The sequence below is a fragment of the Hemitrygon akajei genome, chromosome 20 (assembly GCF_048418815.1).
Source record: "Hemitrygon akajei chromosome 20, sHemAka1.3, whole genome shotgun sequence".
NCBI lineage: Eukaryota > Metazoa > Chordata > Chondrichthyes > Myliobatiformes > Dasyatidae > Hemitrygon > Hemitrygon akajei.
The window spans coordinates 21222064-21366242 of NC_133143.1; the positions used below are offsets into that span (position 1 = coordinate 21222064).

General features: G+C 41.9%; 1 protein-coding gene and 2 long non-coding RNA genes across 8 annotated transcripts; 1 reads left to right on the top strand and 2 right to left on the bottom strand.

Moving 5' to 3' along the window:
- Positions 1–16019: 16019 nt before the first annotated feature.
- On the bottom strand, positions 16020–114371 carry LOC140713629 (putative ribosome-binding factor A, mitochondrial). Of its 6 annotated transcripts, none has more exons than XM_073023983.1 (12): positions 114151–114371; positions 102745–102920; positions 93938–94316; positions 84048–84219; positions 78248–78426; positions 75535–75631; positions 39292–39334; positions 33603–33776; positions 20643–20755; positions 20404–20488; positions 20105–20187; positions 16020–17385 (listed from the first exon to the last, which is right to left on the bottom strand). In XM_073023983.1, exons 3-12 carry the CDS (start codon positions 94311–94313, stop codon positions 16953–16955), a joined length of 1755 nt encoding a protein of 584 aa, XP_072880084.1. In that variant the 5' UTR covers positions 94314–94316; positions 102745–102920; positions 114151–114371; the 3' UTR covers positions 16020–16952. The 6 variants fall into 6 exon arrangements, with proteins under 6 accessions (XP_072880084.1, XP_072880085.1, XP_072880083.1 ...); XM_073023984.1 differs by lacking the exon at positions 114151–114371 and adding an exon at positions 112895–113415; XM_073023982.1 differs by lacking the exon at positions 102745–102920.
- Positions 57013–69514, bottom strand: LOC140713631 (uncharacterized). Its single transcript, XR_012095680.1, has 2 exons — positions 64325–69514; positions 57013–62228 (listed from the first exon to the last, which is right to left on the bottom strand). It is a non-coding gene; the product is annotated as an uncharacterized lncRNA (long non-coding RNA).
- Positions 114372–114763: 392 nt separating the features above from the next.
- LOC140713630 (uncharacterized) lies at positions 114764–117592 on the top strand. Its single transcript, XR_012095679.1, has 3 exons — positions 114764–115351; positions 115441–115540; positions 117049–117592. It is a non-coding gene; the product is annotated as an uncharacterized lncRNA (long non-coding RNA).
- Positions 117593–144179: the final 26587 nt, after the last annotated feature.

The following is a 144179-nucleotide window of genomic DNA, read 5'->3' on the forward strand; positions in this document are numbered from 1 at the left end:
TCCATCCCCCACCGAGATGGTCTCAAAGCTCTTCGCTTTTTTTTGGATTCCAGACCTAACCAATTCCCCTCTACCACCACTCTCCTCCGTCTAGCAGAATTAGTTCTTACTCTCAATAATTTCTCCTTTGGCTCCTCCCACTTCCTCCAAACCAAGGGTGTAGCCATGGGCACCCGTATGGGTCCCAGTTATGCCTGCCTTTTTGTTGGCTTTGTGGAACAGTCCATGTTCCAAGTCTATACCGGTATCCATCCCCCTCTTTTCCTTCGCTACATCGACGACTGCATTGGCACTGCCTCTTGCATGCATGCTGAGCTCGTCGACTTCATTAACTTTGCCTCCAACTTTCACCCTGCCCTCAAATTTACCTGGTCCATTTCCGACACCTCCCTCCCCTTTCTTGATCTTTCTGTCTCCATCTCTGGAGATGGCCTATCTACTGATATCTACTATAAGCCTACAGACTCTCACAGCTACCTGGACTATTCCTCTTCCCACCCTGTCTCTTGCAAAAAGGCTATCCCCTTCTCACAATTCCTCCGTCTCCACCGCATCTGCTCTCAGGATGAGGCTTTTCATTCCAGGACGAAGGAGATGTCTTCCTCTTTTAAACAAAGGGGCTTCCCTTCGTCCACCATCAACTCTGCTCTCAAACGCATCTCTCCCATTTCCCACACATCTGCCCTCACCCCATCCACCCGCCACCCCACTCAGGATAGGGTTCCCCTTGTCCTTACCTACCACCCACCAGCCTCCAGGTCCAACGTATAATTCTCCGTAACTTCCGCCACCTCCAACGGGATCCCACTACCAAACACATTTTTCCCTCCCCCCCCCCTTTCTGCTTTTCGCAGGGATCGCTCCCTACGCGACTCCCTTGTCCATTCATCCCCCCCCCCTCCCCATCCCTTCCCACCAATCTCCCTCCTGGCACTTATCCTTGTAAACGGAACAAGTGCTACACCTGCCCTTACACTTCCTCCCTCACCACCATTCAGGGCCCCAGACAGTCCTTCCAGGTGAGGCGACACTTCACCTGTGAGTCGGCTGGTGTGGTATACTGCGTCTGGTGCTCCCGGTGTGGCCTTTTATATATTGGTGAGACCCGACGCAGACTGGGAGACCGTTTCGCTGAACACCTACGCTCGGTCCACCAGAAAAAGCAGGATCTCCCAGTGGCCACACATTTTAATTCCACGTCCCATTCCCATTCTGATATGTCTATCTATGTCCTCCTCTACTGTCAAAATGAATCCAAACTCAGGTTGGAGGAACAACACCTTATATACCGGCTGGGTAGCCTCCAACCTGATGGCATGGACATTGACTTCTCTAACTTCCGTTAATGTCCCTCCTCCCCTTCTTACCCCATCCCTGACATATTTAGTTGTTTGCCTGTTCTCCATCTCCCTCTGGTGCTCCCCCCTCCTTTCTTTCTCCCGAGGCATCCCGTCCCATGATCCTTTCTCTTCTCCAGCTCTGTATCACTTTCGCCAATCATCTTTCCAGCTCTTAGCTTCATCCCACCCCCTCTGGTCTTCTCCTATCATTTCGCATTTTCCCCTCCCCCCACTACTTTCAAATTTCTTACTATCTTTCCTTTCAGTTAGTCCTGACGAAGGGTCTCGGCCTGAAACGTCGACAGTGCTTCTCCCTATAGATGCTGCCTGGCCTGCTGTGTTTCACCAGCATTTTGTGTGTGTTGTTGTTTGAATTTCCAGCATCTGCAGATTTCATCGTGTTTGATGTTGATGTGCAATTCACTATCAGAGAGATGATCAGCAGTTAGTTAATACTTTCAAACTGAAACATCTTGCAATTGAGGGAAAAGATGTACAACTATAGGGAAAAGTAGGCAGATCTGCAGAGTGCTGACATCAACTCAATGGCCCAAATGGTATTGTAACAATTATGTAGGCCAATTTATCTAATCAGTTCAATAAATGGGGTCTCAATAAATAGTACTGAGGACTCCAAAAATGCTGCATTCCCTCTGTACTGTACTGCACTGGAAGATCAGCTTGGATTTTGTATTCATGACAATGGACAGAATCTGAGATGAATATTTCACCTTCGTACAGAGAAACTTGCCCTGCTGATAGAGAACAATCCCATCCATAAATACTTCGAGCTGAACAGCACTTGAGCCAAAACAAAACAGCAAAGGACAATTAACAGACACATAAAAATAAAATATTTAAAAATACAAGTGGAATGTATAGAAAAGACGTAAGATTTCTTAAAAATAATTTTGAAAGATAGCAATCTGTACCGTACAATGCAATGAAAGAGTTGTGCACTTAGACCATTGATCCAATTCGATTTTGGTTGAAAATAAAAATGTTTCAGACTACTGAGAAAAAAATCAACTTCTTGCTGTAAATCTCTTGTGTAGGGCATTGGAAATGCGAATATTCTCTCCAAATGCCAAACTATATGATATAATCAAGTTGTCAGAATGGATTTTAAACATATAACTTTGTGATTTAGAAAACAGTGAAGATAGTGATGGATACCATTACTGAATTTCTAAAAGACTGTCGGAATGGGATTTGTAAGAAACTACCAATTTTTTGCAGTAATCTTTTATTGAGGAGGAATAGTATTCTGCTGTGACGTGTATAAAATTGAGACTTCCGCCCACCAATTAAAAGTATCTTAATGAGCTTTAAAAAATGTAGATTAGATTAATTGGAATCTGAAACTTGTTAATGAGTATGAATTAGCCCAAGTACTTTCTGAATACATAGGTAAATAATTGCTTTATATTGCTTCATGAAATCCAACCAGCATGTATTTGACCAAGAACATTCTGTAGCCCATGTGAAGGAGGTGGTTGTGATGATACCCATGATTGAATGTCGTCTTTTTAACAGGAATCTATGTTACAGTTGTAGTGTCTAATGAATGAAATTTGTAAGCATCCTGAAGGTCTAAAGTTGTATTTTCATAATCTTTTGTCAAATACTGTTTGATTTTTCAGAGTTATTTCTGAAAGAGCGGTGACATATTTTGCTAAATTAATCTTAGTCAAAGAACACGACAGCACAAAAACAGGCCCTTTAGCCCATGTGGTCCATGTCGAACTTTTAACCTGCCTAGTCCCATCAACCTGTATTTGGACCATAGCCCTCCATTCCCCTCCCATCCATGGACCTATCGAAATTTCTATTAAATGTTGAAATTGAACCTGAATCCTCCACATACACTGGCAGCTCATTCCATACTCTCACCACCCTCTAAGTAAAGAAATTCCCCTTAAACATTTCACTTTTTACCCTTAACCCATGACCCCTAAGGAAACCTCAGTAGAAAAAAATCCTGTTTGCATTTACTCTATCTAAACCCCTCAATTTGGCATAGAGCTATTAAATGTCCCCTCATTCTCTTATGCTCCATGGGATAAAGTCCTAACCTATTCAACCTCTCTTTATAACTCAAGTCCTGGCAAAATCCTTGTAAATTTTCATTGCTCTCTTTCAATCTTTTTGACACCTGTAGGTAGGTGATCAAAACTGCACACAATACTCTGAATACCCGCTGGCTGAACTCGTTCCTCCGTGCATTGGCACCGAAGTCCACTGTTACCCACTGCAGAGACAACCTGCACCCTTTCATACGATGCACTGCATGACTGGGCCCAGGATAGCACTACCCACTGACCCACAACAGCCCAGAGAGACCGCCGATAGTGCTCGCACAGGAGGGATCGGAGCTGTCGTTTTATCAACTTGGATGATAAAAGGGGCGCTTCCCAGGAATTTATGGTGTGACAATAGTCCCTTATTATACTTCCTCCAACCCCATCATTCAGTATGAAGTACCCCTCATTTTAACCTTCATTTGCCAGTTCCAAATTGATGTTAGCAATGCACAACATTTTGCTCTTTCTACGTATAGAACATGATCTTTGATAGATAGATAGATACTTTATTCATCCCCATGGGGAAATTCAACTTTTTTCCAATGTCCCATACACTTGTTGTAGCAAAATTAATTACATACAATACTTAACTCAGTAAAAAAAATATGATATGCATCTAAATCACTATCTCAAAAAGCATTAATAATAGCTTTTAAAAAGTTCTTAACTTTGCATGATTTTAGTCCAACTTGCATTAGAAAATATTCATCAAATGCCAAAGTGGCTGTTCCACCTCATTCCCTACCATTTCTGGATGGTAAGTATGAATTTACTATCCTTTATTCTTGCATATTAGTGTGAAAGAGCAAATCTAAGCAAATCAAGAGGAAAATTATTAACAACACAAATAAGACGTTCATCCATTGAATCATTTTATTGGACCTCATGTCAGTTCTTAAAGGCATTCCCTTCAGTGGATATGTATTGACTGTGGTGGTGACCTATTTTGTCAGAAAATGTCAGTAAAGAAGAATCTGGAAGAGTTGAAGACACTCCACCATGTCAAACCAAGTGTTGAGTGTCACAGGGAATATTCCCAAAATTGTAAGATTTTTAATTGTAAGTTGGTAAAGTGATATTCTCAACTAGAAAATCCACTTTCCAGGGCTTTTCTTTCTCATTGTCCCCTTCCCTAGTGTAGCTGTAATGCAGCATTAATGAAGAATTACAATCAAGTCAGCAAGTTCTAGGTCTTTTGCCACTTCAGTCCTTTAGTCCAAACTACTTCAATATAATTAACCAGAAATGTAAATACGATGTGAACTGCATTGTTGCAGTGATGGTCTTAAAAATCATATTGTTAGGCATGGTGGCAATCACTTGTGCATTCTCCCAAATATAACATGAAGTGTTTCTTTATCGGGGGGGGGGATTATAAATTTGGCTGAGCACATCATGTTCATTGGTAAATAGCCTTACTTTTGACTTGTAGTGCGGTTATACATGGTTGACATTGTGGCTCAGAAGGGTAGGGATAGGAAGAGGATGGCAGCAGTAACAGGGGACTCTATAGTTAGGGGGTCAGACAGGTGATTCTGCAGACACAGGAAAGAAATGCGGATGGTAGTTTGCCTCCCAGGTGTCGGGGTCCGGGATGTTTCTGATCACGTCCATGATACCTTGAAGTGGGAAGGAGAACAGCCAGAGGACACGGTACATATTGGCACCAATGACATAGGTAGGAAAAGGAAGGAGGTTCTAAAAGCAGACTACAGGGAGTTAGGAGGGAAGTTGAGAAGCAGGACCTCAAAGTAGTAATCTTAGGATTACTGCCTGTGCCATGTGACAGTGAGTATAGGAATAGAAGGAGGTGGAGGATAAATGCATGGCTGAGGGATTGAAGCAGGGGGTGGGGATTCAAATTTCTGGATCATTGGGACCACATCTGGGGCAAGTGTGACCTGTACAAAAAGGATGGGTTGCACTTGAATCTGAGGGGGATCAATATCCTGGCGGGGAGGTTTGCAAAGGCTATTGGGGAGAGTTTAGACTAGATTTGCTGGGGGATGGGAACTGAACTGAAGTGACGGAGGAAAGAGAGGTTGGCTCACAAATAGAGGAAGCTTGGAGACAGTGCAAAGGGAGGATAGGCAGGTGATAGAGAAGGGACACACTCAGACTGACGGTTTGAGATGTGTCTATTTTAATGCAAGTATTATGAATAAAGCAGATGAGCTTAGAGTGTGGATCAACACTTGGAGCTATGATGTTGTGGCCATTACTGAGGCTTGGATAGTGCAGGGGCAGGAATGGCTACTTCAAGTGGCAGGCTTTAGATCTTTCAGAAAGGACAGAGAAGGAGGCAAAAGAGGTGGGGGCGTGGCACTGTTGATCAGAGATATTGTCATGGCTGCAGAAGAGGAGGAAGACGTGGAGGGGTTGTCTACGGAGTCTCTGTGCATGCAAGTTAGGAATAGGAAGGGGTCAATAACTCTACTGGGTGTTATTTATTGACCACCCAATAGTAACAGGGACAGTGAGGAGCAGATAGGGAGACAGATTCTGGGAAGGAGTAATAATAACAGGGTCGTTGTGGTGGGAGATTTTAATTTCCCAAATATTGATTGGCATTTCCCTAGAATGAGGGGTTTAGAAGGGGTGGAGTTTGTTAGGTGTGTTCAGGAAGGTTTCTTGACACAAGAAGAGAGGCTGTACTTGATCTGGTATTGGGAAATGAACCTGCTCAGGTGTCAGGTCTCTCAGTGGGAGAGCATTTTGGAGATAGTGATCACATTTCTACCTCCTTTACCATAACATTGTAGAGGGATGGGAGCAGACAAGTTAGGGAAACGTTTTCCCAGTCCCCTATTCCCAGTTCCTCCGTCTCTGCCACATCTGCTCCCAGGATGAGGCTTTCTGTTCCAGGACATCTCAAATGTCCTCTTTCTTTAAGGATTATGGTTTCCCTTTTGCCATCATCAATGATGCTCTCACCCGCATCTCCTCCATTTCCCGCACTTCAGCCCTCACCCCATCCTCTCATCACAACAGGGACTGAGTTCTCCTTATCCTTACCTACCACCCCACTAGCCTCCGGATCCAGCGCATTATCCTCTACAACTTCCGCCACCTTCAACAGGACCCCACCACTAAGCATGTCTTTCCCTCTCTACCCCTCTTTGTTTTCTGCAGGGATCGTTCCCTCCATGACTCCTTGATCCACACGTCCCTCCCCATGGATCTCCCACCTAGCACTTATCCCTGCAAGTTTAACTGCTATACCTCCTCTCTTACCACTATTCAGGGCCCCAAACAGTCCTTGCAGGTGAGGCAACTCTTCACTTGTGAGTCTGTTGGGGTCATCTATTGCATCCACTGCAGCTTCCTCTACATCGGTGAGACCTGACACAGATTGGGGGACCGCTTCGTCGAGCACCTCTGCTCCGTCCGCCACAACAGACAGGATCTCCTGGTTGCCACCCACTTCAACTCTGCTTCACATTCCCATTCGGATATGTCCATACATGGCCTCCTCTACTGCCATGATGAGGCCAAACTCAGGTTGGAGGAGCAACACTTCATATACCATCTGGGTAGTCTCCAGCCCCTTGGCATGAACATTGAATTCTCCAACTTCTGGTAATTCCCTCCCCCTCCCTTCCCACATCCCAGTTTCACTTTGCCTCCACCTCCAGCTGCCTATCACCTCTCTCATGATTCTGCCTTCTACTACCCATAGTGCTTTCTCCTTACATTCCTTCTTCACCTTTCCTGCCTATCCCCTTCCCCCACCCTAGATCTTTCCGCTTACAGGTTTTTCACCTGGCACCTACCAGCCTTCTCCTTCCCACCCTCCCCCCAACTTCTTTATAGGGCCCCTGCCCCCTCCTTCTTCAGTCCTGACGAAGGATCTCGGCCCAAAATGTTGACCATTCATTTCCACGGATGCTGCCCGACCTGCTGAGTTCCTCCAGCGTGTTACTTTGACCCCCAGCATCTGCAGAGCTTTTTGTGTTAGGGAAATGTTTAATTGGAGTAAGGGGAAATATGAATCTATCAAGCAGGAACTTGGAAGCATAAATTGGAAACAGATGTTCTCAGGGAAACATACGGAAAAAATGTGGCAAAAGTTCAGGGGATATTTGCATGGGGTTCTGCATTGGTACGTTCCAATGAGACAGGGAAAGGATGGTAGGGTACAGGAACCGTGGTGTACAAAGGTTGTTATAAATCTAGTCAAGAAGAAAAGAAGAGCTTACGAAAGGTTCAAAAAACTAGGTAATGATAGAGAGCTAGAAGATTATAAGGCTAGCAGGAAGGAGCATAAGAATGAAATTAGAATGAAATGGCCAGAAGGGGCCATGAGAAGGCCTTGGTGGACAGGATTAAGGAAAACCCCAAGGCATTCTACAAGTATGTGAAGAGCAAGAAAATAAGACGACAATAGGGCCAATCAAGTGTGACAGTGGAAAAGTGTGTATGATAGCAGAAATACAAAGACTATATAGCAAAAATTAATGGGAAGATAGAGGATTTGGAAGCTTTTACAAACAAACAAAGGCAACTAAAAAGCATTAAAGAGAGAAAAGATGAAACATGAAGGTAAGATAGCCAATAATATACAAGAGGATACCAAGAGATTTTTTTTTTTACAGATTAACAGTACAAAGAGTAAAAGAGAGGCAAGAATGGATATCACACCACTGGAAAATGAACCTGGAGGGTACTAATGGAGGACAAAGAAATGGCAGATTAACTTACTAAGTATTTTGTGTCCGTCTTCACTGTGAAGGACACCAGCAGTACAGCAGACAGTCAGAAGTGTTGCTGGGTAGACATGAGTGTAGTTACTATTACTGAGGAGGAGGTGCTTGGGAAGCTGAAAGGTCTGAAGGCAGATAAGTCACCTGGAGCAGATAGACTCCATCGAGGGTTGTTAAAGAGGTAGCTGAAGATATCGTCGTGGCATTCCAGAATGTTTCCAGAGGACTGAAAAATTACAAATGTCACCCCACTCTTTAAGAGAGGGAGGCAAAACACAGGACATCATAGGCCAGTTATCCTGATTTTAGTGGTTGGCAAGAAGTTAAAATCCATTACCAAAGATGAGGCTTCAAGGCACTTGGAGGCACCTGATAAAATAAGTCAAGGTCAGCATGATAAGTGGAGATCTTGTCTGACATTCTGTTGGAATTATTTGAGGAAATAACCATAAGTCATATCATATCCATGACCATGATTGTTTTTGGCAAATTTTTCTACAGAAATGTTTTGCCATTGCCTTCTTCTGCACAGTGTCTTTACCAGATGGGTGACCCCAGCCATTACCAATACGCTTCAGAGATTGTCTGTTTGGCATCAGTGGTTATATAACCAGTACTGATAATATGCATCAGCTGCTCATACAACCATCCATCACCTGCTCCCATGACTCACATGACCCTGATTGGGGGTAAGCAGGTACTACACCTTGCCCAAGGGTGACCTGCAGGCTAGCAGAAGGAAGGAGCACCTCCCTTGGTGGAAAGGTATCTCTCCATCCTGCCACCCTGAGGAACTAACATGCAGGATAAACAAAGGAGTTGTTTGCTTGGATTTTCAGGCCTCTAATGAGGTGCTGCACATGAGGCTGGTAAACAAGATAAGTGGCCCTGGTATTACAGGAAAGATACTAGCATGAATAGTGTTATGATCCCAGCCCCCTCCTTCCTGAGAATCGCAAGATCGCTATTAATTCTGGTCTTGGACCCAGGAAATGAGAGAGAATCCTCAGAACGACAACGCAACGGATTTTGACCATTGTTTCTTGGAGACACCTTTGTGGATTGCAACTCTATGCTACGTGCCAGCTATCAGGGCTACATGCACACCCTCGGGCAATGTGGGGTGGGGATTGTATCACCCCACCTTGATTGACATCTACAACTCTGCAAGTCAAGATAAAAAGGGGCTGCAGGAGGCAGTCCCCTAGCAACGCACCAGAAGGAGACACCATCGCTTCCGTGATAACGGGAAGCTGTTCGGAAGCCACGTGTGGTTCGTTTCCCCTTGCCTGGGGAACGGGTGGCTGATAACACCGAAAAGGACTTGGAACTAACAACGGGGAACCCACGTTCCCGATTCAACGGTTTGAGTCCAAAAGACTGGCAAGTTTTCTTTTCTCACCAAAAATCTCTCTCTCTCCAACAAGTGAAACCCAGCGGTCCCCAAACGACTAAAAGCCTGCATGAACTCGAAAGACTTTTATATTTCCATCGGACAATATTTTTACCCCTCAACAAAACGATAAGAGCTACTTCTTATTTATGATTATTACTATACCCGCGCTTTAGATTGAGCATTGACGAAGTATATTATCTGAATGTTTGTATTAACCTTACTTTTGTGCCCCTTTATAAATAAAAACGTTTAAAAATAGTACCATCAGACTTCAACGGACCTCTCTATCTTTGCTGGTAAGTGACCCAGTTACGGGGTTAGTAACAATAGAAGACTGGCTGATTGGCATAAGGCAAAGAGTGAGAATAAAGGGGGCCTTTTCTGGTTGATTGCCGATGATTAGTGGTGTTCCACAGGAGTCAGTGCTGGGACAGCTTCTTTTCATGTTATATGTCAATAACTTGTATGATGGCTTTGTGGCCAAGTTTGTGGATGAATCATAGATGGTGGGGCAGGTAGTATTGAAGAAGCAGGGATCTGTGGAAGGTCTTAGACAGATTAGGAAAATAGGCAAAGAAGCGACAGATGGAATATAGTGTAGGGAATTATATGGTCATGCACTTTGGTATAAAGAATAAAGATGCAGATTACTTTCTAAATGGGGAAAAAAATTAGAAATCAGAGGTGCAAAGGGACTTGGAAGTCCTCATGCAAGATAACCTAAAGATTAACTTGCAGGTTAGGTTGGTGGTAAGGAAGGCAAAGGCACTGTTGGCATTCATTTTGAGAGGACTAGAACATAAAAGCAAAGATATAATGCTGAGGCTTTATAAAGCATTGGTCAAACCACACCGGTAAGCAGTTTTGGGCCCTCTGTCTGAGAAAGGATGTGGAGGAATTGGAGTGGGTCGAGAGGAAGTTCAGAAAAATAATCCTCAGGAATGAAAGGGTTAGTGAATGAGGAGTGTTTGATGGCTGTGGGCCTGTACTCACTGGAGTTCAGAAGAATGAGGGGGAATCTCATTGAAACATATTAAATATTAAAAGGTCTAGAGTGGATGTGAAGAGGATATTTCCTATAATGGAGAGGTTTAGGACAAAAGGGCACAGCCTCAGAAGGATGTCCCTTTGGAACCGAGATGAGAAGGGATTCTTTAGCAAGAAGGTAGCGAATTTATGGAATTCACTGCCTCAGACAGCTGTGGAGGCTGAATCGTTGGGTATATTTAAAGTGGAGGTTCTTTGGAAAGAGCATCAAAGGTTATAGGAAAAGGCAGAATGGATTTTGAGAGGTTTGATAAATCAGCTATAAAGGAATAGCGGAACGGATTCAATGGGATGAATGATCTAATTCTGCTCCCATGTCTAATGGTCTTATGGACTTAATGTTGAAATTAAAGTCAATGCTGTAATTGAAAATGTTTTTTTTTACCAAGGTCACAGCATTGAAGCGTTTCTACAGTTAAGTCTTGAGACAGTGATGCTTGGTATTGAATCACTATGGATTGAGCTTTAAATGTTTGTTCCTTCACCAAAGCACCCCCATATCCTTATTTTCTTTTTCAATACATCGCTTCTTATGCTTTGAGACTTTTTTTTAAAAACATTGAAGGTCTCACTGAAATACATTCTCTTATATTATGGCTCGTCACAGGATTTCCCTTTGATCACGCTACTGACCTCAAGGTAATTGATGTAATGTGGTACCCTGCCAGTTGAATAGTTATGCTGAGGACACTTATATCCAATTTTTGTACTTAAGCTTGTCTGATAAGGACTGGATTGAAGTTTTGCAAATCTGAACAGAGTAATAGCAAGTATGTTCTGGCTAAGTGGTTGTTAAGATGATGATTCCTTGAACATCTACCAAGACTATGAAAAGATAAATAATAGTGAATGGTCACTTACTAATAGGTATGTTTTATTTTGGGAATGAGCAATTTTTCCAGGTAAGTAGATGGCAATATACTGGTGGGTGGTGGGTGTGAACTTGGGGCAATAGAGCTCAGTTTGTTTTAGTTATAATGCTGGAGGCCTATACACTAAGAGGTTGTCAGACTCACAATCATTGTTCTGGAGAATACATTCAATATGAGGTGACTGAATAGCATGGAGCTATTACAAGAACGCTGGCCTCTCCTGTGCTCATAACATCATAGATGCCAATTGATATCCACTATATGGTATTTCTAATATTAGTCATAACAATTATCACTATAGTCTATTTGTGTTTTTTTTAAATCAACTTTTTTGTAAACTAATATGTATCAGCATTGTTTTCTCGTATTACATATCCTCATTATATAGACAGAAGACAACCTGCTTATAAAATACTCCAGCCTAAAAATGGAAATCACTTGCCATTAATACCTAAAGGAAGACACGATTTATTTGTGAATTTAATATCAAATTTGCACATTCTCTGGTTTGAACTAAATATATGGTTCAGCTACATTAGAATACAGCCACCTGGTGCCACTCTCATATTTACAACCAATCTGGCACTGAGAAACATTTGTGCTCCTGTACCATTACCTCTGGAGATCCCACAAATCAGTTTCAGAAGCAAGTAAGAGGGTAGAGATCACTGCAATTAATAACCAGTTTGTGACAATCCAGGGTCTTGATCTCTCAGCTTCCCTTTGCTCAATCAAAGGAAGTGCCGCCATATGGACAAAAATGGTGAAAATTATGGTTGTCTGCTTTCATTGAGAGATCAATCCCAGAGTATGGGAAACAATCAACTTTTTATCAAAAGAGGGCAGTGGGGAGAGTGGTAGAGGACTTTTCTGTTACAAACATTGTCAAATACCTTTTTGAACAAATTAATGATGGCTTTGAGGTCGACTTTCAAACATGTATTATTACAAGCTGCATCTATTTTTTGCAGTTTGACTACTGTGATTTGGGTGAATATGATTGTGGATGCAGTGACAATAGGCTGAATAGTTTCCCTTTCATTCCAGAAGTTAGTTCCACTCCTGTAGGAAGATAGTTGCAGCACAAACGATTAAAGTGCTCGGGAAGCACAAGCATTGTTTGACACCTTTATTAAGTTAATTACTGGCTTTCCATTTTTAAGCAAACATCAAAATTTCTGTAGGCAATCAAATTTGAGGACAGTGTTTTATATTCCTTCATCATTGACTTTACCCTGCATCTGCCTTAATCATCAAGTGCTGAAGATCATTCCAGTCTAGATGAAAAGGATCCACACTGCAATTCAGGAAACAGTTTTTAAGTCACTTGGAAGCAACTGAGGAAGACCCTGGTGAGGACTTTCCCTGAGGTAGGCAGCACTTGTCTCCTTGCATCAGACATCCCAGAGTAAATCCTCCTTTTTCCAAACTGTAGACGTGTGACTTAAGCTCCATTCCCAAGGACTTGATTTTTTTTTTGGGATGTGGGCTTTATTAGGACAGGTGGCAAGGCTGAACTCAGAGTGCCCACATCAAGGACAAAATCAGTTGAGATCTCCTAAGTGTTCCTTCCATTTTCTCCATGTCCTGGATAAGTTCACCACTGTTCTTGGGTCTGTTTGATATTGGCTTTGACAGTGCCAAAGAACTTGTAGATGCTATAACTGTCTGTTGCTCAGCTTCCTTAAGTCTTTGAATCACAGGGCTTCTGCTGGACCTCTATCTTCAGGTGTCTAGAATTGTTTGTTTTTTCCCTAAGGAATTACACCATTTCCAATACCAGAGCACCTTATGTTTGAAGTTAATTAGCTCCTCCATATTCTGGTCGAACTTCTCCTAGTTCTGCTTGGTAGAAATGCCAAAAATCTCTTCACAAGTATCAGTTATGGTGAACTTCCAGGCAGTCCATAAACTATGCAGTTGGTTGTCAGTCAACAGCTTAGCTGGAGGGCACCATCTGAGAACAAGTTTTGTGGTTCTAAGCCTCAGCACTGATCTTTCACCAGATTTTGTTGATGCTCATACCTTGCAGCCAAGTTAGTGGAGATAACTGGATATGCACAAAGAAGCTCAGACCAGTAATCATGATACAATTCTGCAGCCCCTCACCATAACAGCAATATCTAACAGTTGCAAGTACGGTTGCTTGGCAATGCTGCCATTGTTTTGTGCATTTCTCACAAAACGTGATGGGTTATGATAGGAATACTGTATCTTCCAAACATATATCAGAAGAATCCCAATGGAGTTGGCCTTCCCTAAACCAACCTTGTGCACCAGGCCTTGGTAGAGAGTTGCAATTTTTCCCACTCTGGCATTGAAGTCATCAGTAGGATCAATTTTTCTCTCTCTGGGATATATACCAGGAATTAAAAAAGATCAAAGTACAAGTCCTCCTCTGTAACAGAACTTCTAGGATTGAGGTCTGCACAAAATGATAGTTCCTAGTTAGAATGGGACAATGGTCATGAAGCATTCACCAGGTTCACAGGGTTATTGTATTGTCAAATAGCCTTTTCTCAATGATACCTTCATTCTGTGAAGATAACATGCTTCCTCCTTTGCCTGAGTTTTGTCTAACTCAGAAGGGATGTCAGTGTCAAAGTATCTGAGTTGCAAGAATGGGGGTCAAATCTGCCATAACAGGGACTGTCCATTTGTGGCCTGACAATCATACTGAAGAGTGGAGTATATTTATGCACACATCCTATTAACATGGGGTGACCACTGCACACCACTACTGCAATTATTTTAACAAAAAATCTTTATCCTCTGTCCAGATGTACAAAACTTTTGCCATTGTTAGGATGATAGGATGAGCAACCATTTTGACGTAGCAAAACTACGAACAGGATACTCGAATAAGACTAAAAGAAAATGCCATTAAGTACTGAGAAGTAACCTCAATATAAAGTAAGTATAAACAGGGTCTTTTAAGAGACCCCTGGAGATAAGATGGGTTAGTAAATTTGCTGTTGACACAAAGGTTGGGGATAGTGTGGAGGGCTGTCAAGAGGTTACAGCGGTACATTGATAAGTTGCAGAACTGGGCTGAGAAGTGGCAGATGGAGTTCAACCCAGGCAAGTGTGAGGTGGTTTATTTTGGTAGGTCAAATATGATGGCAGAATATAGTATTAATGGTAAGACTCTTGGCAGTGTGGAGGATCAGAGGGGTCTTGGGATTCGAGTCCATAGGACACTCAAAGCTGCTGCGCAGGTTGACACTGTGGTTAAGGCAGTATACGGTGCATTGACCTTCTTCAACCGTGGGATTGAGTTTAAGAACTGAGAGTAATGTTGCAGCTATATAGGACCCTGGTCAGACCCCACTTGGAGTACTGTGCTCAGTTCCGGTCACCTCACTACAGGAAGGATGTGGAAACCATAGAAAGGGTGCAGAGGAGATTTACAAGGATGTTGCCTGGATTGGGGAGCATGCCTTATATGAACAGGTTGAGTGAACTCGGCCTTTTCTCCTTGGAGCAACGGAGGATGAGAGGTGACCTGATAGACGTGTACGAGATAATGAGAGGCATTGATCATGTGGAGTCATTTTCCCAGGGCTGAAATGGCTAGCATGAGAGGGCATAGTTTTAAGCTGCTTGTAAGTACGTACAGAGGAGATGTCAGGGGCAAGTTGTTTTTTTTAAACTCAAAGTGGTGAGTGCATGGAATGGGCTGTGGAGGCCGACAAGACAGCGTCTTTTAAGAGACTCCTGGACAGGTACATGGAGTTTAGAAAAATAGAGGCCTATGGTAACCCTCTGAAATTTCTAAGTTAAAGACATGTTCGGTACAGCTTTGTTGGTATGGTGCTGTAGGTTTTCTATGTTTCTATGTGTTCACTTCATGAATCTATGCCTATAATTAGTTTCCATCTGAGGCAAATGGCAAACTACAGAAAATATATTGTTATGTTAAATATACATAGAATAATTGGAAGGTATACCACAGACCACTTTAATAATAGTCTCACCAATATGTCAAGCGTAGCAAACAAAAAGGCTAAAGGAGTTGAGTGCATCTGTTCCAGTCAGAACTCGTGTTGCACATGAAGCATCCCTGTACCTAGTCCAAGGGTAACCAATATACTGTACATCTCATCAACCAAAAGAAATTTGTCTGTTCTTGAAATCTGGGTTTTGACACTTGGCACTTGCTCATTCAATAAACTCCATGCAAAAGATATTGTCATTCGCAATAGAATTATCTATTCAACCAACTAAACAACATTTTAAACCCATTACAATAATCAGATATTTGTTAGGATAATGGAGACTCTCCCAGTTTGTTTTTTTATCTGAAGAAGAGCACCATTATCAATAAAGCATGTTCCAAGACTGTTGTCAGTTTGGGAGCATGTGTGTATATTACAAGTTCAAGTTACCAAAAGGAACTTGAATCTGCATTGATAAACTTTACAAGTTTAACAATCAGAAAATAAAAGCTGCAAATGCTGTAAATATGTCAATAATGTCAAGTAGCATCTGCATTTGCTGATAGATGTTGTAATCTCTGCCACTTCTAGAAATACAAACTCTGGTGCTCAGTCCAAGGATGTCACCTGACCCAAGCATTTCCAACACTTTGTTTTTATTTCAGATTTCTAGCATCTGCAATTTTTTCCCTCATTTTATCTACAAGCCATTAAAACTGAACAAGTTTCAGGAAGGTTTAAGCATCCACTAGTGCAAAAATCAGTTACCAGTTCATGGTCAGAAAGGGAAATGAGAAGGATAACAAAATCAGAGTGAATATATTTTGAAAAATATTACAGAAGCTAAACACAATGAATTCAAACAAGTTATCAAAAACATTTAAATGTAGAATTACCCTTTGAAAGGGCAAGAAAAAATATTTAGTCTATCTAGCTAACCATTTAGGTTTCACCAATACTCATTTCAGTCAATACCCGAGGGCCTCAAAGTGTATGCTTTATAGTCAAATACAATCCATTTGGTCTAAGGCCACACGTATTGAAGTTGTTCTCCTTCTGAAAATATACCACTTGTGCAAGAGAGTGCATGTCAGGAAATTGTTAATAGTATGACTTGTACTCGCTAAATATAATCTATCCAAGTCAAATGCAAATTTGAAGGACTGCTGTAATTCCCTAGAAGTAGATTTGTCTTTGAAAATCATTTGCAGTACAAATTATTTCCCAACAGATGGCAGTAAATGAAAGAACATCCAAGGAAAAAACTTCAAAGCTAATTGGAGGCCTACCATCAAGTGAAAGGTCACCATGTTAAAGACACAACTGTCCTTGCCCTCTTGACAGCTGCTGATGAAGGTAAAACAAAGTTAATTATGCTGTGACTTTTTAAATTTGGGATTAGATAGATGGACTGCAGACAATGACATTCAGCAGATCTTCTGCAACAAAATAGAGTAACATGGATGCAACTTTACCTATGGAGTTTCAACAAGGTTAACACCATAAGCACTGAAGAATCAAAATTTAATTAGTTGTAGAAATTGGAGAGATGAAGGCTGTTACAAAATACATTTATTTTATATCTTCTGGAATTTTTGATGGATTTTCTGGATCTTCTTCCTCGAATTCAAGCTCTTTTATTTCCTCATCTAATTCTTTTTGTTCCTCTTCCCTATCTGAAAATGTGTCCAAAGAGTCCACACTGTATTTTTCTAACAAGTACATTTCTGGTGTGATATCATCAAAACTAGCATTAAATTTCTTCTTCTTTACTTTTAATTTTTTTAGCTGAGCTATTTGTTCCAGGTGCTGTTCTGACAACGTTGAGTTATCAGTTTCCAGTAACTTTTGAGTATTTTTCTTTTTATATTCCAGTATTTGTTTGTTCAGTAAGTCATGGTCGATACCAAAAAGGTCAAGTTCAGGAGCTGATGGTGGCAGGTGGGATGAGACTGGACTAGATCCTTGATGAGTAGGCTTCAAAGCAGGATCTGCAGCAAGTTGCCTAGAATTTAAAAAAACTGACATAGTAATCCAGAGAAAATGATTTGTCCTGGGGCAGATGAAAAAGATGAAGTTCAATTTACAAACCCCATTTCCAGAAAAGTTGGGATATTTTCCAAAATGTAATAAAAACAAAAATCTGTGATATGTTAATTCACGTGAACCCTTATCTAACTGACAAAAGTACAAAGAAAAGATTTTCAATAGTTTTACTGACTGCTTAATTGTATTTTGTAAATATACACAAATTTAGAATTTGATGGCTGCAACACACTCAACAAAAGTTGGGACAGAGTTAAAATGAGATTGAAAAGTGCACAGAATATTCAAGTAACACCGGTTTGGAAGACTCCACATTAAGCAGGCTAATTGGTAGCAGGTGAGGTATCATGACTGGGTATAAAAGTAGTGTCCATCAAAGGCTCAGTCTTTGCAAGCAAGGATGAGTCGCGGCTCACCCCTTTGCGCCAAAATTCGTGAGAGAATTGTTAGTCAGTTCAAAAGGAACATTTCAACATTTAGGTCTTTCAACATCTACAGTACATAATATTGTGAAAAGATTCAGAGAATTCAGAGACATCTCAGTGCATAAAGGGCAAGGTCAGAAACCACTGTTGAATGCACGTGATCTTCGAGCCCTCAGGTGGCACTGCCTAAGAAACTGTCATGCTACTGTGACAATTATAGCCACCTGGGCTCGGGAGTACTTCGGAAAACCATTGTCACTTAACTCAGTCTGTCACTGCATCCAGCAATGCAACTTGAAACTGTATTACGCAAGGAGGAAGCCATACATCAACTCTATGCAGAAACGCCGGTGAGTTCTCTGGGCCCGAGCTCATCTCAGATGGACTGAAAGACTGTGGAACCGTGTGCTGTGATCAGATGAGTCCACATTTCAGCTAATTTTCGGAAAAAACAGGCATCGAGTTCTCCGTGCCAAAGATGAAAACGACCATCCTAATTGTTATCAGCGAAAGGTGCAAAAGCCAGCATCTGTGATGGTATGGGGGTGCATCAGTGCCCACGGCATGGGTGAGTTGCATGTATGTGAAGGTACTATTGACTCTGAGGCGTATATTAGGATTTTAGAGAGACATATGTTGCCATCAAGGCGACATCTCTTCCCGGGATGTCCATGCTTATTTCAGCAGGACAATGCCAGACCACATTCTGCACGGGTTACAACAGCGTGGCTTTGTAGACAGCCTGCTGCCAGTCCAGATCTATCTCCTATTGAAAATGTATGGCGCATCATGAAGAGGAGAATCAGACAACGGAGACCACGTACTATTGAGCAGCTGTAGTCTTATATCAAGCAAGAATGGACAGAATAACATAATGGTAAACATGCCTCTGTCCCAACTTTTGTTGAGTGTGTTGCAGCCATCAAATTCTAAATTTGTGTATATTTACAAAATACAATTAAGTTGGTCAGTAAAACTATTGAAAATCTTTTCTTTGTACTTTTGTCAGTTAAATAAAGGTTCACGTGAATTAACATATCACAGATTTTTGTTTTTATTGCATTTTGGAAAATATCCCAACTTTTCTGGAAATGGGGTTTGTAGTTTGCTTTACAGTAAGAGAGTGATACAGCATGGAAACAGGCTCTTTGGCCAAACTCATCCATGCCAAACAAGATGCCCATCTAAGCTAGTCCTATTTGCCTGAGTTTAATCCACATTCCTCTAAACATTCCCTATCCCTGTAGCAGGGTAGTAGGATAATGAAATTGACTAATCATAGGAATTCACCTCTTTCAAATTTGCCCAGTACGTGCAGACATGATTCACAATAAAACTTCAAGAATTAGAATCTTAACATTACTTTCCTCCCAAGCATGCTGCACTGACTGCATTGTGTCCTGCATACATTATTTTCTGAAAATTCTCTTTGAATAATCATTCCGACCCTCAAAGAAAATGTGGGAATGGTGTTTTCTAGTCTGCAGCCTTCCTCACCTGTTCAGTCATTTGTAGGTTGGCACCAGAGAAAATAATAGTGAAACCAGTTAGTATAATGTTAAAGCCTATAGTGTTATTAATAATCAAATGGATTTCTCCTTATATACAATACTAGCTCACTGCAAAAAGAGTAATCAGGATCATCACAGAAGCTGCTGTGCAAGCTTCCAGATGGCTATGAATTAAGAGGTGTGAACCATGGACCAATGTTGCTGGGACACAAGCCAGGACCTGATCAATCCTGGATGAGAGTGTCTGATGTTGAAAGACCTGAAACACCTGATGACTCCAGGTTACATCACTGATGTGTCCCAGCACATCGTAGGATGTATCTCAGAATCATAATCAACTGTTTAAATGTCTTCTGGAAAAGAAAACTCCAGCTTGCAAAAGGAATTTACAAGACAGCTAGGGAATCAGCAATAAATCAGTTCTTCCCAAGGTATGAATAGATTTATTTCAAGTCAGCTCCATCTAACCTTGGGAATGAAAGCTTTGGATATCTCTCTGGCTGTTTCTCTGCTTTTCCTTGCAATTTTCTCCACCCCTTAACATAGCTAATTGCTGCCACTGCATAAATTGACTTGGTAAAAAAGTTTAATTATTGCAGATGTTGTGATCAGATGAAATACTCTGCCACAAGTTGGTCTTACTTTGTGCATCTGCTAAAGCTGTCAAACATATACAGCATTCTAAGATTATAAACTAGATTTGATGGAGTAAAAACAGTTTTAAATTATATTATGTAGTTACCCAAAATGTTTTGTGTCCAAGACTTGTGTTGCATCAGCAGTGTTTTCGGAGCCATAATCAGCAATGTCCAACAGACTCTCCACCTGGGATAGCAAATTAAATGTTTTAGAATCATGTATTAAAAAGCAACAATATACATGAATTAAAATTTTTCCTAGTCATGATCAATGAAATCACCTTCTTGAGTAGTTAGTTGAAGGCTTACAGTTGTACTTTAGGACCTTAGCAGTACATCGTCAACTGGCCTCAAACTTTTCACTTATAGTTTGCTTCACCCAAAACATGTGATTATTACCCACCTCAGCAATTGCTGCTTGTTCTCTGTCTCTAACAAAGACCACAGGTGGCGGGCAGCCCATAACTTGCTGGGTTATGAGAAGGTGTCTAGAAAGTAATAAAATTTTATAAAGTAATTTAAAATTAACCTCTAAATCAATAAATGTATTTTCATTAACAATTTTAAGCACTATTTTGAAACTATTTAATTAGCATGTAATTGCCAGAGTTCCATTAAGTGTCAGGTGTTGAGGATGCTTACCTTACACGAGGAGAATGTTTTTCTAAGACTTGCTGAATGTGATTATCTTTTTCCAGCAAACCGCTTGGTACCCAGTAGACACGGCATGCTGAAAAATCCACAGTCAACCGAACCTGTAATAGTAGCATATTCAAACTTTGATGCCAAAACATGAACCAGACAGAATTCTGTCTAGATTATTAAAGCATCAGGATTTCTGTACCACTTTTCTCCCAGTTCTGTGGAAGGATCACTGACTGAAAATCTTAACTGTTTCTCTTTTCACAGAATCTGCTTGATTGGTTGAGGTCTTCCAGCATTTCTGAATAGTTTGGTAGCAGATTATCCAAGTTATATAAAGTTTGGATCCTAAGACAAGAAAGGTGTAAACTTAATGCATTATTTCATTATTTAGCTAATGAGTGACAAGAAAAAGAGGAAAATAAATAAAAGTCCATGTACTGTGCATGGAGATGTGTTAAGATGCTACCTGAAGCAGAATTCTATGGACTTTAGAGAATACGTACACAACACTGGAAGAACTCAGCAGATCAGGCAGCATCCGTGAGAAAAGAGTAGCCAACATTTCGGGCCGAGGCCCTTCATCAGGAATGGGGGGGGGGAGAGAAGGCCGAAGCCCAGTAATAGGGATAGGGGAGGGAGTAGGGCCTAGAGGCGCCAGGTGGAAAACCAATCAGAGGAAAGATAAAGGGGGGAGGAGGAGGGGTTAAGCATGAAAGAACTGTAGAGATAAAGAAGCAGAAAGTTGAAAGGGGAGAGAGGCAGGGGGAGGGGGAAGGAACTACTGGAAATTGGAGAATTCAATGTTCATAGCACCAGGCTGGAGGCTACCCAAACGGTAGATGAGGTGTTGCTCCTCCAACCTGAGTTTGACCTCATCATGGCAGTAGAGGAAGCTATGTATGGACATATCTAGATGGGAATGAGAGGCAGAATTGAAGTGGGTGGCAACAGGGAGGTCCTGTCTATTGTGACGGACGGAGGAGCATAGGTGCTCGACGAAGCGGTCCCCCAATCTGCGTCAGGTCTCGCCGATGTACAGGAGGCCACACTGAGAGCACCGGATGCAACAGACGACTCCAGTAGACTCGCAGGTGAAGTGTTGCCTCACCTGGAAGGACTGTCTGGGGCCCGGAATGGTGGAAAGGGGGGAGGTGTGGGGACAGGTGTAGCATTTGCGCTTGCAGGGATAAGTGCCAGGTGGGAGTTCTGTGGGGAGGGACGTGTGGACCAAGTAGTCGCGGAGGGAACAATCCCTTGAAAAGCTGAGAGGGGTAGGGAGGGAAAGATGTGCTTGGTGGTGGGGTTCTGTTGAAGGTGGCGGAAGTTGTGGAGGATAATATGTTGGATCTAGAGGCTGGTGGGGTGGAAGGTGAGGACAAGGGGAACCCTGTCCCTGTTGTGGTGACGGGAGAATGGGTTAAGGGCTAAAGTGCGGGAAGTGGAGGAGATGCGGGTGAGGACATCTTTGATGACACCAGAAGGGAAACCACGATCCTGAAAGAAAGAGGACATCTGAGAAGTCCTGGAACGGAAAGCCTCATCCTGGGAGCAGATGCGGTAGAGACGGAGGAACTGGGAATAGAAACATAGAAAATAGGTGCAGGAGTAGGCCATTTGGCCCTTCGAGCCTGCACCGCCATTCAGTATGATCATGGCTGATCATCCAACTCAGAACCCTGTACCTGCTTTCTCTCCATACCCCCGATCCCTTTAGCCACAAGGGCCATATCTACATTCCTCTTAAATATAGCCAATGAACTGGCCTCAACTGTTCCCTGTGGCAGAGAATTCCACAGATTCACCACTCACTGTGTGAAGAAGTTTTTCCTCATCTCAGTCCTAAAAGGCTTCCCCATTATCCTTAAACTGTGACCCCTCGTTCTGGACTTCCCCAACATCAGAAACAATCTTCCTGCATCTAGCCTGTCCAATCCCTTTAGAATTTTATACGTTTCAATAAGATCCCCCTCAATCTTCTAAATTCCAGTGAGTATAAGCCTAGTTGATCCAGTCTTTCTTCATATGAAAGTCCAGCCATCCCAGGAATCAATCTGGTGAACCTTCTTTGTACTCCCTCTATGGCAAGAATGTCTTTCCTCAGATTAGGGGACCAAAACTGCAAACAATACTCTAGGTGTGGTCTCACCAAGGCCTTGTACAACTGCAGTAGAACCTCCCTGCTCCTGTATTCAAATCCTTTTGCTATGAATGCCAACATACCATTTGCCTTTTTCACCGCCTGCTGTACCTGCATGTACACCTTCAATGACTGGTGTACAATGACACCCAGGTCTCGTTGCATCTCCCCTTTTCCTAATTGGCCACCATTCAGATAATAATCTGTTTTCCTGTTCTTGCAACCAAAGTGGATAACCTTACATTTATCCACATTAAATTGCATCTGCCATGAATTTGCCCACTCACCTAACCTATCCAAGTCACCCTGCATCCTCTTAGCATCATCCGCAAACTTGGAGATGCAGCATTTAATTCCCTCATCTAAATCATTAATATATTGTAAACAACTGGGGTCCCAGCACTGAGCCTTACAGTACCCCACTAGTCACTGCCTGCCATTCTGAAAAGGTCCCATTTACTCCCACTCTTTGCTTCCTGTCTGCCAACCAATTCTCTATCCACATCAACACCATACCCCCAATACCATGTGCTTTAAGTTTGCACACTAATTTCCTGTGTGGGACCTTGTCAAAAGCCTTTTGAAAATCTAAATATACCACATCCACTGGCTCTCTCCTATCCACTCTACTAGTTACATCTTCAAAAAATTCTATAAGATTCGTCAGACATGATTTTCCTTTCACAAATCCATGCTGACTCTGTCCGATGATTTCACCGCTTTCCAAATGTGCTGTTATCACATCTTTGATAACCGACTAGCATTTTCCCCACCACTGATGTCAGACTAACCGGTCTATAATTCCCCTGTTTCTCTCTCCCTCCTTTTTTAAAAAGTGGGGTTACATTAGCCACCCTCCAATCCTCAAGAACTAATCCAGAATTTTGAAAAATTATCACTAATGCATCCACTATTTCTTGGGCTACTTCCTTAGGCACTCTGGGATGCAGACCATCTGGCCCTGGGGATTTATCTACCTTTAATCGCTTCAATTTACCTAACACCACTTCCATACTAACATGTATTTCCCTCAGTTCCTCCATCTCACTAGACCCTCGGTCCCTTACTATTTCCGGAAGATTATTTATGTCCTCCTTAGTGAAGACGGAACCAAAGTAGTTATTCAATTGGTCTGCCATGTCTTTGTTCCCTATGATCAATTCACCTGTTTCTGACTGTACAGGACCTACATTTGTCTTGACCAATCTTTTTCTTTTCACGTATCTATAAAAGCTTTTACAGTCAGTTTTTATGATCCCTGCCAGCTTCCTCTCATAATCTTTCTTCCCTTTCCTAATTAAGCCCTTTGTCCTCCTCTGCTGGTCTCTGAATTTCTCCCAGTCCTCAGGTGTGCCACTTTTTTTTGCTAATTTATATGTTTCTTCTTTGGACTTGATACTATCCTTAATTTCCCTTGTCAGCCATGGGTGCACTACCTTCCCTGGTTTATTCTTTTGCCAAATTGGGATGAACAATTGTTGTAGTTCATCCATGTGATCTTTAAATGCTTGCCTTTGCATATCCACCGTCAACCCTTTAAGTATCATTTGCCAGTCTATCTTAGCTAATTCACGTCTCATACCTTCAAAGTTACCCTTCTTTAAGTTCAGAACCTTTGTTTCTGAATTAACTATGTCACTCTCCATCTTAATGAAGAATTCCACCATATTATGGTCACTCTTACCCAAGGGGCTTCGCAAGACAAGATTGCTAACCTCATTGCTCAATACCCGATCTAGAATGGCCTGCTCTCTAGTTGGTTCCTCGACATGTTGGTTCAGAAAACCATCCCGCATACATTCCAAGAAATCCTCTTCCTCAGCCTTACATTCCAAGAAATCCTCTTCCTCAGCACCCTTACCAACTTGGTTCACCCAATCTGTATGTAGATTGAAGTCACCCATTATAACTACTGTTCCTTTGTTGCACGCATTTCTAATTTCCTGTTTAATGCCATCCCCAACCTCACTACTACTGTTAGGTGGCCTGTACACAACTCTCACCAGCGTTTTCTGCCCCTTAGTGTTATGCAGCTCTACCCATATCGATTCCACATCCTCCAGGCTAATGTCCTCCCTTTCTATTGCATTAATCTCCTCTCTAACCAACAATGCTACCCCACCTCCTTTTCTTTCCTGTCTATCCCTCCTGAATATTGAATATCCCTGGATGTTGAGCTCCCATCCTTGGTCACCCTGGAGCCATGTCTCTGTGATCCCAACTATATCATATTCATTAATTACTATTTGCACATTCAATTCATCCACCTTGTTACGAATGCTCCTTGCATTGACACACAAAGCCTTCAGGCTTGTTTTTACAACACTCTTAGCCCTTATACAATTATGTTGAAAAGTGGCTCTTTTTGCTTTTTGCCCTGGATTTGCCTGCCTGCCACTTTTACTTTTCCCCTTACTACTTTTTGCTTCTACCCTCATTTTACACCCCTCTGTCTCTCTGCACTTGTTCCCATCCCCCTGCCACATTAGTTTAAAGCCTCCTGAACAGCAGTAGCAAACGCTCCCCCTAGGACATTGGTTCCAGTCCAGCCCAGGTGCAGACCATCCTGTTTATACCGGTCCCACCTCCCCCAGAACTGGTTCCAATGCCCCAGAAATTTGAATCCCTCCCCCTTGCACCATTTTTCAAGCCACAATAGGGAATGGCATTTTTGCATTGGGCAGGGTGGGAAGAGGTATAGTCAAGATAGTTATGGGAGTCAGTGGGTTTGTAGAAGATGTCAATGGATAGCCTGTCTCCAGAGATGGAGACCGAGAGATCAAGAAAGGGGAGAGAAGTGAATGGACCAAGTGAATTTAAGGGCTGGGTGAAAGTTAGAGGCAAAGTTGATGAAATTGACAAGCTCAGCATGGATGCAGGAAGCAGCACCAATGTAGTCGTCAATGTAGCGAAGGAAAAGTTGGGGAGTGGTGCCAGTATAGATTTGGAGCATAGACTGTTCCACATAACCCACAAAGAGGCAGGCATAGCTGGGGCCCATGCGAGTGCCCATGGCTACGCCCTTGATCTGGAGAAAGTGGGAAGTGTTACGCCTGTGCCCAACTCTGAGGGGTCAAAGTGTCCCAAAGCAGCCCCTTCCTTTTTGAGAATCGCAAGATCGCTATTAATTCAGGTCAGGAGAGCCAGGAAATTAGAGAGAGACGTTTGGAATGTCTTGGCCCCTCGGCGATACAAAGCTACGGGAAACAGCCATTGTCTGTTGGAGACGGAATTGTGTATTGAGTACTGTGCTTCGTGGAAGCCCTCAGGCAACGTGGGCTGGTTGGGGGATGGCATCATTCCACCCTGATTGACATCTGAGACCCCGTGAGTGGGGATAAAAGAGGGTCTGTGGGAACAGCCCCTCAGACGCACCAGAAGAAACGCTAGAAATCCTGTAACAGCGTAATAGCGAAAGCCGGTGGAAAGCCACGTGCGTCTTTTTCCATTTGCCTCGGAATTGGTGGGCCTTGCCACAGAAGAACGGCTTTAGCTAACAACAAAGGAGAAATCAGCCCCAACGACTCTCGAAGGATTGACATCATAAAAGGAATGGGCAAGTTTTAATCCGTCTCTCTCTCCAACCAAAAGCTGCAGCTTGAATGAACTTGAGTGACTTTTATCTTTCCATCGGACAATACATTATCCCTTAGACAACGATAGAGCTATTTCTTATTGATTATTATTATACCCGCGCTTTTAGATTTAGTATTGACGACGTATATTATCTGTATGTTTGCATCTATGTTATTTTTGTGTATTTTTATAAATAAATACTGTTAAAAATAATACCATCAGACTTCAATGGACCTCTCTATCTTCGCTGGTAAGTGACCCAGTTACGGGGTACATAACAATTGGGGGCTCGTCCGGGATCTGACACCAAATTTTAGGCCAGTGAATCGGGCTTGTAAGTCCAAACTTGGATCTGGTTACGCAGGTAGCCAGACGGGAAACCAGCAAAGATGGACGTGGGTGAATTTATAGAAAACCCGACTCTGGAGGTGCTAGAGGCGGCCACCAAATCAGACTTGATAAATATGGTGAAGGGGTTAAACCTCGCAGAGGTGAGGTTGTCAATGAAAAAGCGGGAGGTGCGAAGGGCCATAACTCAGTATTATATTGAGAAGAATGTATTTGCAGCTGAGGTATTCGAAAATATCCCTGAAAAGGTACCAGCTAGTGGGACAGCTCAGTTAGAGTTGGAGAAATTAAGGTTGGAACATGAAATTAAATTAAAGCAGATGGAAGCAGCTGAGAAAGAAAAGGAAAGAGCCGACAAACAAAGGGAGCAGGCGCTCCAGCTAAAGGAGTTAGAGGTGAAACAGGAGCAGGACTGAGCTGAGAAGCAAAGAGAGCATGAAATTCAGTTAAAACAGCTGGAAGCAGCTGAAAAAGAAAAGGAAAGAGCCGAGAAGGAGAGGGAGGCAGAGAAACAGAAGAAACATGACTTGGAGATGGAGAAGTTAAGGCAAGAGCGAAGAGATCAAGGGTCAGACCGAGAGGAGCGGTTTAATGTTAGTCGGGAGTTGAGGTTAGTACCTCCGTTCGAGGAGACGGATGTTGATAGTTATTTCTTGCTTTTTGAAAAGGTGGCAGTGAATCAGAAGTGGCCCAAAGAGCAGTGGGTGGCGTTGTTACAAAGTGTGTTAAAAGGGAAGGCACAACAAGCATATGCGGCGTTGTCCATGGAGGAGGGAGAAGCGGAGAATTATGCCGAAGGAGGCCGTTCTCCAGATTTACGAATTGGTACCTGAGGCGTATAGACAAAAGTTCAGAAATTTAAAGAAAGGGTGGAATCAGACGTTTACCGAGTTTGCCTATGAGAAGGGTGTGCTCTTGGATCGTTGGTGCACAGCAGAAATAGTGGGAGAGGATTTTTGGCGTCTCAGGGAGTTAATTCTGATTGAGGAATTTAAAAGTGGTGTTTTGGAGGATATCCAGACGTATTTGAATGAGAAGCCGAATAAGTCCATCTCCGAATTTGCTAGGTTCGCAGATGAATATGCCCTAACCCACAAGACAAAGTTTTCTTCCAATAAAAGTTCCCAGAGAGACCATGGGAACAATAGTGAAAGCCCGCCGGCTGAGGCAGAGGTCCCGCCGGGAGCTAGTGGTAAGGTTGGGGAGGAGAGGCAAGACGGCCAGAGATTTCTGGGCTTGACCTGTTTTAATTGTGGAAAGGGGGGGCATATTGCATCTAGGTGCTTTGCTCCGAGGAAGGAGACAGGAAAAGGGAAAGCAGCGGTCCCTATCGGATGTGCCGTGGTAATCAGTAAATCGACAAGAGATCCCCGGGTAGACAGAGTACGAGAAGGGTCTGAGACTTGTATGTCAAACGGAACCATGTCTGTGAGAGAGGGAGATCCACCGGTTCCCGTGCGGATCTGGAGAGACACGGGCGCTGAACTGTCATTGATTAGCAGTAAGGTACTAGATTTTGGTCGCAAGACGGGAATGGTAGCTGTGAAAGGAATAGGAAAAGGGACGGAAATGGTGCCCTTGCATAGGATCATTATGAAGTGTGAGCTAGTCTCTGGACCAGTTGAAATGGGGGTGCGATCAGAATTCCCGAGAACTGACGCGGACATCCTTCTGGGTAATGATTTAGCCGGTGGTACGGTTTGGTCAGCAATGACGCTGACGCGACCGCCTGTGAGTGTTGAGGCCCCGCCCCTAGATTCAAAGATCTATCCCGCATGCGCGATCACTCGCAGCCTGTTGAGAAAGGCAGCTGAGAACGAGAGCAGTTTAAATCCGGCCGGTATCGAGTTGGCTGAGACGTTTTTACCGACCCTGTACCACGAGGGTTTAGAGGGTGGTGAAACTAAGAGTAGTAAAGTGAAAGAGAGTAAGGGAGAGGAGGTAGACCTGCCCTTAGCGAGGAGAAAAGTTCTAGAGGCACGAAATAAAGATGAGAAACAGATAAAGCTGTTAAAAGGTCCAGGGTTGGACATGGATGATCTGTCTGGTTTGGCAGAACTGTTTGAAGAAGTGGAAAATTCTAAAGGTGTCCCCGATAATGAAATGAGGGCAGTCCTAGATGAAAAGGGTGCCCTTACCTTGAAGAAGTCTGCTGGGTTGGCAGATGGGGTTGTTTCAGCCCGCGGGGGTGAGTTTACTCCAGAAGGGAGTTGCCCAGAGAGCAGCTGGGAGAATCAGGGGAATTTAGAATTTGGACCGGGTACGGGTATTGAAAGCCTGGAAGAGGCAAATGTCCCGTTTGAGTGTGTCCAAGATGTGGATGCACGTGGTACTGAAGCTAGTAATGGAGCTCAGAAAAAGTCTGAGGTATTTGATTCAGTTGAAAAGGAATGCAGTCCTTGTGGGTCAGATGGGCTTGGTTCAGTGGAAAAAGGGTTAACCTTGGTAATAGTGGGAAGTGAGAGTTCCCAGGTGTTTGTGCTCGAAGGTGTGTTAAAAGTTAGTGAGGAGATCAAAGGTGGTGGGGTGAATATTATTATAGAAGGAAAAGGGGACTGTGTAGTTCCCAAATTGAATGAAGAAAATTTAAGGGCTGGACCGATATCAGAAGCAGCAACCAGGCTACAGAGACAATGGCTCGGTAGCACAAAGCCTGTGAATCAATTACAGGTTGAGTTGGAAGGTAAAGGGGCCCCACACACTATTGTTATTCCAGATTGTGGTGTAAAAAGGCAGAATTTGAAATGCTGTTTGAGCAAAGAGTTTAAACTGAAAACTAATAGCCTGAAGGGCCCTGAAGAGAAAACTAGCAACTTGCGTAAAATTAAAGAATTGGGTGGAAATTCGGGAAATGGTCTAAGTCTGGAACACATTGTTGATAAAATAACTCCTATGAAAGGAGCGGACGAAAGCCTATTTCGCCAGGGTGCACAAGCTCCCCATGTGGGAATTAACCGGAAAAGAGGCGAGGGTTAATGGGGACGCCATTTTTAAATAGCAGAAGCCGGTTTTAAGGGATTTTGACAAAGCATGTGAATAATAAAAGAAAACCCCCATGGAAGCCTGCCTGTTAAGTTTGAAAGTAACATAAAGATTAGTATTTGCATGAACTTTGTAGTATACCCGTAAGCTAAGATCACAACTCTTTAGTTTTTGCTTGCTAAAGAAAAATAAGAACTAAAAATAGGTAGTTATTAAATTGAAGTCTGATGCTACAAGACTTTAGTAAGGTACAAGATGTTAAGATATTAAAGGAAGTGACAATGTAATCGCTAACTGTTCAGATGCTGACTTGAATGTATAACTGTATTACTCTGTAGTGAAAGAAAAAACCTTTTGTATTGTGTTAGATTCTAAAATCCTGTAAGACTCTGTATTACTTCGTTTTTACCGATGGTAAAAACGCGATGAAGAAAGGGGGTGTTACGCCTGTGCCCAACTCTGAGGGGTCAAAGGGTCCCAAAGCAGCCCCCTCCTTTTTGAGAATCGCAAGATCGCTATTAATTCAGGTCAGGAGACCCAGGAAATGAGAGAGAGACGTTTGGAATGTCTTGGCCCCTCGGCGATACAAAGCTACGGGAAACAGCCATTGTCTCTTGGAGACGGAATTGTGTATTGAGTACTGTGCTTTGTGGAAGCCCTCAGGCAACGTGGGCTGGTTGGGGGATGGCATCATTCCACCCTGATTGACATCTGAGACCCCGTGAGTGGGGATAAAAGAGGGTCTGTGGGAACAGCCCCTCAGACGCACCAGAAGAAACGCTAGAAATCCTGTAACAGCGTAATAGCGAAAGCCAGTGGAAAACCACGTGCGTCCTTTTCCATTTGCCTCGGAATTGGTGGGCTTTGCCTCAAAAGAACGGCTTTAGCTAACAACAAAGGAGAAATCAGCCCCAACGACTCTCGAAGGATTGACATCATAAAAGGAATGGGCAAGTTTTAATCCGTCTCTCTCTCCAACCAAAAGCTGCAGCTTGAATGAACTTGAGTGACTTTTATCTTTCCATCAGACAATACATTATCCCCTAGACAATGATAGAGCTATTTCTTATTGATTATTATTATACCCGTGCTTTTAGATTTAGTATTGACGACGTAGATTATCTGTATGTTTGCATCGATGTTATTTTTGTGTATTTTTATAAATAAATACTGTTAAAAATAGTACCATCAGACTTCAACGGACCTCTCTATCCTTGCTGGTAAGTGACCCAGTTACGGGGTACGTAACAGAAGAAAAGAAAACTGCACTTTATCAGTTTTCATATTTGAATTTCAGAAAGGCAAGCAAAATGGTTCATTACACTGACATGCCAATGTGATCATCACTGTTGGGGTGAACAAGGGCAGACAAGAATTTCAAATAAGGGCCTCCCATTTAAAATTAAGACATGGAAGAATTCTCTGAGAGCTGTGAACCTTTGGAATTCACTATCACAGGCAGCTGTGGAAGCTGAAATCGTTTGAATATATTAAACGCTGAGAAGGATTTTTTTTTAAATCATCTATTGGGAGTCAAGAATTTTGGGAAACAGACAAAAAGATGGAATTAAAACAGAGATCAGATTTGCCATGATGATAATGGCTCACCAGAATTGGTCTTACATTTAATGTTCTTATTAAAAGGTATCTGTGCTGCCTTTATGGCAGTTATTTAGTTTAAAATATTTTCGCTTAGTAATTTGTTAGCATTTTTTAGTTAAAGTTAGGATTGTTTAAGTAAATTCATTTGCCCGTAATATATCGCGACTGCGATGACGTCACATCCGGGTTCGCCGTGTCTTGTGGGAAAATACCGGTTTGGGATAAACGCAAGGGTGGGGGTCGCTCACATGTGGCGCCACAGCGCTAGTTAAGTTTTCTCTACGCACCAGAAACACAGTGAAAGCAACGCTGTAAGTCATTAGATAATCGATATGTTGAGTTAAAATGTTAACGCTGATTCTGTTAAAAGTAACGACAGTCGATAAGGTTTATGTTTTCGTTAGTTAAAGAGTCGGGATAGTTTGTGTTGAAGTGTATTTAAAGCAGTCAATGGAGCAGGCAGATTCTGACTGTATGCTGCACTTTAATGTACCGTAGATTCCGGATTTTAAGCCGCTACTTTTTTCCCACATTTTGAACAGCTTTGAACTTTGCGGCCTTTAATCCGAAGCGGCTAATACATGATTTTTTTCATGCCGCCTCGTAAACATTTTGCCTCATAACAGTAGACCAATAAAATTGATGAGTAGTTCACAGAGGTCCAATGAAATTGTACGATAAATCAAGCGCAATTAAATTATTGTAAATCAGTCATTTGTACTCACCCTCATCAACATGGAAAACACTCGAAGCATTGTGCTGCCTTATGGCAGTTACTTAGTTTATAATATTTTCGCTTAGTAATTCATTTTCTAGTTAAAGTTAGAAGAGTTTTAACTATATTTGTTTTCTGTACTACATCGCGGGATGCTATGACGTCACACCCGGTTTCGCGGTGTCTTGTGGGAAAATGCCGGTTTGCGATGAAACGGGACGGAGGGAGGGAGCGCATTACGCGAGCGGCTTTGGATCTGAGCGAACGCTGCTTTTAAGTTAAAGGTGATCAATAACTTTTCCTGGTAGGCTGCAGTATATATATTTTTTACCAGTCGTTAGGAGATATTGGAATGTTGTTCAGTAAAGAAGTATACGCAACGTATATTTAAAAGTAGCCGCGTTACGGGCACGGTTCGAAAAAAAGCATTTGCAATATGTATTTGTTTTTGTTACCATATGGATTTAATTAAAAGTTAAAAAAATCCTCACGTGTAATATCTTTCTGTGTAAATATCTCATATTACAACGTGGGACACCTGCGGCCGAAAATCCGGTGCGGCCTTTACAATTAAAAAATTGATTTTATTTCTAAAATTAGAGCCAGCGGCTTTTAATCAGGTGCGCTCTGTAGTCCGGAATCTACGGTAATGTAGTTATTGTAGTTTTACCTTTGCAAGTATTCACGATGTAAATGTGATATTTAGAAGGAAACAAACACTGTACCAATCTTGTATTGTTTTATCAACAGTTTTCACCATACGTTAATGTGAAGAGTGAACAGTAAATGGTTAATCTTACTGCGACCTTGTTTTCATTGACTCTGGTTTAACTCGACGTTTAACTCGGTGTTCCATTACACCCGAGCGAGAACGTTACAGTATCAGTATTAGTTTGGTGAAAATGACAAAAGACAGACAATGCAAGTATGCTGGAATTACATGAAAGAACTGAATAAAGCAAGTATTTCTGCTAGTTTCAGATCACTAGTTCAAAATACAAGTGGTAAAGAAGGATATCATAAGTGTAGTGGGTTAGAAGATTTAAAAAAAAGGTGATATTAAGAGAGGTATTTGAACTTGGTGGGAAAGTTCAGTCTGAATTGTAGTATAGTACACAAGGAGTAAAAAGTTTTATTCCAAAGGGCTCAGTTAAAAGTTGCATCCAAGGAATTGAGTGCTCATGAGGGAAGGCAATGAGAATTTTTAGACAATCATAAAACCCAGATTTAGGAAAGCCCCTCTTTGGACTATTTAAAAGAAATAGCATGAAAATACAAGGAAACAGATGGAAGTTCCATGAAAGAGTAATGAAATTGAAAATGGTTTCCATCAACACGTTAAAAAGAAACAAATAGCTTGGAAAGATTATTAAGTGTATCTGTGGTTTGCTGCCACAAAACAGTAATACCATTTATGAACAACATTAATACAAAAATATACTGTACATCAATACATGAAGGTACACTGATAAATTTTCACTAAGGTTCTCAGTAAGTTACAAAATACTGCTATTAAAATAATCCGAATTGTTTCTTTTCCCTGCATTATACTTCTGGATAGAACAATGCATTTTCAAGTAAATAAAGATGCTCTTACTTTGGATATCTCGACTTTCTCTTCAAAAACCTCTGGGCTGACTTCAGTACTGTTCAATAGATCTGTAATTGCTTTGTAAAGAATTTTATTAAGAGCTCTCATCCGAAGAGTGTCCTCCTTCTGCATCTTGTGTTGAGGTTTCAATACGTTCTCCAAACTGGAGGGCTTGTAAAGCTACACAAAAGCAGCAAACAGAACAGGGTAATTGTGGAATCTTATTTATGATAGTGATCCAATTTTACACAAATAATACCCAAATGTTTCCAAAATGATTAAATCTAGTCAGTTTGATTTCATCCATGCTCTAATGTCAGTTTAAATGATGTGTAATGTCATGATAGAGGTTAGTAGACCAACCACCCTTCACAGATCTGCACACAATCAAGGCAAACTCTCCTGTGATGCTTGTTATTCATTGTCTTAAAGTCATCCCTTCGCATTTTAAGGAAAATCCTCTAGCCACTATTTTCTCTAAATCCAGGCTAACAACTGTGATCATTATATAGATAAGATGCTTGTTTAATTCACAGCTGCTTTATTAAAGCAGGGAAGTCATATCTAGTAATGCAGAAAACATTATCCTGCTGCTTAAAAAAAACTTTCTTTTAAAAACTTAAAACTTCACATGTTAAGCAAGCAGGGGCTAAAGTCAAAATTTAAAGTATTTGCAAATTTGAATACAGCCAGACATAAGAATTAGTATCCTCTAAACAGACCCATAGATACTGTACAGGAAGGTTTAATTATATGACAAACAGGCTTGATTTCAATGTTCAAGTGAAAACTCCAACTGAGCATAAAGCTGCCATGTTATAAGGATAGCAGATAGTTCTATAAATTTAACAAATGGGTATCATTAACAAGTCACTTGCTCTAACGCCTCAAAAAGTCACTAGAAAGCAACAGCCTAGCCTTTAAAGCTAGAGTGCAAAATATTTATTTATTGAGATACAGCGCAGAATAGCCCCTTCTGTTCCTTCGAGCTGTGCTGCCTAGCATCCCACCTATTTAACCCTAGCCTAATCATGGGACGATTTACAATGCCCAATTAACCTCCCAACCAGTATGTCTTTGGACTGTGGGAGGAAACTGGATTACCCAGCAGAAACCCACACAGCTATGGGGATAATGTACACACTCCTTACAGACAGGAGCAGGAATTGAACCCAGATCACTGGTACTGTAAAGCATTGTGCTAACCACCACACTACCATGCTGGAATGGCATCCGTTAGTCTTGCGAGTCCATGGATCTGCGCCTAGAAAGTTTTGCTTCAGTCTCCCCAGGGTGCAGGCCTGGGCAGGGTTGTATGGAAGACCAGCAGTTGCCCAAGCAGCAAGTCTCCCCTCTCCACGCCACACCAAGGGAAGGGCAGGGGTGATACAACTTGGCACCAGTGACATCGCAGGAGTTGCCAGAGCGAGGTTGAAAGGGTCGGACTGCCTTAGGGACTCCAGCTCCGGATTTATCCTCAGGGTTTACTCCCGAAGCCTTTCCCATAAGTGGGTATGGTCACAAGGCAGCAGAGGTTTGAAACCAGAGTTTTCCCTCTCTTAGATGGACTGCCATGCATAGCTCCCAGAAATTCAAGAAAATAGCCATTGGTTCAATATGGGAAATCCAATGAAAACCCTTTCTTTCCATATTTCCATAATTGGCCCTGCACCTCCCACAAAATGAGCATGTTATATAAATATATACGAACATACATACATACATAAAAAGAAATGGGTATTTTCTAGCTCTGGCCCTGTTATTTCCATTTGCTTACTATCAAACAAGTATTTAATTAAATTTGTTTTATTTTCCCAAACTGTATGCTTATTTCAAAAGCATATTCCAAATGAACTAGATATATTCATTTTCTCAATTGCAAGGCCCTAAATCTGTACATCCCTACCAAGGAACTTCGATGATAAATGAAGGTTGGCCAGAACAGTTATTTCGATTTCTTTATCTGGGCTCCAATATCACCCATTGACAAGTCAGGAACAAAATTTGGCATAATACATTATGTAAATGCCAATAGCAACTACATTAGTATTCAGTTTAAATAAGAAATAAAACTAAACAAACTAAAACCTTGTTTTTCTAATAACTAGTAACAAATACTTCTGGGATGATTTAAGCTAACTTGGTAAAGGAAGTGACAATGGTACAAACCATTATAGAAGGTATACAAGGTGTATGGAGGACCAGCGACAAGAACAAATAAAATAAAATGAATCAAACAAGGAGTTAATGTAAAGCAGAACAGATCATATACATAAATCAAAAAGATCACAGCAAATTAGATTGGAGAACTACTATGTAAGTAGCCTGAAGAAATATGGTGGTAATAACAATGAAAAGATGATAATCATGGCCAATGGATTCAGAAAAGACAGGGCAGGAGAAAGATGACAGGCAGAGAATTTGAATCAAACATAGTATGGTACCAGAGATTATTTTAAAAACAATCCTTTTGCTTAAAATTAAGCAATAGGGATATTAGTTGTAGAATATAATAAAAGGAAAGAAACAAAAAAGCTAATTTACAGAATACAGAAAGCTGTATGGGAACCTCCGGCCCTTACCTTGTCCTCTCACCCCACCCACAACCAGCCACATCTGGCCAAGGTGTCTGGCGGCAGGCTGGAGTTCGGGCCCGGAGGCTGTCTAATGAGGCAATGAAGCCCTCAAAACTGCTTCAGCACCTTGAGTCCAAGCACCCTGCACTTAAAGACAAACCTGTTGAGTTTTTTGAGTGGAAAAAATGTGAGCAAGTGGGACAGAAGCAAGTGCTGATAGCCAAGTCAACTAAATTGCAAAATAGACTGGACATAAGGAACTTCCTTTGAGTATCTCTGTATTCCGGTCGTGATTAACACCCACCGTCGGCCGGTCCGCAAGAATATTGTCAATATTAAACCGGTCGGCAGTGCAAAAAAGGTTGGTGACCCCTGATGTAATTCATCGTCAACACCTTGCAACAACTTTTTTCAAGCAACATTTCTTGTAATATCAACAAAACTAAAGCTCATCCATTGAATAGTAGAATATTTTGCTAGTTATGCCAAGTTTTATTATGTCTAATCCAATTTATGCCAAGCTGGATTAGACATTGGCTCAATGGAAGAAGCCAGAGAGTGGTAGTGGAGGATTGCTACTCTGAGTGGAGGCCTGTGACTAGTGGTGTGCCACAGGGATCAGTGCTGGGTCCATTGTTATTTGTCATCTATATCAATGATCTGGATGATAATGTGGCAAATTGAATCAGCAAATTTGCTGATGATACAAAGACTGGAGGTGTAGTGGACAGGGAGGAAGGTTTTCAAAGCTTGCAGAGGGATTTGGACCAGTTGGAGGAATGGGCAGAAAAATGGCAGATGGAGTTTAATGCTTACAAGTGTGAGGTATTGCACTTCGTAAGGTCAAACTAAGGTAGAACATAAAAGGTAAATGATAGGACACTGAAGAGTGCAGTAGAACAGAAGGATCTGGGAGTATAGATACATAATTCCCTAAAAGTGGCTTCACAAGTGGATAGGGTTGTAAAGAAAGCTTTTGGTACATTGGCCTTTATAAATCAAAGTATGGAGTATAAGAGTTGGAATGTAATGGTAAGGTTGTATAAGACATTGGTGAGACCGAATTTGGAGTATTGTGTGCAGTTTTGGTCACCTAATTACAGGAAGGATATTAATAAGGTTGAAAGAATTCAGAGAAGGTTTACAAGGATGTTGCCGGGACTTGAGAAACTGAGTTACAGAGAAAGGTTGAATAGGTTAGGACTTTATTCCCTGCAGCGTAGGAGAATGAGGGATGATTTGATAGAGGTGTATAAAATTATGATGGGTATAGATAGAGTGAATGCAAGCAGGCTTTTTCCACTGAGGCCAGGGGAGGCAAAAACCAGAGGTCATGGGTTAAGGGTGAAGGGGGATAAGTTTAAAGGGAACATTTGGGGGGGGCTTCTTCACACAGAGAGTGGTGGAAGTGTGGAATGAGCTGCCAGATGAAGTGGTGAATGCGGGCTCACTTTTGACATTTGAGAAAAACTTGGACAGGTAAATGGATGAGAGGGGTTTGGAGGGATATGGCCTGTTTCTGTGCTGTAATGTTCTATGGTTCTATGTTCTAAGTTAATGACAAAGAGCTTAAATGCTTGCTTCTTCACACAGAAGTACATTGTCTGTCAAAAGGCTGCTGCTTAAAATGTTTCTTTGATCTCTGACACTGGTTGAATTTTTGCTCAAAGTCAATAAGAGCTTGGGAAACAAGATTGAACTTCTACGTGATGATGTGGAGACCTAGCCAATCTGTAGGACAAAACAAGCATCCTAAATATAAAACTGAAGGGCGAGAATGTCAATTTAATCCAGACAAAACGTGCAGTGTCCACTTTCATTAGAAAATTGGAAATATATAAACAAAACATTGGGAGAAAAAGAAGTTTTCACAGTTACCCTGCATAGAAAGTATGACACTCTTTCTCAGATGGTGATCTGCAAGAGTACTGCTTACACCTGCAGTCACTGAAGAAGGATTTTCAGAATCGATATAAGGATTTGAACAATCTGGAAATTCCGGATTGAGTAATTAACCCATTTCTTTGTAAGGTGGCAGAACAGGAAGAGAGCTTGCAAGAAGAAATTACCAAAATTCAGAATGATAAAGAAGCAAAAATGCTTTTCAAAAATGTCAGCTTTTGTGCCATGTGGCTAAACTGTCATACAGTTTCTTGGTCTTTGGAGAAGAGCCAAAGACTCTTCATTGCATTTCCACCCTTCTACCTTGTTGAAAGGCACTTCAGTGCAGAGAACCACATACTCACAAAAAAAAGAAACTGTTTGGACATTGTTATGCAAGGGGACTTAAGGCTTTTGCTGTCACAACTTAAACCAGATATTTCAACTCTTGTTAAAAACCATCAAGCTCTAAGATCACACTGATATCACAGCTGCTGTACTGCGCACATGTACTGTGTAAGCCAGGTTTAAAGACAAATAAAAAATTTAAAGCAGATTCGTTTTTCTCATGTTATTATATTTTTACACCATGGGGGTGCCAAAAAGTATATTGTGCCTAAGAAGGCAATTGACAAGTATGAAGATACTCTAGGTGAGCATTGGACTAAAAAAGGTTGGGAACCACTGATTTAGGGTGACCTGATCAGCAAGCTGATTAACAGAGAGTAAATAAGCCATTTCAAGAAAGAACATTTTTATGGACAACACTACACTGACAACACATGGATGAAAGAAAAATTGAGGGTTTTGTGGGAGGGAAGGGTTAGATTGATCTTAGAGTAGGTTAAAGGGTCTGTACTGTTCTATGTTCTAATTAGTAAGACCCAATGCCAAAATGAAATTCAGATTGTTAAATTAATTTTTCCAATTATACAGGTAATTTCATATGCATCTCAAAATATCTTTTATAGAGAACTGATGTTCAAGCCATAGAATGTATTTTTTCCATTGGTGACTAACAAAAAGAACTCTAATAATGTTGTCAATCAGCTACTGTTGAAATTCAAATGACAGGCTTCCTTCCAAGATTTTGCCATGACTTAGAACAAATCAACAATTCAACTTATCAAGGTTCTTCACTGCTACATTCATTTTAATACACAAGCTAACAAGTTTTGAGCCCAAACTATTTATTTTGGTAAGAAGCAACACCAGCTATTTACTAAACCTGTTCTTACCAGTTGTGATCCCAGCGTAGGGCTTTCATACCAAAACTTCTTCCTGCATGGAAACAAAATAAAAACAGGACTAACAATTTTTTTCCTGCAGTTTCAGGCTGTGGTTACACCAACCAGTTCGTGCTAGAAAAATCCCAAGTCCTCTCCACTCTCGTTCCCCTCTCTATTACAAATGACAATCATGCCATTGAACTGGTTCACAAACATGTATATCAAGGCTCCAGGGAAAATTCTCAAAGTGTGGATAGAATCATAGGTCCAGAATTGGGCCTTTGACCCATCTAGTCTGTTCTAACCATCATGCGCCCACTTACCCTAATCAATGAGCAACATTCCAACAACTACCCACATATTATATATATCTCACTCACCTGCATAATAAAGCATTAGTGTGCAGCATAATAGCAAAATATCTACAATTAAAATACATATAAACACAGGTGCGACCATGAGCTCAGATCAAGATTGATGTAACTGGCACCCATGTAAAACGTGGTTAAGTTTCTAATAAGTTAGGTTTGTCCTGGTCTTGTAATGTACTATTGCAAAAAGAAAACATGGGATTTATATGTTGTGTATGTATGCCTGTGACAATAGTACACGAGTTTTGGAGTCACCCTGCTTATTTACAAACACTCTGCAATGGCCGTCTTGGTGGCTAATAATATCTTAGGTACAGTACCTAGAAGACTTACTTTGCCTTGGACAGAAATTTCTTGAGGGGACTTCTCTTCGCGAGCGCGCAATCAGTGGTGTGCACACGCATCCTCTGGGTTGCCTGCGCGAGCTGGTCTTTCAGTGGGGCCCGGGACGCGAGCGGCGCGCACACACGCAGCGCGCCCCCCAAGCCGGCTGCGGCTAAAGCCTTCATCGAGTCGCAAGGGCCACAGTCTGGGACCGGCGGAGGAAAACCGCAGAGCGAGCTGCCGGCCGCGCGTCCACAGTTGTTTCAGCAGACGGACGGGAGGAGGTGATACGGAATGAAGGAGTTGAAAGAAACAGAAACAGCCGCGTAGACCCACCCGGCCTCCAAGACGGGCACTGCCATTTGACAGAACTGCGCATGCGCTCTCACCTCAGCGTGCGTGACGTTAACATAGATCAAAACCAGCATGGTCCACGTTGAGTTCAGACCCATGCTGGGAAGCGTGGACGCTGCTGGATGATGGAAAGTGAAAATGCAGACTGATCCTTGCTTCTGGCAGGTCAGCACAATTGTGGTATGGTTTCAATGCAAATAGGCCTCTGCATTTTTAAGGCAATTAAATCACAAACAAGAGAACGTCTGCAGATGCTGGAAATCCGAGCACACACATAAAATGCTGGCAAACTCAGCAGGCCAGGCAGCATCAATGGAAAAAAGTACAGTCGACATTTCGGGTTGAAACCCCTCGGCAGGAGAAAAGAAAAGAACAATTTAATGATCACAGAAAACGCTGAGTTAACCTCAAATATAAAACTCTCGAGCACTATATCTGCAATCTTGTCCTAGCTCGAAAACAACTCCACCATAAAAGCAACAGTATCTTGACTATTATAATGTTTTCTAATTAACAATCTACTACATTACAAACAAAATGTTCAAAAGATTTAGGCGCCATCTATGAAATGGTTAAGGGTAACACGTAAAACACGCTGGAGGAACTCAGCAGGTCGGGCAGCATCAGTGGAAATGAGCAGTCAACATTTCGGGCCGAGACCCTTCGCCAGGACTGAAGAGGGAGGGGGCAGGGGCCCTATCATCTGTAAATGTTGGATCTGTCCTCACTAGGGAAGACACAAACAATCTCCCAGATGTAATAGTGGCCAGAGGACCTGGGTAACGGAGGAACTGAAGCAAAATTCACATTAGGCAGAAAATGGTGTTGGGTAGACTGATGAGACTGAAGGCTGATAAATCCCCAGGGCCTGATGGTCTGCATCCCAGGGTACTTAAGGAGGTGGCTCTAGAAATTGTGGACACATTGGTAATCATTTTCCAATGTTCTATAGATTCAGGATTAGGTCCTGAGGATTGGAGGGTAGCTAATGTTACCCCACTTTTTAAGAAAGGAGGGAGAGAGAAAACAGGGAATTATAGACCAGTTAGCCTGACATCAGTGGTGGGGAAGATGCTGGAGTCAATTATAAAAGATGAAATAGCAGCACATTTGGCTAGCAGTAACAGGATCAGTCCAAGTCAGCATGGATTTACGAAGGGGAAATCATGCTTGACTAATCTGGAATTTTTTGAGGATGTAACTATGAAAATGTACAAGGGAGAGCCAGTGATTGTAGTGTACCTGGACTTTCAGAAAGCCTTTGATAATGTCCCACATGGGAGATTAGTGGGCAAAATTAGAGCACATGGTATTGGGGGTAGGGTACTGACATGGATAGAAAATTGGTTGGCAGACAGGAAACAAAGAGTAGGGATTAATGGGCCCCCTTTCAGAATTGCAGACAGTGACTAGTGGGGTACCATAAGGGTTGGTGATGGGACCATAACTATTTACAATATACATTAATGATTTAGATGAAGAGATTAAAAATAACATTAACAAATTTGCAGATGACACAAAGCTGGGTGGCAGTGTGAAATGTGAGGAGGATGTTATGAGAAAGCCAGGTGACTTGGACAGGTTGGGTGACTGGGCAGATGCATGGCAGATGCAGTTTAATGTTGATAAATGTGAGGTTATCCACTTTGGTGGCAAGAACAGGAAGGCAGATTACTATCTGAATGGTGTCAATTTCAGAAAGGGGGAAGTACAATGAGATCTAGGTGTCCTTGTTCATCAGTCACTGAAAGTAAGCATGCAGGTACTTTCTACTTTAGAAGAAAGCTAATGGCACGTGAGCCTTCATAACAAGGGGAGTTGAGTATAGGAGCAAAGAGATCCTTCTGCAGTTGTACAGGACCCTGGTGAGACCACACCTAGAGTATTGTGTGCAGTTTTGGTCTCCGAATTTAAGGAAGGACATTCTTGCTATTGAGGGAGTGTAGTTTAGGTTCACGAGGTTACTTCCCGGGATGGCAGGACTGTCATATGTTGAAAGATTGGAGCGACTGGGCTTGTATACACTGTAATTTAGAAGGATGAGAGGGGATCTGATTGAAACATGTAAGATTATGAAGGGTTGGACATGCTAGAGGCAGCAAACATGTTCCTAACGTTGGGAGAGTCCAGAACCAGAGGCCACAGCTTAAGAATAAGGGGTAGGCCATTTAGATTGGAGTTAAGGAAAAACTTTTTCATCCAGAGAGTTGTGGATCTGTGGAATGCTCTGACTCAGACGGCAGTGGAGGCCAATTCTCTGGATGCTTACAAGAAAGAGTTAGATAGAGCTCTTAAAGATAACGGAGTCAAAGGATATGGGGAGAAGGCAGGAACGGGGTACTGATTGTGGATGATCAGCCATGATCACAGTGAATGGCAGTGCTGGCTCGAAGGGCCAAATGGCCTACTCCTGCACCTATTGTCTATTGTCTATATAAAGAAGGTGGGGGGAGGGTGGGAAGGAGAAGGCTGGTAGGTGCCAGGTGAAAAACCAGTAAGAGGAAAGATCAAGGGGTGGGGAGGGGAAGCAGGGAGGGGATAGGCAGGAAAGGTGAAGAAGGAATGTAAGGAGAAAGCACTATGGGTAGTAGAAGGTGGAATCATGAGGGAGGTGATAGGCAGCTGGAGGAGGAGGCAGAGTGAAACTGGGATGTGGGAAGGGAGGGGGAGGGAATTACCAGAAGTTGGAGAATTCAATGTTCATGCCAAGGGGCTGGAGACTACCCAGACGGTAGATGAGGTGTTGTTCCTCCAACCTGAGTTTGGCCTCATCATGGCAGTAGAGGAGGCCGTGTATGGACATATCTGAATGGGAATGTGAAGCAGAGTTAAAGTGAGTGGCAACCGGGAGAGCCTGTCTGTTGTGGCAGATGGAGCGGAGGTGCTCGACGAAGTGGTCCCCCAATCTGCGTTGGGTCTCACCGATGTAGAGGAGGCCACACCGGGAGCACCGGATGCAATAGGTTACCCCAACAGACTCACAAGTGAAGTGTTGCCTCACCTGGAAGGACTGATTGGGGCCCTGAATGGTGATAAGAGAGGAGGTGTAGGGACAGGTGTAGCACTTACGCTTGCAGGGGTAAGTGCCAGGTGGGAGATCCGTGGGGAGGGACGTATGGACTAGGGAGTCGCAGAGGGAAAGGTCCCTGCGGAAAGCGGAGAGGGGTAGAGAGCGAAAGATGTGCTTAGTGGTGGGGTCCTGTTGAAGGTGGTGGAAGTTGCGGAGGATAATGTGCTGAATCTGGAGGCTGGTGGGGTGGTAGGTGAAGACAAGGGGGACACAGTCCCTGCTGTGATGACGGGAGGATGGGGTGAGGGCCGAAGTGCAGGAAATGAAGGAGATGCAGGTGAGGGCATCATTGATGACGGCAGAAGGGAAACCACAATCCTTAAAGAAAGAGGATATTTGAGATGTCCTGGAACGACAAGCCTCATCCCAATAGACCTATAGTTTCTGCCTGCCCCTGCCCCACCGAATTTATATCTGCCTACCTGGATTCCATTTTGTCACCCATAGTTCAGTCCCTCCCTACCTACATCCGGGATACATCCCATGCCCTCCACCTCTTCAATAACTTTCATTCCCTGGTCCCGACCGCTTCATTTTCATTATGGATGTCCAATCCTTATACACTTCCATTCCCCATCAAGAAGGGCTCAAAGCCCTCCGCTACTTTCTGGACAATAGACCTCATCAGTTCCCCACTACCACCACACTCCTCCGGTTGGCGGAACTGGTACTCACACTTAATAACTTCTCTTTTGGCTCTTCCCACTTTCTTCAGACCAAGGGTGTAGCTATGGGCACTCGCAAGGGCCCCAGCTATGCCTGCCTCTTCGTGGGTTATGTGGAACAGTCTATGCTCCAAATCTATACTGGTACTGCTCCCCAACTTTTCCTTCGATATATTGATGACTACATTGGTGCTGCTTCCTGCACCCATGCTGAGCTCGTCAATTTCATCGACTTTGCCTCTAACTTTCACCCAGCCCTCAAATTCACTTGGTCCATCTCGGACATTTCTCTCCCCTTTCTCGATCTCTCGGTCTCCATCTCTGTAGATAGACTGTCCACTGACATCTTCTAAAAACCCATTGACTCCCATAACTATCTCGACTATACCTCTTCCCACCTGCCAAATGCAAAACTTCTATTCCCTATTCCCAGTTTCTCCATCTCCGTTGCATCTGCTCCCAGGCTGCGGCTTTCCGTTCCAGGACATCACAAGTGTCCTCTTTCTTTAAGGATCGTGGTTTCCCTTCTGCCGTCATCAATGATGCCCTCACCTGCATCTCCTCCATTTCCTGCACTTCAGCCCTCACCTCATCCTCCCATCACCACAACAGGGACCGTGTTCCCCTTGTCCGCACCTATCACCCCACCAGTCTCCGGATCCAGCATATTATCCTCTGCAACTTCCGCCACCTTCAACAGGACCCCACCACTGAGCTTGTCTTTCCCTCTCTACCCCTCTCCACTTTCTGCAGGGATCTTTCCCTCCACACATCCCTCCCCACAGATCTCCCACCTGGCACTTATACCTGCAAGCGTAAGTGCTACACCTGTCCCTACACCTCCTCCCTTACCACCATTCAGGGCCCCAATCAGTCCTTCCAGGTGAGGCAACACTTCACTTGTGAGTCTGTTGGGGTCATCTATTGCATCCGGTGCTCCCAATGTGGCCTCCTCTACATCAGCGAGACCCGATGCAGATTGGGGGACCACTTCGTCGAGCACCTCCGCTCTGTCCACCACAACAGACAGGATCTCCTGGTTGCCACCCACTTCAACTCTGCTTCACATTCCCATTCGGCTATGTCCATACATGGCCTCCTCTACTGCCATGATGAGGCCAAACTCAAGTTGGAGGAGCAACACCTCATATACCATCTGGGTAGTCTCCAGCCCCTTGACATGAACATTGAATTCTCCAACTTCTGGTAATTCCCTCCCCCTCCCTTCCCCCATCCCAGTTTCACTCTGCCTCCTCCTCCAGCTGCCTATCACCTCCCTCGTGGTTCCACCTCCTTCTACTGCCCATAGAGCTTTCCCCTTACATTCCTTCTTCACCTCTCCTGCCTATCCCCTCTCTGCTTCCCTTCCCCCACCCCTTGATCTTTCCCTTTACTGGTTTTTCACCTGGCACCTACCAGCCTTCTCCTTCCCACCCTCCCCCCACCATCTTTATAGGGCCCCTGCCCCCTCCCTCTTCAGTCCTGACGAAGGGTCTCGGCCCGAAACGTTGACTGTTCGTTTCCATGGATGCTGCCCAACCTGCTGAGTTCCTCCAGTGTGTTTTACATGTTGCTTTGACCACAGCATCTGCAGTGTATTTTGTGTTTAAATGGTTAAGGGTCTTTGACCTGAAATAATTGCTCTGTTTATTTCTTCCCACAGATGCCACATTACTTGCTATTTTTGGCAATTAAACTAACAACATCAGCAGTTCTCTTTTTCCAGTTATCGTTGCAGATCTGAGATCCTTTGTCAGAACCGCCAAGACACACTACATCTTCTGTTTGTGCTAATCCATTGTACGGCATACCATATCACTAGAGCTTGCTTTGCCCAATCTCAGAGGAGTTGAAAATAATTTCATGATGAGAAAGCACAAATGGTCACAGGTTTTGTAACAACTAGAAGGGGAAATCCATCCATTTCTATCAGCTGGTAGCTTCCGGATTTCAGCAGGAATGGTTAAACTAGGACCCCAAAATGACTGTTTGAGGTGCATGTCTGAACGACTGGCGTCCTGTCGCACTCACCTCAATAAAAAGCAAATGCTTTGAAAAGACTGGTCAAGGACTACATCTGCAGCATGCTACCACCCACACTGGACCCCTCTACAATCCGCCTACTGACACAACCAATTTGCAGATGACACAATGGCCACAGCTCTACATACCATCCTTACACATCTGGAGAAGAAGGACGCTTATGTGAGAATGCCGTTCTTGGACTACAGTTCAACATTCAACACCATAATTCCCTCCAGACTTGACAAGAAGCTCTGAAACTTCAGCCTTCACCCTGCCTTGTGTGGCTGGATTCTGGACTTCCTGTCAGATCGTTGGCAGGTGGTAAGAGTGGGGTCCCTCACCTCTGACCCTCAACACAGGAGCCACTCAGGGCTGTGTCCCAAACCCCCTCTTTTACTCTCTATTTCCATGACTCTGTTGCCGCCCACAGCTCCAATCTGCTAATTAAATTTGCTAATGATACTACATTGTTTGGCCTTATCTCAAATAATAACGAGGCAACATACAGAGAAGAAGTCATCACCCTGACGCAGTGATGTCAAGCAAGCAAACTCTCCCCCAATGCTGCAAAAGCAAAAGAGCTGGTTGTGAACTACAGCAGGAATGGAGACAAGCTAACCCTTAATGACAACAATGGATCTGGGGTTGAGATGGTGAACAGCTTTAAGTTCCTTGGCATCCACATCACCAAGGATCTCAAGTAGTCTTACATACCGGCTGTGTGGTGAAATAAAGCACAACAGCGCCTCTTTCACATCAGATGGCATGGGTCCCCAAATCCTAAAGACTTTCTACAGGGGCACAATTGAGAGCATCCTGACTGGCTGCATCACTGCCTGGTATGGCAACTGTACTTCACTCAATCACAGGTCTCTGTAGGGAGTGGTGTGGACAGCCCAGTGTATCTGTAGATGTGAACTTCCCACTATTCAGGACATTTACAGAGACAGAAGTGTAAAATGGACCCGTAGGATCATTGGGGACCCGAGTCATCCCAATCACAAACTATTCCAGCTGCTACCATCCGGGAAATGGTACCACAGCATTAAAGCCAGGACCAACAGGCTCCGGGAGAGCCACTTCCACCAGAACATCAGACTGATTCATTCACATCAATACACTTTTATTTCTATGCTATATTGATTGTCCTGTTGTACATACTATATATTAAAAATTACTGTAACACCCTGGGAAGGGTTTCACTGCTAATGTAATGGTCTTTTCTGTAGCAGCAGTGGTTGGGTTATGGCTAGAGATAACAGGGGCTTTGGAATGAGCGCTGGAATGATGGGAGTGTTTTTTTCTTGTTGTGTGCCTGAGGCCGAGGTGATCTGGGTCTTTTGTTCGGTGGAAGATGAAGAGTGAAGATACCAGAAAGGAGTGGACTTGGAGTGGGGTCGGGAGTCGATGAAGCCTGGGGAATTTGATGGAGGACTGTTGGAAGGGAAACCGTGCACTCCAACTTGTGCGCATTAGATTGTTTCATTAAACTGGGCCCTTTTCTTTTTGTTTTTCTTTACTAACCCTTTAGTCAAAATTAAGAATTAGAAAGGTAAATTTTTAATTGCATATTGGTGTACTGTCTGTTATTTCGTGGTACTGATTTGTAACGGGGGAACACATCACACAGCATCCACACAAACAGGAGGTTGTGCACCTCAGTCTCACATGTTTGGTGGGGCCAGAGATTGTTTACCTCAGACTTACACACCCGGCTGAACCTGAGGGTTACAATTGTGGGGGTATCGTTCGGAACTGATTTCACTTTATGCTATGTGATTGCCCTGAGCATTGAACCAGTGGCCTGTGTGTTTAAGTCTGTGCTAAACTATTGTCCGGTGAAGTGATTACGATACATGGGTATGGTTGCTGCCAGGGTTGAGCAGTGGTGTGCAAACATGGGGTTACTGGTAACGGATGCGTGTGTGTTGAGTGGGGTAGATATTCGTACACCTGATGAATTGTTAATTCGACTTTTAAGTACTGTTAACGCTGTAGGTAAAGTTACGATTGTGGGGCACAGATTTGATAAAGTGGCAGTCACAGACTGTGTTTTAGTTCAGACTAGTGCTGACATAACGGCAGTGGATCTGCCTGGTACAATTGGGGCCCAGGAGAGTGGGTGCCGTGGACTGTCCGCACTTATCAGGAGGAGGAGAGTTTAGGTGAGTGGGCCAAACCGTGTTGAGTATCCCGTAGCTGGGGGAGGAGACTTCAAAGACAGGGTTCTCTCGTGTCTGCTCAGTGAGGGGAAGGAGTGGTCTGATTTGGGATGTCTAATGAGTCCCCGTCCCCCAGTGAAGAGTGAAAATTTTGAGCTGTATTCGCCCTTACCTCTCTGGCGAATAAATGGAAAAATGCCCAGGTTCAAAGTCCCTGCTATGGCAGGCTCCGCCTGTTCTCAGGAACGAAGCCCACCCTTAAAGGGGAAGAGGAGTATGAAACTTGGGCGGAGCAAATCTCTCAGTTGTTAGATGAGTGGCAGTGCTCTGATGACATAAAACAACAGCAACTGACGAAGAGTCTCGGCCCGAAACGTCGACAGCGCTTCTCCCTATAGATGCTGCCTGGCCTGCTGTGTTCCACCGGCATTTTGTGTGTGTTGTTGTAGCAATTGGTTGAAAGTTTAAGTGGGAGGGCTGCTGATGTAGTGAGAGCAGTAAAGACACAGAACCCCCTTGCCACTTCTGCGACTTACATGCAAGCTCTAGAAAAGATGTTTGGTGCAACGGGAAGCCCAGTGGAGCTCAGGACTGGGTTTCAGAACATGTGTCAGGAGAAGGGGAAGAAGCTTTCTGCCTACATCTTTTGCCTAGAGAGGCAGCTAAATTGCTTGCGACACAGGGGGGCTATTCAGGCGGCTGAGGTGGATCAGTTAAGGATGGACCAAATAGCGAAAGGCACCCAGTCCCAGGACCTGATCGCTTGGGGTCTCTGACTGTCTCGTAAGATGCGACCCCTCTCTTGTTTATTGACCTGATCAGTGAAGTACAAGAGGAGGAGGATGATTTGGAGGCGCAGGAGGCCTCCATCAGCAGGGTACAGTTCTCAGTAGTGGTCCTCTGCGGTGGAGTGACCACAGATGCCTGCCCCAGGAAGTGGTAGAGGAGATTGTGGCAGAGTTGAGAAGTTGGATGTCCTGGTTGTTATCGGCAGGGGTTCCCCCCACCCATATGATGTAGCTGATAGGGAGGCAGATCCTCTAAGGGGACGAACTACGTGGAGGGCAGCTAGCGGCTAGTTTTGTCTGTTAAAACAGTGGTGAAGAGGGACACTTCAGGCAAGAAAGTGAACAACGGGAAACCCCTCTAAGAGTGAGCCCCCGGGTACCTAAGCAGAGAGAATCATTGGGAAAACTTAAAGGAGACCCAGTGAGGGGATAGTCTGGCGTATCGGGGGGAACATATTCCCAGCAATTTATCAAGGAACGCCCTAAAGCAATAAACCCTGTTCCTTATCTCCCGTCTAGGTAGCCTCCTACCTGCCGGCATGAACATTCAACTCACAGACCTCTGTTGATACCCCTGCCTCCCCCTTACCCCATCTCTATCTATAATTTTAGTCTGGTTCTCTTTCTCTCTCTTTTCCCCCCTCACTATAATCTCCCCCCCCAGCCCTACCTTTCTTTCTCTTTTATTTCCCATAATTCTCCACCATCCCCCTAGCCCATTTCCCTCCAGCCTATCACTTCCCAGCTCTCTACTTCATCCCTCCCCCCACTTCTTATCCCCCCTCGACCATCCCATGTTACTTCACTCCTGATGAAGGGTTTTAGCCTGAAACGTCGTCACTACCTCCTCCCATAGATGCTGTCTGGCCTGCTGAGTTCTGCCAGCATTTTGTGTTTTTAAACCCTGTTCCTGAAGGCTTAGTGAGGCCTAGCTCCAGTGTATCGCTACAGATAGAGGGTATTTATGCTAGAGCCACACTTGACACAGAGTCACAGGTTACTTTGCTGTATTGTTCATTTTACAACCAGCATTTGACGCACTTACCATTGACACCATTCAGTGCACTAGAGATCTAGAGTCTTAGTGTGGGTGATTATCCGTTTGATGGTTACTTGTCAGTGGCACTGCAGTTTTCGGAGGCAGATGTGGGAGTGGGTGAGGTCCTTAATATAATAGCGCTGGTTTGTCCAGACCCTGTTGAGAGGGGTGGAGTTTCAAACCTGGGGACAAATACTCCTATTGTGAGAGGGCTAATGGGAGCCTGCAAGGACAGAGTGGAGAGAGCTTCCTGAAAACATTGTCTGTTCACCCAGTGTTTCGAGCTGCTTTTGAGGAAGTGCGTGGCTGCATTGGGCCGGATCACAAGTTTAGACGAGGGACTATGTGGTTCACCCAGTCCAAGCCAATCGTGTTACGGCCCAGGGAAGTAGTGAAAGTAATGGGAAACCCCAAATTTCCCGGAATGCCCGAGGACAAGGCCCACTTGGTGGATGCTCCAGAAGACCTCGAAGTGGAGTCAGGAGTGCCCGCTGGGGTACTGGTGAGGTCCGAACTGCAGAAGCCCTCAGTTGTACTAGTGAACGGGATGGCAGTGATTGTCAGGAACTCTACATAGAGGGAGGTCACTTTCAAGCAGGGCGCATCTGTTCCCGGTGATGGTAATGTCTAATGTCCCTGTGAGACAGGATGCAGAGAAACTAACTGAAAAAGGGGGAAAGTTGACTGCTGAGTCATTCAATTTTGGGGACTCCCCGGTACCTGAGGGCTGGAAGAAGAGGTTGGTAGAGATGTTGAAACTGGAAAATATCTTTTCCACTGATGAATTTGATGTGCGTTGTTCCAAGAGCACTCTTCACACTATCCAGGTGACCAAGGACACCCCGTTCCAACACAGGTCGTGGCAACTGCCTTCTGCAGAGTTAGAAGACGTTCTGCAGCATTTGTGTAAGTAGAAGGAAGCTGGGATCATCACTGAGCCCACAAGTCCTGATGCGTCCCCAGTAGTAGCGGCCAGGAAGAAGAATGCGAAGGTACAGATGTGCGTGGACTATAGGACTCTGAACAAGCCTACCGTCCCTGACCAGTATACGGTCCCAAGGATTGAAGACGCGCTGGCCTGTCTGAGTGATGCAAAATGGTCCAGTGTGCTGGATTTGAAGAGTGGATATTACCAGATCCCCATGAGTGAGGCTGACAAACAGAAGATGGCATTTATATGTCCACTGGATTCTTCCGGTTCAAAAGCATGCCCCAGGACATATTGGGAGCCCCTGCAACCCTCTAGCTTGTCAAGGGAAAATGGTGGGGGATAGGAACTTGCTTGTGGTATTGGTGTATCTGGATGACCTCATAGTGTTTGGGTCCACCTTGCAGGAACATGAAGGGAGGCTGCTGAAGGTGCTGGACCACCTGAAAGCAGAAGGGTTAAAACTTACCCTGGACAAGTGCCAGTTCTGCAAGACGTCTGTCGGCTATGTTGGGCACATAGTCTCATGGAATGGAGTAGCTACAGATCCGTCCAAGATCGAGGTGGTGACCACATGGCCAAGGCCCCAGACTCTGAGCACTTTGCACTTGCTCCTTGGATTCTGTGGTTACTATTGGAGGTTCATGAAAGGTTACACAAAAGTGAGTCACCTTTTAAATCAGCTTCTGTGGTTACCCTCCCTTGGGGAAGAAAGGGAGGAGGACAAAAGGAAAAGAGTGTAAAGAGTATCTTAGACCTTCAGAACCTTTAGGACCAAGTTGGGATGCGAAATGTGAAGAGGTCTTTCAGTCGCTGAATGAGATAGATACCCACCCGGGTGCCTGTGATGGCTTTTGCAGATCTCAGATTGCCGTATGTACTGCATATTGATACCAGCAGAGAGAGCTTAAGGGTTGTCCTGTATCAGGATCAGGGCACCAGGTTGAGACCTATTGGGTTTGTCAGCCAGAGTCTGTCGCCCTCTGAGAAAAACTATCCCATGCACAAGTTGGAGTTTCTGGCTTTGAAATGGGCTATGGTGGGTAAGTTGAGTGACTACCTCTATGGTGCTAAATTTGAGGTGAGGACGGACACTGATATCCTGACCTTAGCGAAATTGGATGCCACAGGCCATCGGTGGTTGGTGGCATCGTCTGCCTATGTTTTGAGCCTGAAGTACTGGCCGGGAAGTAGGAACATAGATGCTGAGAGTTGACGAAGCCTGGGGAAATTGATGGAGGACCAGTGGAAGGGAAACTATGAGTTCCAACTTGTTCACATTAGATTGTTTCATTAAAATGGGCCCTTTTCTTTTTTTTTGCTTTACTAACTCTTTAGTCAAATTAAGAATTATAAAGCTAAATCATTTGATTGCATATGGCGTACTGTCTGTAATTCTGTGTTACTGATTTGTAATGGGGGATCATATCACACAGCATCCACACAAACAGGAGGTTGTGCACCTCAGTCTCATATGTTTGGTGGGGCCAGAGATTGTCTTCCCTAGACTTAGGCTGCCGACAGAACCTGAGGGCTACATTACTATAAATTGCACATTGCACATTCAGACAGAAAGATAACATAAAGATTTTTACTCCTCGTGTACATGAAGGACGTAAGAAATTAATTCAATTCAATTCATTGTTCTTCTATTCAATGCTACATTTGAAATAATTTGGAAATGACTGATGATCCTTAAAGAAATGTAATTCATGATAACTAATGCTGAGCAGCTCTGAGAAAGGAAAATTAGTGATACAGATTTCAAGTTAAATTTTTCCTGTCTTTTTTGAGCAATTGGAACATAAGAAATACATAATTGAATGCGTAAGAGAATCAGGAAGCGAATAAGTAAATGTGAAAGAGAATGAGTGAGTGAGTAGGTGCATGAGTAGATGAATGAGTAAGTGAGTAGATGAATAAGTGAATGAGTAAGCCAATTGGCTCTTCAAACCTGCTCTGTCTTTCATCATATGATGGCTAATTTTCTACCTGAACTCCATTTTCCTGCACAGTCTCTGTTTAGATTAATTACCGTAAATAGCCATGAACTTATTGATGTCTGTTTTAGAATCACCACAGATACAAGCTGTTCAGCGCCCAACAGGTTTCCACTGACCACCTACTAGTCATTTACACAAATTCCTTGTACTCTCCCCATGTTATTCCCCACACTCCCCAGATTCTATGAGTTAGCTACTTAGGGCAATTTACTGTGGCCAACATTAATTATGTATCCATAAATAACTTGGATGGTGAATTACAAAGATTTACCACCCGGGTATGAAGAAATTTCTTGACATCTCAGTCCCAAATGGCCCATTCCTTGTTCTGAAACTGTGACACCCAATTCTAGACCATGAGCACACTGCTGAGACCAATAAGAATTTTGTGTACTTCAATGAGATTAACTTTGATTTTATACTTTCTAGAAAGGGATGGTACTCCTTGTATGGGAAATCTGAAACAGTATTTTGAATATACACTGTGCTCCCTAAATGAAGATTGCAACTGCACACAATACTCCAGGTACGGTCTAGATAATTACAACATGGATAACCCCAAAGATATGTGGTTGGTAAATAAATTTATTATTGGAAGTTGCCCCTAATGTGTTTATAATCTGGGGTCAGTTGATGAGAATGTGGGGAGAACATGAGATTAATGTAAATGGGTGGAAACTTTGTGGGTCAAAAGACCCGTTTGTGTGCTGACACCACTATTCATAACGTCCTTATTCCAATGCAGGGTTATTACTGGGATTTGACTGTTGTCAGCCTTTATTGCCCAACAATTGGCCAAGGCATCATGCATTTGGTTCTGCTTCTGCTGTTGTTTTATAGGCCACTTGGTCCCAAAAGATGGAGAAATGCAGAATATTGAGCCAAGTGTCATATAGCTAAGATCAGATTCCAAGTAGAACAAAACAACTTAAAACATAAATCTCATTAGTGGATCATATCGACACGCATATATTCAATATTAATGAATATTCCAATTTTGTCCTAAGATGAAGCCACGCTCAGGGTGGAGGAGCAATGTCTGGGTAGCCTCCAACCTGATGGCATGAATATCGATTTCTCATTCAGGTAAAGATAAATCTTCTCTCCCCCTTCCCTCTTCCTCTGTTGCACATTCTGGTCTTTTACCTCTTCTCACTCACCTTTCACCTTCTCCTAGGTCCCATCTTCCTTCCCTTTTTCCCATCAGATCCCTTCCTCTCCTATCAGATTCCTTATTCCCAGCCCTTTACCAGCCACTTCCCGTCACCTTCCAGCTAGACTTCTACGCCTCCCCTCCCCCCACCCTTTTAGTCTGGCATCTTCTCCTTTCCTTCCCAGTCCTGAAGAAGGGACTCAGCCCGAAATGTCGAATATTTATTCATTTCCATAGATGTTGCCTGACCTGCTGAGTTCCTCCAGCATTTTGTGTGTGTGTGTTGCTTTGGATTTTCTGCAGACTTTCTTGTGTTTACAATATTTATACATTCGTTAATTTGCTGATGGTGATAAAGTTGTATTTTGAGATACAACTTTAACATAGGAACATGAGAAACAGGAGCAAGTGTAGGCTATCTGGCCCACAAGCCCTTTCTACCATTCAATAAGATCATGGCTGATGTGGCCATGGACTCAGCTCCACCCACCTGCCTTTTCCACACAACCTTTGCAAAAATATATCTAACTATGTCATAATTATAAATAATGAGGTAGCCTCTACTGCTTCTCTGAGCAGAGAATTCCGAAGATTTACTATTCTCAAGGAAAAGTAGTTTCTCCTCATCTCCATCCTAAGCCTATTCCTCTGAACCTATGACAACTCAATCTCTCGTCATAGGCTAACACCCTCACCTCTGGAATCAATTTAGAGAACCCTCTCTGCACCATCTCCAAAGCTAGTGCAACTTTCCTCAAGTAGAAGGCCAGAAAATCTGCATGCAGTACTCCAGGTACAACCTCACCAGTACCCTAAACAGTTACAGCATAACCTCCCTTCTCTTAACTTCTATCACTCTAGCAATAAAGGGGAACATTCCATTTGCTTTCTTGATAATCTGTTGCACGTGCAAACCAATCTTTTGTGATTCATGCACTAGCACCGCCCAAGTCCCTCTGCACAATAGCATGCTGCAATTATTTAAACATTATCTGTCCTTTGACTTTTCCTTCCAAAGTGGATGACCTTGCATTTACCAGTGTTGTACTCAATCTGCCAGACCCTTGCCCACTCATTTAACCTTTCTATATCTCCCTGTAGACTCCCCGCATCCTCTGCACAATTAGCTTTTCAACTCAATTTAGTGTCATCAGCTTAGATTTATTACATCAATTTAGTCCTCTCTTTCAAATTGTTAATACATCTTGTGAATAATTGAGGACCCAGCACTGAACCCTGCAGCTCTCCACTTTCCACTGATTACCAACCAGAGAAACAACCATTTATCCCAAATCTCTGCCATTTAATGGTTAACCAGTCACCTATCGATGCTAATGCATTGTCCCTAACTTCCTGAAGCCTTATCTTATGCATAATTATTTTATCCAGCACCTTATCAAACACCTTCTGGAAATCCAAGTATAAAATGTCCAATTGCTTCCCTCTGTCCACTACACTCATTATATCCTCAGGAACTCCAGTAAATTGTTTATTTATGAGATAAAGCCTGGAGTCGGTACTTCTGGCCCTTTGAGTCGCGCCACCCAACAACACCGATTTAACCCCAGCCTAATCATGGGACAATTTACAATCGCCAAATAACCTATCAACTGGTATGTCTTTGGACTGTGGGAGGAAATCGGAGCACCTGGAGGTAACTCATGTGGTCATGGACAGAATGTACAAACTCCTTACAGACAGCAGCGGGAAATGAACCTGGGTTGCTGGTACTGTAAAACATTGTTCTAACCTCTACGCTACCATGCTGCCTCAAACAGTACCTGCCTTTCATGAATCCATGCTGTCTGCCTGCTGAACTATTTCTTCCTTAATAATAGCTTCAAGCATTTTCCCGACTACAGTTATTAAACTAATTGGCCTATAGTTATTCACATTTTGCCTAAGTTCTTTTTTTAAAACAGTGGCATGATATTCACTGTCTTTCAATCTGTTGGGACCTGCCCAGAGTATTTTGGTAAACTATCATGAATGTGCTGATATAACTTATGGCCTTTCTTTCAGTATCCTGGGATGCATTCCATCAGGACAAGGGTGCTTGCCTTCCTTTTGGACCATCAGTTTGCTCATGACTACTTCTTTAATAACAGTGATTGTATCAAGGACCTCGCCTCCCATCAAATCCATAACATTTCCCTTAGCATGTTTGGTGTGTCCACCACCATGAAGATTGACACAAAATAGTCCTTCAAGGCTTTGACCATTTCCACATTACTCAATATTAATTCCGCCTTCTCATCTTCCACATGACCTATCTGAACTTTAGCCATCCTTTTCCATTTTATATAATTAAAGAAACCTCTATCTGTTTTTATATTTTATGCTAATTGTCTTAATCTATTTTCCCTTTCCTTATTGCTCACTTCACGGTACTTTGTTGCTTTTTAAAGTTTTCCCAATCTTCCTGTTTCCTACTACTCTTGACAACTTTCTGCACATGATCTTATAGTTTGATGTCCTCTTTTATTTCCTTAGATATCCAAGCTGACTCTTCCCACTTTTTAACAGGAATATACTTTTGTTAAGCACTATGAAAAATCTCTTCCACTGTTACTCAAACTCTCAAACTTTTTTTTAGATGAAACTATTGTGCTTTCCATTTCTATGAGAACTTCAATAATACTGTGATCAGTCTTTCCAGGAGGACCCCTAATGACAAGATCAATTAAACAAAGTGTGCTCTATTGTTAAAACAATAAGCCTATTAGCTGTGGTGCTTGAAAGTCTTGTGGTGTTCCATAGTGTTCAACAGAGGATATTTATATCATTTTAAAGTTATTTTTATCAAAATTATTTACAATAAAACTTTCAATGACTTTTCATTCTTACATTTATAGTCAATGTTTTCAGTACTTTTTTATTGCATTCCTTAAAATCAACAGGACTGTTGCCACTCATGTGGCAATAATATATATTTTTAAATATTATTACAAATTAATTCACCTTTAAACATGATGCGAAAGCCAGAATCAAATACTTTTGGATTACAGTTCCTCTGAGCAATGCCAGGAAATTAGTTTATACTTTGGAAACACTTCATCCGGCACTGGTAGTCCATGAGTATTTTGGCATTTTTTCCAATGTTTTATGTCTGGTTTCATAGTAGAAATTCCAATAAGTAGAGTAATCATAACTTTTTGTAACTGAAGCAAAGGATGACCCCAATGGAGAGAAAAGTTAAGAAATTTATAGCTGGCACTAGATACCATACGCCTGTTCTAAGTTTACATTGGTACCTCACAAACCGTCACACCCAGGAATGGCAATAGGAATTGATTCAGCTCTGAAAGGGGTCATTATATATTGTGTTCTTATTGGCTAAGTGCTGTTTCATTGATTGAATGCGAATGACGAGGCCACATTCCAGAAACTATCCTGGATATATTCAGGTTGATATGTTTTGATTTTTTTTAAAAATGTTTTCTAAATTTATTTTAAGAAATATTTCTTCCACAGGTCAAGAGTACTATAATAGATCAACCCTAAGTGTGATAACTGTGTATTAGATATATCAAAATGTACTTTTAGCATATTGACCTCTTATTGTTTGAAATAATAAGTAATATCCAGCAAGGGTATGAGTACACAAGTGATGTAACACAACTTTATGGATGCTGCTTCTGCAGTTCCATTTGCCTGAGGGAAATTATTAACTAAGTAAGAGCAGGAATTTTAAAACTATTTGTTTATGCCATTTAATGATACGTTTTGGGTATTATCATTTCTTTCTTACCCAATCACTTCTCAAATTTTTCAGGACACTTAGCTCTGCAATAACCATCACTGGAAGCTCAATGAAAAATGTTTTTCTTGGTAAAGCTGCTTCTCTGGTGCTATGTGGCTGTGATGTTTCTCACTGCAGTTGTGCACACATCGTGCATTCATGTTGCAGAAGCCATGTATTCAGTATTGTGCATTTATTAGGTGTATTATGGTAACTAGTCACATGAATGAGGGTGTGATAAGAGCGAAGGGAATATGTTATGCATTCTTGCTTATTTCTTGGCAAGGTGTAGCTCGGGACTGTGAAGATCAGATCTTTTGCTGCCCACTGAGATAACACTCAATAATGCTAATAAAGGATCAAATAAGGAATTTGACTCTTTAGAGAAAACATTGGAGCTGTGGGCCTGTGATGCAAAAGTATAACAACTGAATCTGGGGTTCGCAGGCTGGCAGCAATTGTTTTGATTTTGGATCAATTTTTGCTGCCTCACATGTAATTGAGTATATAATAAATTTGACTTGGACATTTTGGGTCTATTGCCTCCAGAGATGCTGACTGACACACTAAGTTCTTCCTGCAGTTCACTTTTCTTTGCAAAACTAATGGTCTACTGGAAAGCAATGATTCTGGCCCTACTTTATACTTCTGAAACTTAGATTACTTACAAGGGACTGGAAGATACCACCACTGCTCTCTTTACAAAATTTTCCAAATCTACTGGAAGGATAAGTGTGCCAGTGTCAATATCCTCTGTTAGGCCAACATCACTGGAACTAGGGATAAGTACTGATGAAAGCTATGGGAGAGAGACAGAGAAACAGGTGTATTTCTTCCTTTGTTGTTGTGGGTTCAAAATCCCAGAACATTCAACTAAACAACATTGATGGAACATCTTCAATATTGGCTCCAATAGTTGAAACAGACTCACTGGACCATTGTGGGGGCAACTAGAGAGTGTCTCAACAAATTTTCTTTTTCTTTAATAAGGCATTGTGATTCAGTGGTGAGAATTGAAGACATGCTCTACAGTGAAGCAAGAGTGCAACTACAGAAACAGAATAATGTTTAATGACCAGAGCACAGTTCCACATTATTTAAGAGACTACTAGACAGGTATATGGAGGAATTTAAGGTGAGGGGTTATATGGGGGGCAGGGTTTAAGGGTCAGCACAACATTGTGGGCCGAAGGGCCTGTACTGTGCTGTACTATTCTATGTTCTATTATCAGGAAACCACTTCCTCAATAATATCAATGTGAAATCATGGACCAAAATTGCAATAAAAACATCCATGATTAAAATTTCTTGAGTTATACAATATGGAATATTGGTACAAAACACTGTTATTGTAGCGGGTGACTTCAATCTTGCCAATATTAACTGAGACCTCCTTAGTACAAGAGGTTTATATGGGCCGATTTTGTTAGGTGGATGCAGGCGAGTTTATTAGTTGAATATGTAGATAGACCAACAAGAGGAAGGACCATACTGGACCTGATGTCGGGTAATGAGGGAGTGGTGACCATAATTCTAACTTTTAAGATAGCTTTAGATAAGTATGAACCTTGTGAATGAGTATTAAATTGCAACAAGGCAAGTTATTGTAGTTTTAGGCAGGAACTAGGGGGGAGTTAATTGGGGACAACTGATTTTTGGACAAGTCCACATCTGACATGTGGAGGTCTTTTTAAAGACCAAATGCACAGTGTACAGGAAAAGTATGTTCCAGTACAAAAGGAGGAAGGGAAGGGAACTTTGGATGTCCATAGGGATAGTGAATTTAGACAAGAAGAAAAAGGAAACACATGTAAGATTTAGAGGAAGCCAAAATTAAACAAAGGCATTGAGATTTATAGAGAAGCCATAAAAGAACTCAAGAAGGGAATTAGGAAAACCAAAAGGGACCATTCCCAGAGCATTCTATACATAGATCAAAAACAAGAGGATAACCAGGGACCGGTTAGGACCTCTCAAGGATAAAGGAAATAACATATGCTTGGAGGCGGAGGATGTGGATGAGCTCCTAAGTGAATACCTTGTATCTGTGTTTACCATGGAGAAGGACATGGAAGATACGGACATCAGTGTAAAGCACCTCTCTCAACCTTTTTGCCCTGGAGGAACCCTTGAAATAATTTTCAGGTCTCAGGGAACTCCTGCATAAAAATTATTGTATCTACAGCTCATGGTACATTAGCATGATCAATAAGTTGAAGATATAATATTCCAAAAATAATTGTCAATGCTCTTTTGAGTAGAGAATGAATTTTTAGCCAACTTTTCTTGAAAAAAATACAGATAGTTAAGCTGAGCTTACCTTTCTTGAAATTAATCTCTTTCTTCCCCTTTCATAAATTTTAAAAACTCATAAGGCAAACATGATAAAATTTCTGTTAAATAATTGGCTTAAGCCAAAATGGGATTTAATTTTTCTAAAGGTAGGCTCGGCAAATTTAATTTAAATCAAGGTTGTAAATTGATTTTAATTAATGCTATTTACAACATAAAAATGTATTGACAATCTTGAATAGTGAAGTTACTAAAAAGCATAACCCAAAGCAATATGAATAAAAATATAGCCTAAGACACAATTTTATACAAGACTTAGTAAGAAAATGTTTTTTTCAATGTAAGAAAAAATATAGGCCTTAATAAAATCAGGATCAAATGTAGGCCTAGCATGTGAAACCTGTGCTTGTTTTTTCCTGCACAAATACTCAATTCTGGGTAAAACTTGAGATAAACATACAGGGATTTCACCTTCAATTGAAATGAGATGATTTCTGTCCTTGCCCTTGATGCTTGTTAAACAAGAAGAAGCTTGCTCACATTTGTAAGAAGTTGAAAACTGCAGCAAAATGTTCATTGTTTTCCTATGAATGGCAGGATACTCTTCATTCACAGAAATCCAGAACTTGTCCGGGGCAGGTCATTAAATCTCATCTTGAGTGCACGATCAGAGTGCAGCTCACAAAGTTCTTCCTCTTCTCTCAAATCAAGTTCTCAGGCTGAGCTGAAGATTCAGAGAAAGGGACCCTCGCCCAGTCATACACTTGTGTCGAAAGGGAGGAAAAATACTGTTCAGTTGTATTCTGCAGTTCTTCCAGGTCATTTTCAATAAGACTTCCTCACGCTCAAGCAGCGGTGGAAACATTTTAAGGTTTCTTTTTGCAACATCATTTTTCCAAAGATTCAGTTTCCTTTTCAATCCAAGAATCTTGTCACTTGAAGTCAAAACATTTTCTCCAGGGCCTTGGAGAGACTTGTTCAACTGATTAATATGCTGAAAAATGTCTGCTAAGTAGGATAGTTTCTGCAGCCATTCTTCATCTTCATTTTTCAAAGCACTCAGCAAAATCTGGCCTACTATTTTCTTGAAAGTACTCCTGTAATCCGCTTTTCAGCTCAAACACCCTGTTGAGAACTCTTCCTCTGCTAAACTACTGATTTTGGATTACGTATGTAACAGGAAATTGGTGAGCTCTTTGTCCGGCTTTTCACACACTTTTTAAAACATTCTCAAGTGAACTGGTCTTTGTTTAATAAAGTTAACCATTTTTTGTAGCATCATCCAGAACTTTTTCATTTAATCTCCGAGAGGTTTTGACATCAGCACCTCTCTGGAAAGAAAGCAGTGTGTTGTGACAACATCAGAATTTTCTCTTTTTTTTTTAAACAAGAGAAATGAAACTCTAATGGAGCCAACTGATAGGGCACCATCAGTACAGATGTCAACACAGTTCCTCCAAGACAGACCTTTTGTTTCCTGTAATTTGTAATTAATTGTCTTTTTAATTTTGCTGGAGCCATTGCTGCATTTGTACATTGTTTGTCACAGGCTATGGGCAATGGAATAGGACAACTTGGAACGCCAGTCCACGCAAGACCCATTGATGAGTAGCTTTCATTGTAAAGACGGATTTTTTTGTGTGTTGTTGCACTATTGCAGGGAAATGAATCAGAAGATTGTAATTCTTCATCATTAACCTTGTCAGATTGTCCACAGGCCTGGGCCTAGAATCCTCCTCTTCCATCTCACACCTTGATGCACCATCAATAACTCTCTGAGATGTGAAGGCAAGATATCAGCTTTTATTGACTGGAAGAAAGAACAAGCAGCAGTTGACCACCATACTACATCTTGGAGACTGAGGGCCGGGCTCAGGCCTCAATCGCCTTTATACTGGGGTCTGAGGGAGGAGCCACAGTCAGTGGGAGGGGCCACAGGAGCAGTCAGCAGGGGGCGTGTCCAGACAGGTATATGTAGTTCACCACACACCTCCAGTTCAAAAATCACCACACTGGACTGTCAGACGTGTCTGTAAAACAGAGGGGTTAATAAAAGGGGAAGTTGTGGGGGGGGGGGGGGGGGGGGGAGTAATTCAGGAAGGAGAGGCTGAAGTCACGACCCTAGCTGGGCGAGTCCATTTAATGCTTGGTAAACACACTTCACACTCCTCATCAGCCTACTGTCATCCCCTCTGTGCGGTACAAACTCCTCATCGGCCTACCGTCCTCCTCTCCATGCAGTACAGATTCCTCATCAACCTACCGTCCTCCCCTCCATGCAGTACAGATTCCTCATCGACCTACCGTCCTCCTCTCCGTGCAGTACAGATTCCTCATCAGCCTACCGTCCTCCCCTCCGTGCAGTACAGACTCCTCATTGACCTACCGTCCTCCCCTCCGTGCGGTACAGACTCCCCATTGGCCTACTGTCATCCCCTCTGTGCGGTACACACTCCTCATCGGCCTACCGTCCTCCTCTCCATGCAGTACAGACTCCTCATCGACATACCGTCCTCCCCTCCGTGTAGTACAGATTCCTCATCGGCCTACCGTCCTCCCCTCTGTGCAGTACAGACTCCTCATTGACCTACCGTCCTCCCCTCCGTGCGGTACAGACTCCCCATTGGCCTACTGTCATCCCCTCTGTGCGGTACAGACTCCTCATCGGCCTACCGTCCTCCCCTCTGTGCGGTACAGACACCTCATTGACCTACTGTCATCCCCTCTGTGCGGTACAGACTCCCCATTGACCTACCATCCTGCCCTCTGTGCAGTACAGACTCCTCATTGACCTACCGTCCTCCCCTCCGTGCGGTACAGACTCCCCATTGGCCTACTGTCATCCCCTCTGTGCGGTACAGACTCCTCATCGGCCTACCGTCCTCCCCTCTGTGCGGTACAGACTCCCCATTGACCTACCATCCTGCCCTCTGTGCAGTACAGACTCCTCATCGGCCTACCGTCCTCCCCTCCGTGCAGTACAGACTCCTCATCAGCCTACTGTCCTCCCCTCCGTGCAGTACAGACTCCTCATCGGCCTACTGTCCTCCCCTCCGTGCAGTACAGACTCCCCATTGGCCTACTGTCATCCCCTCTGTGCGGTACACACTCCTCATCGGCCTACCGTCCTCCTCTCCATGCAGTACAGATTCCTCATCAACCTACCGTCCTCCCCTCCGTGTAGTACAGATTCCTCATCGACCTACCGTCCTCCTCTCCATGCAGTACAGATTCCTCATCAACCTACCATCCTCCCCTCCATGCAGTACAACGGTCACCAATTACCGATGGCCTCCCCTATCTTGCATTAAAAACTGAGAGTGGACTTGAGCAAATAATCGTGGTCTAACTGCACACTGCCATGCTGGGCCGAGAGACCTCTCATGAGATTGCTAAAGGGGCTGCTCGGTCACTGCCCTGCTCCGCAAGTGCTAGCAACGCGTGAAGTTTGGAAAAACATTGTGTGTTTTTTAAATCTCAACCTCTCGTGGAACCCCAGTTGAGAAACCCTGGTGCAGAACAAGCTAGTTTGCTTGGGCATTTCGAGATAAAGAAGAAGGTAGTGTTTGGTCTCCTAAAGAACATTAAGATGGAAAAGTTCTCAGGATCTGATGGGACATACTTGTAGCTTATCGAGATAAGAGTTGTCAATGCTGTTGCTTTGCCTTGACTAATATCTTCATTTCCTCTTTACCCATCAGTGAGGTTCCGGAGGATTGATGAGTAGCTAATGCTAACATTCCTTTAATCAAGAGAAATAGGGATAATCCTGGAAACATTAAACTGGTGCATCTTATTTCAGTGGTAGGGAAGTTACCGGAGAGGAATTATGAGCATTTGGAAAACCATGGCCTCATTCGGGACAGTCAGTATGGCTTTGTGCGACAGAACTTGTGTCTCACCAACTGATATGAGTTTGAAATTAAGGTGATTGATGAAGTGTTACAATGCTTACCCCTTAGTCGCAGGTGATGATCAATTAGACACAGAATTTTTATTTACTGACAAGTCCCTTTATTGTCTCAATTAACAAGAATGATGATTTTTACAATGGAAAATATGAAGACCTACTGTATTAAGTTTCTCTGACCTTCCACGAACAATCAAAGAAGAGAAAAGGACATACCTAGGAAGAGGAGTCTATGCTGGCCAGGCATTCCTCATGGCCCCTATCTAATCTCCATGTGTCTGAGGTGCTGTCCTCCACATCTGCGATGGTTGGTCTCAGAGTTGTTGACACCCAAGCTCCTAAAAATCCTTTTTTAAAAATAAAACACTTTTCCTATCAGGTCAATCTGCTATGGTACAATTTTGTGGGTTTGTGGTCATTGAATGACCTGTGTAATTCTTTCTGGCCAACAGAAGATACAGCCGTGGACAGTGTCTACTTGGATTTTAGTAAAGTATTTGACAAGGTTTCTCATGGGAGGCTTATCCATATGATAAAGATACATGGTCTTCATGGTGTATTGGTCATTTGGATTCAGAATTGGCATGGCCCAGTTGGTGGTGGCTAATAGGACTTATTCTGGCTTGAGGTCTACGTCTAATAGTGCTCTTGGCTAAAATGACTCGAGCAAAGCAAAAATTAGTGGGAAGACAGAGGAGGATTGGGAAGCTTTTAAAAGCCAGCAAAGAGCAAATAGGAGTCATTAGGAGGGAAGAGATGAAATATGAAAGTAAGCTAACAACCAATATCAATGTGGATAATAAAAGCTTTTTCAAATATTTAAAAAATAAAAGATGAGAGTGGATATAGGACCACTAGAAAATGAGGTCAGAGAAATAATTATGGGGGCCAAGGAGATGGCAGATGAACTAAATGAGTATTTTGCATCAGTCTTCACCATGGAAGATACTAGTGGTCCGCCAGATGTTGAAGGGTGTGAGGGAAGAGAAGTGAGTGCAGTTACTATTACAAGGGAAGAGGCGTTCAAAAAGCTGAAAGACTAAGGGTACAGAAGTCACCCGGACCAGATGAATTGCACCTTCGGGTTCTGAAAGAGGTAGCAGTAGAGATTGTGGAGGCATTAGTAATGATATTTCAAAACTCATTGGGTTCTGGCATGGTGCCAGAGGACTGGAAAATTATAGATGTGACTCCACTTTTCAAGAAAGGAGGAAGGCAGCAGAAAGGAAATTATAGACCAGTTAGCCTGACATCAGTGGTTGGGTAGAATTTAGAGTCAATTGTTAAAGGATGAGGTAATGTAGTACTTGTGACACAGGACAAGATAGGACAAGGTCACCATGGTTTCCTCACAGGAAAATCTTGCCTGACCAACCTGTTGGAATTCTTTGAGGAAATTACAAATAGGATAGATAAAGGGGATGCAGTAGTTCTTGTATATTTGGACTTTCAGAAGAACTTTGACAAGGTGCCACACGCGAGGCTGCTTACCAAGTTAAGAGCTCATGGTATTACAGGAAAGTTACTGGTATGGTTAAAGCATTGGCTGATTGGTAAGAGGAGAGAGTGGGAAGAAAAGGATCCTTTTCTGGTTGGCTGCCAGTGAATAGTGGTGTTCCACAGGGGTTGATGTTGGGACTGCTTCTTTTTACATTGTATGTGAATGATTTAGATGATGGAATCAATGGCTTTGTTGCCAAGTTTGCAGATGATACGAAGATTAATGGAGGGGCAAGTAGCGTTGAGGAAACAGGTAGGCTGTAGAAGTACTTAGACAGATTAGGAGAATGGACAACCAAGTGGCAAATGTAATCCAAATTTGGAAAATACGTGGTCATGCACTTTGGTCGAAAAAATAAATGTGCAGACCATTTTCTAAATGGGGAGCAAATCCAAAAATCTGAGATGTAAAGAGACTTGGGAGTACTCGTGCAGAACTTGGACTCAAACGTTAACTTGCAGGTAGAGTTGGTGCTGAGGAAGGCAAATGTAATGTTAGCATTCATTTCAAGAGGCCTAGAATACAAGAGCAGGGATGTGATGCTGAGGCTTTATAAGGCACTGGTGAGGACTCACTGAGTATTGTGAACAGTTTTGGTCTGCTCATCTAAAAAGATGTGCTGGCATTGGAGAGGGCTCAGAGGAGGTTCACAAGGATGATTCCAGGAATGAAAGGAGTATCATACGAGGAACGTTTGTTAGTTCTGGGTCTGTTCTCGCTAGAATTTAGAAGGATGAGGGGTGATCTCATTGAAACTTTTTGAATGTTGAAAGGCCTAGACAGAATAGATATGGAAAGGATGTTTCACCTGGTGGGGATATCTAGGACAAGAGGGCAGAGCCTCAGGATAGAGGGGTGTCCATTTAAAACAAAGATGCAGAGAAATTTCTTTAGCCAGAGGGTGGTGAATTTGTGGAAATTATTAGCACAGGCTGCTGTGAAGGCCAGGTTGTTGGGTTTATTTAAGGCAGAGCTTGATAGGTTCTTGATTGGTCATGAAAAGGTTATGGGAAAAAGGCCGGGGAGTAGGGCTGAGGAGGGGAAGAAAATGATCAGCCATGATTGAATGGCAGACTCAATGCCAAATGGCCTAATTCTGCTCCCATGCCTTATGGAAGTGGGTAGGTTAGTAAGTTTACAGACTATACAATGATTAGTGGTGTTGTGCATAGTGAAGAAGACTGGCAAAAGGTACTGCAGAATATAGATCAGTAGTAGATATGGGTAGAGATTGGCAGATGGAGTTTAGCCTGGCCAAGTGTAAAGATACAGTATATTAAAGCAAAGACCCTTAACAGAAATGATTTGCATAAGTTTCTTGGGTCCAAGTCCATAGCTCCCTGTAAGTGGCTACAAAGTTTGGTAGGATAGTAAGGAAGGCACAGGGCATGCCTATCTTTATTGGTCCAGCAACCGAGTTAAGGGTCAGGAAGTAATGTTGCGGCTTTATGGACTCTGCTTATGCCACATTATTGGAAGGGTGTCCAGGCTTTGGAGTGGGTGCAGGAGAGCTTAACCAGGATGCTGCCTGGATTAGAGAGCATATGCTGTAAGAATAGTTAGACAGACTTGGGTTGTTTAATCTGGAATAGGAGAAGCTGAGGGAAGATCTTATAGAAGTTTTAAGGCTGAGATGCATGGATAGAATAGTCAGCAGTTATCTTTCTACCAGAGTTAAAATGTCTAATACCAGACAGCAGGCATTTAAGGTGAGAGGAGATGCTGTACGCAGGGCACAGAGAGTGGTGGGTGCTTGGAATGCACTACCTGAGTTGATGGTGGAGACAAATAAGATAAAGATCTTCAAGAAGCTTCTAGACAGGCACATGAGAGTGCTCAGAATAGAGGGATATGGATATTGTGTAGGCACAAGTGATTAGTTAAGTTAAGAATTTGATCACTAATTTAGTTAGTTCAGCACAACAATGTGGACCAAAGGTGTATTCCTGTGCTGTATTACTCTTTGTTAAAGTCCGTCACATTTAAAAGGCAAGTGGTTCAGCACTTATGGCCTAAACTGCAAGGCTGGGAAATAGGAATAGACTCTATCTTTTTCACCTGATGTGGACCATAAACTTATGTTTCTATTAATCTGTAATTTATTAAATATCTTCTGTACATGTCAGTACATTGTTAGTTCTGGCAATTCTTGTCAGGGTGCTCCAAAATGCCTGACCTACTGTATATGCTTGTTTGGTTGTGTTAGTTGGTACCTTCGCACAAATTTAAATATTTTGCTTTATCAATAACTATTCCAATAAACAGAATTAGTTTGATAGGTATGCATATTAGGGTTTATAGGAGAGACTATTGAATATTCTTCTTGTGTCTGTTTTCCATACCTTGTTTGAAATCAATTAAGATATTAATAAACATGTTTAAAACATTCTTAAAATAATTTGCACATTATTGGAAAATAAGATCATGCAAGTAAAGAAACTTGCTCCTGAAAACTTTACTAACAAGTGACTGACGAATTCTCATTCCATGCTGCCTGACCTGCGAGTATTTCCAGCATTCTGTTTCACTAGCTTGTTCAGAACCCTATTCATAGCGCCTGCTCTCCACTTTATCAACTATTGGTTCTTTTAAGGTTACTACAGAAGTTGTGCTTTTGATATGGATGAACACACTATGAAAAACTATATGTTGTAGAAATTCAGATTCATTTATCACATGTACATCAAAACACACAGCGAAATGCATCATTTCCATTAACAGCCAACACAACCAAGGGGACAATCCACAGTGTTGCCAGACATTCTGGCACCAACATAGCATGCCAATAATGCTCAGCAGAACCAAACAGAACACGACAAATGCCGAAACAACATCAATAAAGCCCCTTTCCTCCCTCCCACGCACCCACACAGACGTTCCTCCAAACCCATCAGGCTTCAACTTCGGATCGAGCTATTGGCATGAAACCTTTGACTAGGCGATGGCAGGACCTCAGAATCCAGACTGGAACTCCAGGCTCACCGACACAGTGGCCCTCGTATCTCCGGTGGATTCCGTGACCCACAGACCCTGATCAGCCCGACATTCACAGATGTCCTTTGTCACAGTCCACGTGCTGACTTCCAAACTCAGAGTGAAGGTATAGACTCCGGACGTCCTTCATTATCTGCTCACATTGTGGGCCTTTGAGCTTGGAGTGATGAACAATGCACCACTTTCGTGCTTTGTTCTCACGTATTTCTGCCAAATATTCTGCAACTTGGAATATTCAGCATCCAGTTGTACCTTACTTATTTCAGTTATAGTCATTCCTGGTTCTAAATTTACCACTTTATTTGGTCTCTGTATATGCTGTGGACATATGATTTACTAAAAGAGGTCACCTGAAGGCATCACAATGAATTTTATGGGGATAATGTTGGTAAGCATAACCACCAACTGTGTGCCCTCTCCCAGCACAACATACCCATGCATTGAGTTAACGTAGTAATCCATTGTGCAGAAGATTTTAAAAACTACCAGAATACTACCAGACTCAAGGACAGCTTCGACCTCACTGTTATCAAACTCTTGAATGGGCCCCTCAATGCAAAAATGAACTTTTGATCGCCCAATCTACTTCATTGTAGCCCTTAGAACTCACTTGTCGACCTGCACTACATTTTTCTGTGCAGCTATTACATCACATTCAGCATTATGTTTTTCTTTCTCACAATCAGAATCAGGTTTAATATCACCAACACAGGTAATGAAATTTGTTAACTTTGCGGTAGCAGTACAATGCAATATATAATAATAGAGAAAAAAACTGAATTACAGCAAGTGCTTATAAAAAGTATTCCCCCACTCCCCTGAAGGATTTATTGCTTTACAGCATTAAATCACAGTGAATTTAGCTTTTTTGACACTAATCAACATAAAATATTCTTTTGTGTCAAAGTGAAAACAAATTTCTACAAATTGGTCTAAATTTATTACAATTATTAAATACAATAATTGATTGCATAATTACTCAGCCCCTTCATGTCAGTATTTAGTGGATGCACCTTTGACAATAATTACAACCATGAGTCTATGTGGATCTGTCTCTATCAGCTTTGCACACCTCAACACTGCAAATTGATACCGACTCTCCAGCAGTTACAACTTCCCGATACCGGTGTATTTTTACTACAATCAATTGAAACACCTTGACTGCACACAGGTGATCTCCATTTAACTAATTATGTGGCTTAACCCAATTGGTTGCATCAGTGATGATTTGCTGTGTCATATTGAAGGGGTTGAAAACTTATGCAATCAATTATTTAGTGTTTTATATTTGTAATTAGAACACTTTGTAGAGGTCTGTTTTCACATTGACACAAAAGAGTGTTTCTGTTGATTAGTGTCAAAAATTCAAATTAAATCCACTGTGATTCAACGTTGTAAAACCATAAAACATGGAAACTTCCAAGGGATGGGGGTGAATACTTTTTATAGGCACTCTATGTATTAACAGTTAAATTAAGTAAGTAATGCAAAAATAACAATAACAAAAAGTAGTGAGGTAGTGGTCACGGGTTCAATGTCCATTCAAAAATCAGATGGCAGAGGGGAAGAAGTTGTTCCTAAATTGTTGAGTGTGTGCCTTCAGGCTCCTGTACCTCCTTTCTGTTGGTAACAATGAGAACTGGGTGATGGGTGTCCTTAATGATGGATGCCGTTTTTCTGAGGCATCGCTCCTTGAAAATGTCCTAGATACAATGGAGGCTAGTGCCCATGATGGAGCTGACTAAGTTCACAACTCACTGCAGCTTATCTCGATCCCTGTGCTGTAGCCCTCCCCCCACCCCCATACCAGACAACGATGAAGCCAGTTAGAATGCGCTCCTTGGTACATCTGTAGAAATCTGAGAGCGTCTTCGATGACATACCAAATCTCCTCAAACGCCAAATGAAATATAGCTGCTGTCATGTCTTCTTTGTAGCTGCTTCAATTTGTTGGGTCCAGGATAGGTCCTCAGAGATGTCAACACCCAGGAACTTGAAATTGTTCACTCTTTCGGCCTTAATCTAGTACTTATGTATGGCATGATCAGTCTGGATGGCACTCAACAAAAGCTTTTCATTGTATTTTGGTTTCATCAGTCAATAACAAACCAATTACCAATGGTCTTCTAATTACTGATCATTTTCCCATTGACTGTTTGATCTGCTTCCGTCTGGTAGGCGCTTCAGATCCCTCCAGACTAAGACTAATAGGCACTGGAGAAGTTTTTTCCCTACTGCGGTCACTTTGCTGAACAGTTAACTGCCGGTTAACTGTCGGCTAACTATTACTTGGATTGCACTACCTGTATGTATAATCTATATTTTCATTTATATTTATCATTATTATTGTTATGAGCAGAGAGACAACATCTGCCGGAAGTAAATTCCTTGTATGTGCATAAGTACTTGGCGATTAAAGTCTGATTCTGATTCTGATCTCTGCACAAGAAACATTTGCTTGCTTATAAGAGTAACAGTAGAAAGAGAGAAGAGTGAATCCTCAAATCAGACTTGTTATATGAAATCTTTTTTTGGGAAAAGGGAAAATAAGTATTTCTTGGAATATTACTGCCCTATACATGTCAGTGTATTTCAACTATCATTGCATACAGAAATGCATAAAACATAGAGGAAGCTAAAAGCCAATAAATATAGTAAGTGGCAACAGTAAAATACTGAAAACACTCAATAGGCCTGGCAGCATCTGTGGAAACAGAAAGAGTTAATGTTTCAGTTACCTGAAATTTGATGAGACCCACCATCATCAAATTTCAAGCAACTCCAGATTTTTTTTTTTTGTTTTCTATATATTGAGTAGATTGGTTACAGATGTGAATGTGGATAGGTGGAGAGGGCAGCTGATTGAGAACATTTTAGGGTATGATAATTCAGTTACATTTGATGTTTTTAAAGGACAGGTCAAGACAGATCCAGATCTAAGCTAATCTTTCTAAGCAGTGATAAGAAATGGGTAAAATTGCCTAAAATGGCACTTGCAGATAGGTCTGTGTCAGAGTGGGAGGCATTGAAGGAAGAGAGAGTGAGCGTGCACACCAAATATGTCCTTGATAGATTAAAAAATTGAAAACATCTAGCTCTAGACCAGTGGTTCCCAACCTTTTTTTGGCCATGCCCCACCTAATCACCTCTAAAATCCTGATGCCCCCTGTGGTGATATATAATTCTTATTATTCAAAAAGTGAACTCCTATTCACCTGGAGGAAGCCTACAAGACCATTAACTTGGTTTAAACAAGCTTCCAAAGAACATGGCATTCATGAAAGAGAAAAATAAAATAACTAAAGGACTGGTAAAGTTCTGAGGAAGAAATTACTAAGAAATTGTAAAAAAAAAGAACATTAAGTGATATTAAAATAATAATAATAAATAAACAATGCCGATTCGTTTCTACAGCATACAAAGACACATACACCGTTTAAAAGAGATGACGCAATGTACACACCTTCACGCCACCAAGAACCGAAAGCTACTGCAAAAAGCAGCATTGGCGCGACCTCATACGAGTTTCTTACGCGTTTGGACTTGTTCATTCGTTCCTTCCTACATCAGTCAATTCATTAATTTAATTATGAAAGCCATTTGATGGTTGTAATGATGGTGATACACTATATATACAGTACATACGCAATTACATACGTACATACACACAAGTATTTTTATGTATGCATACTGTATATACACATATGTATTAACTCGCACACACTCATACTCACACAGATTTACTAGAAAAAATTCACTGTTAATAACTCATTCTTGAATTGCCCCCTTTAAAAATCAAATTACTCCCTGTGGGGCGTATGCCCCACGTTGGGAACCACTGCTCTAGACCTTTTTGATATGAAGGGTATGCAGGGTAGAATAAGAAAAAAAATGACGATGTGGTTAAAAAAGCAAAATCTGGAGCAGTATATAAAGTCCGAAGGTGAAATTAAAAAGGAAGTTAAGGTGACAAAGATGTTGCAAGAAAACATACTGAAAACTTAAATCAAGGAAAATCTAGGAGCTCATTAAAGTAAAAAGGATTACTAAGGCTACGTCCACACTACACCGGATAAATCCGTAACCGAAGCCTTTTCTCTTCGTTTTTACCCTTCGTCCACACTAAAACGGCGTTTTCGGCCCCTTAAACCGGAGCTTTTCAGAAACGCTTTCCAGGGTGGGTATTTTTGAAAACGCCATATTGGCTAGATCAGTGTGGACGGGGTAACCAGAGAAATCTGAAAACGCTGTCAGACGGCAGCACGCTATTTCATTGTTTTCTTGAATGCAACCTAACAATTTCAGAACAGATGGCAACGAAACTGACGCCAGAAGAGTTAGAAATGTACTCAGCTAATACTTTAACCCATAAATTACTGAATAAATAAGTATACTCACTTTGCCCTGTTTTCTGTCCTTGCTCGTATGAAGGTGGTTTACCTATTTAGTTCAGAGAAGTACTTCAGCAAGTACTTCTCTGACAATAGATGTGTAACAGCCTAATGTTACATTGTATGGAAATACAAGATAACACTAATGCAGACATGTTTTATACATTTAACAAGGTGCTTTATTAATGCAACAGAGTTAGTCAGTTTTTCAATGTTCGTCGTCAGCCGGGTCAATCTGTCCGTGAACTCCCTGTCGGTTTCCTCCGTATGCTCCAGTATTTGTTTTGTTTTACTTTTAAGTTCTCCTGCGCGAAAGCCAACAGCTGTCCATCGTTTTAAGTTTTACTAGTCTGCAACTACACAAACGCACACTTTTACGGCGAGATTCAACACCAAACATGTTGCATGTTTTCAGTAGATGTGTCCCGCACATGCGCAGTAGATTCGCCAAAATCTCCGTTTCAATGTAGATAGAAATATTTGTTAAAACGCATAGTGTAGACGCCTATCGTTTTTATGTGAAACTGGCGTTTTCAAGATTATCCGGTCTAGTGTGGACATAGCCTACTTGTGTTCTTAAACACAAGAGAATCTGCAGACGTTAGAGATCTTGAGCAACACATGCAACTTGCTGGAGGAACTCAGCAGGCCAGGCATTATCTCTGGAAAGAAATAAGGAGTCTATGTTTCAGGCCGAGACCCTTCATTGGGACTGGAAAGGAAGGGAAGGGGAAGAAGCTAGAATAAGGTTGAGGGGAGGGGATGAAGTTCAAGCTCACAGGTGATAGGTGAAACCAGGTGAAGGGAAGGTGGGTAGGTGCAAGAGGTGGGATGAAGTAAAAAAAACTGAGAGGTGATGGGTAGAAGAAGTAAATGGCTATCTGATAGAAATGGAAAATGGACCATGGAAGAAAGGGAAGGAGGGGGGCACCAGAAGGAGCTGATGGGCAGTAGAGAAGAGGTAAGAGGAGAACCAGAATAAAGAATATAAAAAGAGAGAAGAGGGAGGGGGGAGAAATTACTGGAAGAGAGAAATTGATGTTCATGGCATAGGGTTAAAGTCTACACAGACAGATTATGAGGTGTGACTTCTCCAACCTCATTGTGACCTTGTTATCACAGTAGAGATGGGGAATTGGAAGTTAAATTGAAATAGGTGTCATAGGAAATCCCACCTTATGTAGTGGATGGAGCAAAGGTGCTTGATGAGGTGGTCCCTCAATTAACATTGAGTCTTCTTGGGACCAAATAAGTAACTACAGTGTTAAGTAGCAAGATGCAAATGGGGTTCTAAATGAATATTTAACCACTGTCTTCTCAGATGTGGTGCCTTATGGACTTCTGATGACCATTAACAAAGAAAACATGCAATATTTGATTTGATAAGGAAGATGATGTATATTAATCTGCCTTTTGAAATACATCTCTAAAACTTGATACACTGCAAATTTGGACAGATATTTCCTGGGCTCTTATAAGAAAGAAAGAGTCTTCCACCACAATTCTCCAATGTTCTAGGATCATTACAGAAAATGCCTAATGTGTTTTTTAAAAAAAGGAAAGGGATTAACTAGTGAGACTAATATTAATGGTATAAAAAGTCCTGAGATATGATTTGAATCTGGTCAATAAAGAACAATTATCATGGATTTAATAAGAGGTAGGGCATTTAGGGAAAGGCAATCTGCCTGGATATTTATTCTTAGTGATTAGTACTAAACTTGCAGTATAGTTGCACCATTGTAATCATTCTCCAAAATTCATACCATTAAAATCTCTTTATAAGGAAGTACGTAGGAAATCAAATGAGGATAAATTTCTATTAATGTATTAACCTGACTGAAGTTCGTAATGAATTTGAAAAAGGATTATTGAGAGCATTACATTTGATGTCATCTCCAAGGGATTTAGGCAAGGAGTTATACAGTTTTATACTTCACATTGATCAGAAGTGTAAAAGCCATTGGGCTTCGAGGATAAGTGTCAGGTTGGATCTAAAATTGGCTTACAGTAAAGGGTTATCACCAACTAGAGTTTTATTATCTGGAAGGCTAAATGTCATAGATCTTGATCAGGCTCAGTGGTAGCTCCCTTATCACAATGAAATGTAAAGGTCAAGATTAAGAACAGCCTATATATTTTAAGTGTAGTGTGTTCTCAATGGACTAAATTATCTCCTCTGTGTTGTAGATTTCTATAATAAATCAGTGGTTATATTACTGGTGTTGAGATGAACAATATCTCTTCTGCTTGCATCCATCATGATAACAGTACTTCATCAGGAAGCGGAAGCCCATGAATGGCAGCCAAAGCATTTTCAATCATTTTCTCCAACATTTTAAAACTCGTCTGGTCAGTGGCAGTTCCAATATGGGGAGTCAGAGTGACGTTTGGAAGGTGCAGCAAAGGATGATCCCTTGTTTTGAAAAGAAAAACCACACAAAACATTTGTGGTATCAGTTGTGTTCCTGTAGTTAGGTTATTGACATGCTTTTCAATTGACATGTATGAAACTTTGAGTAGTGGAAGAAACAACATACCTTGGAAGTGGTTCCGGATCAGTAACATCCAAAGCTGCTGCCCAAATAGATCCCTTCTGAAGTGCTTGTACCAACGCAGCCTGATCAATCACTGCACCTTGCAACATCAATAGAAATCTCTATTAGCCATGACTGTATGTTCTACTGAATGAAGAAAATCAACTGTAAATATGTTGAAATTTTGTCAATAAAGCAGCAGTTGTGTACCTTTTAATACCAGTTGTACTATTGATGTCTATTCCAAGACCTACATGCTACAATTCTCAAAATGAAATATTAACTTTATTGAAATAAATACAAATAAGAGAAACATGATAATATATAATTAAATGTTTATGGCATACATCCATTATCACAAAATTTTGAATGAAGTCTGATCTTTCGTAGGTTGACAATACCAAATTGCATGCTGGTTTAAGTAACTGCCCAGTATCTCTGACATTAGTTTCATTATATCCCTTATTATCCACCTGACAAAGCTGATACAGAACATTTATGATCAAATCCTAAGTTGAAATGAACCTCTGGTCATTTTGAATTCAGTGACGGGATACACAAGCCGTACAAAATGCTGGATTATCTTCCTCTGTCAGTTAGTCCCAGGAGTCCCCAACTTTGACTCCACACCCCAAGAAGTCTCACGGTAGCAGGTTAAACATGTAGGGAACCTTCTCTTGATTATCACCCACTTTCCTTCCTCAGCTCGATTGTCTACTATGTTGAACCAGATTTGGAAAAAGCACTGAAAGTAACAAGGGCATAGAATAAACACTGGGTCAGGCATTTTGATGACCATCACCAGGAGCAGCGTCACCACTGGCAGAACTCTGAAGGGTAAAGCTCTCCAAATGGTCCTTCAGTGGGCTCTAAGTGAATCCACAGGGAAGGTAACACTACTCTGTTTTTATCAGTCTATCCAAGGCAGATGCAATTGCCCAAAATGTTGATAGAAGACACCAATGCACAAGCCTTGTGGAGACTAAAATCAAATCTCTATGTCAAGGACATCTTAGAGCATGTTGTATTGGCACTGTACTGTGTTAAATGAGATAAACTGTAAACAGTGTGGCAGCTCCAACCAGAGGGTCTATGAGCACAAAGGGCTATCAATAGTGGATCTGTACACCACCAAAATCTGTAACTACATAGCCTGACACATCCATCCCCTAAGATTTCTGCCAAACCTTGTTTAGTGAGGAATACAGAAGAGCATAGTAATGGCAAGCACCAGCCATACCTAAAAATGATGGTGTGCTAGCCCAGTGAAACTGCAGCCAATGATTACAAGTGCTCCAAAGAGCAAACAGAGATAAATCATCTCAAAGTCAAATCATTCAGGTTCAATCTCTGCATCCTGCCACACCTTGTCATGAATGACGGTGGATGATTAGCAGGAAGAATTATCATTAACCCACTTGGTCTCACCCATCAGAGATATTCCCTCACTGGACTTGTTGCGCACCATTCTGCCGAGATGAAGCATGATCCAGCAAACTAAGCGACTGATTATCTTGGAAGCTTTTATTGGGATCGCAAGACCCCATTGGGCATTGGTAACTTTGAATACTGCAAGTCTGTTTATTGGTAAGACCAATGGTGGGGAATGCTGTGTTACCACGGTTGTGGCAAGGACTAGGCCTCGGCCACAGCAGCATGTTGCAGCTGCCCAAGGTAGAAAACTGGTCCCCTGCTGGGTGCACTGGAATCGTGTCGAGTTGGGGGCCAGGCCCTCCTGTCAGTGCTGCTCTCCAGTGTTTGCTCAGTGGAAAAACAAGCTGGACCAGGACAATCTACAGTCATGCCACTCAGGGACTTGGGCAATATAATTCTGTTCTTTGTGACTTTATGTTTTTTTGAAATCGTAACCAAATGTGCTATTTGTGCTCTGTGTTTTTTGCACTATGTGATATTTGCAGTGTGCTAATTGGTAACTGTGTGTTGCACTTTTGGCACCAGAGGAACGCTGTTTCATTTGGCTGTATTTATGTACAGTTGAATGATGATTAAACTTGAACTTACACCTTCTCTCCTGCTAAAAACCATCTTATTTCTCCACCAACTCCTAATTCCTTCATATTGTTTGTTGTTATTTTCTAACCCTGCTATCCTGTATCTAATCCTGCATGAGTGCAGTTAAACACGAGGAAGGCAGAAATTTATGTCTTCAGCTGCAGCCAAAAATTCCATTCCTAAAAATCTGAAATAATTTATTTATGGAATTAAGGTAATGTAGTACCATAAAAGTAGTAGCATTTTATGACTTTGTGTGAGTAGAATTAATCTTAAAGTGAGTTCACGAAATCAGTAAATAAGAAAATAATGATTCTTTTTGAAAAAGAAAACTAACAGACAGACATACTTTATTGATCCTGAGGGAAATTGGGTTTCGTTACAGTTGAACCAACCAAGAATAGAGTAGAAATTTAGCAAAATAAAACCATAAATAATAATAAGTAAATTATGCCAAGTGGAAATAAGTCCAGGACCAGCCTATTGGCTCAGAGTGTCTGACACTTCGAGGGAGGAGTTGTAAAGTTTGATGGCCACAGGCAGGAATGACTTCCTATGACGCTCAGTGTTGCATCTCAGTGGAATGAGCCTCTGGCTGAATGTACTCCTGTGCCTAACCAGTACATTATGGAGTGGATGGGAGACATTGTCCAAGATGGCATGCAACAGTTTTCTATAAAACTAAACCATTATGCATTTCTACCTCGAGAAATATTGATAAGTGTTGCGGTAGACTTCATAAGGCAAAGCTCTCTTTCCCCAATCAGTTTGTGGGTTTGAGGAGTCAGATTTACCACTACCATCACGAAGTCCGATTCTTGAAGGAGATCGTCAATCTTTGCACAATAGCGAGCGCCAACCAGTCTCTCCTCCTCATCGGCTCTAAATGTAGGTAAAAGCTATCATTTATACATAGTAATTGAACAAAGAGTATATTTTGCTTACTATTTAGTAACAATAAACCTGTAAAACTCACCACACTATAACCCTCTCATTATTCAACATTACTCAAAAAGTGTCCTTAAAAACAAAGTGCAAATTCAGATGGTTAGTCTGATGATTATAGACACTATGCCATATCCTACTGGCAAAGTGCAAGTATAAGAGCCAAACTTAAATTTGTACATGAGGTATGCTATACCATAGAGTGACATTCCAGAATCCATAATGCAAAATGTTCTTGAACCACTGGAGAAATTACAACAAAAAAAGATTTGTAAATTCGGTAACCAAAATGAGAGAGTGCAACTTTCAGAAAAGATTGGTTAAGAGGAGATTTGATAGAGAATCTTCAAATTATGAGGGGGAGTTGATTAGTTGACTATGAAGTAAGCAACGGTTTCAGTTAGAAGAGAAGAAATAGCAGGATAGCATCTCTACATACGATAAAATCCTTTGACCGTTTTCTTCCATACAAATATAGGATCATGACTGATTCTAATGCTGTGTCCACTTTTCTGCCAAATTCTCAAACGCTCACCAAAACATTTTCATTGCAGTTAAGAATAAAATACAGACTGCTCGAGGTAAAGAACCAAAAGAATCAAGAGTCAAGTTTATTATCACTGACAACATGTCATGAAAATTGTTGTTTTGTGGCATCAGCACACTGCAAGGCATATCTATCAGACACCTTAAAGTTTATTTTACACATTTCATGGACTAGCTTATGACTCACTTGCTTCTCATTATAAAGAAAGTACTGTGTTTTCCCATTCTTCTCACAACTTGACAGATGCCAAATTCCCCCCCCCCCAATTATATGCCACTTCCTTGCCAAACTGTTTAACCATCTTTCATCATTTTACAACTCAAATTCATCATGTCTTCCTCACAACTCACTTTCCACCTAATTTTGTACCATCAGCAAACTTGGATATCCTTATTTTTTCTTCTAAACCACTTCTAGAAAATCTGTGAATTGCTGAGAGCCCAGTACTAATCATTCTTCATCCTAATAAGAACAGTCTGCCAACCTGAAAGCAACCCATTTACTTCACTCTGTTCTCATTCTTTAACTACTTCTGTGCTGATGCTACTTTTACCCCCAGCCTCACTTTATATAATAAGCCTTGTTGGATAGCTTGTCAAGAACCTTTTTCAAAATCAATTTTGCTACATCCAGATGTTCTCTCTTATCTACTCACTGTTTAGCAATGGATCAATCTTTTGTCATTTTAATTATTATGTACTGGATCCACATCAGGGAAACTCCTAACAATTCCACAAACATTTCAAGGAATTTTGGTGTGATTGCAACTGATCATTATATGCCATCCCAGAAATATTCTTTAAAAAATACTACTAACACATCATTCCTTTCACAAAACATTCTGACACTGCCTAATCATATTAAAAATGTGTCAATATTACACTATACCCACAGTTTACTTATAAGAAAAATCAGACAAAATGGTCTACATGTGCTTTCTCCCTTGTCATGTACTAGTGTTATTGATAAATATTAAACAAATAAACCAAATCATAAGGGAGTCAATTTTACCTCAAATAAAGTACTTCGGATAGATTCTTAACACAAAGTGAAACATGTGGAACAGGTTGAACATAGAATGAGTGACAGTTATTTCCACAACTTTAAAAACAAACATACTCTTTCTTAGCCACTGCACTGGGATGAAATTCTGGGACACACTGAGATGACGCAAACATTAGATCTCAAACTGCAGCTATTCCAAAGACAAAAAAAAGTACTGTTATCCTCCAGCTCATTGGACACATGAGGGAACCACCTAATGAAAGGGAGTGCACCAGCTGATTGGCATTTTGATGATTGTCTTCCTAGGCTTGAATGTGGAATGGGAAGGATCAAGACCAACCAGGAAGGTACAGGAGAACAGCTTCCGGCACTCTTCTGGACCTCTGCCGCCAGGACCTCCATTGCCACTCCTGAGAACCTACACATTCAGTCTGTTCATCTCAAAGACTTTTACAGTGCTCCAGCTACAACAATCAGCACCTTCAGTAGAAGTAGTGTGCACTGCCCACAGATATTGCTCCACAGAAAATGTTTATCGAGCCATCACTTCTTGACACCTTCAGAAAGCTGTTTATTATTTCCAAGCAAAATCAAATTTTATCAATGAAGCAGTGTGCTAAAACAGATAAACCTTACCTGTACTGCTGGTAGTTTGTTTTATTTAACCATAGGATTTTTATGAATTGGTTCAATTTTAAAGAGGATGGATGTACTTACACATAAAGGTTTGAAATTGGCAAGTCAAAAAGTTCAAGTTGTCATCTGACTGTACATACAAGCAACCAAACAAAACAACATTCCTCTGACCATGGTTCACCCATACAACATACATCACACAGCACATAAACCAAAATAGTATACTATAAACAAGTTAATAAAATGTTATCCAAAATGTATAAAGCACAGCACAGGTAAACAGAAGAGTAAACAACTCACTGCCCTAGTGACAAGACCTTGGTGGTGGCAGGGTACCAGAAAAAAAAAACTTTTAACATATTTGAGTACCTCATTTTTATTGAGGCACAGAACACAAACACTTTGCTGAACCTCTGCAACTAAGCTCTAGTCATGATGGCACTGAGCTGCAGTCTCCATTGAGGTCATAGCTCAAACAGTTTTTGTTAGGTTCATAGGAATGGTTTGGGGACAGAGTAGGGAGTTTGGAGACACATTAAGGTTTAGGGACAGGGATGTGGGGAGTTTGAGGTCAGGCTAGAGTCTAGGCCTCATTCTATGCTCTGTGTTTGAAGGCCAGCAAAGGACATCCATGAACCTACGTCTGGCTGGCAAGCCCAATAGACGAAGACCTACAAGGACAAGGTCTGGTGCCTATCCCCAGGTAAGCATGTACTCCATGGGATCAAAGGTCCATGTAGCCAGGAGATACACAGGCCAGTGATCCCAGGTACGTGGGTCAGCGGAATTTGAAGCTTGAGTTTGGTGTCCTGTCATCAGCAAATCTAGAGCTGAAGGCCTGGAGTTTAGGGTCCCATCGTCAGCGAGAGCTGGGGTCGATACCAAAGATCGAAGTCCAAAGGTCAATCAGTAGTCCAGAAGTTGAGGCCCGATGACTCAAGCTCTGGGTCGGTGAGACCATGGGGAAGTCGGAGGCTAATGTCTGCAATTCTTCGAGTCCAGTGGAAGCTGGAAGGAAGGCCTGTCATATTGTGTGAGTGGATGGGTGGGCAGGAGGGAGGAAAGGGATTTGTTGCTCTGCTGAACATTGTGCACATGCTTTGTTGACCCCAGAATGTGTGGTAACACTTGTGGGCTACCCTCAGCACAGCCTTAGGTTGTTAATGCAAATGATGCATTTCTCTATATGTTTTGACATGCATGTGATGAATACATAAAAGAATCTGAATCTGATATTTGGACTATTGTGAGAACTCCATGTCAAAGCTTTTGAGAAGGTGAAGAAGAAATCTACTCTGTAACAGGGGAGAAAGAAATCAGTTTGTGGAGATTTGGAAAAAAGAATAAAATGCTCTACAAAAAGAACAAAAGAATGCAACAGATTGAATGGGTAACAATGAGCTAAAAATACTTTCTGCTAATGGTCTTGGGAGTAGCAGGGTCTACGAATCCCAAGATACTTTGATAATCAAAAAGTGCAACAAGACTAGTAGAATATAAGAATAAAATAAAATTACTTTGAATAAAGCAGTACTCAATGGGTATTGACAATCTCAAATTAAAAGAGATTTATCAGATTCAGGTTGATTGCCATGAAATTTGTTTTGTGGCAGAAAGTCAAAGCAAAGACATAAAAATCACATCAGTTACAAATAAATGAATCATTTACACAAAAGAATGAAAGTGAGGTAATGTTCAAGGCCTCAAGGTCTGATGCAAGTTCTTGCTCTCAGACTGATAAAAGGAGTACTGAGAGATTGTGAAATATTTAATGGAAGCTAAATGGTGAACTATTTTTAAGTCACACAGAGCTTGACATTTTACAGATAATTTACTCTTCCATTCTGCTGACGCAATATATTTTCTTCCCTGAGGTCACATATTTTAATGCTGTTGAATGTACCGCTGCCAAACACTGCTGGCCAGAGGGCTGCACTGCAATCCTACAAAGAAAAACTCTCAATTGGAAGCCATATCATTTCTGATTCAGAAGATCATGGTTTCCAGACCTGGTGTACTTTGTATAGCACAGAACTACTGTCCTTCATGCCGATATGCAAAGACCTGAAGTCAGATATGCATAAAATATTCCACTGTAATACCTGAAAAACAGAATATTCTGCAGGTGCTTTGGCCAACATTCATCCCTTAAACTACGTCCCAAACACAACACAATGTATTTATTTGTTGTTTCTGGAACCTGTGTTTGCAAGAATTCTTCACTTGCACATTAATTATTTTACTAATCCCAGTAAACACATCTAGTCACACCTTAGATATCAATGACCCAAAGGTACCTACGGCGTTTGATTTTGTAACCCTTCCTTCCATTTCTTTGAAATCAAAGAAGGTAGTTATTTTGTTGCAATTATTTTAAAATGTTGACTCATGAAAATCAATATCATTCAAAATCAACACAGGTCCTGAAATACATTTGTATTAGTTTTACATCACCAGATTAGTGCAGAAATCCTAGATTTCACCATTGCCCAACATAAATAAGCTTAGAAACATAGAAACATAGAAAATAGGTGCAGGAGTAGGCCATTCGGCCCTTAAAGCCTGCACCGCCATTCAGTATGATCATGGCTGATCATCCAACTCAGAACCCTGTACCTGCTTTCTCTCCATACCCCCGATCCCTTTAGCCACAAGGGCCATATCTAACTTCCTCTTAAATATAGCCAATGAACCGCCCTCAACTGTTCCCTGTGGCAGAGAATTCCACAGATTCACCACTCTCTGTGTGAGGAAGTTTTTCCTCATCTCGGTCCTAAAAGGCTTCCCCTTTATCCTTAAACTGTGACCCCTCGTTCTGGACTTCCCCAACATCGGAAACAATCTTCCTGCATCTAGCCTGTCCAATCTCTTTAGAATTTTATACGTTTCAATAAGAACCCCCCTCAATCTTCTAAATTCTAGTGAGTATAAGCCTAGTCAATCCAGTCTTTCTTCATATGAAAGTCCTGCCATCCCAGGAATCAATCTGGTGAACCTTCTTTGTACTCCCTCTGTGGCAAGAATGTCTTTCCTCAGATTAGGGGACCAAAACTGCACACAATACTCTAGGTGCGGTCTCACCAAAGCCTTGTACAACTGCAGTAGAACCTCCCTGCTCCTGTACTCAAATCCTTTTGCTATGAAAGCCAACATACCATTTGCCTTTTTCACCGCCTACTGTACCTGCATGCCCACCTTCAATGACTGGTGTACAATGACACCCAGGTCTCATTGCACCTCCCCTTTTCCTAATCCCTCATTTCCTTAAAAATGAGAATTAAGCATGAATTGAGCTCCCCAGTCTATTCTTATCGCAGTGTGTCCAGTTGTTTGTCAATGCACATTAAATGATATTGCTCAGAAAACTTGCCTCCTATTTCTGTTATGATACAGAATTTTCATATCAAATCCTCTGGCTCTTTGGGCAACTTTATATCCAATCCGTCCCATTCCAACGATTCCAAGAGTTGACCCTGTCACCTCTGCTCCATTCCAGTTGGCAGGATAAACTTTAGTATCTGGTGAAGTTGCGATTCTGTGACCTAAAGTTAAAAAAAAAAACCATCAGGAAAGTGGATCCTGTCACAGAGGATCTGATTTAGTTTTAGAAAACTAGGAGGTGAAAACAGGTCACTGTCAGCGTGATATTGAAATGCACAGCCTTTTGTTGCCAAGCTGGTTTCACCTTGAGGTTAGCAATGTATCACATGGAATTCCAACTGAACTTTCGGGGTTAAATATTTACTGTAGTTGCAAAGACAAAGTTAAAAACTAAGCATGTCTAAGGTGAAATAACAGCTGCAAACTTTCTGCTAAACCACCAATGTGTACTGTGGAAAAAACAACTTTCAAGTAGCACCATACTGTTACCATAAGTGTTAACTGAAACACTAACAAAAATTCCTATATAAACTAATTCAATTCCCTTTCAGTATACAAATACCAAAAAGGCTTAAATTCCACTCCTGCTGCGGCCCATTAAGCCACAGTGCTGGTATGCTAGCTCATTTGCACAAGGCCAGGTTCTTATGCCTAGGTACGGCTTCTGGACAATGGTGTATGGAATTCAGTCATGCAAGTTTCCCCCATAGAGTCACTGTATGCCACTGATGCATTTTAACCTTCAGCGAGCAATCTAAGGCAAATGAGAATGGTTTCAAAATAAATTGGAATGTACTTAAGCTTTGACAAATGTCAAGAAAACATTTGCTAAAAGCTATAAACACAATAGGATTCTGCAGATACTGGGAGTCCAGAACAGTACACACAAAATGCTGGAGTTCAGCAGGTCAGGCAGCATCTATGGAAATGAATAGACAGTCGATGTTTCAGGCTGGGACCCTCTATCAGGACTGAGAAGGAAGGGAGAAGATGCCAGAACAAGAAGGTGGAGGGAGGGAAAAAAGGGCAAGCTAGCCTGGTGGGTGGGGGAGGAGGTTATTGAGAAGCTGGGAGGTGACAAGTGGAAGAGGCAAAAAGCTGGAGAAGGAATCCGATAGGAGAGGAGAGTGGATCATGGGAGAAAAGGAAGGAGGAGGGAACACATGAGGCCAGAGTGGGGAATAGAACAAGGGAGAAAGGGGAGGGAAAAAATTGTCAGAAGTTGAAGCAATCCATGTTCATGCCATCAGGTTGGAGGCTGCCTAGATAGAATAGGAGGTGTTGCTTCTCCACCTGAGAGGGACTTCATTGTGGCAGAAGAGGAGGTCAAGAACCAACATGTCGGGATAGGAATTAAAATGGTTGGCTACTGGGAAACTCCAATTTTTGCTGATTGAGTGGAGGTGCTCGACAAAGCAGTTGCCCAATTTATATCAGGTTTCACCAGTGTGGAGGAGGCTGCATCGGGAACATCAGATACAGTTGGTCCTCCATCTTGAGTGTGGCCTCATCGTACCAGAAGAGGTCGTCAGGCACAAAAGAAATAGCCAGATACAATTCATTGTGCACAGAAACCTTTCCTTCTCTGGGCTTTATCATGGGTAAGGAGTTCAGTCCAGACAATTGCGCAGTGATGCATTCTGGGACCATTAATGAGGCTTGAATACATTTCCACTCTGGAAATGTGTACAGAGAATACTGTACTCTGCTTACATGTGTATTGTTGATTGATAGTAAACTTAAGACTTGGAAATAGGCCATGAAAAGTAATGTCTTAGGGAGTATCAACAATCAGAGTGAGTCCTTGAAAGTGGCAACACAAGTAGACAACATGGTTGAAAAGCAATACAAGACACTGGCCTTCATTAGTTGAAGCAGTGAGTGCAGAAGCGGGGTAGTTATACTCCAACTTTATAAAACCTTCATCAGACCTCAGCTGGAGTACCCTGTGCACTTGTGCTCACCAAGATAGAGGAAGGATGGAGTGGTGGAGTGAGTGCAGAGGAAATTCACCAGATTTGACCTTGGACAGAACAATTCAGTTATGAGGAGAGATAGGAGAAGCCAGGTCTTTTCTCCCTGTAGCAGCGGGGGCACAATGAGGTACATAAAACTATGAGGGGTATTAATAGACCGCAGAAAATCTTCCTCCACGTAACAGCCAGATAAAACTAGAGAACATACGGTAATAGGGAAAAGATTTAGAAGGGGTATGAGGTAAACCTTCCAGGTACCAATCATATACCTGAGGTATGGTAGAACTGTCTGAGACAGCATTTGAGGCTGGGTTGGGGACAGTACTTAAGAAGTGTCAAGGTGAAATGTTGAATCACTTGTGCATAGAGTGCTATGGATCAAATGCTGGGAGATGGGGTTAATATTGAAATGTGCCCACTGGACAGTTATGAATGAGTTGAGTCAAATGGCTTGTTTCCTTGCACCACAATTCTATGATTCTAGCAGGAATACAGCAATAGTTATTGCCATTGGGTGGAAGACTTGGAAATTGCAGTTGCTGGAAACCTGATATAAAGAAGATACACTAAAAATACTCAGATCAGCACAGATCTGTGGGAAATGAAACAGAATCAATGTTGCAGGGTGAAACCCCTTTGGGCCTTTGAAACTTGCTAAGCCAAACATAGGCAAAGATAGGGGAAATACCTCTGACGGAAAACTGTGGTGGCCATGGGGATAAGCTGTAAACAAGGTTATCAATGGCAGAGATGCTTCACATGCTTTATGCATGCTTTGCAAGGGAGAATAAAAACTACAACTGAGCAGATTTCCACAGCTTCAGGGAACACTATGATCTCTACCTCAAAAGCCGAAGTCACAGCATTGCTTTGTGAACTCATGCAGAACGTCAGGCCTTGATTATGTTCATTGGCAGGAGAGTGAAACTTGGTGAATTTCCTCTGCATCTCTCCAGCACTATCCTATATCTTGATGAGCACAAGTGCACAGAGCACTCCACACCCAAAAGATGTGCTGGTGGCAGCCTACAAGTGCTTCTGCACATTCTGCTGCCTGCTTAGCATGCCCACAGTTTTCAGCAGAACAATACAAGCAGGAATAACAACAACAACAACAACAGAACAAAACAAGACAATAACAGCAAAACAAGCTCCTCTCGTACCCTCCTTCCCCCTTGCACACACTGACAGGCCTCCAACCCCAGGACAGGCTGCCTCCAGCCTCTAGTCCTGGCCTGGACTTGCAGACGACCTTTGGCCCTCTATCTCCAGACCCGGCGACTTTGGTTTTTTTGACCCAAGTTGGGTTTTGTCCCAGCCACCATTACATTCAAGTTGAAATCCCTGCACATGAGAGAACCAATAACTTTCTCAGAGGTCACTGAGGTTGTTTCATGACTAGCAATCCTGCTTCAGCAGGAAAAGATTTCACCTGTAACTTCTCGACCCAAAGATAGTGATGAAAGCTTTTATTATTAGCTGTGATGTATCGCTTTACACAATGAGGACAAGAGTCCAGTACAAACTCATATACAGATCAGATCCTGTATAATTAAATTCTCCTCCATATCTGCTTTGCTGTTTCTCAATTAAATTTAACTCAACTGTACACTGAAATAAGCCCAAATGTTATTTCTTTGGATCCAGCCTCAGCACACCATCATATTTCCACTGAGTTTAACTTCCCAGTCAAACCCATACTCTATCATACTGGCAACCAAGAAGAGCAGGATGAGGAGCCTCAATGTCAATCGCCTGGCAGCACTCATATCCACTGCGATGAAATGCTTTGAAAGGTTGGTTAAGGCCAGAATTAACTTCTGCCTAAGCACGGATCCGGACTGACTGTAATGGATCACAATAGGTCAGAGTCAGGTTTCAACATCACTAGCAGAAATCCTGAAATCTGGTCTATAGCAGATGCAGCTTTACTGGCTCTTCACACAGCTTTGGAGCACCTGGGCAACAGCAATACATACTTTACGTCAGCTGGCTGATCATCAACTACAGCTCAGCGTTCTACATCAGTACTAATCAACAAGGTTCAAAGCCTGGGTCTCTGTACAGGATCTTTGACATCCTCATCAAGGGACCACAGTCAGTGCAGATCATAATAATAGCTTTCTTGCTGATAATCAACAGAGGTGTACCTCAAGGATACATCTTTAGTCCACTGCTTTGTCACATGTACTTTGAAACATTCAGTGAAATGCATCACGTGCAACATATCAATCAGCAGGGTTGTGCTAGGCGGACCGCAAGTTTCACCACGCTTCCAGTGCCAACACAGCATGCCTACAACTCACCGACCCTAACCAGACATCTTTGGAATGTGGGAGGAAACAGCAGCACCCAAAGGAAATCCATATGATCACCGGGAGAATGCACTGTAAGAACTCCTTACAAGCCATCGCAGAAATTGAATCCTGATTTACAGCTGGTGCTGTAAAGTATTGAGCTAACTTCTACACTACAGTGCCACCCTCACATAGCACACTGCTCTACTTTCTCCTCTCTAATGGCATTTATCGATGACACTACTCTTATTTGCAGAATATCAAATGGCAATGAGGCGACGACCAGGACAAAGGTTTTTCTGCCGTTTGAGTGGTGTTGCAACAACAACCTTGGACTCAATGTCAGCAAGACCAAGGAATTGATTGTGGGCTCTCTCCATTTGGAACATGTCCTATCACGGAAGAGGTAGTGGAGCCTGAAACACACACATTTTAGGAACAGCTTCTTTCTCTCCACCACCAGATTTTCTAAATGCTTCATGAACCCGTAAACACTACCACACTACAGGTGTTTCTCTCCCCTTTGCAAAGGTACAGCGCTCCTATGAAACCTCTCTTAAGCCAAAATGGCGTAAAGCGAAGAACCATTAATTTATATGGGAAAAATTTTCTTAAAAGCGAAAATCCTGTTTGTAATGCGAAAACAGGTTACCATATAACCATATAACAATCACAGCACGGAAACAGGCCATTCCGGCCCTCCTAGTCCGTGCCGAACTCTTAATCTCACCTAGTCCCACCTACCCGCACTCAGCCCATAACCCTCCACTCCTTTCCTGTCCATATACCTATCCAATTTTACCTTAAATGACACAACTGAACTGGCCTCTACTACTTCTACAGGAAGCTCATTCCACACAGCTATCACTCTCTGAGTAAAGAAATACCCCCTCGTGTTTCCCTTAAACTTTTGCCCCCTAACTCTCAAATCATGTCCTCTCGTTTGAATCTCCCCTACTCTCAATGGAAACAGCCTATTCACGTCAACTCTATCTATCCCTCTCAACATTTTAAATACCTCGATCAAATCCCCCCTCAACCTTCTACGCTCCAATGGATAGAGACCTAACTTGTTCAACCTTTCTCTGTAACTTAAGTGCTGAAACCCAGGTAACATCCTAGTAAATCGTCTCTGCACTCTCTCTAATTTATTGATATCTTTCCTATAATTTGGTGACCAGAACTGTACACAATATTCCAAATTTGGCCTTATCAATGCCTTGTACAATTTTAACATTACATCCCAACTTCTGTACTCAATGCTCTGATTTATAAAGGCCAGCGTTCCAAAAGCCTTCTTCACCACCCTATCTACATGAGACTCCACCTTCAGGGAACTATGCACTGTTATTCCTAGATCTCTCTGTTCCACTGCATTCCTCAATGCCCTACCATTTACCCTGTATGTTCTATTTGGATTATTCCTGCCAAAATGTAGAACCTCACACTTCTCAGCATTAAACTCCATCTGCCAACGTTCAGCCCATTCTTCTAACCGGCATAAATCTCCCTGCAAGCTTTGAAAACTCACCTCATTATCCACAACACCTCCTACCTTAGTATCATCAGCATACTTACTAATCCAATTTACCACCCCATCATCCAGATCATTTATGTATATTACAAACAACATTGGGCCCAAAACTGATCCCTGAGGCACCCCGCTAGTCACCAGCCTCCATCCCGATAAACAATTATCCACCACTACTCTCTGGCATCTCCCATCTAGCCACTGTTGAATCCATTTTATTACTCCAGCATTAATACCTAACAACTGAACCTGGAACTTTGTCAAAGGCCTTGCTGAAGTCCATATAGACTACATCCACTGCCTTACCCTCGTCAACTTTCCTCGTAACTACTTCAAAAAATTCAATAAGGTTTGTCAAACATGACCTTCCACGCACAAATCCATGCTGGCTACTCCTAATCAGATCCTGTCTATCCAGATAATTATAAATACTATCTCTAAGAATACCTTCCATTAATTTACCCACCACTGATGTCAAACTGACAGGTCTATAATTGCCAGGCTTACTTCTAGAACTCTTTTTAAACAATGGAACCACATGAGCAATACGCCAATCCTCCGGCACAATCCCCGTTTCTAATGACATCTGAAAGATCTCCGTCAGAGCTCCTGCTATCTCTACACAAACTTCCCTCAAGGTCCTGGGGAATATCCGGTCAGGACCCGGAGATTTATCCACTTTTAAATTTCTTAAAAGCGCCAGTACTTCCACCTCTTTAATTGTCATAGGTTCCATAACTTCCTTACTTGTTTCCCACACCTTACACCATTCAATATCCTTCTCCTTAGTGAATACCGAAGAGAAGAAATCGTTCAAAATCTCTCCCATCTCCCTCGGCTCCACACATAGCTGACCACCCTGATTCTCTAAGGGACCAATTTTATCCCTCACTATCCTCTTGCTTTTAATATAACTGTAGAAGCCTTTCGGATTTACTTCCACCTTATTTGCCAAACCAAACTCGTAACTTCTTTTAGCTTTTCTAATCTCTTTCTTAAGTTTCCTTTTACATTCTTTATATTCCTCGAGCAATTCCTTTACTCCATGCTGCCTATATCTATTGTAGACATCCCTCTTTTTTCGAACCAAGTTTCTAATATCCCTTGAAAACCATGGCGCTTTCAAACCTTTAACCTCTCCTTTCAACCGAACAGGAACATAAAGATTCTGTACCCTCATAATTTCACCCTTAAATGACCTCCATTTCTCTATTACATCCTTCCCATAAAACAACTTGACCCAATCCACTCTCTCTAAATCCCTGCGCATCTCCTCAAAGTTAGCCTTTCTCCAATCAAAAATCTCAACTCTAGGTCCAGTCCTGTCCTTCTCCATAATTATATTGAAGCTAATGCTATTGTGATCACTGGACCCGAAGTGCTCCCCAACACATACATCTGTCAGCTGACCTATCGCATTCCCTAACAGGAGATCCAACACTGCCCCATCTCTAGTCGGTACTTCTATGTATTGTTGCAAAAAACTATCCTGCACACATTTCACAAACTCTAAACCATCCAGCCCTTTTACAGAATGAGCTTCCCAATCTATGTGTGGAAAATTAAAATCTCCCACAATCACCACCTTGTGTTTACTACAAATATCTGCTATCTCCTTACACATTTGCTCTTCCAACTCACGCTCCCCATTAGGTGGCCTATAATACACTCCTACCAGTGTTACTACACCTTTCCCATTCCTCAATTCCACCCAAATAGCCTCCCTAGAGGAGCTCTCTAATCTATCCTTCCAAAGCACCGCCATAAGATTTTCTTGGACAAGCAATGCAACACCTCCTCCTCTGGCCCCTCCTACTCTATCACACCTGAAGCAACTAAATCCAGGAATATTTAGTTGCCAATCACACCCTTCCTGCAACCATGTTTCACTAATAGCTACAACATCATAATTCCAGGTATCAATCCACGCTTTAAGCTCATCCACCTTTCTTACAATGCTCCTAGCATTAAAATAGATACATTTAAGATACTCTCCACCTCCTCCTCTCTTTTTATTCCTAGCAATGCATTCAAATTTATTATCCTTTTCTTTCTTCTCCCCTACATCTTCGAGCTGAGCGCATCCCTTCTCCATCACCTGCCTTTCCTCCCTCACACATTGTCCACTTACTTGCTCTACTGGTGAACTAACCTCCTCTCCCATAGTTTCCTCAAATTGATTTCCGCCCCCCCATCTTACTAGTTTAAAGTCTGCCCTGTAGCCCTAGCAAACCTCCCCACTAGGATATTGGTCCCCCCAGGATTCAAGTGTAACCCGTCCTTCTTGAACAGGTCACGCCTGCCCCAGAAGAGGTCCCAATGATCCAGAAACTTGAATCCCTGCTCCCTGCTCCAATCCCTCAACCACGCATTCATCCTCCACCTAATTCCATTCCTACTCTCACTGTCGTGTGGCACAGGCAGTAATCCCGAGATTACTACCTTTGCGGTCCTTCTTCTTAACTGCCTTCCTAACTCCCTATACTCTCATTTCAGGACCTCTTCCCCTTTCCTACCTATGTCATTGGTACCTACATGTACCACGACCTCTGGCTCCTCACCCTCCCACTTCAGGATATCTTGGACGCGATCAGAAACGTCCCGGACCCTGGCACCAGGGAGACAAACTACCATCCGGGACTCCCGATCACCTCCACAGAACCGCCTGTCTGAACCCCTGACTATCGAGTCCCCTATTACTATGGCCCTCTTTCTTCTATCCCTACCCTTCTGAGCTACAGGGCCGTCCTCTGTGCCGGAGGCCCGGCCACTGTCACTTCCTCCAGGTAGGCTGTCCCCCCCAACAGTACTCAAACATGAGTACTTATTGTCAAGGGGTACAGCCACTGGGGTACTCTCTAGTACCTGCCCCTTCCCCTTCCTGACCGTGACCCACCTATCTGCCTCCCGTGACCCCGGAGTGACCACCTGCCTGTAACTCCTCTCTATCACCTCCTCACTCTCCCTGACCAGGCGAAGGTCATCGAGCTGCAGCTCCAGTTCCCTAACTCGGTCCCTCAGGAGCTGCAGTTCGACACACCTGGCGCAGATGTGGACGTCCGGGAGGCTCGGAGACTCCAGGACCTCCCACATCCGACACCGAGAACAACAAGCTGCCCTCACACTCATACTTCCCGAATAACTGAAAATAACAAGGAGAACTAAAAGATAAGCCTACTGTGCCCTCTTCCGCCTAAGCCCTCTGAGCCCAAGCCCTACACTCTGCTCCCGGCTCACTCCGCTGCCCGCAAACGAAGCTGCCCGCTGCTTAAGGCTGCGTTCTTTTTATATCTTCCCTCCTTCCCAGGCCTCCTTCATGCGCCTGCGCAGTCCCGCCTCTCAGAACTCCGATCTGAGAAGCAATTTGAAAATGGCCGCCGCCGCACTTCTTCTCAAAGCCTCGCTGTCCTCTTCCCAAAAGAGAATGCAGGTCATTTGTAAAACTGAAGAGGTGTAAAGAGAACATTCGTAAAGCGGGGGACACCTGTATTTCTCTTTTGCACTATCTACTTATTTATTTATTTATTGCGGCTTAAAGTGATTTTTATGTCTTGCGCTGTGCTGCTGCCACAAAGCAACAATTTTCACGATATACGTCTGTGATAATGAATCTGACTCAGATTGTGAGTGAAACTGGTTTCAGAGAGAGTACAGACAGAAGAATGCAGGGGTTGTAAAATGCAGACCAGGAGTCATGACCAATAGGTCAGACTATATGGGTATACTTCACTGCCCGAAGAAAACAAGCAAGCTGAGCCACTGTCACAGATGGACAACCAGATATGTTACCTCTGTTCTTTGCCCAGAGATGCAGCCTGAACTGCTGAATGTTTCCGATATTTTCTGCATTTAACAAATGGCAGGTATTTAAGATTATCATTATTGGACTATTAAAATACCTAAGACTTTACTTTTTTAAAATATCTAGAAGAGCAGATAAAACTTAGCCTTTTACTGTGCTAACATATTTTGTATTAAAAAGCATTTTATTCCTTGATACGAAACCATAAAGTTATATATTCACAAAATTTAGTTCCTGCTCATTTTACAGAAATAATCTGAATCCCCATCCTACCTTCCAAGATATTCCTGGCAGATGCCAACATTAAAGCCATGCCCATATCAGCAGTAGCAGCATCCACCGCATGAGGAGTGTTGGCCACCTTCACCCCAAAACTGGAGATCAAAGGCAGGTCAAGATGGTCCACACCAACACCAAAGTTTACAATCACCTTCAGAAAAGGTAGTGATTTCAGAAGTTCTTCATCTACTCTGGGACAGTACTCCCACACAAAAATGATCTGGATTTTATTTCCAAACTCCTCCTTGTTTCTCTGGAATTCCTCCATACAGATGATTTTGAAATGCTTCATGATGATTTCTGCACATCTTTGTGGGATACCTCGTGTTTCATGAAATTCAGATACCAAAATATAGGCACGATTACTCATGATCTGTGAACAAGGAAAAGAATGAAATCAAAATTATTCATAAATTTTGTTACAGGATTTTCTTCCTGCTTCTCCTTATTTCCCTTGTGTAATTAACCGAAGCAGGAGTGAACCACTCACCATGCAGAATTGCATCATATGGGTGTGAGACAAAGGCAGATGTTTCTCTTCACTAAAACAAAGAAATCATCTTTATACATTCAAAGTTCATGGTAAATTTATAATCAAAGTATGCATATGTCACCATATACTACCTTGAGATCAATTTTCTTGCAGGCATATACAGTGAAATAAAGAAATACAAAAGAATTTATGAAAAAATATACATAAAGGCTGACAACCAATGTGCAAAAGAAGATTGCACAAATTTAAAAATAAGTAAACAAATTTAACTGCAATCACAAGTGTCTGAAAGTGAGTCTATAGGTTGTAAAATCAAATCAGAGTTAAGTGAATGGAGTTATCCATGCTGATAGTTAAAAGGGTAATAATTGTTCCTGAACCTGGTGATGTGGCACCAAAGGCTCCTGTACCTCCTGCGCAATGGCAGTAGTGAGAAAAGAGCATGGCCTGGATGGTAGATGTTCTTGGTGATGGATGCTGCTTTCTTGTGGCAGCGCTCCTGGTAGATGTGCTCAGTGGTGGGGAGGATGGCCTGTGATGGACTGGGCTGCATCCACCACTTCTTGAAGACGTTTCCGTTCCTGGGCATTGGTGTTTCCATACCAGCAGTGATGCAGCCGGTGAGGACACTCTACACTGTACTTCTACAGAAATTTGTCAAAGTTTTAAATGACATGCTGAATTTACACATTTCGTGATATTTTGAAGGATATTCTCACATTAGCTTCAGAGACTGAAATCACAGGGTCATCAGGCTGTGGGGATTTGTGTAGATGCCTCCATGGTCTGTCTGTCAAAGTGAGCATGAAAAGCATTGAACCCTTCTGTGTAAGCATTTAACTAAATCCACAAAGCAAGATTTTAGAACATAGAAATCTACAGCACATTACAGGCCCTTTGGCCCACCACGTTGTGTCGACCATGTAACTTATTCTAGAAACTGCCTAGAATTCCCCTCTATTTTTCAAAGCTCCATCTACCTCTCTGAGAGGCTCTTGAAAGACCCTATTGCATTCCACGCAACCACCACACTCTGTATGAAAAACTTACCCCTGACATCCCCTTGGTACCTCTTTCCCTAAAACTATGACCTTTCATGTTCACCATTTCAGCCCTGGAAAAATGCCTCTGGCTATCCACACAATCAATGCCGCTCATCATCTTATACACCTCTAAAAAGGTCACCTCTCATCCTCCGTCATTCCATGGAGAAAAGGCCAAGTTCACTCAACCTACTATCATAAGGTACGCCCTCCAATCCAGGCAACATCCTTGTAAATCTCCTCTGCACTCTCTATATATAGTATCCACATCCTTCCTGTAGTGTGGTGACCAGAACTGAACACAGTACTCCAAGTGGGGTGACTAAGGTCTTGTATAGCTGTAACAATACCTCACGGCTCTTGAACTCAGTCCCACAGTTTACAAATGCCAACACACCATATGCCTTCTTAACAACACTGTCAACTTACACAGCAGCTTTGAGTGTCCTACTGACATGGCCCCTAAGATCTCTCAGATCCTCCACACTGCCATGAGTCTTACCATTAATATAATATTCTGTCTTCAAATTTGATCTACCAAATCAACCACTTCACACTTATTTGAGTTGAAATCCAACTGCCACTTCTCAACCCAGTTATACATCCTATTGATGCCCCACTGTAACCTCTGACAACCCTCCAGACTATCCACAACACCCCCAACCTTTGTGTCATCAGCATATTTACTAACCCACCCTTCTACTTCTTCATCCGTCATTTATAAATATCACAATGAGGAGGGGTCCCAGAACAGATCCCTGTGGAACACCACTGGTCACCAACCTCCATGCAGAATACAAACCATCTACAACCACCCTTTCTCTTCTGGCAAGCCAATTCTGGATCCACAAAGCAAAGTCTCTTTGGATCCCATGCCTTCTTACTTTCGGAAGGAGCCTTGCATGGGGAACCTTATCAAATGCCTTACTGAAATCCATATACACTACATCCACTGCTCTATCTTCATCAATGTGTTTTGTTACATCCTCAAAGAATTCATTCAGGTTCATTAGGCATGACCTGCCCTTGACAATTCCATGCTGACTATCCCTAATCAGATTATGAACATTTGGAGAGACATAAATCCTGCCTCTCAGGATCTTCTCCAACAACTTGCCCAGCACTGAAGTCAGGCTCACTGGTCTTTAATTTCCTGGATTATCTCTACCCCCTTTCTTGAACAAGTGAACAACATTTGTAACCCTCCAACCTTCTGGTACTTCTCCCGTCCCTATTGATGATGGAAAGATCACTGCAAGAAGCTCAGCAATCTCCTCCCTCGCCTTCTATAGTAGCCTGGGGTATGTTTCATCTGGTCCTGGCAACTTATCTAACTTAATGCTTTTCAAAAGCTCCAGCACATCCACTTTCTTAATGTCTCAAGTGCTTCAGTCCATATTCTGACAATTGCCAAGGTCTTTTTCCCTGGTGAACACTGAAGCAAAGTATTCATTAAGTACCTCATCTACCTACTCTGACTCCATGCAAACACTTCCACTATCGCACCTGATTGGTCTTATTCTCATCCTCTTGCTCTTCACATACGCCTTGGTGTTTTCCTTAATCCTGCTCACCAAGGCCTCCCGTGGCCCCTTCTGGCTCTCCTAATTCCGTTCTTAAGCTCCTTCCCAGCAACCTTGTAATTTTCTAGAGCTCTAACAGTCTCTAGTTTCTTGAACCTTTCATAAGCTTTTCTTAACTAGAGTTTCTGCATCCTTTGTACACCATGGTTCTTTAACCCTTCCATCCTTTCCCTGCCTCAATGGAACATACCTATGCAGAATGCCATGCAAGTGTTCCCTGATCATTTGCCACATTTCTACCGTGCATTTCTCTGTGAACACCTGCTCCCAATTTATTCTTCCAAGTTCCTCCCTAAAAGCATCATATTTCCTCCTACCCCAATTAAATGATTTCCCAAATTATCTGCTCCTATCCCTCTCCAGCGCTATGGTGGAGATAAAGTTGTGGTCACTACCTCCAAAATGCTCTCCCACCGAGAGATATAAACCTGGTTCATTTCCTGATACCAGATCAAGAACAGCCTCTCCTCTCCTCTAGTTAGCTTATTGTATCAGGAAACCCTCCTGAACACACCTAACAAATTCCACCCCATCTAAACACTTTGCACTGAGGAGATGTCAATCAATATTAGGAAAGTTAAAATCTCCCATCACAACAACCCTATTATTATTGCACCGTTCCAGAATCTGCCTCCCCATCTTCTTCTCAAAATCCCTATTGGGAGGGACTATAAAAATCATCCAGTAACGTTATCGCCTCTTTCCTGCTTCTGACTTCCATCCACACTGACTCAATAGACCATCCCTCCATGACTTAATCCTTTTCTGCAGCCATGACACTATCCCTAATTAGCATTGCCACACCCCCACCACTTTTGCCTCCCTCTCCGTTCTTTTTCAAACATCTAAAGCCTGGCACACTCAGTGGCCATTCCTGCTCCTGAAACACCCAAGTTTCTGTAATTTTTTATTTTGCATGTGTGCAGCTGATGCAAAGCAGCAATCCCAGAGTTGAAAGTAAAAAATAATATTTCAAAGAACATGGAACATCCCAAAGTGTTTCCAAAGCACAAAACCTGAACATGCGAGAAACCTGAAATAAAAGCAGAACATTTTAAATAGACAGCAGGTCTGGCCGTGCATTTTATTTCAGATTAGCAACAGCTGCAGTTTTTGGCCTTTGAATTTTCATGAAATGTGATTGATGTTACCTGTTAAATTAACGTCCCGGCACAAATATTGTATGATTGCTGAGTATTTCCAGCATTTCTTGTTCTCACTGCAATTCACACAGAACTATTCCAGGGATTAGTGAGCTCCATCATGCACCTTATCCTCATGCACTGACTACAAAGAGTGTGCCTGCTGTGGCATTGCATCGTAATAGTCAGGACTGTGAAGAATAAACTGAAACTACACGTCAACTCTTACTAGTTGCATCACCTGTCAATGTGGCTCAAGGCTTCACTGTCTTTAAAACTTTTCCATGCCAGGGCAAGGTGGCGTTTCACACACTATGCCTTAGATCCTATAGTTAGGGCCTTAATAAAGCATCATGTACGACTGATGTCACAAGTTTGCATCATTTTTGAAATATATTATTGCAATTACCACAATGGAAACCCAGACTTCCTGCTTAGGTATCTTCACCCCATTCCTCAAGTAATAAATATTGTTGTTCATTCAACTTGGAACATAGAAACACAGAAAATAGGTTCAGGAGGAGGCCATTTGGCCCTTCAAGCCTCCACCGCCATTCAGTATGATCATGGCTGATCATCCAACTCAGAACCCTGTACCTGCTTTCTCTCCATATCCCCTGATCCCTTTAGCCACAAGGGCCATATCTAACTTCCTCTTAAATATAGCCAATGAACCGCCCTCAACTGTTTCCTGTGGCAGAGAATTCCACAGATTCACCACTTTCTGTGTGAAAAAGTTTTTCCTCATCTCAGTCCTAAAAGGCTTCCCCTTTATCCTTAGTCTGTGACCCCTCGTTCTGGACTTCCCCAACATCGGAAACAATCTTCCTGCATCTAGCCTGTCCAATCCCTTTAGAATTTTATACGTTTCAATAAGATCCCCCCTCAATCTTCTAAATTCCAGTGAGTATAAGCCTAGTCAACCCAGTCTTTCTTCATATGAAAGTCCTGCTATCCCAGGAATCAATCTGGTGAACCTTCTTTGTACTCCCTCCATGGCAAGAATGTCTTTCCTCAGATTAGGGGACCAAAACTGCACACAAGTTGGTGCGGTCTCACCAAGGCCTTGTACAATTGCAGTAGAACCTCCCTGCTCCTGTACTCAAATCCTTTTGCTATGAATGCCAACATACCATTTGCCTTTTTCTCCGCCTGCTGTACCTGCATGCCCACTTTCAATGACTGGTGTACAATGACACCCAGGTCTCGTTGTATCTCCCCTTTTCCTAATCGGCCACCATTCAGATTTGTTTTCCTGTTTTCCTATTCTTGCAACCAAAGTGGATAACCTCACATTTATCCACATTAAATTGCATCTGCCATGAATTTGCCCACTCACCTAACCTATCCAAGTCACCCTGCATCCTCTTAGCATCCTCCTCACAGCTAACACCACCGCCCAGCTTCGTGTCTTCCACAAACTTGGAGATGCTGCATTTAATTCCCTCATCTAAATCATTAATATATATTGTAAACAACTGAGGTCCCAGCACTGAGCCTTGCGGTACCCCACTAGTCACTGCCTGCCATTCTACAAAGGTCCCATTTACTCCTACTCTTTGCTTCCTGTCTGCCAACCAATTCTCCATCCACATCAATACCATACCCCCAATACTGTGTGCTTTAAGTTTGCACACTAATTTCCTTTGTGGGACCTTATCAAAAGCCTTTTGAAAATCTAAATATACCACATCCACTGGCTCTCCCCTATCCACTCTACTAGTTACATCTTCAAAAAATTCTATAAGATTCGTCAGACATGATTTTCCTTTCACAAATCCATGCTGACTTTGTCCGATGATTTCACCTCTTTCCAAATGTGCTGTTATCACATCTTTGATAACCGACTCTAGCATTTTCCCCACCACCGATGTCAGGCTAACCAGTCTATAATTTCCCCAGTTTCTCTCTCCCTCCTTTTTTAAAAAGTGGGGTTACATTAGCCACCCTCCAATCCTCAGGAACTAATCCAGAATCTAAGGAGTTTTGAAAAATTATCACTAATGCATCCACTATTTCTTGGGCTACTTCCTTAAGCACTCTAGGATGCAGACCATCTGGCCCTGGGGATTTATCTGCCATTAATCCCTTCAATTTACCTAACACCACTTCCCTACTTTCCCTCAGTTCCTCCATCTCACTAGACCCTCGGTCCCCTACTATTTCCGGAAGATTATTTATGTCCTCCTTAGTGAAGACAGAACCAAAGTAGTTATTCAATTGGTCTGCCATGTCCTTGCTCCCCATGATCAATTCACCTGTTTCTGACTGCAAGGGACCTACATTTGTCTTAACCGATCTTTTTCTTTTCACATATCTATAAAAGCTTTTACAGTCAGTTTTTATGTTCCCTGCCAGCTTTCTCTCATAATCTTTTTTTCCCTTTCCTAATTAAGCCCTTTGTCCTCTGCTGGACTCTGAATTTCTCCCAGTCCTCAGGTGTGCCACTTTTTCTGGCTTATGTTTCTTCTTTGGACTTGATACTATCCCTAATTTCCCTTGTCAGCCACAGGTGCACTACCTTCCCTGGTTTATTCTTTTGCCAAACTGGGATGAACAATTGTTGTAGTTCATCTATGCGATCTTTAAATGCTTACCTTTGCATATCCACCGTCAACCCTTTAAGTATCATTTACCAGTCTATCTTAGCTAATTCACATCTCATACCTTCAAAGTTACCCTTCAGTTCAGAACCTTTGTTTCTGAATTAACTATGTCACTCTCCATCTTAATGAAGAATTCCACCATATTATGGTCATTCTTACCCAAGGAGCCTCGCACGACAAGATTGCTAACTAACCCTTCCTCATTGCTCAATAACCAATCTAGAATGGTCTGCTCTCTAGTTGGTTCCTTGACATGTTGGTTCAGAAAACCATCCCGCATACATTCCAAGAAATCCTCTTCCTCAGCACCCTTACCAATTTGGTTCACCCAATCTATATGTAGATTGAAGTCACCCATTATAACTACTGTTCCTTTATTGCACGCATTTCTAATTTCCTGTTTAATGCCATCCCCAACCTCACTACTACTGTTAGGTGGCCTGTACACAACTCCCACCAGTGTTTTCTGATCCTTAGTGTTGTGCACTATTGATTCCACATCCTCCAGGCTAATGTCCTTCCTTAATCTCCTCTCTAACCAGCAACGGTACCCCACCTCCTTTTCTTTCCAATCTGTCTCTCCTGAATACTGAATATCCCTGAATGTTGAGCTCCCATCCTTGGTCACCCTGGAGCAATGTCTCTGTGATCCCAACTATATCATATTCATTAATAACTATCTGCACATTCAATTCATCCACCTTGTTACAAATGCTCCTCACATTGACACACGAAGTCTTCAGGCTTGTTTTTACAACACTCTTAGCCCTTTTCCAATCATGTTGAAAAGTGGTTCTTTTTGATTTTTGCCCTGGATTTGCCTGCCTGCCACTTTTACTTTTCACCTTACTACTTTTTGCTTCTATCCTCATTTTACACCCCTCTGTCTCTCAGCACTTGTTCCCATCCCCCTGCCACATTAGTTTAAATCCTCCTGAACAGCAGTAGCAAACGCTCCCCCTAGGACATTGGTTCCAGTCCAGCCCAGGTGCAGACCATCCTGTTTATACCGGTCCCACCTCCCCCAGACCTGGTTCCAATGCCCCAGAAATTTGAATCCCTCCCCCTTGCACCATTTTTCAAACCACGTATTCATCTGAAATATCCTCCTATTTCTACTCTGACTAGCACGTGGCACTGGTAGTAATCCAGAGATTATTACCTTTGTGGTCCTACTTTTTAGTTTATCTCCTAACTCCCTAAATTCACCTTGTAGGACCTCATCCCGTTTTTTACCTCTATCGTTGGTACCTATGTGCACCACTACCACTGGCTGTTCACCCTCCCGCTCCAGAATGTCCTGCAGCCGCTCAGAGACATCCTTGTCCCTTGCACCAAGGAGGCAACACACCATGCTGGAGTCTTGTTTGCAGCCGCAGAAACGCCTATCTATTCCCCTTACAATCGAATCCCCTATCACTATAGCTCTCCCACTCCTTTTCCTTCCCTCCTGTGCCACAAAGCCACCCATGGTGCAATGAACTCGGCTGCTGCTGCCTTCCCCTGATGAGACATCTCCCCCAACAGTATCCAAAACAGTATATCTGTTTAGGAGGGAGATGACCCCAGGGGACTCCTGCACTACCTGCCTACTGCTACGCTGTCCAGTGGCCACCCCTTCCCTTTCTGCCTGTGTAGCCTTTACCTGCGGTGTGGCCAACTCACTGAACGTGCTATTCACAACTTTCTCAGCATCGCGGATGCTCCAGTATGAATCCAATCGCAGCTCCAGACGCTCAATGCGGTCTGCCAGAAGCTGCAGCTGGACACACTTCCTGCACACATAGTTGTCAGGGACACTGGAAGTATCCCTGATTTCCCACATGCTGCAGGATGAACAAACCACGGGGCCGATCTCAGCTGTCATGACCTACCCAACACGTTGCCTCAACTTTTGAAACGTTCTCCTTTTAAAGGAGCTTACCCGGCCTTACCTCACTTGGAGTGAACCTCGTCCTCAGCCTCTACTCGCCGAAGCCTCTCGAGACAAAGCCTTTCTACTCTGTCCCCCTCTACTCCGTCACCCGCTCCGTCTAACTGCTCTCTTTAAATACTCCCGCTGCCTCACGGTCCGACTTACACGCGCTTATGCAGTCGTGCCCCCGTTAAACTGCCGAAGAAAATATAAAATCTTTAATAGAATTCCTATTACAATAAGTTAAAGAAATGTTACTGTCATTTAAAAAAAATTTTTAGGTTAGTTAATTTCAATTCCTGTATGCTGTGCTCATTATTTTCAACTAAATAAGGGAAGGATTAAAAGGAGGAAACAAATATATGTAGCTGTAATAGGAAATGGCATGGATGGCAATACCACGGATGGCAATATCTTCTGTTTTAAAAAAGATGCATGAGAGCCAGAAGTGAATGGAGAGTTAGAAAAATTGAAACAGACCTTCAAAGACACTCCGACTTAGTTCACATTCAGGAGCAAGTCCATTGGATACATTAAATTATTTTAGTAATGTTAGTATGTAGACCAGAATATAATGGCAACACTTACAATTCATAGTAACACTCACAAAATGCTGGAGCAACTCAACAGGTCAGGAAGTATCTATGGAAAGGAATAAACTGACTACGTTTCAGGCTGAGACCCTTCATCAGGACTGAAAGGAAGGGAGAAGACCCCAAAATAAGGAGCAGGGAGGGGAAGAGCACAAGCTTTAGGTGACATGTGAAGCCAGAAGGGTGGGGGAGGCAGAATAAAGTAAGAAGTTGGGAAGTAATAGGTGGAAAAAGTAAAGGGCTAGAGAAGAAGGAATCTAATAGGAAAGGAGAGTGGACCATGGGATAAAGGGTAGGAGGAGGGCTCCCATGGGGAGGTGATAGGCAGGTTATGAGAAGAGGTAAGAGGGGAGCCAGAATGAGGAATGGAAAAACAGAGAAAGGGGAGGGAGAAATTACTGGAAATTAGAGAAATCTATGTTCATGCCATCAGGTTGGAGGCTGTTCGTGTGGAATATAAGGTGTTACTTGATTGTGGCAGTAGAGCAGGCCTTGGACCGACACATCGGAATGGGGATGGAAATTAAAATCCTGCTTATTGCGGATAGAGCGAAGATGCTCAACAAGGCAGCCCCCCAACTTATGATGGGTCTCACCAATCTAGGGGAGGCCACATCAGGAATACCAGATACAGCAGATTGTTTGAACACAGAACACTGCCTCACCTGCAGGGATTGTTTTGGGCCCTAAGTGGAGGTGAGGGAGGAGGTGAATAGACATTAATTGCCTACACTAATTCCTTATACCTGTATTATCTACAGATCTGTCATGAATTTGCTCTATGGCGGAGCTTACACAACCCTCTTGGTGGCTTCTCATCTTAGTTCTGATTGGCTGATTGCTAAACCTAACTTTTGATTCTAGATACCTCAGGTAGGAAAATATCATTCTGGCCACTCTTCTATCATGCAGTGTAAGAATTTTGTTCCTTTTAATTAGATCACTTCTTTTGCTTCTAAACTCTTAGTGTATCAACCCATTCTGCATAATTTCTCTCACATAATCACATGTCCATTTTGGGAACAAATCTAGTGAACCTTCACTGCACTACCTCTGCCTTTCTCGTGTGAGGAGAATAGAACTGTGCACAATACTTCAGGCATACAACTGCAGAATGACATTCTTTTTGCAACAAAGGTCAATATATTGTTTGCCTACCAAGTTGCTGGTGGTGTCTGCATTTTAAGTTTCAATAATTTATGTGTAAGGATACATATATCCCTCTGAGTATCAATACTTTTTAATCTCTTGATATCTAAAAAAAATGCTTTTCTATGTTTTTCTATCAAAGTGGATGACTTAGCATTTTTCCATATTATATCCATCTTCCGATCTTCAGCTTTTCACCTGATCTGTTTGTTTCTCCCGAAGGCTCTAACCTTTCTCCTTATACCTTTTACCCCCACCCAGTTTAATGTTGCATTTGCCACTCCCAGCCCATCTCCAATCATATCACAGATATAGACTGTGAAATGCTCGGGCTACAGGTTTGACTACTTGGAAAACCACAGTCACAGCCTGCCATTCAAAAATAACAAAATTTTATCACAAGTTTTGTGTCTGTTAGCAAACCATTGTTACCCACAGTGTTGTATGCTCTAAATTTCCTTAGTGATTTCTCATGTCATTTTATTGAAAGATTTCTTAAAGTCTGAATAAACCACATACGGTAAGTTCCCATTTACCTAGTGTACTCATTGCAAAGTCAAATAAATTTATCAGACTTGATTTCTCTTTCATCAGTCCATGCTGACTACTCAATACAATTATTATTTTCTAAGTGCGCTATTACTGCTTACTTAACAATAAATTCTTGGATCCTCAGGCTAATTATTCTGCAGTCTCATGTTTTCTCTCACTTTCCTTAAAATAATGGGGATATATTTGCTACTTTCCAGTGGGAACCATCTATGCAAATTTGGAAAATGGCAGACAGTGCATCTATCTCCACCGTCAGCTCTTTCTAAACCTTGGAATGCAGGCCACAACCTCATTGGGGTTTAGCTGTTTTCGGGGCTTAGCTGTTTTCAGTCACACCTTTATTGTCGTGTAACCCCTGGGTCGCCTCAGGCATCGCTCAAACTCGTTCTAGTCTAGGGGGAGCAGCCTTCGGCCCCGCCAAACTGGGTAATCAGCTGGTGTGGATGCTGTGTGATGTCCCCGCCTCGCCCAAAAAACAGACAGTACACCTTATGCGATTAAATGAGTACAATTTATAAAGATTACTATAACTAAGCGATTACTAATGATACAGTATAACCATATATAACAATCACAGCACGGAAACAGGCCATTCCAGCCCTCCTAGTCCGTGCCGAACTCTTAATCTCACCTAGTCCCACCTACCCGCACTCAGCCCATAACCCTCCACTCCTTTCCTGTCCATATACCTATCCAATTTTACCTTAAATGACACAACTGAACTGGCCTCTACTACTTCTACAGGAAGCTCATTCCACACAGCTATCACTCTCTGAGTAAAGAAATACCCCCTCGTGTTTCCCTTAAACTTTTGCCCCCTAACTCTCAAATCATGTCCTCTCGTTTGAATCTCCCCTACTCTCAATGGAAACAGTCTATTCACGTCAACTCTATCTATCCCTCTCAACATTTTAAATACCTCGATCAAATCCCCCCTCAACCTTCTACGCTCCAATGAATAGAGACCTAACTTGTTCAACCTTTCTCTGTAACTTAAGTGCTGAAACCCAGGTAACATCCTAGTAAATCGTCTCTGCACTCTCTCTAATTTATTGATATCTTTCCTATAATTTGGTGACCAGAACTGTACACAATATTCCAAATTTGGCCTTATCAATGCCTTGTACAATTTTAACATTACATCCCAACTTCTGTACTCAATGCTCTGATTTATAAAGGCCAGCGTTCCAAAAGCCTTCTTCACCACCCTATCTACATGAGACTCCACCTTCAGGGAACTATGCACTGTTATTCCTAGATCTCTCTGTTCCACTGCATTCCTCAATGCCCTACCATTTACCCTGTATGTTCTATTTGGATTATTCCTGCCAAAATGTAGAACCTCACACTTCTCAGCATTAAACTCCATCTGCCAACGTTCAGCCCATTCTTCTAACCGGCATAAATCTCCCTGCAAGCTTTGAAAACTCACCTCATTATCCACAACACCTCCTACCTTAGTATCATCAGCATACTTACTAATCCAATTTACCACCCCATCATCCAGATCATTTATGTATATTACAAACAACATTGGGCCCAAAACTGATCCCTGAGGCACCCCGCTAGTCACCAGCCTCCATCCCGATAAACAATTATCCACCACTACTCTCTGGCATCTCCCATCTAGCCACTGTTGAATCCATTTTATTACTCCAGCATTAATACCTAACAACTGAACCTGGAACTTTGTCAAAGGCCTTGCTGAAGTCCATATAGACTACATCCACTGCCTTACCCTCGTCAACTTTCCTCGTAACTACTTCAAAAAATTCAATAAGGTTTGTCAAACATGACCTTCCACGCACAAATCCATGCTGGCTACTCCTAATCAGATCCTGTCTATCCAGATAATTATAAATACTATCTCTAAGAATACCTTCCATTAATTTACCCACCACTGATGTCAAACTGACAGGTCTATAATTGCCAGGCTTACTTCTAGAACTCTTTTTAAACAATGGAACCACATGAGCAATACGCCAATCCTCCGGCACAATCCCCGTTTCTAATGACATCTGAAAGATCTCCGTCAGAGCTCCTGCTATCTCTACACAAACTTCCCTCAAGGTCCTGGGGAATATCCGGTCAGGACCCGGAGATTTATCCACTTTTAAATTTCTTAAAAGCGCCAGTACTTCCACCTCTTTAATTGTCATAGGTTCCATAACTTCCTTACTTGTTTCCCACACCTTACACCATTCAATATCCTTCTCCTTAGTGAATACCGAAGAGAAGAAATCGTTCAAAATCTCTCCCATCTCCCTCGGCTCCACACATAGCTGACCACCCTGATTCTCTAAGGGACCAATTTTATCCCTCACTATCCTCTTGCTTTTAATATAACTGTAGAAGCCTTTCGGATTTACTTCCACCTTATTTGCCAAACCAAACTCGTAACTTCTTTTAGCTTTTCTAATCTCTTTCTTAAGTTTCCTTTTACATTCTTTATATTCCTCGAGCAATTCCTTTACTCCATGCTGCCTATATCTATTGTAGACATCCCTCTTTTTTCGAACCAAGTTTCTAATATCCCTTGAAAACCATGGCGCTTTCAAACCTTTAACCTCTCCTTTCAACCGAACAGGAACATAAAGATTCTGTACCCTCATAATTTCACCCTTAAATGACCTCCATTTCTCTATTACATCCTTCCCATAAAACAACTTGACCCAATCCACTCTCTCTAAATCCCTGCGCATCTCCTCAAAGTTAGCCTTTCTCCAATCAAAAATCTCAACTCTAGGTCCAGTCCTGTCCTTCTCCATAATTATATTGAAGCTAATGCTATTGTGATCACTGGACCCGAAGTGCTCCCCAACACATACATCTGTCAGCTGACCTATCGCATTCCCTAACAGGAGATCCAACACTGCCCCATCTCTAGTCGGTACTTCTATGTATTGTTGCAAAAAACTATCCTGCACACATTTCACAAACTCTAAACCATCCAGCCCTTTTACAGAATGAGCTTCCCAATCTATGTGTGGAAAATTAAAATCTCCCACAATCACCACCTTGTGTTTACTACAAATATCTGCTATCTCCTTACACATTTGCTCTTCCAACTCACGCTCCCCATTAGGTGGCCTATAATACACTCCTACCAGTGTTACTACACCTTTCCCATTCCTCAATTCCACCCAAATAGCCTCCCTAGAGGAGCTCTCTAATCTATCCTTCCAAAGCACCGCCATAAGATTTTCTTGGACAAGCAATGCAACACCTCCTCCTCTGGCCCCTCCTACTCTATCACACCTGAAGCAACTAAATCCAGGAATATTTAGTTGCCAATCACACCCTTCCTGCAACCATGTTTCACTAATAGCTACAACATCATAATTCCAGGTATCAATCCACGCTTTAAGCTCATCCACCTTTCTTACAATGCTCCTAGCATTAAAATAGATACATTTAAGATACTCTCCACCTCCTCCTCTCTTTTTATTCCTAGCAATGCATTCAAATTTATTATCCTTTTCTTTCTTCTCCCCTACATCTTCGAGCTGAGCGCATCCCTTCTCCATCACCTGCCTTTCCTCCCTCACACATTGTCCACTTACTTGCTCTACTGGTGAACTAACCTCCTCTCCCATAGTTTCCTCAAATTGATTTCCGTCCCCCCATCTTACTAGTTTAAAGTCTGCCCTGTAGCCCTAGCAAACCTCCCCACTAGGATATTGGTCCCCCCAGGATTCAAGTGTAACCCGTCCTTCTTGAACAGGTCACGCCTGCCCCAGAAGAGGTCCCAATGATCCAGAAACTTGAATCCCTGCTCCCTGCTCCAATCCCTCAACCACGCATTCATCCTCCACCTAATTCCATTCCTACTCTCACTGTCGTGTGGCACAGGCAGTAATCCCGAGATTACTACCTTTGCGGTCCTTCTTCTTAACTGCCTTCCTAACTCCCTATACTCTCATTTCAGGACCTCTTCCCCTTTCCTACCTATGTCATTGGTACCTACATGTACCACGACCTCTGGCTCCTCACCCTCCCACTTCAGGATATCTTGGACGCGATCAGAAACGTCCCGGACCCTGGCACCAGGGAGACAAACTACCATCCGGGACTCCCGATCACCTCCACAGAACCGCCTGTCTGAACCCCTGACTATCGAGTCCCCTATTACTATGGCCCTCTTTCTTCTATCCCTACCCTTCTGAGCTACAGGGCCGTCCTCTGTGCCGGAGGCCCGGCCACTGTCACTTCCTCCAGGTAGGCTGTCCCCCCCAACAGTACTCAAACATGAGTACTTATTGTCAAGGGGTACAGCCACTGGGGTACTCTCTAGTACCTGCCCCTTCCCCTTCCTGACTGTGACCCACCTATCTGCCTCCCGTGGCCCCGGAGTGACCACCTGCCTGTAACTCCTCTCTATCACCTCCTCACTCTCCCTGACCAGGCGAAGGTCATCGAGCTGCAGCTCCAGTTCCCTAATTCGGTCCCTCAGGAGCTGCAGTTCGGCGCACCTGGCGCAGATGTGGACGTCCGGGAGGCTCGGAGACTCCAGGATCTCCCACATCCGACACCGAGAACAACAAGCTGCCCCCACACTCATACTTCCCGAATAACTGAAAATAACAAGGAGAACTAAAAGATAAGCCTACTGTGCCCTCTTCCGCCTAAGCCCTCTGAGCCCAAGCCCTACACTCTGCTCCCGGCTCACTCCGCTGCCCGCAAACGAAGCTGCCCGCTGCTTAAGGCTGCGTTCTTTTTATATCTTCCCTCCTTCCCAGGCCTCCTTCACGCGCCTGCGCAGTCCCGCCTCTCAGAACTCCGATCTGAGAAGCAAGTTGAAAATGGCCACCGCCGCACTTCTTCTCAAAGCCTCGCTGTCCTCTTCCAAAAGAGAACTACCTCACTCCTCCTCTCCTTTTTATATCTTCCCTCCTTCCCAGGCCTCCTTCACGCGTCTGCGCAGTCCCGCCTCTCAGAACTCCGATCTGAGAAGCAATTTGAAAATGGCCGCCGCCGCACTTCTTCTCAAAGCCTCGCTGTCCTCTTCCAAAAGAAGAAAAAAAAAGAAAAGGCGCCAAACTTATCAAAGTCCAAACCACTTCGTGCACAACCGTTGGAGCTCAATTACTGAAGTCTTCTGGCCACCATTCGATCCCCTCCGACTTCCTCGACCCGCCTCCTGGGACCCCCACGGTGGTCGACCAGACACTCCACACTCCTCTGTCTCCGTCTCCTCTCATCACTGAAAACCTTGGGCCGGGGACCGTCGCCCAGTTTCCAGCATCCCGTCCTCTCTCTCTCACTCCATCGCGCCGACTCCCCAAAATCCCCGCCAACAATCAGTTTACAGTCCCAAACAAGCTTCCAGCACTTATCATAACAAAGACGCTAGCATTCCTACTATTAACATAGGCGCTAGCATTCCTACTATTAACATAGGCGCCAGCATTCCTACTTTTAACAAAACAAAGACGCCATTTTGATTACATACACAGTAACAAAGAAAAAGAAACCCCCCGTTACAGTCGCAACACACACAAAATGCTAGAGGAATTCAGCAGGTCAGGCAGCATCAGCATTGTTATCCTCACTGCTTTCGTTAAGCTGATGTCAATTCTTTTCAACCCCTCATGTACACTCTTTTCTTTCCTTGAATATTTGAATCTGTTTGTTGAGAAGAAAAACTTTGGCTAATCTTTTACTTTTTATACATTCGATAACCAGATCTTGAACCAAAAAGCATCTCTTTTGTTCATCACAGAAATTCAGCTTGAGCACAAGGAACACTGGTGATGCTGCTCTGACAATGACGACTTAGGGATCAAATCTTAGAGCACAGTGCAGACAGAAAGGATTAGCTGCTGCTGGCTCTTACTGACACACTAGAGCGAGGGAGATGCAAGAAGAGGACGGCTGGCACAGATTTGAGGAAAGCCATCACCTTCATCAAAGAGGGAGCTAGGCCTTTTGTAACCAAACAACCAAAGCCAAATCTGCTGCTAACAGCCAGGTCCTGGGAGATGAGGGTCGATGTGGGAAGGAGGCTGCAGTTCCCGGAGCTGGTACACACAACCCTCCTCCCGGACATTGTATTGTGGTCAACTGAAGACTGGAAAATAATTCTGGTTGAGCTGACGGTGCCGTGGGAGAAGGATGGGAAGAGGCCCACGAGAGAAAGGCCTTGAAGTACCAGCCCTTAGTGCAGGAGTGCAAAGACAAGGGATGTCAGGCATGGTTGTTCCCCGTGGAGATCGGCTGCAGAGGTTTCCCAGCCAAATCAACATGGTGGTTGTTGTCAGCTCTGGGCCTGGACGAAAGGAGCAAAACACAAGCAGCTCATAGGATGGGAGAAGAGGCAAAACGAGCCTCTAGTTGGATTTGGAGTAGGTGAGAGGAGGGAAGCTGGAAGCCAGGAGCAGATGGGCAGTGATTTGGCCACCAATGCCGGCCCACTAACTGGAGAGTATTGTGGTTAAGGGTCAAACACTCTGTGAAGGTGGGAACCACCTGATGACATCTGCTCCTGGCTGAAGGCTACTGTTACCTCATAAGGTATCTGGAGAATGCACCCTAACAGGTGTATGTAACAAGGCATAATGGTCAGCACCTACTCTGAGGGCCAAGATAACTACTCCTGTGCTGCACTGTTCTGTCTGTGTATTTATGTAATTTTGTTGTGAGATAGGAGTCAATTCAGTGAGGTCGAATGATTGACTATGAATAATATTGACAGTACAGAAGATTACTTCTATAAGTGAGATCACAATGTCCTATTACTAATGAGAGGCCAGGTTGTAACAGTAAAAGGTTTCTGATTTCAAAACTATGCTTGAAAATTTTCCACACCTTTATAATCCTTTTACCTTTACCTGCAAGATGTGAAAATAATAGCACTATGTTAATGATGAACTAAAGGCTTACGCAATATTCAGATATGTGACTATCATTTACTAGCCTTCTTGGACAATTATTAACTTTGTATTATACATAAAATATCACTAAATATTATCTGTAATTATTCAATCATTGCCTTGCCTTCAGCTGATGTGTTAACAACTCTTCTGAGTCAGAGGATTGGAATTTCCTCCGGGCTGCTCCAGCATTTTTGCTACAACTTTACTGAATATGTAGGCTTCTGACCATACTTAGAGCAGTGGTCCCCAACCACCGGGCCGCAAAGCATGTGCTATGAGAAAAATAAAAATCGGCATGTACACGCATGCAGACGTCATGTATGCACACGTCACGCATGCGCACACAGGTGCCCACGCAAGGCTTCGTAGTCACGGTAGTCTTTCTTGGGGTAAACACAAGAGTCCCGTATTTGACTGCTACTTTTGTCTCTTATTTGGGAGTGAGAAAGTTGGCAACCCTACTTGAACACTCCCCGTGGTCAGCAAGAATACTGTCAGTATTAAACCGGTCCGCATTGCAAAAAAGGTTGGGGACCCCTGACTTAGAGCACCGTTATGACAGACAATGGAGCAAGAAATTCACTCACAAGGCCCTGGAATTCCATAAGAATTCTATTTGTTTCCCTCTGTAATATAGTGGGAGACTGATAGAAATTCCAAGCAAAGACTACACACTATACGTAATCCCCATCAATCACAATCAATAATGGAACCTAATACAGACAGACATACTGTATTGATCCCGAGGGAAATTGGGTTTTGTTACAGCCCCACCATTGCAGCATTGTAGATGCCCTTCAACCCCTTATGTTGTACCAACTCATATAAACATATTCTATGATCAGTCTATCCCTTCCTTCCTACATTGTCCATAATCCTCCACTTGTGCCTATCTTAGAATCTTTTAACTGCTCTTATTGTACAAGCATCTACTACCACCCCCAGCAGTGCATTTCAGGCACCCATCACTATGTTAAAAAAAATACCTCAAACACCTCACCTTAGATGTCCTCTGGTACTGGCCATTGTCACCAGGACAGGGGTTCATGGACTCCTTGCTTAATGGTTTTGATTCCATGGCATAAAAAAGGTTAGGAGTCCCTGCCTTAGGAAATCGGAAATCGCTGCTGGGTGTCCACTCTACGCTTGTCATAATCTTATACACCTTTATCCAGGTTCCTCTCAGCCTTTGTCTCTCCAAAGAGAAAAGCTTAACTTACTCAACCTGTCCTCATAAGACACATTCTCTAATTCAGACAGCATCCTTGTAAAGCTTCCACAGTGGAGAGGGACAGGGAGTGGGAGTGGGAGTGAGAGTGAGTGGGAGAGGGAGTGGAGTGAGAGTGGGAGAGGGAGTGGAGTGAGAGTGGGAGAGGGAGTGGAGTGAGAGTGGGAGAGGGAGTGGAGTGAGAGTGGGAGAGGGAGTGGAGTGAGAGTGGAGAGGGAGTGGAGTGAGAGTGGAGAGGGAGTGGAGTGAGAGTGGAGAGGGACAGGGAGTGGGAGAGGGACAGGGAGTGGGAGAGGGACAGGGAGTGGGAGAGGGACAGGGAGTGGGAGTGAGAGGGAGAGGGAGTGGAGAGGGAGAGGGAGAGGGAGAGGGAGTGGGAGAGGGAGAGGGAGAGGGAGAGGGAGTGGAGTGAGAGTGGGAGAGGGAGTGGAGTGAGAGTGGAGAGGGAGTGGAGTGAGAGTGGAGAGGGAGTGGAGTGAGAGTGGAGAGGGACAGGGAGTGGGAGAGGGACAGGGAGTGGGAGAGGGACAGGGAGTGGGAGTGAGAGGGAGAGGGAGTGGAGAGGGAGAGGGAGAGGGAGAGGGAGTGGGAGAGGGAGAGGGAGAGGGAGAGGGAGAGGGAGAGGGAGAGGGAGAGGGAGGGAGAGGGAGAGGGAGGGAGAGGGAGAGGGAGAGGGAGAGGGAGAGGGAGAGGGAGTGGGAGAGGGAGAGGGAGAGGGAGAGGGAGAGGGAGAGGGAGAGGGAGTGGGAGAGGGACAGGGAGTGGGAGAGGGAGTGAGAATGGGACTGGGAGTGAGAGTGGAGAGGGAGTAGGAATGGGAGTGAGAGGGAGAGTGCGTGGTGGGCGGGAGGGTGAAGGTGAGGGGAGAATGTGTGTGGAGGGGAGAGGGGAGAGGGGAATGCGGGAGAGAGCGTGGGCTTGTTCGGAAACACTCACGCCAGCTGTCGCGGTGCGTTAGGAGCCCGTCACACGCAATGCCGAGCTGTAAACAACCCGGCGCCGGCCGCTCTCGCTGGTGCGTGACTCACACAGATCAATAGTTGTTTCGGGTTCTGCGCCCTGCAGTCCGTACTTCAGCGTCTCCGATCTGCCTACTCTACAGGAAAACACACCGCTCCGTGTGGGAAAAGACAACCACCGGAAGCGAGCTTACGGGCCCGTATCGTGACCTCATCTGCCTCAAGCATGCTTCACGCCGTGAGCAACGATCTCACGCATCTCCTTTTGGCATTAAGCATGTGGTTCCTGCTCTTCTTTCCGGTTCATTTATCTGACTCTGAATGACTGTTCAAGGTGAATATATTGCCGGATTATTCCAGTACACTGTCTGGTATCATAAAAGAACACTTTGTGGTAACATTTTGAGCCCTCATGTATGGTGGGCTGTCTAGTTCCCTCCACAGATGCTGCCTGATCTACAAAGCCCCTCCATATTCTGTGTGCGTTGCTCTGGATTTCCAGCAACTGCAGACACTCTTTTGGCTGTGGTAACATCTGCCAAGTTGGCTGCAACCTTCAGCAAGTGTACTTAGTTCAGGAGAAAGTGTCTAAATTGCCTTGCAAGCTCTGGGCCCCATAATCGCAGGTGACAGCAGCACATCACAGAAAGGGTATGATCACATACAGGAGATGCTATGGGATTACAGTGGGTGCTTGGAGGCTGGAGCATCCATCCAGGGCACCCTGTAAGGTGGCTGAAACTATAATGGTGTCCAGAACCGTGGAGAGTTTCATCCTGTTGGTGAGCTTCCCAGTCACCAGTGAGTATGGAAATGGAGGCTACTCACTGAGGGAGATCAATACTGGAATTGCTAAGGCAGCTGGTACACCAGTTGTTTGGCTAGCATTGGCATCAGCCTTCAGAGCCTAGAGTTCTGTGTGGACCTAACCCAAACAGACCGAGGTGGATGTGTGGCTCTGAGTGGAGCTTATTTGCAGGTCTTTCCACAATGGATCCCCTTCTTTGATTGAGTGCCAGGGCAGAGGCAAGACTGTGCATCTCTCTTCTGCAGCTATCAAATTGATAAATTGGTGACAGGCATGAGTATACATAAAGGTCACGTGCATTATGCAGAGTACGTCAGGTGACTATAGTTCTGACAGACAGAGGATAAGAGTGGTTGGGCCACTATGCCTTCTCTACCTCCCAAAGTAAGTGCAAGGCTTCATCTGTAAGAGATTCCATTGGTGTTTCAAGAGGAAGACACCTGTGTGGGTCTCTCAGCCACCGTAAGTGCTGCCCCTTTTAAAGCAGCAGTTGAACAGCTTTTATTTTTAATTTGTGCTGCTTTCCAACCTGAGTCCCTGCTGTTTTACAGTCACATATCTGTCCTGCGGCCATACAGGAGCAAAGTCAAATATGTTGTATACTGATTAAGGACACTAGCCTGCCAAGAGGATCACTTGGATTGAAGCAAGGTAAGTAGTGTCATGTTGTGTCACATCGCTTGCTGAATAGAAAGTTGAGATGCATTTTTAATTGACGTTACATTAACCGGCATATAAAAATCAAGCACTACTGGATTGAATTTTTAGGCTGGAGGCGTTTCAATTTGCCATTATCAGCAGCCAGTTAACGTCATAGCCTCAAATGGGCTTTCAAAATGCATACACCAAAATTCAACTAGAAAGCTCCTGTAAGGATGGAACGGAATTATGTCTTCTATACAAACCCATCCCAGGGTTGACTGTTGAACTACTGCCATGCAGATAAAAGCCTTTGCTGATTCCACAGTGTGCCAGAGAAATAATGGGAGAGATGGTTTTGCATTCCAGAGATTTGTCAGGGGTCCCTCTCCCAGCTTCTCCACCAAAGGTACACCAAGTCAAATGAATAATTTGTTCTGTAACTGCGTCCATCAGGCTGCTGGGAAGATGGAAGTAGTATGCCAACCGCAGGGCGAATTTATATGCCGAAGTAGGGATAAGGGAATACAAATCGCTGTTGTTCCAGGAAGGGAAAGAGTGGATATGAGATGGATCTGGTAAATCAGGTTAAGGAAAATTCCAATAGCTATATTGAGTGCAAGGTTGACCAGGCAGAGAGTAGGTCCCTCTTCGAGATCAGTAGATCCACTAATGTCTTGAGCCAGAGGAGATGCGTGATATTTTTAATGAACGTTTTTCTTTGGTGCTTACTGAAGAAAAAACTTATGGTTGCACAAAAAGTAATGAAAACAAGAGGAGCTGAAATAGGATCCAGTGCTATTGTGCAAGTGGAGGTGTTTTGGAGGACATGTATATCACCAGAGGGGAGATACTTACAGTTTTGCAGTACGTTAAGGTGGACAAATCCCCAGAATGTGACTGTTGGAGGCTAGAGAGCAGATTGTGGAGCTCTTGGAGAGATATTTGCTTCATCATTAGCCACTGGTGTAGTTCCTGAACACTGGAAGGCGGTTAATGTTATTCAGCTGTTTAAGAAGGACAGCCAAGACAAGCCAAGGAACTACAGGCTAGTCAGCCGGAAATCAGTAACGGGAAAATTACTGGAGGGAACTTTGAGGGACAGAACCTATCAGCACTTGGATAGACAGAGGCTGATTAGGAGTCAGTATTGCTTTGAGCGTGGAAAGTTGAGTTTGAGCTTTTTATACTGTTACATACCCCATGGGTATCTTGCGACTGTCTTATGACCATGATGTAATTGAGTATCTGGTGAGCATGATGTAATGGTCTTGTGATGGTGGGGTGATGTAATTTCCCACCAGTGAGAGGTCACATGATGTAATTTTCCTGCCAGTGAGAGGACATGTGATGGCCTGTTCCAACAGGTATAAAATGGGAAAGCCTTGCTGTGACGCAGGTTAGTTCATGGTTTAATTCATCAGTTACTCCGTTATGCTGCATATTTGTCTCATGACACAGTTTTGTTTTAAAGTGGAGTTTTAATTTCTATCGTAAGTCTCAAAAGTTATTGCCGGCAGTTTCGCCACAACGCTGCCAGTTTCAGTCCAGTCGGAGAGTGAAGAATTTACCCAAGTACGGAAAACCCGAAGGATCAAGTAAAGCTGGTGTTGTCAACAGTAATACAGGATCGACCTTATTTAATCTTCGTTCAAAGAGATAGTAACCTGCATCCGAGATAATCGCTGCTGTAAGAGCAGAAAGGATTGGGGCAGCGTTATTCACCAAAGAAAAGGTCAGTTCTTTTAAGCTGTTTTTATTTCCTTTGTCATAAATCCTTTGGGCAAGGCATGTTTCGGCTGGGATCAGCAGTAACATCACATCATCGAGGAATTCGTTACTTCAGGAAAGTCTCTCCTAATTGACTGTATAAATCACTTGGACTTTTGCATTTAGCGCTTTAAGAACTGTGTTCGCATTTATCACTTTAAGAACTGTTCGAGTTGCCGTATAGCAGTTAACTTCTGGTTAAATTAGTCGTTTATTTACTTTTCATTTTTACTGAGCAGTGTTTGATAAATGTTTTATTCGTTTATAAAAAACCTGTCTCAATTCTATATTCCTTGGTGCCATATCGTAACAATACATTTAGCGTATATAATTATAATTTATAGTCTATTTATGTATTACACTGTACTGCTATCACAGAACAACTAATTTCACAACATATGTCAGTGATAATAAATCTGATTTTGATCATTATTTATTCAGCGGTTTGATCAGGACACGACTGCACAAGCGCATGGACGTCAGCTGGTGAGAACAGCGAGAAGAGTTTAAAAGGAGACAGCCTTATAGAGCAGAGGCCAGAGGAGCAGGCGTCGGAGTAGAGGGAGACAGAGTAGGAAGGCTTTGACAATAATGGGTCAAAGCGAGGTAGGTTGCCTAGACAGGAAGTATGTGTGTGAGGCTGGTTTTCTGTGCTCGGTGTCAGATGTGGGAGATCCGGGAGACTCCCAGCCTCCCGGACAACCACATCTGCGCCAGGTGCATTGAGCTGCAGCTCCTAAGGGACCGTGTTAGGGAACTGGAGATGCGGCTCGATGACCTTCGTCTGGTCAGGGAGAGTAAGGAGAGGAGGTATGGGCAGGTAGTCACACTGAGGCCTGGGGAGACAGAGAAGTGGGTAACAGTCAGGAGAGGGAATGGCAAGAGCCAGAGGCTAGAGAGTACCCCTGTGGCTGTACCTCTTGACAATAAGTACTCCTGCTTGAGTACTATGGGGGGGGGGGGGGTGGAATGGCCTACCTAGGGAAAGCAACAGTGGCCGCGCCTCTGCACAGGGTCTGGCCCTGTGGCTCAGAAGGGTAGGGAAAAAAAGAGGATGGCAGTAGTGATAGGGGACTCTATAGTTAGGGGATCAGACAGGCAATTCTGTGGACGCAGGAAAGAAACTTGGATGGTAGTTTGCCTCTCAGGTGCCAGTGTCTGGGATGTTTCTGATTGCGTCCAAGATATCCTGAAGTGCGAAGGAGAACAGCTAGAGTTCATGGTACATATTGGTACCAATGACATAGGCAGGAAAAGGGAGGAGGTCCTGAAAGCAGACTACAGGGAGTTAGGAAGGAAGTGGAGAAGCAGGACCACAAAGGTAGTAATCTCAGGATTACTGCCTGTGCCACTTGACAGTGAGTATAGGAATAGAATGAGGTGGAGGATAAATGCGTGGCTCAGGGGTTGGAGCAGCGGGCAGGGATTCAGATTTCTGGATCATTGGGGACCTCTGTTGGGCCTGGTGTGACCTGTACAAAAAGGACAGGTTGCACTTGAATCCCAGGGGGACAAATATCCTGGCAGAGAGGTTTGCTAAGGCTACTGGGGAGAGTTTAAACTAAAATTGTTGTGGGGTGGGAACTAAACTGAAGTGACAGAGGAAAGTAACAGTGGTTGGCTCACAAATTGAGAAAGCTTGGAGACAGTGTGAGAGGGAGGATAGGCAGGTGATAGAGAAGGGACGCACTCAGACTGATGTCTCTATTTTAATGCGAGGAGTATTATGAACAAAGCGGATGAGCTTAGAGCGTTGATCAGTACTTGGAGCTATGATGTCGTAACCATTACAGAGACATGGATAGCTCAGGGGCAGGAATGGTTACTTCAAGTGCCAGGCTTTAGATGTTTCAGAAAGGATAGGGAAGGAGGCAAAAGAAGTGGGGGAGTGGCATTGTTGATCAGAGATAGTGTCATGGCCGTTGAAAAGGAGGAAGACACGGAGGAATTGTCTACGGAGTCTCTGTGGGTGGAAGTTAGGAATAGGAAGGGGCCAATTACTCTACTGGGTGTTTTTTATAGACCACCCAATCGTAACAGGGACATAGAGGAGCAGATAGGGAGACAGATTCTGGAAAGGAGTAATAGTAACAGGGTTGTCGTGGTGGGAGATTTTAATTTCCCAAATATCAATTAATAATAAGAAGGCATATGGTGCATTGGCCTTCATCAATCGTGGAACTGAATTTAGGAGCCGAGAGGTAATGTTGCAGTCTATATAGGACCCTGGACAGATCCCATTTGGAGTACTGTGCTCAGTTCTGGTCGCCTCACTACAGGAAGGATGTGGAAACCATAGAAAGGGTGCAGAGGAGATTTACAAGGATGTTGCCTGGATTGGAGAGCATGCTTTATCAGAATAGGTTGAGTGAACTTGGCCTTTTTTCCTTGGAGCGACAGAGGATGAGAGGTGACCTGATAGAGGTGTATAAGATGATGAGAGGCATTGATCGTGTGGATAGTCAGAGGCTTTTTTCCCAGGGCTGAAATGGCTAGCATGAGAGGGCACAGTTTTAAGCAGCTTGGAAGTAAATACAGAGGAGATGTCAGGGGTAAGTTTTTTACGCAGAGAGTGGTGAGTGCGTGGAATGGGCTGCTGGCAACCATGGTGGAGGTGGATACGATAAGGTCTTTTATTTAATTTTTTAATCTTTTTTATTGATTTCCAGTAAAAAATATACAAATCAGAGGAGAAGTTTAGCAAACAGATAATACAAAAGACATATAAACAGCAATAAAGAAAAGTATATATTGTCAAAATCAAATAGGTATAATGTTACGCTGTTATATATACAGTATAATCAAAAAACCACAACTCCTCTTAACAAATCGTAAAAAAAATTGGAAAGTTTTGTTTATATAAAGAAAAAAAACCCCACTAAACTAAATTGGAACAAAAAAAGAAAAAAAAAAGAAAAGAAAGATTGGGCAGTCCATTTGAGGATAAAATTAGAAGAACAAAGAAAGAGAAAAAACATCCTTCCAGTCACCTCCGAACCTTCACGGATAAGGATTTTCCCTAAAGAGAATAAAGAAAAATAAATAATAAATAAATTAAATCATATGAAAATATTGAATAAAGGGTCACCAGACTTGCTCAAAATTAAAAGATGCATCAAATGTCCGGCTTCTAATTTTCTCCAAGCTCAGACATGACATAATGGAGGAGAGCCAATAGAAAACAGTAGGTGGGTTAGATTCTTTCCAGTAAAACAAGATAGCTCTCCTAGCCAGTAAAGTTGAAAAGGCTATCACATGTTGAGCAGAAGCAGATACTCTGCCTACTTCCTCTGGAATAATCCCAAAAATTGCCATAAGTGAATTGGATCCACATCTATAACTTTAGGTAGTATTCTAAATACATCCTCCAAAAATTATTTAAGCTTACACAGGACCAAAACATATGAGTTAGAGTAGCCACCTCTACATTACATCTGCCAGAAGTAGGGCTTATATTAGGAAATATATGCGCCAATTTATCTTTAGACATATGTACTATCTTAAACTGAATTAAGGAATGGCGTGCACAGATGGATGAATTATTAACTAGATAATAAATTTTACTCCATTGATCATCTGAAAATGAATGTTGATGTTCTATTTCCCAAGTGCATTGAACCTTATCATTAGGCAACATGCGAGCATTCATTAACTGTTTATAAATGATAGCTGTTAATCGTTCTTGAAATGGTTTAAGCTGAAAAATAGCATAAGTCAAATTTGAAGAATAGGCCAAAAATCACTTAAAAAATTCCTAACCTGTAAGTATCTAAATAAAATGTGTTAGAGACATCATATTTATCCATTAACTGTGAAAAAGACATTAAACAATCCTGTAAGAACAAATCTAAAAAAGTTTTTATTACTTAGTTTTCCATATTAAAAAAGCCTTATCCAGAGTTGATGGTTTAAAGAAAATTACAAACGTTTGTAGAATAAATATTACTAGAGAGTAAAAATTTATTTAATTCAAAAAATCTACGAGACTGAAACCAGATTTTTAAAGTATGTTTAATGATAGGGTTGAGAGCTTGTCTACCTATTCTGGAGAATGAAAAAGGAAGGGAAGCTCCTAATAAAGAAGCTAAAGAAAACCCCGTTACCTAGGTCTTTTAAGAGACTCCTGGACAGATACATGGAGCTTAGAAAAATAGAGGGCTATGGGTAGCCCTGGGTAATTTCTCAGGTAAGGACATGTTCAGCACAGCTTTGTGGGCCGTAGGACCTGTATTGTGCCGTAGGTTTTCTGTGTTTCTATTTAGGGTTTTTTGAAGTAACCAACATGGTACACGAGGGTACAGCATTGGGAGTTGCCTATTTGGATTTTCTCAAGATCTTTGACCAAGTTCAGAATGATAGGCTTTTTGGAAAGTTAGGTCCAATGGAATCCAGGGAGAACGAGTTAGATGGATTTAAAATTTGACTCAGAGGTAGGAAGCAGAGGCTGGTGATTGAAGGCTGTTTCTCGGAATGGGGGCCAGTGACTAGTGTGTCAGAGAGTTTGGAAAAAGGACCTTTGTTACTCATTATTTATCTAAAGGATTTAAATGCAAATGCACAAGGCTTAAACATTAAACAGTAAATTTGTGGATGACATGAAATTAGGAGGTGTTGACAGTGAAGCAGGTTATCGTAGATTAGAGAGGGATCTTGACAAGTTGGGGAAATGGGTCAAATGGGAAAAAGACTGTCAAATGGATGTCAATGCAGTTAAGTGTGAGGTGATGCATTCTGGAAGGTCAAACCAGCATGAATGGTAGGGCATTAGTGTGTAATGCACCTGAGGGAGCTCGGAGTACAAGTGCGTAGTTCTGTGAAAGCAGCGTCATAGGTCTTGGAAAGGACATCAGCACACTGGCCTTCCTATGTAAGGCCATTGTGTATAAGGATTGGTAGTTAATGTTCACTTCAATTCAATTCAACTCTAATTGTCATTCAATCGTACATTAATACTCATCAATTCAGCCAAATGAGACAGTGTTACTCTGGGGCCAAGGTGCGAAACACAGTACCAATGATCACACAAAGCACACAGCGCACACATAGATAGAAAGGTACAGCCACTCAGAAAAAGAGTCCAAACCTGATCCGTCCAATGCCACAGAGATCTGCTGATGACCAGAACAGAGCTTGTCTTCTGCCGAGCGAACATACGGGGTGGGGGGAGGAGGCAGGACTGATTCCAGCCTGGTCGTTGCGCCACACAGCCCCCGGTGGAGCACACTGGCTCTGATGACTCTCTCCTGGGCGGCTGCAAACAGGTGACACTGTGGCTTGAGGCCTGTTCTCGCTATGACAGAAGCCACGGAGCTCCCCCGCCATCCACCAATAAATCAGTAGATTGGCCTTACAGCAATCCACGTTAACAACGTCCAAAAGAGTCTTGCGATCACAAGGAAAGTGACCAAGACTGTCACTTGCTGGTAGATTGTGCAGCTCCTTCATTTTCTCCGCCAGCAAACAATTTGCTGATGGGGCAGACCTGCAGTGCTTTAAGTTCTTAATGTATAGCAGGATCTTGCAATCATTAAAAATACATTTAAGTACAACAGTACCACCTTTTGTTGACCCTGTAGAAGCCGCTGCGACAGAACGCACCACCATCTTACTAGATGATTGCAGTTGTTTGTCGTTGGTGAGGCCAGTCTATGAGTACCGCATCACCTTGTAATGGGTTAAACTGGTAAGGGTGTAAAAACAATTGATGTGGATGTTGCCAAGACTGGAGGGGCTGAGCTACAGGGAAAGGTTGGGCACCAGAGTGTAATGCAACAGAAGGAGCTCAGAGTACAAGTGCATAGTTCTTTGAAAACAGCATCACAGATCATGAAAAAGACATTCAACACACTGGCCTTCAAAAGTCAGGCCACTGTGTTTAAGAATTGGTACTTAATCTTGCAGTTGTATAAGTCATTGGTGAGGCCAGACTAAGAGTACTGTGTACAATCTGGTCACCTTGTAATCGGAAATATGTGGCTAAACTGGAAAGAGTGCAAAAAAGATTTATGAGGCCTAGAAGACCTGAGTTATCAGGAAACGTTAGCCGGGCTAAGTCTTTATTCTTTGGAACGTAGGAGAATGAGGTGTGTCCTTACAGAAAAGTTTAAATTGATGATAGGCATGGTAAGGTGGATGGAAAAACTTCTTCACTAAGGTAGTGAAAAGTACAAGGCACAGATTTAGGGTGTGAGGGGAAAGATTTCAAAGGGACTTGAGGGACAGCATTTTCACACAGAGGGCGGTGAAGATATAGAATGTAGAACAGTACAGCATACTATGGGCCCTTCAGACCAAGATGTTGTGCAGATCTTTTAACCTACACTAACCCTTCCCTCCCACATTGACCTCCATTTTCCATTATCCATATACCTATCTAAAAGTCTCTTAAATGTCCCCATGTATCTGCCTCTACCACCACCCCTAGCTCTGTGTTCCATGCACTCTGTGTAAAAACTTACTTCTGATATGAACCCTATGCATTTGTGCAGTCACCTTAAAATCCCTTGTTTTCACTTTGACATGAAATAGTCTTTTTCTGTTGATCAGTGTCAAAAATGCTAAATTAAAACCACTGATTCAGCATTGTATAACAACAAAATGTGAACACTTCCAAGGATGGTGAATACTTTTTATAGGCCCTGTAAGTCAGCCTTTGATATTGCAAATGGCATGGAAGTGGCAAATAAGAATGCAGTTTTGTTGCAACAGTGCAAAGTACAAGGAGAGGCAACATCACCACCACCTACAACTGCCGCAGATAATACTGATGTTCACAAAGTGTCCCAAGCTAAGAGAAAAGAGATATATACTCAGGGTTTCCGATATTACTGTTGTGGTGAATTTTATCAGCTGACTGTTGACTCCGTCTACCATACTGTTCCAAAGAAAGGACACTTCCTGATCTTGACCACCATCCATACCAGAATGTTCCTCATCAGCACAGTACATGGTTGAATTTGAATTTGAATTTATTTAAATCTTATATTTATCCCACAACGTAAAGGAGTGGTCAAAGTCTTCACCGCCTTGGTCCCGATCCATTTAGAAAGCACATTGACTACCAGTAGCATGTGACAGTCCAATGGAGCTGCTTACTCTACATGTAAATGCCTCAAAACTTGCCTCAAAAATGCCTCAAAACGTACGGGTGGAGAGATGTCTTATCCACCGGGTGACTGTTTATCGGTCTGTCATGTGACATCACGTGATTGGACAATTTTGCGGGTTTGTCCATCAATCAATTAATGTTTGACCTACTAAGAGTGTGTGTGTGTGTGTGTGTGTGTGTGTGTGTGTGTGTGTGTGTGTGTGTGTGTGTGTGTGTGTGTGTGTGTGTGTGTGTGTGTGTGTGTGTGTGTGTGTACGCGCGCGCGCATGCGTGAATGTGTTCATTGCTTCCAGGTAACTGTGAGACCTACTAGGCTGCACTGTACATGATAAACATTCTGGTCCAGCCTTCGGGTTTTTCCTTAATTCTGGTAAACACAATACTCGAAGCGTGGTCTAACCAGCGTTTTGTAAAGCTGCAGCATTACCTCATTGTTCTTGAACTCCAATCCCCTGCCTAATTGAAGACCAAAATACTATTAACAATGCTATCAACTCGTGTGGCAAATTTGAAAGTTCTTTGGATGTGGAGCTAAAGATCCCTCTGCTCTTCCACACTGCTAAGAATCCTTCCACTAACCCTATATTCTGCCTATAAATTCAACCTACCAAGATGAATCACTTCACACTTTTCTGGGTTGATCTCTATCTGCTCTGAGTTCAGTCCTGCATCCTATTAATGTTCCACTATAACCCTTGATAACCTTCTACAAAATCCACAAAACCTTGCGTCATCTGCATACTTACTAATCTACCCTTCTACTTCCTCATCCAAGTCATTTATAAAAACCACAAAGAGGAGGGGTCCCAGAACAGATCCCTGCAGAACACCACTGGTCACCAACCTCCATCTAAAACCTTCTATGGGCAAGCCAATTCTGAATCCATAGGTTTCCCTGGATCCTGACTTTCTGAATGAGACTGTTATGTGGAACCTTATCAAAGGCCTTACTTAAATTCATCTACACCACATCTACTGCTCAGCCTTCAATGTGTTTTGTTAAGTTTTCAAAGAATTCATTCAGGCTTATGAGGCATGACTTGCCCCTCACAAACCTGTTCTGACTATCCCTAATCAGACTATACTTCACCAAATGCTTGTAAATCCTGTCTCTAAGAATCTTCTCCAATGATTTGTCCACCACTGAAGTAAGACTGGACTTATCCCTACTCCCTTTCTTGAATAAGGGAATAACATTGGCCACACTCCAATCTTCTGGTACTAGACCTGTGACCAGTAAGGATGTATAGATCATCGTCAAAAGTGCAGCAAACTCTTTCTTGCTTCCCTTAGTAATCTGGGTTGTATCCCATTTGGGCCCCTGTGACTTGCGTATCCTAATGTTTTTCAAAAGTTCCAGCACATCCTCTTTCTTAATGTTGACATGTTCTAGCATATTATCCTGTTTTATGTCATCTTCATCAACATCAATGTCCTCTCACTGGTGAATACTGAAGCAAAGTATCCATTATAGACCTCCACTGACTACTTTGCCTCCAGGCACATGTTTCCTCTTCTATCCCTGATCATTCCTACCTTCACTCTAATCATTCTTCTGTTCTTCACATACAAGTAGAATGCTTGGGGTTTTACTTAATCCTACTCGCCAAGGCCTTCTAGATCTCTTCCATCCATTCTTAAGCGCCTTCCTGTCTACCTTATAACTCTCAAGAGCCCCATCTAACCCTTGCTTCCTAAACCTTAAGTAAACTTCTTTCTTCCTCTTGAGTAGACGTTCTACATCTCTTGACAACCCTGCCATCCTTTTCCCTGTCTCAATGGGACAAACCTATCCAGAAGCCCATGGAAGTTTTCCCTGAAGAACCTCCACATCACTGTTGTGCATTTCTCTGAGTATATCTGTTACCAATTTATGATCCCACTTTTCTGCCTAACAGCATCATAATTCACCCTTCCCCAATTAAATGCTTTGCACACCATCTACAGTCATCCATTCCTGCTCCTATTGAGACAGGTACAATAGTAACATTTAAGAAGCACTTGGACAGGTACATTCAAGAGATGGTCTTAGAGCAAGGGTTCCCAACTTTCTTCTGCCATGGACCAATACCATTAAGCATGGGAACTCCAGAGTTTGGGCCAAACGAAGGAAATTGGTATTGGGTGGGTGGGTACCATATTTGGTATGGAGTCATTGGGCCAAAAAGCCTGTATCCGTGTCGTTGCTGCTGCTGCTGCTGTGAGGTCCAGGACTCTGCTGGGAAGAACAGGCCCCCAGTCCTCGGGGTCGTGTTGCCGATGGCCGTTGGTGGGGCCGTCTTAATACACTCGGCGGAAGATGGTGCTTGGAGAAGCTGTGCTGGAGGGGATGGTCGTCGGCTCGGAGTCCTTTCGACGGACTCAGATCACTTTCAGTGTGTGCTGCGTCTGCGAGGCTGAGTCGGGCGGTGCCTTGGAAGTCCATAGCGGGGGTATTCCCTTCTGCCACCACGAGTCTGTCGGGACCCTGGGGACTTGTGAAAACTGGGTGGTGATTTCTTTTGAACTTACAGCCCTTTAACATCTTGGACTATTTTTACTGTGCCTATAGTCTGTTTTTTTTAATCAATTATGCTATTGTTTGCACTGTTGTAACTATATGTTGTAATTATGTGGTTTTGTGCAGGTCTTGTAGTTTTAGTTTTTGGTCTTGTTTTTGTCTGGTGGATTTTGAGCTCCTTTCCAGGGAACGCTCTAGACGGTAGCACGATATTAATACGCAGCAGCCTCTCCGGACTCTGGATTGGGGATTGTCAAACATTATGTGGATTTTCTGGTGTAGTCTGTTTTGTCATATGCTTTTGTGATATCATTCTGGGGTAACGTTGTCTCATTTTTTTACTGCATTGCATTTGTGGTTTCTAAATGACAATAAATTGAATCTGAATCTGAATCTATTGATCTGTGACTCTGAGAACAACTTCATGATGTATGTGAGTGATGATAAACCTGATTTTGATATGGCTCTCTATTGTGGACTGAGAGTGGAAAGGGGGCTGGGCGAAGGGTATCATGGTTAGGAAGAGGGGAGGGAGTGGGAAGCACCAGAGAGACATTGTGCAGTGATCAATAATCCAATTATTTGGAATCAAATGACCTTGCCTGGTGTATCAGAGCTGGGTGTATCCGCATCCATGCCATCCCATCCCTGGCACTTCTCTGCCACCAGTTCCACAACTTGATCTCTGCTCCATGTTGACAAATATAGTACTGTGCAAAAGTGTTAGGAAACCTAGGTGTGTGTGTGTGTGTGTGTGTGTGTGTGTGTGTGTGTGTGTGTGTGTGTGTGTGTGTGTGTGTGTGTGTGTGTGTGTGTGTGTGTGTGTGTGTGTGTGTGTGTGTGTGTGTGTGTGTGTGTGTGTGTGTGTGTGTGTAACACTTTTACACAGTACAATAACACAGAGATCACAGCAAGATTTGGGACTTCAGCAGGAGACAAGTATTTCTCAGTAACATTTAAAGTTTGAGTTTTGAGTCTGTTCTGAGACATGGTCATGACATTAGTCCAAATGGCATGATTCAATAGATGCATTTAATGTCAGAGAAATGTATACAATATACATCCTGAAATTCCTTTTTTTCATGGACATCCATGAAAACAGAAGGAATACCACAAAGAATAAATGATAATTAAATGTTAGAACCCCAAAGCCCACCCAGCTCCCCCCTCCCATGCGTAGGCAGCAGTGTAGCGATGACCCCCCCCCCCCCCGCCACAAGCAAAAGAGGATCGGCACCCTCCACTGAGCACTCAAGCGTGCAGCAAAGCATCAATAAAGACACAGACTTGCAGTACCCCAAAGACTACTCATTCACCCGGTATTTCGACATACCACAGGCTCTCTCTCTCTCCCTAATAAGAGAAAAAGAGGTGTCCCCGTTTCACAACGAGAGGGGAGACATAACAAAACAACTCGCTGATTCATGGTGTTAAAAGTCTGTTGCGTCACTTTTTCCGAGCTTCACTTCAATAGTCTGACCTCACAGTGTGCACAGCTGAGGAAGAGGTTTGGAGTTTTGTTTCATTACAAAAGAGAAAAATGGAAGCAAGCAATGAAAAGGCCAGAGACAGATTCAGTAAGCTAAGTACTGTTGGAGGAGTAAAGGGAAAAAAATCCCTATTTCTGAAGTATAGACTTGGAGACTCATTGTGCTTCTGGCTGCAAAGATAACTAACAAAGCAGAAGCTATTAGCAGAACTGAAAGCAGTAAACGCTCAATTAATAGCACAGCTATTAGTTCATCAAAAGTCATTTCACAAGTTATACTCTCTCATGTGGACAAAAACATGTATCAGTTGCATGTAATCTCACATTTAACAAAACCAAGGGGCTAATCATTGACTTTGGAAAGGGGAAGTCTGGAAATGAGCTGTCCTGGACCCAACACAGAGATGTAAGGCAGAGCCTCTGCTTTCTTAGAAGCCTGAAGAGATTTCGCAAGTCACCAAATACTCTTAAAAAATCTTTGGGAGATATACTGGTTGTATCATGGCCTGACATGGTAATTCAAACACATAGAAAAGCAGGAGGCTGTAGAGAACTGTGGGCACAACCTGGTATATTATGGGCACCACTGACAGAAGGTGGCACCTATCATCAAGAATCTCCGCCATTCAGACAGGGAGCAGTTAGAGAAGCAAGCAGTCCCATACCGTCTGGTTCAGAAACAGCAATTTCCCCACAACCATTTGTTTCTTGTACCTACCTTCACAATCTTTTTCAAATCTTTTTATTAATTTTTAAGAAAAACATAAGTAAAATATAAGTACAAAACGTTTGAGAGTACACAATTAATAGATTAATTAACAATCAGATATGTATTAATCAATATATAAAGTCTCCCAAACTCATAGTATTAATGTAAAGGAATTAAGAAAAAAAGAAAAAGGAGAAAAAGAAACCCCCCCCAAAAAAAAAACTAAAAGAATTTAAAAAAAACAACTAATAAAAAAAAACTAACCAACATGGGCAATTGCATAATGTTAAATACATACAGTAGTGCCGATGACTCCCAACCTCCATCCACACAATTCAGGATAGTAACAATAAGGTTCAGGATCAGACCATTTAATTCATATGAAAATGTTGAATAAATGGTCTCCAAATTTCCTCAAATTTAACTGAAGAATCAAAAACCACACTTCTAATTTTTTCTAAACTCAAACAGGAAATAGTTTGAGAAAACCACTGAAATACAGTTGGAGGGTTAATTTCTTTCCAATTCAGTAAAATAGATCTTCTAGCCATTAGTGTAACAAATGCAATCATTCATTGGGATGAAGCGGATAAACGCTTATTATCTATCATTGGTAGACCAAAAATTGCGGTAAAAGGATGTGGTTGGAGATTAATATTTAAAACTCTTGAAATAATATTAAAAATATCTTTCCAATAGTTTTGTAAACAAGGACAAGACCAAAACATATGAGTCAATGAAGCAACATCAGAATGACATCTATCACAGGTTGGATTAACATAAGAATAAAATCGAGCAAGTTTATCTTTAGACATGTGAGCTCTATGTACAACCTTAAATCGTATTAGAGCATGTTTAGCACAGATAGAGGATGAGTTTACCAATGATAACATTTTTTCCCATTGCTCAGTAGATATAGGGCAATGCAATTCTTCCTGCCATTCCTTCTTAATTTTTTCTGATATATCTGGCTGTACATTCATCATCATATTATAAATGATAGCTACTAAACCCTTTTGACAAGGATTGAGAGCTAAAATTCTTTCTGTAATGTCCAATGGACATTCTTTCGAAAAAGACTTTAGTTCATTATATAGAAAATTTCTAACTTGTAAATATCTAAAAAAATGTGTTTTAGATAAATTATATTTATTAGCTAACTGTTCAAAGGACATAATGTTATCATCCAAAAACAGATCACGAAAACATGTTATACCTTTTGTTTTCCATAAAAGAAAAGCTTGATCTATAGATGATGGTCGGAAGAAGTAGTTAGCTATTATAGGACTTAACAGCATAAACTTATTCAAACCAAAAAATTTACGAAATTGAAACCAGATTCGTAATGTATACTTGACTATGGGATTAGTTATCTGTTTATTCATTTTGAGTAACGAAAAAGGAAGTGAAGATCCTAAGATTGAGATCAATGAGAAATCTTGCACAGATTTACATTCCAAATTCACCCATTGTGGCCAGCAACTGTAGTCGATTCTTGTGTCCAAAATATCAAATACCGTATATTAACTGCCCAATAGTAAAATCTTAAATTTGGTAGAGCCAAGCCGCCCTCCTTCTTAGGCTTCTGTAAATATTTTTTACCTAGCCTAGGATTTTTGTTCTGCCACAAATACGAAGATATTTTAGAGTCAACCATATCAAAAAAAGATTTAGGAATAAAAATTGGTAATGCTTGAAACAGATATAGAAATTTAGGTAGTATCATCATCTTAATGGCATTAACTCTGCCTACCAAAGACAAAGATAGTGGAGACCACCTATTAGCAAGTTGCTTAATTTGGTCTATTAAAGGTAAAAAATTAGTTTTAAATAAATCTTTATGTTTTTTAGTAATTTTAATACCTAAATAAGTAAAATAATCTGTAACAATTCTATATGGTACATGATTATAAATTGAAGTATGCATATTTAATGGAAAAAGTTCACTCTTATTAAAATTCAATTTATATCCAGAAAAATTACTAAATTGAGCAAGCAAAGAAGAAATAGCAGGAATAGATCTTTCAGGGTCAGATATATATAATAACAAATCATCCACATATAATGATACCTTATACATCGTCTCCCCACGGGTAATACCTAAAATATTGGGTGATTCACGAATGGCTATAGCCAAGGGTTCTAAAGCAATGTCAAATAATAAAGGGCTTAAAGGACAACCTTGCCTTGTACCCCAAAATAACTGAAAAAAAGGGGATCTTTGATTATTGGTAAAGACCGAAGCTAAAGGTTTCTGATATATTAATTTAATCCATGATATAAATTTTGAACTAAAATTAAAATGTTGCAATGTATTAAATAAATATGACCATTCGACTCTATCAAATGCTTTTTCGGCATCTAAAGAAATGACACATTCTGGGCTTTTAGATGAAGAGGTATAAACAATATTAATTAATTTTCTAATATTAAAGGATGAATAGCGATTTTTAATAAATCCAGTCTGATCCTCAGAAATAATCCAAGGCAATATATTTTCTAATCTAATAGCCAAAATTTTACTAAAAATCTTAAAATCCGTATTCAGCAAAGATATAGGCCGATAGGATGCACATTCAGTAGGGTCTTTATCTTTTTTAAGAATTAAAGAAATAGAAGCTTCATAAAAAGATTGTGGTAGTTTACCTATACTTAATGCATCTTTAAAAATTTTACAAAGCCAAGGAGAAAGTCTGGAAGAAAAGGATTTAAAAAATTCTGCAGAAAAACCATCTGGACCCGAAGCTTTACCCGAGTTCATTGAGAAAATAGCCTTTTCTATTTCAGACTCCGTAATAGGTGTATCCAAAAATACACTATCCTCAACAGTTACTTTTGGAATATTCAATTTCCTTAAGAATTCATTCATTATAGAAGAGTCCTTAGTACATTCTGATTGATATAAGGAATTATAAAAATCTTGAAAGGCTTTATTTATCTCTTTATGATCAATCGTCAAAGTACCATCTTGTTTGCGAATCCTAGTAATCTGTCGCTTATCCGAAGCAATTTTCAATTGGTTAGCTAGTAGTTTACCAGACTTATCTCCATATGTATAGAATTGAGCTTTCGATTTAATTAACTGACTTTCAATCGAGGAGGTTAATAATAAACTATGCTCCATTTGAAGTTCCACTCTTTCTTTATAAAGTTCTTTACTAGGGGTCAATGAATAGATCTTGTCAATTGCCTTAATTTTATCAACTAATGTTAATATTTTAGAATTAGTTCGTTTCCTAACTCCAGCAGAATATGAAATAATCTGTCCACGAATATATGCCTTAAAAGTATCCCACAAAATTCCACTAGAGATCTCTGCTGTAGAATTTATTGAGAAAAACAAATCAATTTGCTGTTTAATAAAGTTGACAAAGTCAGAGTCCTGCAGTAAACCAGGATTAAACCTCCAACCTTTAGTACTAATATATGAATCCGTCACCTTAATAGATAACTTCAAAGGTGCATGATCAGATATAGTAATAGAGTCATATTTACAATCCATAACATCTGTAAGTAAATGCTGATCAATGAAAAAGTAATCAATTCTTGAGTAATTATGATACACATGGGAAAAGTATGAGAACTCTTTGTCATTCGGGTGTAAAAAACACCAAATTTCACAAATAGCTGAATCAATCATAAAAGAATTAATAAGAGAAGCCGATTTATTCGGAAAAGTTTGAGTGGGCTTGGATCTATCCATCAAAGGGTTTAGACAACAATTAAAATCCCCGCCCATTATCAATCTATATTGATTCAGATTGGGAAAGGATGTAAATAAGCATTTAAAAAATTCAGGACAGTCAGTATTTGGAGCATAAACATTAACTAAAACAACTTTTTGATTAAAAAGTAAACCAGTAATAAGCAAAAATCTACCTTGCGGATCTGAAATTGTTTCATGATGTATAAAAGCAGTTGATGAGTCTATAAAAATAGAAACACCTCTCACTTTGGCTTGCGAATTTGAGTGATACTGTTGGCCCTTCCAAAACCTAAACAACCGCTGACTATCCACCTTCCTTACATGAGTCTCTTGTACAAAAATAACATTAGCATTCATTCTATGGAATACTTTGAATATTTTTTTCCGTTTGATCGGATGATTTAAACCATTAGTATTCCAAGAAACAAAGTTAATAGTCTTATCCATATTGACAATATATATTACAGTTGACACATAAGTTTGAAAGAACAGTGAACTCATGAACCCGGAAGAAGGAAGTAAGTTCAAGGGGAAACCGGAAGTCACAGCACTGCAGCCATTTTTGTAGTTTCATATAAGCCCATGAAATAAAACTAAGCAAAAAGCAAGCGAAAAAAAGAGAAAAAAGAAAAATCCCCCTCCCACCACCCTCAAAACCCCAGGAAAAAAAGCCAAAAAGAGGCAAGCGAGCGATCTAATACTAAAATTACCCCCTTGTCTCAAGACGGCAACTCGAACGTAACAAAGTTAAAAAAAATACAAACTACCCACATTATAAAAAAGGGTTGATATAACAAAAGTTAAAATATAAAATTAGTGTTATAAATGTATATAAACAAAAGGGTTAAAAAAAAGAATTAAAACAATAAATGAAAGTTTAAAACTTTCAAACACATCAAAACAGTTATGACGCTGCAAACACTAGAGTCTGTCGGGAAGAAGAAACACCATTTTATTTTTTTCCCAATCTTAATATTCAAATGTTAAAAGTATAAAAGAGAGCGTATATCGATTTAAAAAAAGAAAAGCAAAAAGGAAGAAAAAACCCTAATAGGTTATTTTCAACGCTAATAGATTAATAATATGAAAAAATATAAAGTCAGAATAAACCCAGCAAAAAAAAAGCTTTAACCGTATGTAAGAAATACATGTAGAGGAGTCAGTGGGAGACGCTCATGGAGTGAGTACTGTTTCAGATCCGCTCCATAACCTTTACTTTTTTTAACCTTTGATTACCCTTATTCAACTTATTGTTACCTACACCAAAAGATTCTTGCTACTTTTTTGGGCTTATCGTTAAGATTTTATTGTGAATTCTTGAAGATATGCAAACAGAAATGGCTCTTAGATCCAAAGGACGAGAACCGGGGCGTAACCCGAACGGTAATGGAAAGAAGCTAGCTCAACCGCAACGCACTGAGTTAACTTATGAACTGCTTATGGAGGTTTTGGATAGAAAATTTGAGGAACAACATCAAATTTTTAAACAAGAAATAAAGGCTTTTCAAGATTATATGGTTAAGACGGATTCAGTAATTAACCAGCAACAACTTCTTATCGCGACTTTGCAAGAAGAAGCTCGGAAACGAGATTTGACAATTGAAAAATTACAACAGGATTTAATTTCGACCATTAAACTGGTGGAAACACTTAAAGCCAAGAGTGTCGATTTGGAGAATCGGTCCAGAAGACAGAACCTACGCATACTTGGTCTCCCAGATGGCATAGAAAAAGGCGATCCTTCGAAATATTTTGCTCAATTTTTAAAAGATGCGTTTCCGTCGGTCTTTCCAGAGAACCCCCCGGTACTTGACCGAGCACATAGAATTTGGAGTCGTTCATCAAGTACTTCAGCCAAACCTCCGGTGGTAATTGTCCGGTTTCACTATGTACACGACAAAGAACAACTTATTCGTGAAGCTCGGAGGGCTGGGATGATTAAATTTCAAAATTACTATTTCCGTTTGGTGGAAGATTTTAGTTCCGAAATTATGAAGAAAAGGCTTCTTTTTAAACCTCTGATGTCTGAATGTTATGAGAAAAATCTAAAACCTGCGCTCTTATACCCGGCGAAGCTCAGGATTTCACCGCCGAACGCTCCTCGTCTGGTTTTCCTTTCGACTTTTGAAGCGAAAAAGTATTTGGAGGAGAACTTCCCTACTGCTATAGACACTAATCTCTAATAAATGAGTGATTCTGATCGTGAAAGATGGTTTTCGATTCCTTAAACCAGGGTTAGTCTCTGGCTATTGGTGTAGGGTTATCCTATACTTCATATTTAAGTTAAAGTGTGCTTTCGTTATATTAATCGCTCTGTCTCATACACTTTAACCACTATACCATATTTTTGACTACTATTTTTGTTCCCTTGAAGGTATATTTTTAACCTTTCGAAGGGAATTTTTTTTATTATCAAGATGGTAGTTTTTTGCAAAATATTCTTGGTTTTCTTTAAGATGGCGTTATTGTTTCTTTTTTCGTCTTCTTCCTATAATGCATCGCTTATCATAGTTTAAGTACTTCTTGATTTGTTTGGGTTATAACCCGATTTATAAACTTTTATTTACAACTAAGCATATTAAGAAGCGCAGATTTTAGTATTGCGATCATAATTCTTAAAGTTGGGGTGGTTTTTTTTCATATATCCTTTAAACACGGAGTGGTCTGCCGCTGATTTGGGGGTAGATTTAGTCTCATTTTTTCCTTTTTTTAGCCATATTTTGGCTTTTTTTCTTTTTCATGTGGGGGTGGGGGTTGGTCTGTTTTCCTTTTTTATTTTTCTTTTATCAATTTGTTTTAGTTTTTTCACTCGGGCTGTTCTTGAACTACAAATATGTCTACGATGTCATCACTTCCGGGTCCACTCTTTATTTTTGTTCCTCTTCCGGGTGCATGAGTTTATAATATGGTTAACCCTTTCTATACCAAAGGGATGACTTTAGAACCATGGCTCAAACCATTAACTTTGTGTCTTGGAATACTAATGGTTTAAACCATCCGATTAAATGAAAGAAGATTTTTAAAGTATTCCAAAGACTTAATGCTCATATCATTTTTGTACAAGAAACTCATGTGAGGAAGGAGGACAAATATCGCTTTTTTAGGTCTTGGCGGGGTCAACAGTACCATTCAAATTCGAATGCCGAAGTTAAGGGAGTTTCAATTTTTATTGACTCCTCTATTGCATTTGTTCAACATGATATCCTTTCGGATCCGAATGGTAGATTTTTGTTAATTACGGGTTTACTTTGTAATAAAAAGGTTGCTATGGTTAATGTTTATGCTCCAAATGTGGACTGTCCTGACTTTTTTAAGTCCTTATTTACTTCTTTACCTAATTTAAATGAATATAAGTTAATAATGGGTGGTGACTTTAATTGTTGTCTAAATCCTTTGATGGACAAATCTACATCTATACAGACTTTACCCAATAAGTCGGCCACTTGTATTAACTCCTTTTTGACTGATAATGGAGTTTTTGATATCTGGAGATTTTGTCATCCTAATGATAAGGAGTTTTCCTTTTTCTCACATGTTTATCACTCCTATTTGAGAATTGATTATTTTTTTATTGACTCTTGTTTTATTCCATCGGTAATTGGTTGTAATTATGATATTATAGCTATTTCTGACCATGCTCCATTAAAACTTTCTATTAATTTTACGGATACAGCTTTAAGTGCTAGACAATGGCGATTTGACTCTACCTTATTACAAGAGCCGGACTTTATTAAATTTATGAAGGAGCAGATCGATTTCTTCTTTTCAACTAATTCCACGGAAGATATTTCTTGCGGAATACTTTGGGACACCTTTAAAGCGTATATACGTGGACAGATTATTTCTTACTCTGTTGGTCTGAGAAAACGCATTAAGAAGGAAACTCTTTTATTGGTTGATAAAATTAAGGAGATTGACAAGAAATATTCGACTACTCCTAGTAGGGAGCTTTACAAACAGAGGGTTGAACTCCAAATGGAACATAGTTTATTACTTACATCTCCGATTGAAAATCAACTAATGAAAACCAGATCTGATTTTTATATACTTAGTGATAAATCGGGAAAACTGTTAGCTAGTCAGCTGAAGAATGTTTGGGTTAAACGTCAAATCACTAAGGTTCGTCAGCAGAATGGGGATTTGACAGTTAACCATGATGAGATAAATAAGTCTTTTCAAGACTTTTATACCTCCCTGTATCAATCTGAATTCCCTCAGGATCATAATACCATGTGTGATTTTCTTGGGAAATTGAATTTTCCAAAATTATCATCCGATGATCTTTCAGTATTAGATACTCCGTTCACGGATGCGGAAATTAAAGGGGTTATTTCTTCAATGAATTCAGGGAAAGCACCAGGTCCAGATGGGTATACAGTAGAATTTTTTTAATGTTTTTCTGCTACTCTCTCTCCTTGGCTATGCAAGGTTTTTGAAGAAGCAATTAGATTGGGGAATTTGCCACAATCTTTTTATAGAGCTTCCATTTCCATAATACTGAAGAAAGATAAAGACCCTACTGACTGTGCATCTTATAGACCAATATCTTTATTGAATGTGGATTCTAAGATCTTTTCCAAGTTACTGGCTTCCAGGTTGGAGAAGTATATATTACCCCAAATTATTTCGGAAGACCAAACCGGTTTTATTAAAAATCGCTATTCTTTTTTCAATGTTAGGAGATTACTGAATATTGTTTATACTCCTTTACATAACACTTCAGAATGTGTTATTTCATTAGATGCGGAGAAAGCATTTGATAGAGTTGAATGGCTTTACTTATTTTATGTGCTGGAGAAGTTTAATTTCAGTCTGACCTTTATTTCTTGGATTAAACTGATTTATCAAACTCCAGTAGCCTCGGTGTTTACTAATAATCAAAGATCTCCATTTTTTCGTTTATTTCGGGGCACTAGACAAGGTTGTCCTCTTAGTCCATTACTATTTAACATCGCTTTAGAACCTTTGGCAATTGCCATCAGAGAATCACAGGATATTTTGGGTATTAATCGTGGAACAGATATTCATAAGGTATCTTTGTACGCAGATGATTTATTATTATTCATCTCTAACCCTGAGAAATCTATTCCAGCAGTCTTATCATTGTTGGCTCAATTTAGTGAGTTTTCTGGGTATAAGTTAAATCTTAATAAGAGTGAATTGTTTCCTTTGAATAGACAGGTCCCAACCTATGATATTTTGCCTTTTAAATTAGATAATGATTCTTTTACTTATTTAGGGATTAAAATCACAAAAAACCATAAAGAATTATTTGGGTTTAATTTTCTACCCTTAATTGATCAGATTAAAGGATTGTTTACTAAGTGGTCACCATTATCTTTATCTCTGATAGGTAGGATTAATGCTATTAAGATGGTTATTTTACCTAAATTTTTATATATTTTTCAAGCGGTACCAATTTTTATTCCGAAATCCTTTTTTACTAATGTTGATTCAAAAATTTCCTCATATATATGGCAGAATAAAAATCCCAGGTTAGGTAAAACATACTTACAGAAGACAAAGAAGGAAGGTGGGTTGGCATTACCCAATTTCAGATTTTATTATTGGGCAGTTAATATTAGATATTTGTTATGTTGGTTGAAAGAATGGGATGGTCCTTTTGGCCCTCATTGGGTGAGTCTGGAAACTAAATCGGTATCAGGTTATGCTCTGGGTTCTATTTTAGGGACATCTCTCCCTTTTGCTCTTTCTAAATTGCCGAAACGAATTGACAACCCGATAGTTAAATATACCTTACGTATATGGTTTCAATTTCGGAAATTTTTCGGGTTGACTCAATTCGTTTTAAATAGTCCTATTGTAGCTAATTGTTTTTTCCATCCCTCAATTATAGATCAAGCTTTTTCGGCTTGGAAAATGAAGGGTTTATTAAGATTTTCCGACTTATTTTTGGACAATTGTTTTATGTCTTTTGAGCAATTATCTAATAAATATAATTTGCCTAGATATCATTTTTTTAGATACTTACAGGTTAGGCATTTTTTAAGTACGGTACTTCCTACGTTTCCAAATTTTGTGTCTTCAGATATTTTGGAGAGTTTGTTTGAATTAAACCCTTTTCAAAAAGGGCTTATATCAAAACTTTATAATATAATTATGAAGATACGTTCAGTGCCCTTTGATAAGACCAAAAATGATTGGGAAAGAGAGCTCAATCTTATTATTCCTATTGAGAATTGGGATAAAATTCTTCAATTAGTTAATACATCATCTATATGTGCCAAACATTCATTAATACAATTTAAGGTTGTACATAGGGCCCATATGTCCAAGGATAAATTAGCTCATTTTTATTCTTATATAAACCCTATTTGTGACAGATGTCAATTAGAAATCGCGTCTTTAACTCATATGTTTTGGTCATGTCCGCTTTTGAAAAAATATTGGAAAGATATTTTTGATATTATCTCTGCAGTATTGAACATCGATTTACAACCCCATCCTATTACCGCAATTTTTGGTTTACCGATGATGGACTCACTCCATTTATCTCCTTCCGCCTGTCGAATGATTGCTTTTCTTACTTTGATGGCTAGAAGATCTATTTTGTTGAATTGGAAGGAAATTAATCCTCCCACGGTATTTCATTGGCTTTCTGAAACTATGATATGTCTAAATTTAGAAAAAATTAGAACTGCTGTATTTGATACTTCTATTAAATTTGAAAAGATATGGAGACCATTTATTCAATATTTTCATATGATGTAATATGGCCCTGTGCCAAGCTTATTGGTTTTTTCAGCTTTAATTGTATGTATGTTGAGAGGATCGGAGTTGACGACATTGATGTTTATGTATTCTTGTGAGATACTATAAACAGCCCCTTTTTTTCTCTTTTTCTTTAGTTTTTTTCTCTCTTTTTTGTTTTCTTTTTTTTCCTTAGATATTAGATTAGTAGGTTAGTAATTTTGCATATATTTTTTTTCTTTTGCTTTTTTTATATATTATATATTATGAAATATCTAGATTTACCTTGTTCATATATATACTATATGGTTCATGTTTTGGGAAAACGTATTTATACTGTATTCATTGCTTATGTATTCCTTCATGTGTAATGGGAATTTGTAAGTTTGTAATCCCTTTATTAATATATTAACTGTATTTTGTTCATAATATTTTAATACTAATAAAAAGATTGAAAAAGAAAAAGAAAAGAAAAAAAAAGAAATACATGTAAACCATATCAAAAAAAAAACAAACGTCAATCTATAACAGATCCAAATCTATAGGCTAGATTACATTGGTCAGCCCGATAGAATGTCATTGTTCCAGGAAACCTTGAGCATCCGTTGGCGATTTAAACAGCCGGAGAGATCCATCTTGAAGGGTGACTCTCAAGTGTGCTGGAAATAACAACGCTTGCTTGTAGCCTTTCTGGTGAAGATTCGACATAACCGATCTAAAAGCCAGCCTAGCCCGTAAAACCTCCGGGCTATAATCCTCCAAAATGCGAAATTTGAAATTTTGATGGGTTATCATGCCTTTTTTACGAGCTGCCCGAATCAAACGTTCTTTGATATGGGGATAATGAATCCGGAGAATTACGTGTCGTGGTTTCAAGCTTGAATCCGCCTGAAATCTGGAAACCCGATGTGCCTGATCGATTACCGGGGGAATATCCAGTACCTCTGAGCCCAGGACATCCACTAGGAATTTAGAGAAGAAAACGGTAAGATCACTGCTTTCAAATTTTTCCGGGATCCCAATTAACCGAAGATTTTGTCTTCGAGAGCGATTTTCCAAATCAGTAATTTTAACTTTATAGCGATCCATCTGTTGAGAAGTCGAAGTTTGCTCTTCTTGTATTTTTTCAATTATACGATCTTTCTTGCAAGCGGCTTCTTCAAGAGCCAAAATACTTGCTTGTTGTTTTTGTGATTCCAGTGAAAGTGTCTGGAGCTTTTCTTCAACTTGTTTCAAATGCTCATCAAACCGAAAAAACTTTACGGCTATTTTTCTCTCCAGTTCTTCAAATTTGTCTTCTATAAGCTTCACAATTGTTTCTAAAGTTATCGGTTCTTTCGTCTGTTTCGATTCTTTTGCTCTAGACATTTCAGCAAGTTGAGAATAATTCAAATAGTTAAAAAGAAAAATTCTGTATGTTTAGACCCCTTTAGAATAAGTATAAAAAGATCCTTTAAGGGGTGTTTGTAGGTTAAAAAGATGTAAAAGGTTTGGAGCAAAGCCTAGAAGCGGTTTACTCCATGAGCGCCATCTTGAGACTCTACCTTCACAATCTTAACCCTACCTCAACAATGGAACACTGTAGATCACCTCTTGAATTACCATGCTCTTGTCTACTATAGTGCCTTTGTTTTTGTTGCTCCAAGGTCTTGCATTTGCACAGTTTTCTTTTTCACTGTGTGACATATTTTTATGAGTACGTACACACCTGTAACATTGCTTCAAGAAAGTTTTCATTGTACTTTTGCACAGATCAGAAAACTTGACTTTCTGAGCAACAGGAGCTTAAGTACTTGTGAAGATGTGATTAGCACAGGAGACACTAACACGATATAGCTAAATAAGAAACAGTTTGCAAAGTTGCAGATTCACTTACATCACATCATGCACTTACCTTGATCTCAATTTTTCCCATCATTCTTCACACCCACTAATCTTTCTGTGGCCACTGTTAGTGCATTCCCTCTCCTTTACCTTCCTCCTTTCATCACTAGCACTCATCCCAACTCAGTAAGCCTTCCATACCTCAGTACATTTCCTTGCTGTTGATCAATTCCTAACATGCAGGTCAGCGCGCTTGACAATGTACCTGTTTGGTTGTTACCCTCACTAAATCTAGTAGCGTGCTCTGCTGCTACTAAAAGGTCAGTAATGTTGTTTTAAAAGGAAAAAAATGCAAAATTCAAGAGAGGAATAGCAGGATTATTAAATCATACAGCACAGAATCAGTCCCTTCAGCCCTCTGAGTCTATCTTGACGATTCTGTGCCTCCTACACAGATCCTATATTACTCTCTTCATATTCCTGTCATCTTGTCCAGATCCCACCACTCACCTACACACCAGCCACACCTCACAGCAGCCGGTTAAAAGAAATTTGCATTTCTTTGAAATGGGAGTACCTGGATGGCAGAGCAAGAACGTGCAAACTCCACACAGACAGCACTGGAGATCAAGATTGAACCTGAATTGCTGGCACTGCTGTGAGGTAGCTGCTCTGTTAAGAAGAAACAGATTTTGGAAAAGAGTGATCCCTCATCCTTCCTGAGCAGAGAAGGCAGTAAAATTATATTTTTTTGCTGCAGGGCCACTTAATTCACAGTTGCATCTCCTCGAAGTAAGTTGCAGAAACTGTAAAATTAGTCAGCTCCATCAAGAGTGTTAGCCACCAGAGCATCCGAGACATCTTCAAGGAGCAGTGCTTTAGGGGCGTCCATCATTAAGGCCCCCCACCACCCAGGACATGCCCTCTTCTCATTGTTACTGTTGGGAAGGAAGTACAGAAGCCTGAAGTCACACAATCAGCATTTCAGGAACAGCTTCTTCCCCTCTGCCATCTGATTTCTGAATGGACATTGAACCCATGAACACTGCCTCACTACTTTTTTTTACTTCAATGTTTTTTGCACTACTTATTTTAACTTGACTGTTTAATATACATATATGTATATGTTTACTGAAATTGTATTTTTCCTCTGATCATGTATTTCATTGTACTATAAAGTTAACACATTTCATGACAAATGCCAGTGATATTAATCCTGATTTTGATTCCAGGCAAGGTTACTTGGCTTGAATTCAGCTCCCAACGAAATATCACCATCTGAGTAATGTTCATTTCAACACTTGTACTTTCTCATACATTATAGTAGTTACTTCCACCTCAGACTTGCCATCCAAAGAATGGCACTCTTCAGCTAAATACCTGAAAGACTAATCTTGCTGAATCAGAGAATAAGTGGGCATCTTGCTGAGATATCATGGAGTGTCATCAGGGATCGGGTTAAGACAGACATCATGAATCCACTCTGGAAAGCCTTTGCAAGCTGGAACACTGAAGCCTAATAGATTTGACAATGATGCAATTAAGAAGTAGAATATTTAAGTTTTTAATTTGGACAGAATAAAGATTCTTCATTTATATTACGTAATTAATTATGTGATAATTCTACCATCGGGCAGAAGGTATAAAAGCCTTAGGTCTCATGCCACCAGGTCAATGAACAATTATTACCAACATCAGGCTCCTGAACCAGTGTAGATAACTTCACTCACCACGATTCTGAACTGAGTCTCAGAAATTTTTATTTGCATAATTTGTCTTCTTTTGCAGATTGGCTGTTTGTCTATTTTGTCTGTTTGTATACAGCTTTTTAGAAATTCTATTTTATTTCCTTACTTTTTCCTATAAATGCGTGCAAGTATAGAGTACTGTACAAAAGTCTTAGGCTCAAATCTATAGCTCAAGTGCCTAAAGTTTTTGCACTGTATTGTATTTGTCAATGTGGATTGGGGAACGAGTTTGTAAATCAGGCAGGAGAAAAGGATCACACACAAAATGAGGAGGAACTCAGCAGGGTAGGCAACATGTATGGTAAAGAGTAAACAGTCGATATTTTGGGCCAAGACCTTTCATCAGGACTGGAAAAAAAGATGAGAAGTCAGAGTGAGAAGGTGGGGAGGGGAAGAAGTATAAGGTGATAGGTGAAACCAGGAGGGAGGGAGGGGAGTGATGAAGTAAGGAACTGGAAAGTTCATTGGTGAAAGAGATTAAGGGTTAAAGAAGGAAGAATCTGATAGGAGTGGGTAGAAGATCATGAAAGAAGGGGAGGAGGGAGGAACTCCAGAGTGAGGTGATGATCAGGTACGGAGATAAGGTGAGAGAGGGAAATGGGAAAGGGGGAATGTTGAAGGGGACGGGGGGCAGGTAAGGTGTTGCTCCTCCAACCTGAGCATGGCCTCATCGTGGCAGTAGAGGAGGCCATGGACTGATGTGTCAGAATGGGAATGGAAGTAGAATTGAAATGAGTGTCCACGAGGAGATCCCGCTTTTTCTGGCGGACAGAGCGAAAAGTGCTTGGCAAAACGGTCTCCCCGATGTAGATTGGGCTTTCCCAACCATGATTCCCCTCTGCTTGCCCCCTTCCTGCTCTCAGACCACAACAGAGACCCATATCAGAATCCAGACCTGAAAAAGGCTCTCGGCCCAAATCGTCAACTGTTTACCCCTTTCCAGACGCTGCCTGGCCTGCTGAGCTCCTGCAGCATTTTGTGTGTCATTTTGATGTCCAGCATCTGCAGATTTTCTCTTGCTTCATTTTTATCACTCACATATATCATGAAATTTGTTTTTGTGGCAAAAGCACATTGTGCAATACA

Excerpts from the sequence above, each read along its gene's own strand:
- LOC140713629 (XM_073023980.1), bottom strand. The coding sequence starts at position 113,047 with ATGACAAGCGTAGAGTGGACACCCAGCAGCGATTTCCGATTTCCTAAG. Across the intron at positions 84,220-93,937 it reads TGCCAGGAATATCTTGGAAG|GTCACAGAATCGCAACTTCA; the intron begins GTAGGATGGGGA and ends TTTTAACTTTAG. Across the intron at positions 20,756-33,602 it reads AGAAAGTCGAGATATCCAAA|GTTCGGTTGACTGTGGATTT; the intron begins GTAAGAGCATCT and ends CTACTATTACAG.